Below are 117540 nucleotides of genomic sequence, written 5' to 3' on the forward strand. Positions count from 1 at the left end.
CACAGCACGTAGCAATATGATAACATACATGCAAAACCTCCACTGTCTTTCAGTAAACTTAGACAGAGATTGGATGTGCATAGCGTAAAACAGAGTAAAATCAACAATACAAAATGCAGGTGGAGTAATTTGACAAACATTAGTTGAGAGCTAAAGAACACACACACTGTTGTTATTGTATTAGTCAGCTAAAGCTTAGCAGCCTGGATATCCATCATATGGTGTCATTTATAGATGCAAAGTTCACAAGACTGTCTGTGTGTCAGAGTGCAAAATACCATATCGTCCTAAAAGAAAAAAAATGTCAAACTTTTAAGTAACACAAATCACAAGACATTGTGATCTAATGGATGTAATCATGCATAACATATAATAATAAATTATCGAGTCAATATTAGCTCATGAAATTATGTAACACTCAATGGATCAACAGTTTATGAATGTCACACATTAATGAACAAATCATTAAATCAACATCTCTGGCTGAGTTCTTACTGGACACCCTGCAGCGAGCCAGTCAGTTCCCAGTTAACCAGTTCAGATACAGTAGTGTTTTCCAATCTTAGACCCAAAAGCTTGTCAGAGCAGTGAATGGATCAGCCTCTACAACAGCAACAAATTAAATTGTTCTAAAGGATTTGGTCTTCTAGTGTTAGAAAGATAGATAGATATTACTGTAAGTACATTATAGGATAGTAGATGTTTTGAATCTAGGTTTCACATATTGATTGTTCAAAGGTGTACTTGTCATGGAAAGACTGAAAAGACTAAACACACACACATGAAATAATACACAAAACACTGCTGGGTTGAAGTTTAAAAATTATAATTATACAATAAGGATACAGAACACACAAAGATTTGCATCAACTTGTCTCAACAACCAAAGAGCAAACCTAATCTATTATAGTGTCTGAAGGAACAGAGAAATGATCTGTGAGTGGTCAATGGCACACAGCCACAAGATATACATCTGCATGCACATGTACAAAGCAAAGGAACAATGATCTTACTCCCACAATTCTGTACATTAAAATGATAAACCAATCATCTGATCATCTCATCACCTCAACACACTCCACTGACTTCACACTAAAGATCAGTTTACTAGATAAGTTTATTTTCTGAGTTCAGGCTTAGAGACTGCTCATTTTCAACAGAAACTCTGCATTACAGACTGAGGGTGAGGAGTATAAAAGATGTGGGCATTTAGGCAGCAAGGGTCTAATGAAAAGATGTTTGGTGTTGCATTATGGAAAATGTGAGGATCCAGCGTTTTCAGAGCTTCGCCCTTACTAGGGACAAAAAATCAGTATCTCTCAGCGTCTGTTGCTTAGATTTTGTCCACCCTTTCTTCAAATATCTCTTGTGAGCTGGAGTACCTCTTTAAACGCCTTCATTCTGGACTAATCGTTGAAGATTGTAAATTAAATCTTAGTATTAGTATAGTGAGCTATTATTGATGATCTTAAAATCCCTGTACACTCATTCTGGTCTTTGTTAAAGGTCTGAGGCAGGTTTCCCACTTACTGTAGGTGCAACAAAACTAACAGGAAAGTTGGGGGAAATGTTAGTCAATTTTGATTGTACTCATACACACATTTTTAAGAGGAGGTATGCTTTGACAAAATAACTAAAAACACCTCTTTCGGTGGACCATGACTATGCATGTGCCTTAATCATTTATGCACCAAATCTCAACTAGGCTTGCAGTTTGGTGTTGAAACAATAAACAAGACTGGTTGCCTTTGACTTAAAGGGGAACTCCACCAATTTTACGCATCAAAGTATGTTTACAGGTCTTGAGGAGTACTAAAAAATATGTGAAAAAAAGTTTCATAAAGCCCATTTTGGCTCCAGGTGTGGCCTGCGCCAAGTCTGCTGAATTGCCTAAAGTGATGTCACTTGAGTCAGTGTCGGTTGGGTCTGAAGACTACAAGTTTGAAATAAAAATAATATCTGGGTGTGGAGGTTAGAAAGGAGTGCAATTACCAGATTTCTTTTTGCACACTCCTGCTCGCTTACTTGAAGCAAGCAGCTCCAGGCTACGTTAGCTGCTACTAGCATAACACACCTGAATCTCTGATTAAAATGTCAGCAGTCACGTTGCATTGTGGGTAATGTAGGAACCAGGTTCTGACAAGGAGGAACAATGTGTGGAATTAAAAGATGATTTTGGTTATGCTGCATTGATTTTGACCCTTTTTTGGTGGAGTACCCTTTTAATACTTGTCAATATCTTCTGATCTACATGACTGATCGTTTTATTTCATTTTTATTCATTTTGTGGAGGATAATATTCATATATTACGCCAACTAGTTTTCAGCTGCAAGTCAGATCCAACTTGTGATATGGAGAACATGGAGATCCTTGTTATTGAGGCTTTGTGTTTGACTGGGATGAGAACAGCTGAAACAATGGAGAGCATTAGCGAGGCATGGCTAATATCCTGAAGCTCTCGGGGGAATAGGTGAAGCCAAGCACTCCCTCCAAGCTGGGCATTTCTCCAGGAACAGCAGAGAAGGTGAAGCGTTGCAGTAGGCATGTAAAGAAAAGAAACAACTCCATTCTGGCCAGGTGCTCCCCCAAACACACACGTTTACCTGTGAAGAAACAGTTGACAGCAGTTTAAGGTTGGTAGATTCCTAGTTTTCCCTTAGAAACTATGTTAGCTGCAATTCTCGTAAGCCAAATAGTGTTATAGAAAGCGGAGGAAAAAAACCTGCTGAAAATGGTAGGAATGCGTCTCTTCTGCGGAAGTTGCCCTCTGAATCCAAGAAATGTTCAGGATTGAAGATATCTGGAGTCGCCCACTCATCCTTATCAAAAAGCACTGATGAAAGGATTGTAGTAATAGCTGTTCCCTGGAAAAACAGTCATGAGATATTATCTAATATCAGTAAATAATCATTTATAAATTTTATAGCTGGACATTCACCACCAAGTAAGTCTGGTAAATTGTGCTTCACCTTGGGTATGAAGTATCCTCCCAGTGTAGTGTCTTTACTGGCCATTTTGGGGAATCCCAGAGGAACAATATTCCCCATCCTTTGAATCTCATGGATGACGGCATCAGCGTAGGGCATGTTGGGTCTGTCGGCCAGTGTAGGCTGACGAGACTGTCCAACCACTCTGTCTATCTCTGCCTGGACTTTCTCTGGATGAGGAAGCAGAGTCAGAACTATGGTTCAAATAGCATAAAAAAACATCCATAAACTCCATGGGAATATTCAGGTGCTTCATATGGCTAATGAGGAGGATGAACTGACTTACTCTGTATCTCTGGGTAGTGCATCATGTATAGGAGAGCCCAGCGTAAAGTGGTAGCAGCTGATTCTGTCCCAGCCTCAAGCAGGTCGATGGTGCAAACGAGCAGGGTCTCGATGTTGAAGCCAGCCTGGGGATCCTTCTTCTTCTGGCAATGCGACAACAGAAAACACTGTTATTGTACGACATTAAACACAGTGCTCTGCTCTCATATTCTACTTTATATGAACCATGAAACAAATAATCAGTAAGTTTTCTGAGCCAAGCAAAACTCTTGAGAGGCATGTGTGGAGCCATATTAAGGATATTTTCCATTTGCCTAATCATCCCTATAAAGCAACAGAGAGTTTGAGGGGGTGCTATACTATATCATGTCTAAATTCAATAGTGAAAAAATATATTTATCACCCTTCAGTTACAATAGTTTGCTATTATGTGAAGAAGCATTTAATCTTTTCTCTGTGCACAAGAGGTTTGTATTTTGCACAGATGAATAGGCCTTTTTTGTTTGTTTGTTATTGCACTCTATCAAGCCATTTCCATTATGGGACAATACAGTTTCCATTACATTTGACTGTATACATTTTAAACGAGTTCAAGGAAGCTTTACTGAAAATATGGTAACAGCTTACCTTCTCCATCTCTGCCAGGTATACATCAATATAATCACGAGGGTCATCAGGGTTCCACTCCTCCTGGTGCCTCTCTATTTCCTTTTGCAGGAACACTTCAATCTCCTTGTAGTTAGCGTGGACAGTCTGGTGAGGTCCCGGCAGGTACTTCATCAAACCAGGAAAGGCATCATACAGCTGTTGATGGAACAAACTTTCAGGTCAGTAAAAGACCAGCACTGCAGTTTGTTCTGTGAGTACAGCTCAATAGTTGAACTCAGGTGACAGATCAGTAATTACCTGAGTCTGAGCTGAGCCAGCGAGCAAAACAGCCTCATTGTCCAACTCCAGAATCTTGCAAAAGCTTTGATCACTGTATTCAAAGCGATGTCCAAAGACCACAGAGCAGATGATGTTACTCACTGCATTAGATATAGTGTACTGGGGGTTGAATGGTCTTCCTGGGAATATATTGAATTCAATTCAAGTTATGATGAATATTACATATTCATAACAGACAAAAAGTATTTGTTCAAAGTGAGTCTACTTGCCTTGTTCCTCTTTGAAAGCTTCACAAAGGAAATGGCATTCCTCTTCAGTATATTTTTCCAGTGATTTCTGGCCCTCTCCAAAGTAACGCAGGTGAGTGTTGGTAAACTTCCTCTGCTTCTTCCACAGGTAACCATTGCTCATAGCTATGCCTGTGATTTGATGTTATATCAAATTATTAACAAAGCAATTAAGCACTGCACACAGATTGCTGCATGTACTTTCATAAATATATGTACTGTGCTTGTTTATTAATTCTCTGCCTTTACAGGTTGAACAGTAATACAACAATTAATTAACAATAATTAAGAAATGAAGACAATGATTTATACAAGCTATGATGAGATTGCCTTTTTTAAACTGGCAATCAGCTTCAGTTATTGTCAGTCCCTAACCTCTGCTGTGCTGAGTTTGGCATTAGATCATAGATGCTAAAATATCAAATTCACTGTATATATATTCTGCTTTCACATCATACTTTGTTCTATGCGAGTTCACTGACTGAATATTTAGATTCATCCTTCTATTGGGAGAAAAGAGATTTAATAAAAGACACTTGTGGTACCATTCATTCACTTACTCACCAATGCCCTTGAAAACAACATGGAAGAGGGGGACACTAGGTCGATCAACAAAGCTGTCCAGCTGGCTGACGAGAGCCTCTTTGACCATCTTATATCCTGAAATAAACACCATCCTCTCACTGCCTCTCCTCAAGCTGAACACTGGGCCGTATTCCTTAGCAAGCTGCATATCAAATAAAATAAAAAATATACATACTTTGTATGCATTTGACCGACTTTTGTAGTCTTTCAATATATTAATCATACTGTAAATGGAGCAGAAAACTGTTTTTTGTCAGTTGAAATGCTTACAAAGTGTAGAAAATCCTTCACACAAAGTCTTAAGACCTGGGGTCTAAAAAGTCAGTGAACACTCTTAATCTAGAAAGTGCATTGTTAATTACATTATTATTATTTCTGTTATTACTGGCTAACATGCTGCTATTATTGTGTCTTAGGTGCATGATAATACCTCTTTACTAACTTGTAACTGCATCTTTTTAACATTATATCAAGATTAACATTGTAATTATCATGTTTTACTAATGTTTTATTGCTTACTATTGCTCTGCGTGCATCAAAAAATGATTATGATCAGTATTTCTTGGTTGTGTTTTGTTGTATTATCTTGCTTGCATGGCTACATTTACTGAATGAAATGAAAAAAACATGAACTCACCATGCTCTATTCAAGTCTTTATTTAGTAACTAACCGACATTCAATCAATCAAATCAATTCAAAGTCTGTTTTGTAAGGCCCTACCCCCTATATAAAGCAGCATGACATATAATATTGGTTTCAGTAAAATCCATGAAAATTTTGTCCTGACCTTCTCCATTGTCTTGAAATCAACTCCTGTGAAGACATTTCCTAGAAAAGGCACAGCCCAGGGTCCCGGTGGAAAGCTGTGAGGCCTCCAGTTTCTGACCACATCAGTTAATAATAACACTACAAAACTGAACAGCAGCCAACCAGTAAAGTCCATACACCCAAAAAGTGCTTGAAAAATCATGGTGAAGATTTGCCAAAGGACCTCTGTGAAAGCAGTTAGATACTGCAGACAGAATCGTGGTGGGTCTAACTTTATCTGGGTGAGAAACTGGAAAAAGGTCCCAACAAGGGGATGTTATGTAATACTGGCCTCTCATGTCCTGTGAGTGAAAAACAAGATTGCAGCTTGAACTGTTTCAGCTGGTTGTTGACTGTATGCACATGTGGTGCATGTTGAGGACACAGGGAGGCCTTCCTGGAAAATTAGAATACATGAAATAATAATTTTAAGGAGAATTATTTGTCAGTACAGCCTAGATCAACAATTCAGTTGTCAAACAAAGTAGGATATGTAAAGGCATGTTCAAATACATTTTACAATAGATGTGTTTTTATGCGGGTGTATACTGTATAACAACCATGTTTAGTAGATAGTTGTGTCACTATCTCAAAATACATGAATTTAGCTGATAGCTACATTTGACCCTGTGCGGGTGCAGCAATAAAATAATGTAAGTCGTTAATCATTATCATAAATCAGTGATTAACGTGAACTTCTCTTCATCCCATTTATGACCTTCATCACATCAAACCCACCAGACTTCACCTGCAGTTAACAGAGATTTGTCAAGTCATGTGTTTGCTTGTAAAAGGTTAATATCTACTTTATAAGTGTCCAGATGCACTGTGGAAATATCTGCAGAAGCCTCCAGCTGCTGGAGAAGTTACATCTGATCTCCCATCTACACCACTCTCTGAAGCAGGTCAGTTCAGCCAGATATTTGTTGTCTCTGTGTAATTGATAATACACTGCTTTGTTGTCATTATTATTACTATTGTTGTTGTTGAATGTTACAATTACACATTGTTAATAATTAAATGTAGGTCTTAGTCAAATTAAATAAAGTGTATTCGTAGAGTGCTACTTTATATGCAGTAGAATGACACAAAGGACTTAATGCAATGGTGTAACAGTCTGGATGTTTTGTATGTTTGAATACAGCTGCAAGTGAAGCAACATCTAACATCATATCAAACACTCCAGCTACCCTCAGTGAAACACAACCTGCAGCAGATGAGTTCTGTTCATTGTATGTTACAGCTGCAGTTATGTAACTAATGTCAATATGGACAAATCCAGACACATTTTACTCTAATTCTATCAAATATTCACAATCAGTTATGAACCTTTTTCACTCATGTAATTGAACAGTACTGGTCAATCGTTTTCTATAATTTATGCTTCAGATGTGTTTATTGCCTGATATGTTGTAATTTATGAATCATTGTGTGTTCTTACTAAAGGATTAATAACTATATTTGCAGGTATGTTGGTGGGGTAGGGGCAACAAATCCTTATCTCGCCTAGGGCACCAAAATGGCTAGAGTCGGCCCTGCCTTAACATCCACCCTTTTTATAGAATTTTCGCCTATTTGGCACACCCAAATGGAAAAGCTTATAACAGAAGAACTGTAAGGCCATGATGCATGTATTAGGCTGTACAAAGGTGCTTAAGCAATGTACTTACATAACCAGTCACAGACCACACTTGCTTTCCTCTGACAAACAAGACCTCTGTCCTGCCATAGCAAGATGGCACTTAAGGTAATGGGTATCACTCATGAGCCACAGCACGCAGCAATATGATAACATACATGCAAAACCTCCACTGTCTTTCAGTGAACTTAGACAGAGATTGGATGTGCATAGCGTAAAACAGAGTAAAATCAACAATACAAAATGCAGGTGGAGTAATTTGACAAACATTAGTTGAGAGCTAAAGAACACACACACCGTTGTTATTGTATTAGTCAGCTAAAGCTTAGCAGCCTGGATATCCATCATATGGTGTCATTTATAGATGCAAAGTTCACAAGACTGTCTGTGTGTCAGAGTGCAAAATACCATATCGTCCTAAAAGAAAAAAAATGTCAAACTTTTAAGTAACACAAATCACAAGACATTGTGATCTAATGGATGTATTCATGCATAATATATAATAATAAATTATCGAGTCAATATTAGCTCATGAAATTATGTAACACTCAATGGATCAACAGTTTATGAATGTCACACATTAATGAACAAATCATTAAATCAACATCTCTGGCTGAGTTCTTACTGGACACCCTGCAGCGAGCCAGTCAGTTCCCAGTTAACCAGTTCAGATACAGTAGTGTTTTCCAATCTTAGACCCAAAAGCTTGTCAGAGCAGTGAATGGATCAGCCTCTACAACAGCAACAAATTAAATTGTTCTAAAGGATTTGGTCTTCTAGTGTTAGAAAGATAGATAGATATTACTGTAAGTACATTATAGGATAGTAGATGTTTTGAATCTAGGTTTCACATATTGATTGTTCAAAGGTGTACTTGTCATGGAAAGACTGAAAAGACTAAACACACACACATGAAATAATACACAAAACACTGCTGGGTTGAAGTTTAAAAATTATAATTATACAATAAGGATACAGAACACACAAAGATTTGCATCAACTTGTCTCAACAACCAAAGAGCAAACCTAATCTATTATAGTGTCTGAAGGAACAGAGAAATGATCTGTGAGTGGTCAATGGCACACAGCCACAAGATATACATCTGCATGCACATGTACAAAGCAAAGGAACAATGATCTTACTCCCACAATTCTGTACATTAAAATGATAAACCAATCATCTGATCATCTCATCACCTCAACACACTCCACTGACTTCACACTAAAGATCAGTTTACTAGATAAGTTTATTTTCTGAGTTCAGGCTTAGAGACTGCTCATTTTCAACAGAAACTCTGCATTACAGACTGAGGGTGAGGAGTATAAAAGATGTGGGCATTTAGGCAGCAAGGGTCTAATGAAAAGATGTTTGGTGTTGCATTATGGAAAATGTGAGGATCCAGCGTTTTCAGAGCTTCGCCCTTACTAGGGACAAAAAATCAGTATCTCTCAGCGTCTGTTGCTTAGATTTTGTCCACCCTTTCTTCAAATATCTCTTGTGAGCTGGAGTACCTCTTTAAACGCCTTCATTCTGGACTAATCGTTGAAGATTGTAAATTAAATCTTAGTATTAGTATAGTGAGCTATTATTGATGATCTTAAAATCCCTGTACACTCATTCTGGTCTTTGTTAAAGGTCTGAGGCAGGTTTCCCACTTACTGTAGGTGCAACAAAACTAACAGGAAAGTTGGGGGAAATGTTAGTCAATTTTGATTGTACTCATACACACATTTTTAAGAGGAGGTATGCTTTGACAAAATAACTAAAAACACCTCTTTCGGTGGACCATGACTATGCATGTGCCTTAATCATTTATGCACCAAATCTCAACTAGGCTTGCAGTTTGGTGTTGAAACAATAAACAAGACTGGTTGCCTTTGACTTAAAGGGGAACTCCACCAATTTTACGCATCAAAGTATGTTTACAGGTCTTGAGGAGTACTAAAAAATATGTGAAAAAAAGTTTCATAAAGCCCATTTTGGCTCCAGGTGTGGCCTGCGCCAAGTCTGCTGAATTGCCTAAAGTGATGTCACTTGAGTCAGTGTCGGTTGGGTCTGAAGACTACAAGTTTGAAATAAAAATAATATCTGGGTGTGGAGGTTAGAAAGGAGTGCAATTACCAGATTTCTTTTTGCACACTCCTGCTCGCTTACTTGAAGCAAGCAGCTCCAGGCTACGTTAGCTGCTACTAGCATAACACACCTGAATCTCTGATTAAAATGTCAGCAGTCACGTTGCATTGTGGGTAATGTAGGAACCAGGTTCTGACAAGGAGGAACAATGTGTGGAATTAAAAGATGATTTTGGTTATGCTGCATTGATTTTGACCCTTTTTTGGTGGAGTACCCTTTTAATACTTGTCAATATCTTCTGATCTACATGACTGATCGTTTTATTTCATTTTTATTCATTTTGTGGAGGATAATATTCATATATTACGCCAACTAGTTTTCAGCTGCAAGTCAGATCCAACTTGTGATATGGAGAACATGGAGATCCTTGTTATTGAGGCTTTGTGTTTGACTGGGATGAGAACAGCTGAAACAATGGAGAGCATTAGCGAGGCATGGCTAATATCCTGAAGCTCTCGGGGGAATAGGTGAAGCCAAGCACTCCCTCCAAGCTGGGCATTTCTCCAGGAACAGCAGAGAAGGTGAAGCGTTGCAGTAGGCATGTAAAGAAAAGAAACAACTCCATTCTGGCCAGGTGCTCCCCCAAACACACACGTTTACCTGTGAAGAAACAGTTGACAGCAGTTTAAGGTTGGTAGATTCCTAGTTTTCCCTTAGAAACTATGTTAGCTGCAATTCTCGTAAGCCAAATAGTGTTATAGAAAGCGGAGGAAAAAAACCTGCTGAAAATGGTAGGAATGCGTCTCTTCTGCGGAAGTTGCCCTCTGAATCCAAGAAATGTTCAGGATTGAAGATATCTGGAGTCGCCCACTCATCCTTATCAAAAAGCACTGATGAAAGGATTGTAGTAATAGCTGTTCCCTGGAAAAACAGTCATGAGATATTATCTAATATCAGTAAATAATCATTTATAAATTTTATAGCTGGACATTCACCACCAAGTAAGTCTGGTAAATTGTGCTTCACCTTGGGTATGAAGTATCCTCCCAGTGTAGTGTCTTTACTGGCCATTTTGGGGAATCCCAGAGGAACAATATTCCCCATCCTTTGAATCTCATGGATGACGGCATCAGCGTAGGGCATGTTGGGTCTGTCGGCCAGTGTAGGCTGACGAGACTGTCCAACCACTCTGTCTATCTCTGCCTGGACTTTCTCTGGGTGAGGAAGCAGAGTCAGAACTATGGTTCAAATAGCATAAAAAAACATCCATAAACTCCATGGGAATATTCAGGTGCTTCATATGGCTAATGAGGAGGATGAACTGACTTACTCTGTATCTCTGGGTAGTGCATCATGTATAGGAGAGCCCAGCGTAAAGTGGTAGCAGCTGATTCTGTCCCAGCCTCAAGCAGGTCGATGGTGCAAACGAGCAGGGTCTCGATGTTGAAGCCAGCCTGGGGATCCTTCTTCTTCTGGCAATGCGACAACAGAAAACACTGTTATTGTACGACATTAAACACAGTGCTCTGCTCTCATATTCTACTTTATATGAACCATGAAACAAATAATCAGTAAGTTTTCTGAGCCAAGCAAAACTCTTGAGAGGCATGTGTGGAGCCATATTAAGGATATTTTCCATTTGCCTAATCATCCCTATAAAGCAACAGAGAGTTTGAGGGGGTGCTATACTATATCATGTCTAAATTCAATAGTGAAAAAATATATTTACCACCCTTCAGTTACAATAGTTTGCTATTATGTGAAGAAGCATTTAATCTTTTCTCTGTGCACAAGAGGTTTGTATTTTGCACAGATGAATAGGCCTTTTTTGTTTGTTTGTTATTGCACTCTATCAAGCCATTTCCATTATGGGACAATACAGTTTCCATTACATTTGACTGTATACATTTTAAACGAGTTCAAGGAAGCTTTACTGAAAATATGGTAACAGCTTACCTTCTCCATCTCTGCCAGGTATACATCAATATAATCACGAGGGTCATCAGGGTTCCACTCCTCCTGGTGCCTCTCTATTTCCTTTTGCAGGAACACTTCAATCTCCTTGTAGTTAGCGTGGACAGTCTGGTGAGGTCCCGGCAGGTACTTCATCAAACCAGGAAAGGCATCATACAGCTGTTGATGGAACAAACTTTCAGGTCAGTAAAAGACCAGCACTGCAGTTTGTTCTGTGAGTACAGCTCAATAGTTGAACTCAGGTGACAGATCAGTAATTACCTGAGTCTGAGCTGAGCCAGCGAGCAAAACAGCCTCATTGTCCAACTCCAGAATCTTGCAAAAGCTTTGATCACTGTATTCAAAGCGATGTCCAAAGACCACAGAGCAGATGATGTTACTCACTGCATTAGATATAGTGTACTGGGGGTTGAATGGTCTTCCTGGGAATATATTGAATTCAATTCAAGTTATGATGAATATTACATATTCATAACAGACAAAAAGTATTTGTTCAAAGTGAGTCTACTTGCCTTGTTCCTCTTTGAAAGCTTCACAAAGGAAATGGCATTCCTCTTCAGTATATTTTTCCAGTGATTTCTGGCCCTCTCCAAAGTAACGCAGGTGAGTGTTGGTAAACTTCCTCTGCTTCTTCCACAGGTAACCATTGCTCATAACTATGCCTGTGATTTGATGTTATATCAAATTATTAACAAAGCAATTAAGCACTGCACACAGATTGCTGCATGTACTTTCATAAATATATGTACTGTGCTTGTTTATTAATTCTCTGCCTTTACAGGTTGAACAGTAATACAACAATTAATTAACAATAATTAAGAAATGAAGACAATGATTTATACAAGCTATGATGAGATTGCCTTTTTTAAACTGGCAATCAGCTTCAGTTATTGTCAGTCCCTAACCTCTGCTGTGCTGAGTTTGGCATTAGATCATAGATGCTAAAATATCAAATTCACTGTATATATATTCTGCTTTCACATCATACTTTGTTCTATGCGAGTTCACTGACTGAATATTTAGATTCATCCTTCTATTGGGAGAAAAGAGATTTAATAAAAGACACTTGTGGTACCATTCATTCACTTACTCACCAATGCCCTTGAAAACAACATGGAAGAGGGGGACAGTAGGTCGATCAACAAAGCTGTCCAGCTGGCTGACGAGAGCCTCTTTGACCATCTTATATCCTGAAATAAACACCATCCTCTCACTGCCTCTCCTCAAGCTGAACACTGGGCCGTATTCCTTAGCAAGCTGCATATCAAATAAAATAAAAAATATACATACTTTGTATGCATTTGACCGACTTTTGTAGTCTTTCAATATATTAATCATACTGTAAATGGAGCAGAAAACTGTTTTTTGTCAGTTGAAATGCTTACAAAGTGTAGAAAATCCTTCACACAAAGTCTTAAGACCTGGGGTCTAAAAAGTCAGTGAACACTCTTAATCTAGAAAGTGCATTGTTAATTACATTATTATTATTTCTGTTATTACTGGCTAACATGCTGCTATTATTGTGTCTTAGGTGCATGATATTACCTCTTTACTAACTTGTAACTGCATCTTTTTAACATTATATCAAGATTAACATTGTAATTGTCATGTTTTACTAATGTTTTATTGCTTACTATTGCTCTGCGCGCATCAAAAAATGGTTATGATCAGTATTTCTTGGTTGTGTTTTGTTGTATTATCTTGCTTGCATGGCTACATTTACTGAATGAAATGAAAAAAACATGAACTCACCATGCTCTATTCAAGTCTTTATTTAGTAACTAACCGACATTCAATCAATCAAATCAATTCAAAGTCTGTTTTGTAAGGCCCTACCCCCTATATAAAGCAGCATGACATATAATATTGGTTTCAGTAAAATCCATGAAAATTTTGTCCTGACCTTCTCCATTGTCTTGAAATCAACTCCTGTGAAGACATTTCCTAGAAAAGGCATAGCCCAGGGTCCCGGTGGAAAGCTGTGAGGCCTCCAGTTTCTGACCACATCAGTTAATAATAACACTACAAAACTGAACAGCAGCCAACCAGTAAAGTCCATACACCCAAAAAGTGCTTGAAAAATCATGGTGAAGATTTGCCAAAAGACCTCTGTGAAAGCAGTTAGATACTGCAGACAGAATCGTGGTGGGTCTAACTTTATCTGGGTGAGAAACTGGAAAAAGGTCCCAACAAGGGGATGTTATGTAATACTGGCCTCTCATGTCCTGTGAGTGAAAAACAAGATTGCAGCTTGAACTGTTTCAGCTGGTTGTTGACTGTATGCACATGTGGTGCATGTTGAGGACACAGGGAGGCCTTCCTGGAAAATTAGAATACATGAAATAATAATTTTAAGGAGAATTATTTGTCAGTACAGCCTAGATCAACAATTCAGTTGTCAAACAAAGTAGGATATGTAAAGGCATGTTCAAATACATTTTACAATAGATGTGTTTTTATGCGGGTGTATACTGTATAACAACCATGTTTAGTAGATAGTTGTGTCACTATCTCAAAATACATGAATTTAGCTGATAGCTACATTTGACCCTGTGCGGGTGCAGCAATAAAATAATGTAAGTCGTTAATCATTATCATAAATCAGTGATTAACGTGAACTTCTCTTCATCCCATTTATGACCTTCATCACATCAAACCCACCAGACTTCACCTGCAGTTAACAGAGATTTGTCAAGTCATGTGTTTGCTTGTAAAAGGTTAATATCTACTTTATAAGTGTCCAGATGCACTGTGGAAATATCTGCAGAAGCCTCCAGCTGCTGGAGAAGTTACATCTGATCTCCCATCTACACCACTCTCTGAAGCAGGTCAGTTCAGCCAGATATTTGTTGTCTCTGTGTAATTGATAATACACTGCTTTGTTGTCATTATTATTACTATTGTTGTTGTTGAATGTTACAATTACACATTGTTAATAATTAAATGTAGGTCTTAGTCAAATTAAATAAAGTGTATTCGTAGAGTGCTACTTTATATGCAGTAGAATGACACAAAGGACTTAATGCAATGGTGTAACAGTCTGGATGTTTTGTATGTTTGAATACAGCTGCAAGTGAAGCAACATCTAACATCATATCAAACACTCCAGCTACCCTCAGTGAAACACAACCTGCAGCAGATGAGTTCTGTTCATTGTATGTTACAGCTGCAGTTATGTAACTAATGTCAATATGGACAAATCCAGACACATTTTACTCTAATTCTATCAAATATTCACAATCAGTTATGAACCTTTTTCACTCATGTAATTGTAAACAAAGTAGGATATGTAAAGGCATGTTCAGATACATTTTACAATAGACGTGTTTTTATGTGGGTGTATACTGTATAACAACCATGTTTAGTAGATAGTTGTGTCACTATCTCAAAATACATGAATTTAGCTGATAGCTACATTTGACTTTGTGCGGGTGCAGCAATAAAATAATGTAAGTCGTTAATCATTATCATAAATCAGTGATAAAAGTGAACTTCTCTTCCTCCCATTTGTGACCTTCATCACATCAAACCCACCAGACTTCACCTGCAGTTAACAGAGATTTGTCAAGTCCATACAGTATTCAAACAGTATCATACATGAAATGTAACTGAGGCTATTAAAGAAATCACTTGTTTACAATTTTTAGTTGTAATGGTGCTATTCAGCATAATAAAATGTGGTCTGATGCAGGTCTTCTTGCAAATATAAATGTTGGAATTTGCCAACAATCCTGTTTACATATCTGCATCAGCAACATCTTTGTGTGTTACAGAAAATTCTTTAGAGGATACAGCCAATTTTATAACAGACCTCTTGCCCACAACCCAAATGACCAAGGTTTTATCCATAGCAGTGCCTCCTCTTCAATAAAAGCATTTGGCAGGATAGTCATGCCACTTATTATAGGCTTTAGCAAATGTGTCAGAATTATTCCTCACAGCTCAATGTTGTGGCAGCTGCAGATCTTTCCTCAAAAATGGCCATTTATTATCCTTAATATCTTCCTAAATGAACAAAGAAATTCCACCAGACTTACATCAGAGGAAGTGAACCAGTTTATTGAGAGCATGACTTATTCTGGAGGAAAATACATTGTTTTTTGGGGGGTTGCAATAGTCAAGAGTTTTCTGGAACTAGCCTCTTGTAGCTTTAATAGGAAGTGCACATCACTCCTCCAGCATTGCCTTTAACATTCAGTCATGTGGTTGCAGCTTGGTTTACAGCCACAGCATTAATATTGTCCAAAAGGCTGCTGAGTCAACTCTGAATTTGACCAGAGGTATCAGAGGATTTTCATGGGACATTTACTGTTTTGGAGGCAGTGTTGTCACCATAAGGGAGTATAGGATGGAAGAAGAAATAAAATTTACAGATGTGTCAATAATGCCAATTTTAAAGAGGCCACAGAAGTCAGAAATGTCAAAGGAAGCTGCCAAATCCAGAGACATAAACAGCTGCATATTTGTGCTGTATCCCTCTAAAGCTAGAAAGTAGTCAATTCAGTGATTAAGCCCAACACACTTCTGCCGTCTTTGCTCAATTTGCAGAGAAATATGTAAATGTTTTCATCCTCCCCCTCTTTGGTGGGAGGATTGTGGTAATTAATGGCTACAAGTTTGTGAAAGAAGCTCTGGTCCAAGGCGGAGAGGACTTTGTAGATCGCCCCACCATACCGCTGTTTTCTGAACTGATTGGGAATAAGGGTAACGTGTGTTGCATTTTGATTGTTGTTAATTAGTGTTCAGTCGGGGTAGTACATTCGGCATAGTAGCATTTAGTTGGTGATTAGTACAGTCAGTTCCAGTTACTTCCAGTCCAATGCTTGTTGCTTGTGGCCTCTTCAAGCGGCTATCAGAGGAAGCAGCAGAAGAGATGGAATCAACAATCCAGCAGGAGTGCAACTATCTCACTAAGGCCTTTGACTTTCACCAAGGCACTGAAATCTTCTTTTTAAACACTTCTAATCAACCAATGTTTCTTAACTAGTTACAGGGCAGTACGCAACACAGAAGCATGCATTGGACCATGTACCATAGACCATGTGCATTTGACTCTCTATTGCTCTACTTTGTTATCTAAGGGACCACAACTTTTGCTTCATTTTGGCAGCGGCTGGCATTCTGCATTTGTTATACCAACCTGTTAATCATTCATAATCAGAAGACATCCACTCTGACACAGAAGATAACTGACTCCATGGAAAACAAGATTAATGGCCAAACCTCAACCCCTTGTCACCGAGAGACTGAATCGACTGCTTCCTCATAGAAATGGAAAAGGTGAATGTTTATGTTTTTGTTTTCATCATTTTCTGATGAAATAAATGTAAGACATAAACTGTCTTTTGTGTCATCAATAGAAAGGGGGACAGAGATTCTGGTTTTGGTTCTTGTTCTGGTCTCGACAATTTGTGTATTTGCACCCTGGACCTGTTTGGTGCTGGAACTGAGACCATCACTACTTTACACTAGGCACTGTTATATATGATCTACTACCCTCACATGCACACTGTTTGCATATGAGTAATGTCGGTCACACCCCACTCCTGCATCTTTTAAGAGTTTCTTGATATGATAATATCTCTCACAGGTCAGCCCTGTACTAAGAGCGAAAGCTTGTGGTATGTGTGACACAAAATTTTCCCCTCAGCCGTTGACGCGGTACACAAAATTCATATTATTTCCTGTTTTCACTGTGTGCAGAGATGGTACAGGCTGAAACTGATACTGTAGTCAGTTCATCCATACAGCCCTCTCAGACAGACAGACAAAACAGCCCTGTACTGATGCAGTCATCCATGAGATCCAGAGAAAGGACAACATCCCGCTCGGTTTGGTCCACATGGCAAATAAGGACACCATGCTGGAAAAGTACACAATCCCAAAGGAACATGAGAAAGACCTGCTTTATGTGTGAATTTGTATATTGTTTACCAGGTTTCATATTCTAGCAGCATAGCTTTTTGGCCAGCGACTCATATGTCATGCTATTCCCAAAAACACTTGATTGAACTTACAATGGTTTACAAACCAGTTCTTTTGAATTGCATTACTGCATGAAGATAACAACAACAACGAAAAAGATTTTTATACTGTATTGAAATGTTAAAAACCTGTTTTAAAAAATAACCTATATACTGGCAAATAGTCAGCATTTGTTTTTTGTTTTTAGCATTTTTAGTTAATTGCAGAGGTATGGTCCTTTAAGTTGCACTTTGGTGCTGCTGGTTCTCAGTTACTAGTGTTAGGTTGAGCAGTATGCTCTTTAATCATTAGTAGTTCCCTCTTTCTTTTTGGCTGGCTGGTAGTGGGCGGGGCTTATCAATTAACTCGGTGGCCAAGGTGTGATAAGGCTTCTGGGAAACAGCATCAGGAAGTGATTTTTACCGTGAGAGTGAGAGACTCAACACCGTCTTAACTTTTGTTTTTAGCCGTGAAACCTGCAAGCCATCTACCTCCAGCTTTGTTTTGTCGTTTTGGGATCAACTACAAAAAAACTTGAACAAGAACTGTCTACTGTAACATAAAATGTGTCTATGACACCACACTTTATGTTAGAGAATGAACTTTCCCTAGACACGCAAGACATCTGACTGTCGGTCGTTCTCATAACACCAGGCATCTTTTCACCTTGTAAATTTCACCTGTTTCTTTTTTTTATGGCAAACTAACTAAAACAGACATCAAAGAACAAAAAGAGATCTGTCTGATTTACTCTTTCATGAATTGTTTTTCCGCAGAGCACGATGATGCTACCCACACTGCACTCAGTTCTATCTGTTGAGTCAATGTGGGAAACTCCACACTCCTTCATCCCTTTCAAAGAGGTTAGTCAGGGGTTACAAACCTTTAAAACTCAGTCATGCGCTGTTGATCAAGAGTGTTAAAGAGATAAAATGAAACAAAAAGTAATTACCATGTGTTAGCATTGGGCCACTCTCTGTCCCAAACCTTACCGCCTTTGTGCTACGCTGTGATAAAACCACCAACTATCCCAAACTGAACCATGTGGGTTTCACAACACAATTAATCACTGTGTTCCACTGCATTTATTGTGTTATATAATTAATAAATAAAGACTAATAAATAATACATTTAATTTGTACTGCACTTTTCATTCGCAGTGAATCTCAAAGTGCTACAGCATTAAAAACATACATACACAACATAAAGAAAATACATTAAGATGATAAAGCCTTCCTAAATAGAAAGGTTTTTAGGCCTGTTTTTAGGGTCTGTGCTGCACTCAGATGGTTAGGAAGGCTGTTCTACAAGTGTGGTGCAGCAGAGCAGAAGGCTCGACTCCCTCCCTCCCCCAATGTTGCGGAGCTTAGTACTAGGAGCCCGGAGGAGGAAGCTGCTAGCAGATCTGAAGGTGTGGGAGTGGAGGTTTGTGGTGTGATCAGTTCCTGTAGGTAGGGAGGCGCATGTCTGTTGATGCGTTTGGATGTGAGTAGCAGGAATTTGTTGTCAACCCTTAAGGAGACGGGGAGCCAGTGCAATGAAAACAGAATTGGTGTTATGTGTTGGTGTTTTTGCTCTCTCATTAGGATCCTGGCAGCGCCGTTCTGAATGTACTGGAGTTCCTGGATGCTCCTGCCAGGGATGCCTGTGAAGATGCATTGCAGTAGTCCAGTCTTGAGGAGTCTGTGAGTGAACCAGGGAGCAGAACATAAAAAATTGACCATACGTGTCTTGACAGTTATACACCAAGAACATCTGCTGTAGTATTTTCTTCCTACACTATATTGTAGGTAATAATAATTTGGAAATATTTTGTTCTTAATCAATAGGCTTCTCCAATTAATGCTTTTATATTATTAAAGTAACCAACTATAACCAAATATGTAATGTAACCCTAAAACAGTTCAGTTTTTACAAATGATCACTGGGAACTAAATTGCTCTCTCCTCTCCTTTCCACTGCTACTTGGATTTGTCAAACTTGATAAAACTTGATGTTTGTATCGATAAACTACTACGACTGAGATTTGGTTCATGATTTTTTTTTTTTTTTAATTATAACCGCTACGTGTTCACACTGGTTTCAGTCTGAGGTTTTGTGAGAAAAACATTCAAAGTAGCTAATGTGATGTTTATTGACTGTGTATAATACCTGCTGTCATTGCGAATTGAGTTAGCTCTAAACTAAATATTTCAGTATTTCAGTAATTTAAGCTATATACTTCATGCATCAAGCACCGAACTAACTGCCACGTCACATATAGAAAAGTAGCACTTTTATCTGTTTTCCTAAATTAAATAAATAAATAAAAATGAGGACAGCAATACTGAAAATTAGCAAACCTCAGCCTTGAGGTTTCTTTCATTTTTACATGAATGTGCACCCCCTCTGACTTCTGGAGTTTCCCTGTTGAAGCTTTTAAAGTTGGAGATGGAAAATAACCAGTGAAAGTAAAGCACAAAAAATCTTGTAGTTTGAGAGAGTCTCAACCTCTGCTAATATTTCATCAAACACAGTCAACACTCTGGCACTCTGAGGGACTATGAACATAAGCAACCAGCTCAATGAGAAATGTTATATTTGTTATATTGGTGGATTTTTTTTTTTTTTTTTTAAATGTGAAGGGACCTCAAGATGACACTTTAAAAGGTAGACCATATATATTTCTTGTCAGTTCCGCAACAGTGAATTCTATATATGTTGTACATTTGTGATGTGGTGTGAAAATGTGTATGTGTTGATAGTCTTTTACTGCAATCCACTGTTTCTCCGCTCCATCAACACATTTAGAATTACTTTAATAAAATAATCAATCAGGCTGCTGTGAAGTCACGGTCAGCATCTTTTTCAAAGTAGAAATTGATGTCACACTGTATGCTATGTAATGGGTTGATCACTTGGTTATCTGCTAACAGCAGCATGTTTAATAAGAGCAGGTGTTCAACATACTGATGTTTAAGGTCAACTGAATCCTTGTGGTGAGGAGAAACAGGTTACTGAAGTAGGACACCAAAGTACACAAACTAATGTTCAAAGTGTCTGCATTTACCAAAATACCACCAAACTAGGTCATTGGCCTCTTTAAGATGTTTCACTTCACACAGCAAAGATCACTTTAGTCGAATGCATTGCATACGGTAAGTCATCTGAGGAAGATGTAACTTCGATGGTATCTCTGCCTGAAGGCTAAATAAAGGAACACAGACCGCATGAAATTCTGGTGAGCTTTATCTTAACATATCTACCAACGTAACTTCGTTTGTAATGTTTGTTGTGTCTTTGATAGAGGACAGTAACACAACTGCATTGATAGAGGAGACAGACGTGCAATGGATTCTAAATCTCTTATCATGCTGTGTAATAAACCAAATGTACAGATTTGACACACTGCATGTTAATGTCAGTTGTGTCAGCAGGTTAATGCAGTGACATAAATGTCATCTCTCTTATCAGCCATGGTGCATGTGTCACAGAGCTACTCTGACTGGAGCTACTTGTACTTATGTAAATGTTATCAGACAAAAACTTGCATTTGAAAAGATGAGAAGTTCAACAGAGCATTGTACCTCCTCCTCGTGTTAGCCAGAACATCTCCTGTACACCGATGGCTGAGGTGAGTTCCGAGTTAGGAAATTCCCATTAAGTAATTCTGTCAAAAAGAAATGTGCTGATTTATAATAGGAATAACTTTTGTTTATAGCGGCTGAGTGGGTTCTCTGAGATTAACAAAGATGAGCTGAGATGAATCTCTCCTCAACCATTTGGAAATGCATTATTACACTTCTCCTACTTTTTTCCATCAAGTGTGAGTATTACAGTATCTGTCTATCTGTCCACATTCATTTTACTATTGACTGTTTCTCTCTGGTGCAGTTCAGTCCCTGATGCAATGTGAAAACTGTATTACAGTTTGGTAGCTGTGGTGGTTTTGAGTTATAAACCCTGTTTTTGCAGGTCTGACCACAGTGGTAAGTTAAAAAAAAAAAGTGTTTCAGTTTCTTGAAAAATCAAGTACTCAAGGAAAGAAACACATTTTTCCTTGACCCTCTCTTTGTAAATGCTCTTCTTCAAAGCTAGCAGTAGAGATTGGCAGGAAGAAAAATGGGAGGAGATGGGACAGTTTTTGATGCAGGTCCTGAGTCAAAGAATTGCATTCCTGACAGGATTATTGCACAAAACTGTATTTCACAATGCAGCAGTTATTCATATGTCAATTTTAATAATTTAATCTACTTATAAAACCAAATATTTTTTGATGTCTCTTTCTCAATCTTGGGCTCAAGTGCTATGAAAACCTGTGTATCTTACTTTTCTGGACAGGGTGCCCTCTGCTCCTGGCTGGCTGCCATCACTTCATCGCCCATGGCTACCTGACAGTCAAGCCAGCCCCACCCATCCTCATGGGTTCAAACCTGACAGTGTACTGCCACATCAGTGAATGTAAAGAGGGGTAGGAATGTTAGTAATATAACAATATAATGATATAATACCATAATGTGTTCTGTCTCTATGCTTATTTTAAAAGATCATTCACAGATTAAAAGACGTGTTATGTTAAACATATGTTTTATGTACTCCCACATTCCTCATGAGAATAACTAAAAAGTTTTGTTCATGCAGTTGTGTTACTGTCTTCCAGGACCAGAATATCCCTGGAGGTGAATGGTGAGACTGTGGATCCTGGGAAGAGAGTAAATTGCACTACAATGATATTCAACCTGTCCAGTGTCAAGATGCCGCTATCTGCTGTGCTGTGCAAGCAGAATCATCAGATCGTCAATGGACTGGACCTACGTAGTGGGCGTATGTAGAGTTGGTTCTCTCTATTTAAAAAGAAAAGAGAATATTTGAGGAGAGTTTACATGCAAATACAAAATTACATACAATCAGACAATACAAATTTACACATAATTAGTCTTTGTAAAGTACTTAATAGTCATCATGGTGATTTAAATGTTGCTAGGGTGTTCTGGGTGGTTGCTAATCTGTTTTTTTAGGTTGTGTTTAGGTGGTTGTCAGGGCATTTGGGGTGGTTGCTACGGTGATTCTGCTTGGTGATCAGGGTGTACTTCATTTCTGCTAGTTTTCTGTAGTCACACATCAGTCTGAGGAGATCCACGCCTGTGTATGAGACTAACTGGTGACTCACACCTGGCCAACACCAGTCACAGCTGTTCAAACCCGTTTGTTCTGAAAGAGAGAACAGAAGCAGTAATGTTCAAACAATTCAAGTTCAAACTCGTACTGGTACCGCCTATATATGGATGGACACCTGACATAGCACAGCGATAACATTAATATGTGTTCAAAAGTATCAAAAAGCCAGAAAAAGCATAAAACTTGATTTCTCAAAAGTTTGGTGGTAAATTTAAAGTTTGAATGACATTTACATCTTAGATTTTGAAGACGCTATAGAACCCTTAAAGGATTTACATGTTTCCCAATTAGCTCATATTATTCTCACTAGGAGAAAGTCATAGCGCACTATTTGTCAATGAGCCACATGTTTCCATTTATAGGCTACTGTGTGTGTATGTGGGAACAGTAGTGTGTAAAAAAACCACAGGTGAAAGATAGTATTACTTTGCATTTCTCAGCAGTCACATGAAAATAGCCATGACAAATTTCTTTTGATTATTTTTCTATTTTTTCCCCCACACACTGCCTTTGAAAGTCCCTCCAGATAAACCCGAAAATATTATATGTGAAACAGCAAAGAAGTCTGACTTAGTAAACTGCATGTGGGAGAGAGGACAGGAAACACATCTCTCTACTACCTACAACGTTTCACTCAACAGGTACAACAGGTACATATATATATATTCATATATATGCTTTTGACCTCAGCAAACCTAATTTTTAATGCATGTCTTATTATCAGAGAAAATGGGACCCACATTCATTTAGATCGTATCCAGGATGCTAAAGAAATCTCCATACCACGAGCAATGTTAGCTGATAACACTAAATACCAGTTGATCATCACTGCTTACAACCTCTTGGGAGCATCACAGTCTGATCCATTTACTCTCTGCATAAAGGATATAGGTAAGTTCTCACTTCCGTAACCCATAAACACATATCTTTATGAATGAGTGAATATCTATGTACATAAGCATGCTTTCTATTAGATTTTCTTTATCTGAATTATCTGGTATTCTCTTGAGGAATTAATCATCCTGTGAACACTCAATTGTTCCAACATCATTTTGACTAATTTTACCTGGCAATCAGGAAACTATCTCTCTATTTTTCATATATTTCTTTGAAGTGAATCGTTTCACTCCTGCCTCAGGCCACCTTTGTGGCTATTTCAGTGAAGTTTTGACGTCTGTCACAACAGCCCTCACCTGTTGACTCATCACAGATTTATTCATTGATTTTGAATGATTTGGCTGCAGTGCACTACACACAGTCACTGTAACTTCTGTACAGTATTCTTACACTATATATATATTCTTCTCTTTTGTAGTTATACCAGAGACCCCTCATATTATGCAGATACAGTTTGGGAATAATTCCATAGCAGCTATGTTGCAGTGGAAAACTGAGTCCTTCCAGCATCTCAAGTCCTGCGTCAGGCTCCGCAAAGATAACGGCTCCTGGGTAAAGTGATGTTATGACATGTTTTTTCAAACAACAGTCTCTACTAAGCAACCGTGATGTTTTTTGTTTGTTTGTTTTTTTGCATCAGCCTTTATCAGGCAGTGTGCAGGTGATGTTTTGATGTTTTGCAGGAAGTGAGGGAGGGAACAGAGCTCAGTGAGGGTTTGATACAAGTGGATGGCCTGGAGCCTCTGACAGAATATGAGTTCCAGATGAGAACATGTAAGTCAACATCAGGACTGACACATACCAGCACATCCAGGTCGACCTCCAGCAGAAGGTCACTCTGCAGCAAATGGAGCCCATCTGAGAGCATGAGAAGTCCCGGAAGAGGCAAGCTCACAACATTAACCTCAAAATTCGTGCTTATCATGTAACAGAAGTGATGTGAATGTGATAATTTTTGAGTTTTTCGTCACTCATACACAACTTGTGGTCAAATTTATCTTTAGGCCCATCTCAGCAGCTGCATGTGTGGAGGATATTAGGCAATCAGACGACAAATGCACAAATGTTGACTGTTTTGTGGAAGGTAATGTGTCATAACTATGCACTGGCTCTGGCTTTTATATTGCTACTGCTGATTTTGTAACACAAAGGTACAACAAATACCATCTTTATAAGTTGATTTAGTTATACACAGAAACTCTGATTACTCACCAATGAAACGTACTCGTTGGATGTTGTAGAGAAATAAACCTTTAGTGATGGATGGACTTCTTCCCCCAGCCTCCACCTCCGGAGGATTACAGCGGCAAGGTGCAACAGTACAAGATCTTCCTGGGTCAGAAACAGGAAGAGCCCTGCTCTGCTTCTCTGAGCCGGTACTCAGTTAGGGTGCCATCAGAGGTTCAAGCACTGAGTGTCAGTGTTGTCACCTTGTATGGAGCCTCTCCACCAGCTGATGTGCCATTCAGACACTCAGGTACAGATATATTACACCTAGAAGACAAAACTTAGTTAAACAAGGTTGCTCAATAAAGTGAAATCCATGTTGGTGTCTCACTGTTTAGGTGTGCTTGGACCTGCTCTAAGAGAGCTGGCTCCTGCAGCTAACGGCAGTGCTGTGCTTGTCTCCTGGTCGAAGACTGAACACTGGTCAACATCTGGAGGAGAGCTGTTGTACTATGTGATAGAATGGACGAGTGTACCTATGGCAGAGCTGCAGTGGCAAAAACTGGACAAAGATCAAAAAAGCACCTCTATCACAGGTACAGAACATTTAAGATTCAGGCACATGTTCACACAAAAACACATATACATAAAGTTAAATAAAACAGAACGTGTTGTATCAGAAAAGCCCCTGAATATTCTTCCCATAACTAGATTTATGAGTATAAAAGACAGAAGGGCTTCAACTAAGACCCAGCATTGGCCTCTTGTGGGCAGATGGTGTATTACACCATGAACTTGATATTCTTAACACAGCTGAAGCCAAAATTCATAAGCAAAGTTGAATATTTGTGAAATATAATCGAGGTCATGCTGAAAGGGTTTAGTTTTCTTGCATTGTTTCAGGTCTGACTGCGGGTGTGCGGTACAATATCTCTCTATATGCTGTGACCAGCAGAGGTGTTAGTGCTCCATCATCCAGCCTCGTCTACTCCAAAGAACAGAGTAAGATTCATATATTCAAGATGCCCCCAGAACAGTTTATCCCAAGAATTTTAAATGTATAGTCAACATCTGAGTTTAACATGTGATAAACTCGCTCACTACCCTCTCTCCATCTCCTTCACTGTATGTGTTGCAGAGCCAGTGTCTGGTCCCCACATGTCAGTGCTGGTCCATGAGAACGGGCGGATCCTGATCCAGTGGGACGAGCTGGCTGTAGATCAGCGGAGAGGCTTCATCACAAACTACACCATCTATATCAAGACGCTGCACTTCAGCAACACAGAACTCAGAGGTGAGCAGATCTGTCCTCTGCATCAAGTCAGATTTCTTATTCTATGAGCACCATAAACAAAATCCCTCTGTCCTCCATGGGGTGGCAGCAAAATCTCAGACAGTAATTTTATAACCTGAATTATCCTGCAGTCAGCCCCATACCTGGCTACATACTAATAGAGATGAGTGAAAAAATATGTATTCTTGTTATTTGGATCCAAATACATTACATTTATAATCTTTGGTGCTTAACATGCTCTGGTAAAATAAATTTACTGCATGTTTGGAGGAAATACAACTTTGCTGTGAGTCGTTTCCTGTTCTTGAACATCAAGAAGACTGCTTTGGGGTTCATTGAACCATATGTTTGCGTGTGTACTTTACCTTGGTCAGACCAAGGCTGTCTAGCACGCCCATGTGTATCCACATGTGTGGGAAATTATACTGTATATGCCGCATTATGCATATGTTGTGTCTGAGCACACCTAACTGTTACATAATGGAAAGTGTGCAACCAGCATTCCATTGATGCTCCCCTCCCACAAAGCTTCAGTGCATCAGCAGGGTTTTTTAGCTCTCACTTCCAGTAACGTGGTGAAAATCAAGGGTTATACTGCTGATGCTTGTTTTATTTTTTTTGTGATCAATTATTGATTGTAATTTCCACACAACAGCCAAATACAATAGGCACAACAGTGACAATATAAGGGGACAGACTACAACAACAAAGACAATCCAGCCATTGGAGCATTACATATATTACAGCATTGATTTAAAAAAATCATCACCATACATTAAAGTTTTGGGAAGTAATACTCATTTTTGTAGTCTTAAAAAGCCTGACAAAGTTTTAGACAATGACTGAAGAACGTAGATGTTCAGTAGTGAGCACGTTGATGTTTCAAACACTGGTTGTCATCATTTTCACCGTGTCTTCGGTGAATCATAGAGTTTTCTAGAACTAGCTTTAACCACAAACAGGATGCCATGTGGCTACATACACACATGCAGTCGTAAGGCAGTTGCTAACCAGCCACAGTCATACATTATTTCTGGAACTCCATAGTGAAGATACCTGAGAATTTACCTTTTCCTCTTTCTGGTGTGACATGTATGTACGTACTGATCGCCACTGCTCTTCCTTTAAGTAATTTCATCTGACCTTTTACTCAGAATTACTTGAACAAGATATCTTATTCTCATGCTACTTTTGCAGTTACTTGCAGTATATCTGAAAACATAATTCATTGTCAGCATGTGGTGATAGTCTAGTCTGTCTGGTGATAGCAGTTATGGCTGGAGCACACTAATAAAATCATGAAAGACATGAATATTCATGTTCTTAGGCTCTCCAGCAAGTTCAATTTCTAAAGACAAACTCAGGGTGGAAAATTAGATGATAGGGCGTAGAACTAAACATTTTCCATATCTGACAAAACAATCTCACATCAAGGTCCATTTAGAAGTTGTTCTGGAGCTTTCAAACGTACCACGAGTTTGCTCAGTTGTCATGGAATTGCAGATGTTCAGATTTCCATTTTTCTGAGCACTTTAGGGACTTCATGCCCATGTTGGCTTAAAAGTTGAGATTGAAAGTTCATTCTGGACCTTGGTAATGATTGTTCACAAAACACTCATATCACAAGGTCCATTTAGAGATTGAGATTGTTTGTGTTGTTTCCACGGTCAAAACTGATTCATGCCACTAAAATTCTACATAGTATCATGATCACTGCAGCTGCTCAATTTCAGTAGTTATTCTTGCCAATATTTGCATATTGTGCTACTTTCATAAAGACAACCCTGATGGTCATTTGCTCCTTTCTCTCCAGAGACAGTTTCTGCCCTCGGCCCCAGACAGTTATGGCTCAACTGTTCTGAAGGAGCTCTGGGTCTCCAGCTGACTGCATCCACCTCAGCAGGAGAAGGACCGCGGGGGAATTTGATCTTCTCTCAGCCTGCAGCCCCTGCAGGTCAGTCACCTGCTGCCATGCTATTGGCCCACTTATTAAACCTGTTAAACCCGTAAAACTATTTTCAAAATTTTCTGACAGCTACTCAACTGTTGTGTCTCTCCTTCCTCGTCTCCTTTAGTTGGCACAGTGATTGTGATTGTTTTCATCATTGCCTTCTTCATAGCGATCATAGCCAACCTGATGTGCTGGAGCTGTGTGAGAGAAAGGTATTATTGAACAATATTTGTGCTTAAATGTGATTGTTTCATCAAAACAGACATCATCTATTATATATTATATTCTGACGATAACCATAATTTTCATTTCTTCAGTATTCTTCTGAGTATGCATTAGGTTTTGTTTTACTAGTATTGAGGATGGATACCTCTGTGGCTGATTTCATGAAATGTCAAACCACAATATAAGCGTATGAACCTAAAACCGCACGATTAACGTGAACAGAAACCTAAACCCTGTAGCCAAAGCTGTATTAGTTTTGGACAAAGCACATCAATGTGATCAGTGGTTTTGGCTGTGGAGATGCTGATTTTGTGCATCATGCATTTTTACATTGTCAGCATTAGTAATACACACATCAAATGAGTCAGTGGCAGAATAAAGCAGAAATTTTCTAAATGACTAAATCTGATAATAAACTATTATTATCAATACTGGAAAACACTTTCAACACCTAATTGTCGTTTGATCTCAGGATTAAACAGAGATGCATATCTTGGGGACCTTCCTGGCTTGTTGAAAACTTGCCAAAGCCGGGACACAGTAATGCCATCAGACTGCTGGAGGTAATTAAAGCAAGCTAATGAAGCTGGCTGTGTTGACAGTCATACTTCCTTCTTTTTTCTATGAGCTACTATTATCACAAGCTCCAAAACAGCAACTGCAACAACTCCATGAACACCAGCAATAAGACCAGAATCACGTGCTAGCAAAGTCATAAAAAAGAGAGAAACCAGTTTCCTTCACTGCTCTCAATACTACTACAATAAAATTTTGAAATATGATAAAAATTGTACATAGTCTCTAGAGGTTTTACTGGTCTGGACTACAGTAGGAAGTGGGGTCAGTTGTTACTTCCTGCTTTCACTTTGCAGCATGCAGCTACTTTGTTTTGATGTCAACAACTGTGAGCAACTGTGAGCTCCTGTTAGTGAATATTAAAAATATTTTTGTTTGGTCTCCAGCAGGGCGGAAGTGAACCATCATTCTCATCCACCCAAATTGACCCTCCGCTGTCCCCCATCAGTCTGGTCTCCCAGGAGGACAGGGAGGATGTGTACCCCATTGTCCAAGTCGAAGCATCCCAGGTTGGATCAGCAACCCAACGACCTACAGTGGAGACGCCTTTACTGGAGACCAATCCCAAGTCTGCTGACAGCCAGCTGGAACATGTCTGCTACAAACCGCAGACTGCTGCATCTGCTCCACAAGAAGAGGAGGTGAAGGAGGCCGAAGAGGAGCAGAGGGACATGCCAGCATGCAGGGAGGAAGACAGGTGTTTAAATGTATTCGGAGAACTATTTGGAGGCTTGCTGTCCGGTGTGGAGGTGGATTTTTCCGATTCACCTCGTGGGCTGACTCTCGGCTCTGTTAATCATCTTTTGTGGCCTAAACCTCCTGAAACAGCAAATGTTCTGAATAAAGGCTTCTTACTTGGGAGGAGGGGGGCTGAGAGTAATGTGGAAGTGGATTCCCCCTCTGTGGATTTACAACAGGCTGAAAGAATGACTCCTGACCAGGTGGACACTTGTTTGTCTCAGTATACAATTGAGACAGCACTGACTGGTGATTACTTCCCTCAGGTTTCTGCTGTCAGAATCAATACAACCTGCGACACACAGAGGTAGTGGGGACACAAACAGGACAATCTGCACTACTAACTTGACTTTTAAGAAAGCATTATCTCAACATCACTTCACCTCAAGTGATGACGTCTTTGTGTGTGTGATCAGAGAAAATCCTACTTCAGGTGATCTGTAACTGCAATCAGCACTGTTAAAAAACAAGTTATTAAATGAATTAAAAAATGTAATGAGTTTGATTTAAGCATGTAGAAATTCCTTACTATAATAACTTTGTTGTGACACCACTCTCTATTAAGACTTAATTAACTAATGGTTTTGTCAGTGTTTAATTAATTATTTATTGATGCTTTAAAGATCAGTAATAAGTCATTCATGAGGACGGCATTTGGGTTGCTGTGTTGTGAAAAATCCCTTTGGCTGGTCTATACTGTATCCTCCTGCAGCTGAACTTTCTTTGTTTTTCTATTGAGCTCTTTAATACACCAAGAGTCTTCTTGGTGTATTAATGGATACACTTCTGGAAAAGACCTGTTTCAATGTTCATATAAGCACCTGACTATTGTTCTAAGACAGACTTGAAATAACGTGAAGCTATCCTTTAATAAAGTACCAGTTTCTTACTTTGTAATAAGCCATCAGGTTTGTGGTTACAAATGTTAATAATTCATTACTTATGTTTTTCCACCACAATAATTCATCAAGTCTGCAGATATAACTGTTAATTTAGATTGTTGATACATGGATTTTTATATAGGGTAAGTGGTCAAACCATCTATTGGGGGGGGTCTTCCTGATTAATCCAAGAGCTAAAAAAACAGACTAAGCTAGTGTCAAGATATGCCAACTAGGCCTGCAACTAACAACTGTTTTTATTATTGATTGATCTGTTGATTATTTTATCGATTTGTTGTCAGAAAATTGTAAAAAAACTTTGCTTTGTTTCCCAAAGCCCAAGATGATGTCCTCAGACGTTGTCTTTGGTCCCGATCAACAGCCCTCAAACCAAAGATATTCAGTTTATTATCATAGAATAGAAGCTGGAATCAGATAATTTGGACAGTTTTTCTTTAAAAAATGACTTAAAATAATAAATTGATTCTCTAGATTGTTGGGAATAAATTTTCTGTTCACTGACTTATCGATTAATCAACTAATCGTTGCAGCTCTTTACCAACCAAAACTAATAACTGGCTTATTACTGATAGGTCATTAATTCATTATTTATTAACCATTGATAAAGCCAGCTACAACTTATACACCTTATACTTATTAAGTATGTCTTATGAATAGAAAATGGTACCTTTACTGTATGTTGAACCATCTGAAGTGAATGTACATTCAAAGTGAAAAAGTACATCTCATAATTTACATGCCAGTATTGGGTCAAAATATAGGTTCTGTATTAACAACTGAGATGTGCCTCTGCTTTTTAAATACTAGGGTGTGACCTCTGTATGTTTCTAAAGTCAGCCATCCTGTTTTGTGAGCATGTGAAATGAAGCTGTGAGTGAAATTATTCCAATACACAACCAAACCAAAGTGAGTTGGGGGTTTCCTTGTTACAGATAGCAGTAGAGTAATCTGCTCCTGAATCTACCTTCACGTCATACATGCACCACCTGCAGTTGTAGGACTTCCTGAGAGTTGTCTCACTTCCTCCTTGACATCTAAATTTCAGGATGGTTTCCATTCAGAGGCTGCAGTTGTAAAACATCCCCAAGCGCCTCACTGTCTTTAAAAATATACTGACGCTCCACGCAGTTATTTTATTAACCCTGAGCCTAGTATATTGTGTTTGTACATCTCAAAGTGAAATGTGGTACAGCTAAAGGGGAAGTCCCTCACTGCACCACATGGGGATATGTTGGAGGGAGTAAGAGGCTTCAGGTTGTCTGGAAACTGTGATGATATAAATGTATCTGTGGGGTTGCCGTGCTGTCGCAACTCCTCCTGTTCACAGCTGTCTTTCCTCGTCATTAGAATATAGTGTCAATCAAAGATGGGATCAAACCTGCATCTACAATCTCTTGTACATCTCAAATACAAGAGATATGCAAAAACTGAACCACCTCTAAGAACATTAGAAAATCACGGGCTACTTTTAGGATAAATATGATTATGCATCTTTTTTTCTAGATAATTTTGAATAATGTGGGGGAAAATATTCTGTGTTTTATGCAGTGTTAGTCAGGCTATATAAGCAAATACATAATGAGGATCTGCACACCCTCTGTGAAACCTCTGGCTTCACTGGTGAACTGTGACTTCATTTGTGCCTGCTTATCTGTCACATCACACCAGGGGCGGCAGTCAGTCACCCAACACGGAGCCTCCTCCTTCACTTAACACTGTGTGGACATACTGTCGCTCACCAAAGATGTTTAGGACCAGTTACGATGACGGCTAGAGCTTCAAAAAAATGCAGATGGCAAGAAAAATTAATATGATTTATGGCTGGGATGTCTTGGTGAGTAGTCTACAGTATACTGTTTTCTCTGTTTTCATGATCGCCATTATTGATAGCGCACTGCTCTCACTGAAATGAAATGAATATATGATTTAATATGAATCGATTATTGATAGAGTTAACATTAAATTAAAGATGCCGCACTGAACCGGTTCCCAGAGATAAACTTTTGATCATCATGACGATCATTATTCGTTTAAAACTATCTTCAAAGTCGCTTTATTCCAAAAACATAACTGATCCAACGGTTTTTGTGTACTTGTGCTTCTGTTAAGATTCAAATACTAGTTCCTGTGGCGATATGAGAGACATATAAGAAGACAGTTACTGATGACTCATGGCGACAATGTCCCAAACATGGTCTATCCTCACTGTCGTTACTGTGCTGGCTGTGCAGCTGTGCATAGGTAAGTTTATACTTTTCATACCTCTACATATTCCTGTAGGACTGTGCATTATTTTTCTTTATATTATCTGGGAATTCAAAGTTAGATGGAGGATGCCTCTCTGGAGATGTCTTCTTATTTGTGACCACTGTATTTCTTATAATCTGTCAATCTAACCTGATATTGTTATAGAATGTATGTTATATGTTAGTTATATGTTATGTTGTATTAACAGTTTGCATGAATTCTTCCAAAAATGTAGTGATTGCATCTTCATATGGATAACGTTTTATTGTATAAGGCAGGCGTGCAGGTTCACATTTCCTCATCTGCTCCAAATCCAACAGATTCATGATTAGTATCTTTTTTACATTCACATAAATAACTAACTGATTCGAGAAAAAGACAGTATAGTGTTGTGTTGCAGAAAATATAAGTCATCATTTCTGCTTTTAGGTGAGAAATCATGCGTCATCTGGTCGAGCAATGGACCTGTGGTGCAACGAGGTTCCAGTTTCAATGTGTACTGCACCTTCAACTGCGAATGCAAGAGATCCATGTACAGTGACCACCCACCCACACCACAGAAGCACATACAATTTAATTCTACGACTATACATTTTAATGTGGTGAACATAACAAAAAACAGAACCTTCAGCTGTGAATGTAAATGTTCTCATCCTCCTATACTGGACCCCTGTGGACTGGACATCTCAGCCGGATGTGAGTACAACATAAAGGAGCAGTCTGTCCCTTTCTGAAACCTTCAGTAACAAGGTTGTTTATGCACCACTGAGGTAGATTTCAAACTTTTTTTCTCTCAATTTAAAAAGACAGTCCAGACCTTCAATGCAAGAGTGATCATTCATGACAACATGAGCCATAACCAAATTCAATTTTGTTTAATCTCATGTGAAGAGCAAGAGAAAGCAACTAATCTAAAATGTTTAGTTGCTTGAAAAGTTCTGCAGAATGTTTTACAGTGTGTGATGTTTCAGGATGAGGATTTCATATCTTAAGATTTGACTGTAATTCTTCAGACTGCAAGAGCCATAAAAAGAGACACAGCTAGTTCTGCTTTCTCTTCTACGCTTGGCACGCACACTGTTCACATGTAGACGCAGTCAGAGTGCAGAGGGTGTCAAAGCTAACTGTGATAAGTTACTTGTTGTGACCATAGAGCTGTGGCTAATTTAGGAGTACCACATACCATGTGCCAGCCCCATAACGTGAAACATGCACACAATATTATCTTTACAAACAATATAAAATGACACATTCAGCATTTGCAGAAGATGAAATCTATTCATGCAAAGAATAACACATTGTGCATTTTATGGATCGCGATTACTCACCTTTACTTACAGAATATTTGGGAGTTTTTTAGGATACAAACATCCACGTGAATAAATATTACTCCCTAACTGATATTCTTAATGTGTTGGAATGAGACTTCCTGTGCAAGTTATGAATTAGTGCAATTATAGCATTAGTGAAAACTCCTCCTTTAGGTTGATTTATTTAGTATTTAGTTTTATGTTTTCTTATCAATATACAGGTTTAATTACTTTCTTCTTTGTCCTTCAGATCCACCAGATCGCGCTAAAAACCTTTCATGCATCTACAAAGTCCTAAATAATGAAAGTGGAGTTGTGGTTTGCACTTGGAACAGAGGACGGAAAACTTATCTTAGGAATACTGCAGTGCTGTGGTGAGTTTGAAAGACAAACAAAACTTCAGACGCCACCAAAACTCACCATTTACATAATATTCTCCTCAGCAAGCAACAAGGATGTCATCTGTTTAGTTTAATGTTACATTGCTTGTCAAATGAAACCTTACTTTGTGTATTTCAGGGTGAGAACTGTATCTGGAAGCCACATAGGTACACCGCAGTCCTACAATGTCTCCAGTAAGGAAACTGATTCAGCGTCAGCTAATTTCACTGTGTCCAGCTCAGTCCAGTCCATCTCTGTGTGGGTCCAAACCAGCAATCTACTGGATACTGTTGTGTCTGACACCATCAACTACACACTCAGTGACATCGGTAAGACTGTATGAATTGTCCAGCTCCAAGGACCTCAGTTTGTGAGTTGCATGTTTCATGTGTAAAGACAGTTTTAAGTTCTTTGTAAGGCTCAAATCATGAAGTTCATGATGCTTGATCTCCCTCCATCCTCCTTCCCACTAATCTGTGATGACGTCATTTGATGGCTAGCAATGATACAGTGGGATCCTATCCTTTCAATTGACTGTCTTGCATCTTACAACACACATGACCTTTGTTTTTTAATTTATCTAATCAAGCTGTTGACTGTGTTTATCTGTGCAGCGATGCCACTTACTCCTGTTCTCTGGCTACCTGAGTGCTCTTCCAGGGAGTGCGTCATCAAAGTGGAGCAGCCTGTGGGGACGCAACACCTGGAGATCCAATACAGAACAGAGCAACAGATGTGGACAACAAATCCAGACTCAGTAAGACATCTTAACTGTTCAGATTGGTCCTGATATTTAAAGTTTGGGGACTTTCAATGTGGTCTTGCAGACTTAGTTACTTAAAACCTTTGAACACATAAAGTACTGCATGATCAGACCCAACTGATCCTCTGCTGATTCAAAGCCAAATGCAGATATGAGTAGCAGGATGTAGCACGAGTCTCAAACACAAGCTGAAATTTGACCTTTGGTCTTTTACCAGGCATTCTTACAATGTGACCACAAATGCCAAATTACTGCAGGCAAACTTCTTTGTTGAGTGAGTGTTTAGATTAATAAAATATGATGAAAAACAGATGTTTTTTTGACTTACAGGGAGTCAAAATGAGTTTGGTGCAGGTCCAGCCCGTCTCCTCTCTAGAGCCCTACAGGTTGTATCATTTCAGAGCCAGATCCAAATTCAGCACCGGCCTTTGGAGTCAGTGGAGCACAAACATTTCAAGCTGGACTCAAGAGGAAGGTGAGCAAACATGCATTTCAATCTGCTGCTCCTGAAGAGTGTTCAGAGCTCTACCTTGATGTATTTTTGTACTTCCTGAATGAAAGCACTACTGACTCTGTCTGCAGACAGATAGATCTGAATGATCTATCTGAGTGTTTACAGTATCTCTGTGGCACACTATCTGCGCAAGCTATCAGATAAATCAGTAATGTTTCCTTTCCTTTGCGTTTCTTGGGTCAGTTATCAGCTCACCACTGACTGATTGCCGCATACTACAAGCCACGGAAAAAGGCCTTATAGGGTTGTGTGTTTAGTTCAAAACCAATCTGATAAGATATAGTATGGATAGTGGCTTGCACTGTATCTGCACTGAATAAATTATCATAAGACTGAGGTGCAATATATTGCATATCAATGCAACATTGAGCCAGAGTGAGGTACCTAATGCTTCATAGGAAAGCTTTGTACAACATCATTATACCCTTGTTATACTGATGGTGTGAAGATATGCACATCTCTCTACAAATATGTAAGTTATGAATGTGCAGCAATGACAGATCATGAGTTTACCATGACATACTTTGCTAGGACAATCTGAAAATCAACTCACAGTGGTTTGAAACATGCTTGGGGAAGGAAATCTATCACTATAAATAATTAGCTTTACAATCATATCACACGTCATCATATCATATCTTCCTCAGCAGATGGAGTTTAACCAGTTCTCAGTGTTATTATAGATCTTCCAATTCTTCTGAATGCTTTAAGGACTTCTATGTTCTATGTTGTAAGTTCACTCTTGATCATGGACACACCAGTTGACAAAATCTCACCAACTCGCACAGTAGGTCCTCTTACAGTTGTAGCTGTTCTGCAGCTTTCAATAGTATCACATGTTCAGTAAACAATTGTTTGCCCTTTTGGGAATATAATAGTATTTCTGGGTTGGTTGTAAAACATAACATAAAATCCAAAAGACAAACAATAATAATACATAAGCAACAGGAAAATAATCGTGTGGATATTGTATTTGTTTCTTGCGTTAAAAAGCTTGCAGTTAAGCAGCTGACCCTGAAGTCTCAGTTTCCCAACAGCACTTGAACTCACCAATAGGGTGAGTGTTTTCCTGACAGTCTCTGCATGTATTACTATGAGACTTTAAAGTAACTTTGACAATAAAAAGGCAACTTGATGTTAATTGTGATGGATGTTATCTCAAGCAGCCTTCAAGTATGTCTAATAATAATAATAATGTCCATACTTTATTGAGATTAAACTCATGACTAAAAGGTAAGAGATCAATCTAAAAGATTGCAGTGTGCTTTGGTAAATGGTTTGCATTAATGTAAATATCCCAACTATGCAATCACAAAACCCCCAGTGTGTTTTTTTTAACCTCATATATGTTTACCACCTTTACATTTCATCACTCAACTCATCATTGTACAGGCCGATCAATGCAGCATTGCACACATCTCAGAACTGCTTGGGTGGGGCAACTTTTCTGTCCCTCCGGTGTTATCACGTCTTACATACACTACCGGCGCCCACGCTGCATCAGTGTTACCCTCCTTGCCTCTTTATGCAACAGATACTCATCACGCACAGAAGCTGGGGGGAAACTTTCTTTCATTTATTTCAATGAATAACATTATTGTGCACTGTAAACAATTGTCATGTAGGTTACCAGCAGAGTTGCCAGTACATTGCCGTTTTTTCTACTGTTTGCTTACTGTAAACTTAGATCACAGTTTACAACTGTTATAATACTATGTACTAAAACACGGTATAGTGCTTTATTTTATTGAATTTACAGTATACTAGTGGCAGCAGGGTACGTGTCTTTACTGGATTTTGCTCATTTAAAGGAAAGATTATATATATTTTGAATCAGATGTGGATTTATACATCATTTCAGAGAGTTTGAGGTTTCTTGGAATTGCTACTCATTGCTGTCAGACTGGAGCGTTACAGAGTGGATGTTTGTCAAATGACATTACATCAAAGTCTAGTACAAGTCATTATGAATAGAAGAAGAAATGTCAGTATAAACACTTTCATTTACTCCTTCATAAAAAAAAATATAATCTGTAAAGTAAAAAACTGTAAACATCAACCATTTCGCACACTGTTTCACTGTTCTCCAGTCCAGTGATAGATTTCTGTTGTTTTCCAGCTCCTGCCAAAGAGTTGGATGTGTGGTTCGCTAAATCTGACTCTGACTCTAAATCCCTGACAGTTTATTGGAAGGTAAGTTTTAAATGTTCTCAAAAAGTCTTTTTTTCTCAGTATAAATTCTGAATGATGGTCAAGAGTAACTCACATAATGTTGCTGCACTGTTTCATCAGCTTTAGCTTTGTGTTCTCCATGGGTTCCCTCTCCCCTTTCTCGCTCTGTGTCTGTGTGGGCGTGCGGTGTCGTAGCCATAGTAACACTTTCTAATCTTCCTGCTTCTATTCTTCTGTGCTGCACAAACTAAAGGTCAAAACTTGACCACCTCTGAGGTGTAACACGCTTTTACACACACAGACAGACACACAATCACATACACAATCGCACATCCACACCCTGGACCACATAAACACACACACCTTCAGTCATATAACATCACATTTCAACAGTAAGAGATAAGTGAAACCTGACGGCAGACACCACAGTTTCAGTTTACAAGAAAAGGGGAGCTGAACAGAAATGATGTGTCTTACACACGCTGTTCTAGCAGTGTGTTGATTTTGAGTATCCATTAAGGACAGAAAAATCCAAGGCTCATGTAAAAACTCCACGCCACTCAAATCTGTTATTTCTTTTCCCTTTTCTCTGCATCCTTCAGTGACAAACTAAAGAAGTTATACAGTGTGAACTCAATGATTTACTTTTAAACATTTCTCTGATTGCAGGACATCGACATTTCCATCGCTAGAGGGAAGATCATAGACTACATAGTCAGAGTTACCAATTCAGGATTGAACTACAACATTAGTGCACAAGCCAGAAATTATTCAGTCCCATTCTATGACAATTGTGAAGTGACAGTGTACGCGCGCAACTCTAAAGGACTGTCGCCTCCTGCAAGAATTACAACCTGCTTCACAAAAGGTAAAAAAAAAACAAAAAAAAAACGTATCTTTGAATTTGTATATGATTCTGTCTTGTAAAAGATAAGCAGTTCATACTGTACATACTCCTCTTTTTTTTAGCCAAGCCCCCTCAGGATGTGCGAGTAACGAAACACAACCCTAATGTCACCATCTCCTGGAGCAAGCCTGAAACTACACCGCTGCCTGCTGCGTACGTGGTGGAGTGGTACCCAGACGGCCACAAGCTGGAAGAGCTCAGATGGGTCAGACTGGGCGGGAATGACAACCATGCTGTCATTACAGGTAGGACATGTGGAGTTACAGTAAATACATGTGAAATAAGACCAAAAAAAAAAGAAAAAAGAAAATCCAGTGATGAACAGCTGTTCACTTTGGATTAGTCATGTTGGTGACTTTCTGATATCCCTTTTTTTAAGTTATTTGTTGACAACCACATCTCTCTCTTCCCCTTTCCATAATCTTCGACCTCTCAAAATGAGTAATTGTTGTATACCACTGTGTGTCATTATGCAGGTGTTCAACCATTTAAGTGCTACGAGGGAGCTGTGTATGTTTTGTATCATGACAACTCCATGACTAGGACCAGTTTTACAGGTGTCTACACTATGGAGTCAAGTAAGATCTAATCATTTGATTTATAATTTTATCATTGATTTACAAAACATATTAAAGCAACAGGGTTAGTAACAGGAGTATTTAATTGTTTACTTTTTCGCTGTTTTGCTTGTGGTTTGCAGTCCCAACAGCTGGTCCATCAGTAGAGGAGAAGGTTGAGGGAGACGCAGTAAAAGTGAACTGGACGGAGCTTCCCAGGGGTCAGCGCCGGGGTTGTATCACCAAGTATACCATCTATTTAGAAAACAGCAGCGGACACCAGCAGTCCTGTAAGCACAGTTGTGATTATGTATGAATGAATGATTTTTTATGGGAATGATCTATCCCACATGACACACAATAATACAACATAAATTTTCAGCGACTGACGTTCATGTTGCAAAGAAAACGTAATCACTGCTGCAAATCACATACTGTATTTAGTTTGTGAAAAACATATTGTACACAGAAGAAAAAACAGTATGTAAAAGCTACCTATACGAAACATTTTGTCCAAATATTCAAACAGCTCAATTTCTTTAAGTTTTCATAATTTCATCCTCTTCCATAAGAAAGTAATCGTAATCTGAATAATAATACAAAGCGCAATACAAAACTAAATGAATTACATTTTCTGCTTCATTTAACCAACATAACTGAACTGTTCTGCAACACAAGCATAATGTCCTGTTTCCAGATGTAAGATACCACAACTCAGTTGGGCACACAGGGATCTTTTCCTTTTAGGCAGATTAAATTTCACATACTTTTCAGTACTAAACTTTTTTTTATTATATCATATGTTCCAAGTTTTGGCTTATTCCAAATCTCGTTAGCCCTTTTTTTTTAAACAGATGAAAAACAAAATCTTTAATCGAACCAATGTTAACTTTTTCCTTCAAAATGCTTCCTCGTACCCTACTTTTTAAAATAAAGCGTGCATGTACTCCAAGTGTCTGCTGTATGCCCCACATGAGGATTTTCTTGCAGTCTGCTATCATTCATACCCACTAGGCTTGTGTACATGAGTAACTGTAGCTGAATGTGACTCCTCTGCTGTGTTTATATAAATTTCTATTCCAGACTCTGTACAAGCGTCAGAAAGGACACATACCTTCAAAGGCCTGTCTCCAGCTGTCTACAGCCTGTGTATGACTGCTTCGACTGCTCAAGGAGAGAGCCCTAAGGGTCAAAAAATCAAGTTCGTCATCCAGCGTAAGCAGCTTTATTTGTTAATGTTTATTTGGATGAAACTAGCTCTGCTGGTTACTTTTGTTTCACATGAACTCTCAGCTATGATAGAATTGACTGAGTGTATAATAGCAAGGACATACATTTACTTCAGGAGAATAGACTGCATAGTTGTAATGTCTTATTTATCACCTAAAATACAAAACACTTTTAATAAGAACGGTTCCAATTTTATTGGAAAGGATGCATATTTTAATTGGCCTGAACATTTGTCTTTAAAACTTGCTATCTCCTTTTCTTCAACAAAAACATGCATGTGAAAGTTCATTCTTCACCTTGGATATAGTAGGTTGACTAAAAAAAAGTTTTAACTCAAGGTCCACTTACTAGCTTTTTCTAGAGTTTCAACCACATGCTTTTCCTCAGCAGATTGAGTTTGCTCATCACAAATGCCAACTTTTTTTCGTCAAACATATAACAAAAGATTTCACCACAACAGCTGTCTGATGATGATATTATTACTGCATATGTCTCACATCTTCTCCCTGTTTTATTGTTGCTGCTGCAGAACACACCCAACTGCTCCTCATACTGGTGTGTGCAGTCCTCTTCCTCATCGTGGTGGTTCTGCTGTGTCTGTGCCAGAGTTCGGCAGTAAAGCAGAGGTACAGTATGTGAACAAAAATGTGGATTCGTGAGTGAAGGCAACTAACAAGCTCACACGTTTCATTATTTTGTTCACCTACAGTTCTGCAGAAAACACACAACATAGTCAGTGAAATGATGCAGCAATAAAAAGAAATTTTCCAAAAGGTTTGCATGCCATGTTATTTAGCAGTTCTCCCCATTTCCCCTCAGGTTCTGGGTGTTTTTCCAGTGCCTCATGCTTGATGTTGTGCCAGATCCTGCAAACAGCAAATGGGCAAAAGAGTGTACCCAAGAGAAGGTATTTTAAAAAAAGTAGATAAATACTAAGGACTGTATATTGCAGCTCATTGTTCCTTGTTTTGAGCATGTTTAACCTTCCCAAACAGGGCAGGATGAACCTCCCGCCCCAGCTAAGGAACTCGAGTGTCACCGAGGAGGACGAGCCCATCCTCGTGGATGTTGAGGAGCTGCCGCAGCAGAGCAGTGACATCTCCGCACCTACAAATGTCTCCTCGCAGCTCCTTCCTCAGACCAGCCAGAGCTCCGAGACCGAGCCGGCCACACTGCTGTACCCTCTGACCACCTACATCAAGAGTTTCTCCCATGACTCGGACAGCTCCAACCACACACAGACCTCTCTGGACACAAACACAACGGTCGGCTACATCTCGTCACATGGAAATATGGAAGAGGACAATCAGGAGGAAGTGGAGGAGGCAGCAGAGGAAGAGTTTGCTGAAGTGCTTGGTTTCTTCCCCAGTCACAATGTTTTCATGGAGCCGCTGGTGTTAGGAGGGAAGTTGACTCTTGATGCGGTCAAAATCGACTGCAGCAACTTCTTTCAGAACAGTTAGTGTTGACCTGAAACCAGAACTCTTTGGTGAGATGAGGTTTGAGGAAAAACTTTTTTTTAGAGGAAGAACACTTCAGAACAAAAGAACAGTGGACAACTGCATGACTGGAGGTGGGAACTGGATGTGCAAACATTCCTGAGTAACTAGCTTATGCACTGAGATATTTTCTCCTCTTTTTTTCTGCTAGGCTTTAAGTTTTTAGATCAAGCACCTCGCTGGGATGTGCATCAACTACTTCCTTGCACATTGAGGTCAGGACTGTAACAAAAACAGCTCTCTTGCTGTGGTCTTGCAAAGTGTTATGACTGAAAATGTAGTTTTTAAATTTTTATTCCATGCATTACCATTGTTTTCTTTCAGGAACAACACTGGACACACTAATACCACAACCAGAACACAGTACAAGCTGCAAGACAGAGTATATCAGATATTATCATTTCTGATCATTGCCTGAACTGAGGTATTTGGATGTGGCCTCATCCTGATGCTGACAGCACTGATAAGCCTTTTTCACAGCAGACATCTCAGGGAAAAGCACAGCTGCTACTAATAACATTAACAATGGCTCTGTTACATTCAAGTGTCCCAGTAAGACATGACAGTGTGACATTGATCCAGTGTGTGCAACACCGGGACGCTGAAAATGAAGCAGCTAAATGGAATTCAGCCGTCATTGATTTGATCATTTACACCTGTGCTTTACCTACTGCAAGGTGTCAAAATGTCTTCAGGGAAAAAGGCCTGTCTCAAATGGAAACTCTGTTGTAGCATTGCATTGTTTTCCATCATGTATATATCCTTTAAATATATCTACTACCTCAATCTCAGCTCATCTACCAAAAAAAAAAGTTTTAATTTTGTCTTAGATTTGTTGGTGGAGTGCATAAAAGTGCTGCATGGTGACAGATTATCTGACAATATTTTTCTGAAGATTATAATCACTCACTTTTTGACAATCAGTAAATTTTTGGAAACAATTTTGATGTAAAAAAAAAAAAAAAGATCATCTTTAAAATTGATTTTTTTTTTTTTTGCATTTTCATCAGCAGGCTGAAAACTTGAGTATCATTTATCGTGTTTGACTATTTTGAGCAGCAGCCTCTCCACAGAATGGCAGATTATCAGTATCCTTCTTTGGGAATTAATTTAGCTCATACAAAAACTTCTGATTTCTTTATTTAATTATGCAACCTTAATGGGAGAGTCTATGATTTGTCAGCTTTGATGTGCAAATAAACAAGTGATTTTAATCTTTACACATGGAAGCACCAACATCTGCATCCGTTCAGATGTGTTTATGTCTTGTCTTTCCTTTCAAATGACTACTGGTCTGAAACAGAGTAAACTGATTGATCGGGTTTATCGGTGTTGGCATGAAGTGAGGCTCAGGGAAGTCTGACCTGACAGCTGAGCTGTAGAATATTTTGTAAACCTAGTTTAACAACTTAAGTTCAGAGATGATCACTTGATAAACTTGCTTGACAAGTTTTTCCAGTAAAGACTTCTGTACGAACGCTCAACTTAAACAACCATAACATGAGATTGTGTGGTTATAAGCAAAAACCAAGTACTGTATATTTGTAAATTCATTTTGCCTGTGTGCAGGCAGGATAAAAAGAGTGACAATGCAAAAGATTTATCGACCATCTTTATTTACCGACAGAGGTCTCTAATAGCAGGGCTAGAATTCACACATTTGTAGAGCACGTCAGTTGTTCCACACAATGAACGACTGTATTTCTTTCAGAGCGATTATGCAGTGGTGCCACTGTGGAAGCTACAGGGCAAGTCAACAGTGGAGGAAAATATCAGCACAGAACAGACTGCAGAAACAAACTGAAGCTGGGCTAAGTTAACATCTGTGTAAGGATGCTGGAGTGGAGTGTGTAAACAGTCGGAGAAGGTCTGAGGGCGTTCCAGGGGAATACTGCCGCAATCTCAACCGAGTAAAGACACTTCCTCTCCGTATCACTCTTAAAGTAAAAACAAAGGCATTAATTGACTTGCACATGGCTAATAATCAAAGATGAAATGGGCAGGGAGGAAGAGAATACTGTGAATAGCACCCTAAATACAAGAAAATCAGTACACATGGAATAACTTCCAGCTTCAAATTAATCTGCTTGACAAAAGTCTCAGGATCAATGCTAATTTAGGAGCGTTATCACCTTGTGTTCCTCCAAAAATGACCTAATGTTCCTCCTTTAGAACATTTCAGTACAAAAGAACCTTAATACAAATTTAGGCGCCATTTCATCAATGCATTCAAATGTAGGCAGCATCACTCAATCAAAGATCAAGCTGTGCCCTATTTGCACCATGTGAAATACAGTCTCTGAAAGAATTTATGAAAATAGTTCAGATTTACAGGCCGAAGATCATAGAAGAATAGACCTCCTGTATAAAATATAAAACAATACCCCAGTGCTAAAGAAAAAAATCCATAAATCTCAATGAGTGAAGCTGTAACTTCATCAGAAATACCTGGTGTGGCAGAGCTTATGAGCTTGGGTTGGAGCTCCACAGTGCCTATTTTTAAGCGAGCAAGCAATAGCACACACCAAGCTAAAGATACTCCTTATGCTTACATTTCGAAATGCATATTTTCAAGCAGCAATTACAAAAATTTATCAATGGACAATGCATAACCTCTGAAAAAAATACTGTATGAAAACATCCCTGCTACTTTGTTTCCAAGTACAAAACCTCTACCAATAAGTTGCTCCAGAGTAGCAAGAAGTCCTTTTCTTTTTTTGTTTTTTTTTTGTTAATTTCTGTTTTTTTCCGTCTTCATTTTGTTTTTATTCGGTAAAACTCAGTCCTCACATTGAGTGCCATAGTTAATGACAGTCTTCTCCATCATTTCACTTTGCTGAAGGATCCAGGAACATGCAAGCCTCGTAGTGGAGGTGCTCAGGAGGCTCCTGTAGGCCTGAGGGACAGCAGCCGGGGCTTAAGCCAGGGCTGGGAAGGCCTCTGGGTCGTCCACGTTGGGCACAGACGCGGATGACTGGGAAGAAAAGTAAACATTAAGTTAGAAAATTTTAACATTTTTAAGATGTGTCATGGCTCATAGCCTCAAAAGGACTTTAAGAAATTAATACTGAGAATCCAGCATTACGCATTTATGTATGGGCAGCGTTAAATTGACAAAAAGAAACAACATACGGTACCAGTCCAAGTTTGGACACACTTTCTCACTAAAGTGAACGGGAAGGTGTGTCCAGATAACAACATTAAAGAATAGTTTAACTTCCTACAAGATTAGCTACCTTGTCAGTCCTTCCTCCACGGACCGGCCTAGGGGCATCGCTACGGCCATCACCACGGCCTTCGCCGCCACCGCCGGCGCCACCGCGGCCACGACCGCCCCGGCCACCACGTGGTCCACCGCGTCCGCGGCCTGGACGACCAAGGTCTCCAAAGTTGATCTCCAGCTGGGACGTAATGTCATTGGCTGGCTTCCGGAAGTGGTGTTCATCCTCCAGCTGAATTAGGAAAAGAGGAGGAATTATTGTTTTGGCATATTTCACTAACATGTATGATCTGAGTTCAGATGTTTTTTGGGGTATGTGCAACAACAGTTGAGATTTTACCTTGGACTCATCACCCTCAGGCTCAATCAGATCGCCCTTTTTATCCTGGGTTTGGAGAAAAACAAGACAAACATTAAGAAAACATCTTATCCCTGCATTTCAAGCTTGTGTCAATACATGGCAAGACAAAAGTATTACTACACGGAAGTTTACCAAGTATATCATATCAGTCAGCCTGATGCTATGTAGCCACTACTTTCGTCTGCTGTCCTGTGGTTGAACTGCAGAGTTGGACGTGCAGCCATCAAGGACCTTTTGCTTTCATTTGCAGCTATTTTCAGACAGTGATGTATGTGGTAACCTGATGTTATTCACAGGAAACTGATGCAACCCTTGTAAAAGGTTGTTGATCTACATGGACAAGAGAGCCTGAAAACATGATACAATACTACATCAGTACAAAGTGACTGATGATGCTCAAACTGCCTTCAGGGGATCAAGTAATAACTTTCTACCCATTCCAATTTTCTTAAATTTTATCACCACTAAAACTAAATGTTCCATAGTAACTTGTTCAGAAAAGGCAGAGCTGTGGTTCTGACTTACATCTGCCTTAGACTTGTGCAGCACAAATCCTTTGTTCCAATCAGCTCCCTCGTTGGCTTTACGGATGTTGAACTCCACCTTGGCCCGTTCCTTGTCCTGCATGGCCTTCCATTCATCCAGAGTCATCTCCTTGGGGCCTTCATCCTTCACTTCCTCTACCTCATTCTCCCTTCAGTAAAAACAGACACACGACAAGTCTTAGTAACATCCTTCAGTTTATTTACGTTTTAAATATAAATCCGGGTGGATTTGCAAGTTCTTGGTCTTAAATCTCTTCAGTTTATTCTGATTAGTCAAGACTTATGAAGACAATACAAGAGCTTACTTGTTCTCAGAGTCAGCGGGTGGATGCTCCTCTCCCTCAGGGTTCTCCTCAGTGACGTTTGATTGGTCAAGCTCGCTATGAAGAGGAAAATAACAATTAGTAAAAGACAATTATTGCCAACAATGTCAACATTCAGCAAGACATAAAGCTGAGGCATTGAGAACTGGAAAATCGTATAAATACAAATTGTGCTCATCGATTCCTGGATGTTAATTTTGGCCGATGCTGTGGTCTGCACTGCTGGTGTTTACACATGTGTGTAATGTTCACAATATGACGGACCAGAGCTTGCACTTCAGTTATAGAAGAAAGCAGTGACATCACTGCGCAAATATATGTTCATAGTCACGATGACGGAGAATCTGCGACAAGTACAAAAAAAAGCCATCTTGTGCAAGGCAAGATACCGACTTTATCTCTCATTATTTTACTTTTTAACCTGTTGAATGACGCTTTTGAACGACTTTAGTTGTAAAATCTAGAGTTACCTTTCAAATGAGACCAGGGTTTTGAAAAGTAACCTTGTTATTTTGGGTATGTTATTTTCACACTTGTGCTCAAGAATAGCGGTGCCTGGAAGAGGTTGACTCATAACAGGCAAAACTTACTGATTTATGAGAAACTGTTAAAGGCACATTCTGAAAATGACTAATTTTTTATACTATTAATTGCAAGTTTATTACAGACACCTAGCCACAACAGCAGTCCTGTAATACATTCTGGCTTCATGAAGGTTACAATACTCAGTTTGTGTAGAAACTCTTTTAGAGACGTGTTGTTTCAACTTCATTGTCATTTCTAGGCTGTAGTTTGTGCTTGTATGCCATTGCAATGTTTTGAATTACACAGGTGTTTCTAATATTTTGTCGACCTAATTTATAAAAAATGCCAATATTAGAAACTCTGTGTAATGCAAAACAATTCAACACTTCCACAAATTACTGCCTTAAAAATCACCATAAAGTTAAATCAACACATCTCTAATGCAACTTCAAAACTAACTGAGCATTGTAACCTTTATGAAGGTAGAATTTATTACTTAGCTGCACTCTGAGCTTCAGCTAGTTGTTCCTAATAAACAGGAACATATTTTGACTTTTCTTACTCAAATAATTTACCACCAGGATATGATGATTTGGAATTGATGAGCAAAATCAGAAAATCTTTTTTTTTGCCCTTGTAGAATCGATCATGAAGATGCAGATAAAAAAGGGGGAAAAGAGGAGCGTTAACATGCAACTTCAGTCCGCAAAAGGATTTGAACCATGGCAGGACATTGCAGTTATGTGGCCCTTGCAACGTATAAAACACAGCCAAGTGTTCTCTAAAAATACAAAATACTTTGATACAAGGAAACACCTTTCATATTTCACAAGTGTATTTTTAGTTCTCAATAATAAAGGTGTTCTGTAACTCTCCCTCCAAGCAAAGTTTGTCATGCTGCACACAAATCAACTTACTTGAGTTCATCCTTGACGGTGCCCCAATTGTGAGATCCACTTCCACCACGCTTCTCTTCGCCTTTCAGACTACTGAAACAACATTTGCTTTAGCCAGGATCTCAACACATTCAATAAATGTACACACACAGGTCTTAATCAGACCTAATGTTTATGATATTATTTTCAAAAAGGCTACATGAAAACTGAAAAGTACTTACGATCGGTCGCTGCCACTGTGTCTGTCAAATTCACGTTTTCCTCTGGAATCAAAGCCATCGCTGCGACCCATGCCGCGTCCTCTGCCTCCACGGCCGCCCCTGCCACCGCCGCGTCCTCTCATCGGCCTATCACCAACAGGCCTGAGGAGGGGGACAAAGAACGCCGTCAATTCACAAGTCTGAGGAAGCGCCACCTACAGGCTGTATTTAATCGACCACTTAAATTGAGTTTTAATTAAGTGACAAAGAGCAGAACTAGAAAAGAATGACAAATAGTTAAAGATCAAGTTCATTCATGTGTTTAACAAGCGCTAATGATCCATATTAAACAGATTCTTTACATTATAACTCTGCAGTGAGAAGAAATTAGCTACGGTTGACTTAAGTTTATTGGTCTCAATTGCACTTTGATATTTTACAATCTTATTTTGTTGTATGAAATTTTCACAAGTAAACTGGTGGGACAAGGAGATGCCTACAGTTGTCTGGGCAATATACGAAGCCTTATCATCACCAGCAAAGCCTTTAACCGTTACTGTTCCGAACCCCGCCCCTGTAGCCTAGATGTAAAGCTGAAAAAAAAAAAAAACTAACAGTGGTGATTCATGCTCCTCTTTTCCTTCATGTAGGTGCTGCCCAATTAAAATGTCTGCTAATTGGAAACTGAACTCACTTCTCCACTGAGAATTCGCCTCCTTCGGGCTTCTCACCACCTTCACCAGCAGGCCTCTCGAAGCGGCGAGGGGGCCGCCTGTCCACAGGCCGTCTGTCTGTGGGGGGGCGCCCCTCTCCCTGGCCGCCCTGGGGTCTGAAGCCATCGCCCTCCGGCTTGCGGCCCATTCTCCTCATGCCGGCACCTAGGGTTGACCACAACAGGAGGATTAGAGGACCAATAGCATTGATAGATCAGGACCCACTGCTGAGCCCCAGACAAGAGAAAGAAGAGGAGGTGATTGTTCTTTTTAAATGGAGCAAATACCCTAATTAACATGCAGAATTTAAAAAACTATGGCAGCTGGTTAGTTTATCAGATACATCTGTCTGCAATATAATATAGCAGTTAAAATATAAAATTAATTAAAACTATTAAATGCACAGGAAATAGCATTTATAAATTGGTGAATGTAACTTAGTAAAGAGGTGGGAAATAATCCACCCAGACGAGTTTGGAGTACGATCACTTTTTTATTTCCTGCTCAGACTGAGAGGTGAGGATCAGTTAAACCACTCGGTCACTCTGGGGTTGGAATTAACAGTCTTTAACCCTCCATAGCACATGGTTTGACAGCCAGTGGCCCTGTGTGACACAAGTCCCACCCATTGCTTAAATCACCAGCTACCAAAATAGATACCCTCCACCACCACACTACAGCAGCTGGGCGGCACCACAGTGACGCACCTGTCTCATCTTCTCTCAAGCAAATAGATATGAGCCCACTTTGGCAGGCGGACATGCTGATAATGGCCAGCTAACGGCCTGTGAGTGGGAATCCCTCTTTAAGAGTTAACTCCTGACGCTGCTTCACTTCTGCATGTAGTAAATTTAAAGTGATCAAAACACATTGTGAGAACAAAATACACATTTTGAGCCATTTTTTAATAACTTTTTTTTTTTTAACAGACTAGGTTATATCTGGTAAAAACAGATATGGGAGCGTAAAAGCTCTGAGGCAGGTTGACTGCATGCACTGAGCCTGTAGTGTGCACCAATAGGAAGTGGCAGTTGGAGGCTGTGCTTTTACACGCCCCACACTACAACCACGAGGTTCATCACCATGAGAGCAAAGCTCCTCACGTCTGATGACAAAAACCCCCCCACCAGCATGCACACCACGATTCAGTTCACACACACTTAGGCAACATTATATCTGCTTATAATATGCCAGATTTCACAAGACCACTTTGATGTTATTTTATATTATATAACACGTTTTTAAAAGTCTAGAGTGATAGCTTTCTTAGCGCTAATTCTGTCAAACTCCTGTAAAAAGAAAAAAAGAAAGTGACCTTTACTGGATGTCACGACTGGACTGAACTAACATTAAACATCTGATGGCAGCTTTCTCTCTGTAGGCGAGTTCAGCCTGTTCAACCAGGCCGAGAGGAGGGGGAGACAAGCCAAAACAAGTTGACCTGCAAACTGTTTATCAGTGAATAGCTGGAGCTGCTCGCCTCTCACAGCAATACATGTTTGTTTAAATGTCATTGTTTCGGCGGCTGACAGCCCGGAGGGACACAAAGCAGCCATGCGGACCTCATGTCAGGCGGCTTATGAAGCTGGTGAGCTACTAAAGCAAGCCACTTAGCCTGTTAGCTTTAATCTCCTGGCTGCAGTTTTAACTCACAAAACGCAGAAAATATATTTACCATCTTTCTTGAGTGGGACGGGGGCCTGGGTCTCCTCCCTCTTGTCGGCCAGCGGGGTCTTTCTGTCTTTCTGGGACTCCTTTCTGGGCTGTTTGGCAGCCTGGGCTGCAGTCTTGGCGGCACCAGGAGCGAGAGCCTCCTTCTTCTTCTTCTCTTCGGCTTGCTTTAGCTGCTCAAATGGATCCGACTCATCGTCAAATAACTGGTCGAATCGATTGGTTATGGCGCAGCCAAAACCTTCTTGCATTTGTCCGGGCATGATGGCGCCCCTTCAGCAGGATTTTCCTCCGATTCTACGAGGCTTGGTGCGAACACTTCGCTAGATGAAGCCACAAGATGGCTGGGAAAAGGACCTTCTTCTCTTCCGGCGCGATAGACATCCGGGACCTCGAAGTTGGCGCGGGTGGGGCGTGTAGTTCTTTGAGCACGAGGAGCAATGGGTTTAGATACAGGGCAGACCAATAAAGAACTACAACACCCACAATGCCAATCTCGCTAATGTTGCTAGCCTCTCTAACGCAAAGCATGGGCGCTCGCATACACACTCTTGTTTTGACTCCTCAGAGAAACCTCCTCAGACCTTCAAACTCCTGTTCGCCACACTGGATCCGTTTGCAAACTACAGATCAACACCTGCTCTGTAGCTTTGGTTATATTAATACCGCCATAATACACTTGCAAACATCTAAAGAAGACAGCAGGTGCACCAGTTAGTGAAGCTTGTGGGGTACAATGGAGTTAAAAGGCACGATGTGGAACTTTGTTTAAAAAAATTTGGCGAAGGAGGAAAAGTTGTTGCATTTTATTTGTTGCACTTTATTGCTTCAAATATTGTATTTGTAAATTTTCAATAAGGATCTTCAAAGCAAGCAAGAAAGAAAAAAGATAATTTACTAATTTATATTTCATTTCTCATTTGTCTTTTATTTAACCAGGTACAAAGAGTCTCACTGAGATTAAAATCTCCTCTTTCAAGAGTGACCTGGCCAAGAGGGCAGCATGTTACAACAATAAATACAAACAACATAAACAAATACACTTGCCACACACTACAGACATGTAAACACATTCAGATTAATATGCCATGCAAGATTATGGACAAAATCCTTATCAATAATGACACATTTTAAGTGAAGCGCCCTCAAAAAATGCCATTCTTGACAGACAGATTGCCATATCAGTCTAAACAGGTTGAGAAGGATCAGGACAAGTTTTTAGTGTCATGACACTGAGTTTCACTTGAAACCTGCTGAAGTAAACAACAGTTCACACTTGAGTTTAGATACAGGGATTTGCACTATTTTAATCCTGAGGTTATAAAACCTGATCCAGAGCACAAAAATGTGGTTTTGTGCACAAATGCAGTGAAACGTGGTGACTTTAGAGCGTGAGGTCAAAGGGTCAGCAGTTATAGGGGTTAGAAAGCATCTCCCCATTTCTGAGCAATTCATTTTGTGGGTACATACATTCCTCAAGATTGTGTATGTTTTGTTTCAGGTCTGACCTTAACCAGTTTGGAAGAAGGTTGTGTTTTCACCCCCATGTGTGTGTTTATGCAAACATTGATCTATTTGTTTATTAGTAATATATATATCTAAGAAATCTTATGTGGACATCCTAGTTGTTTAGGACTGTTTGATGCTGAACATGTAATCACAACGTCCAGTTTGAGTCTGCTGAGGACTTTTGCTGCATGTTATCCCTCCTCTCTCCCCCTTCATTTCCTGTCATCTCTTTATAGTCTCTGCCAAAAAAGGCAAAAATGCCAGAAAAAAACCCCTCTTTCAAATCTTCAAATGAAGTTGGCTGAGATTTGGTGCAGTGGACATGATCTTTTGAGGGGTTGAACTGAGTCTGGAATCTTCACATTAAGCGATTATTTATGTAACGATCATGTTGCACTCCATTGCAAATCAGCTGCATTTCCATTATAGCATTTGCATTTCATATTTTATCACACAATAAAACCAACCGAACAGGAAAAACATAATAAATTCTTAAAGGTCACAACTTTGCAAGGAAAATAATTCAAGGTTGTTGGAGGTTTGTGCTCTGGAGAGTGTCTGAGTGGGTGTATCTGCGCAACAGTTTTGATCATGAACAGGAAAGGCATCATATAGTCAGACAGACATCCTGATAAGTCTTCACTGCTTCCTTTCATAAACGGTTAAGATTCACGACATTATTGTAGCAGAAGAGGCAATCTTTAAAAACTAAGAGTCTGCAGCCTGACGCTGTACTTTGAGCTGTAACATGATGCTCGTACAGACAATGCTAATGTTAAGCAGGTATAATATTCAGGCTTCCAGTTCACCGTCTTAGATTATCATGTTAGCATGCTAACATTTGTAAATTAGCAATAAACACAAAGTACAGCTGAGGAGAGAGATATTTCACTCAAAACTACAACCTCTGATTTGATGATAACTGAAAAGATTCATTAGTTACAGATTAAAATGTAAGAAAGGTATTTCATCAAAATTTAAATACATACATATATATGTACCTAAATAAATAAATGGCCTCTGGTGGTTTGTTTATGCCTCTTGCCCATCTAACAAAGTACAGTTTGTTTTTACATCGGAAGCAACATAATACAGTTTTTGTTATTTTTAAAATTGGATAATAAAGATATTTAATATAAAAACATTTGCCGCTCAGATAAATGGCTTTAATCTTAATACTTGACAACATCAGAGTACCATTGTGATCTATGTGTGTCCAATGTTCTTACCAATGTTTCCCTGAGATGTTTTGATGTAAAATTAAGTATGCCTAAACCCAGCAAGGTTAACATATTGTGATGTAAAGCTCTAGAAAGAGGCAATAAACTCAAGTTCCAATGTCTCATTGATCATTGATGATATTTTGGGAGTTGTGGGTGTTTGACCTTATAAGGAAAGTCAAACCCTGCCAGCTGATGGGCTTGTTAGGGAACACATGTGATTGTCAGGGAGACAAATGGATACTTGCAGTCTGTATACTGTTACATTCACTCACATACAGTCTATGTATTTTTGCTTTGTATCATAAATACAAAGATAATGATTCTAAAATGTTCTTATTCACACTCCTACTTGGTATTCTCAGTAGAGACAATCAAACACAAACAGGAAGAAAAATGTTAACCTTTAAAAAAATACGTTTCAAAAAATGTGAATGGATATTTAATATTGTTATTAGTGGCTGTGCAGAATTACAGCTAATTACAGAATTACATTCAGCTGAATTTGTTTGTTTGTTTGTTTTTAATTCTGTCCAGAATGGCCTCAATTTAAAGTCCACAATCTTTCAATTAGGTTAATGAGGCTGACGTTTTTCCCTGTTTGGACAGATTTTAAAGGTCAGCTCAGCTTTATCACTGAACCTTTCTGCTGCTCTCCTGGTTTATATTATCATGATTAAGTGGGTAGTTACTGAAAATTATGTGATATTTAATCAAAACATTACATTTTTGGTCATAGACCAAAATGCATAACCAGAACTAGACATTGACTTTATGTATAATATATAGTCACACCAGTGTCTGGAGTTTTTGTCCAATGTTCCCAAATTGGCAGGATAATATCAAAGTGGGTTCATTGTGCCAACAGACTGACTTTTGTGCTATTTCTCACACAGATGTCAGATGTCTGTTTTATAATGAGAGTGAGGTGGCGACACAAGCAATACTTTATTTTCTGATTGTCACTGTCTCTGAACCGAGTGGTCCAACCCACAGGATGATGCCAGACACACTGACAGTCTCTCCTGAACGCACTTTGAGAACTCAACCTCATATTATTCCGGCGCATTCAAAGATGACATCTCCAGTCACCAAAGCCATGATAGAGTCTTACGCGCTCATGGTTATGGTCATGGGCACGTTTTTCGTCTATTTCTGCGGGATGGTGTGGGCTTTTTGTAACCCGAAGCTGAGCGGAGCAGAGGAGGAGGAGTGCGGGACTGAGAAACAAGCTGCCGTGCACGGGGACCACTGCTGGGTTTGCGCCCCAAATCCTCCACCTGAGCGGAATTTCAGGTGCGCCTGTGCGCATCTGCAGGCACCACCATACACCGCAGAGGGGCTCACGCAGACCACTTATGTAAACTTTTGGCATGATACTGATAGTCTGTTGTCGGACTGCACTGCATTTTGTCGTGAGGATCATGGGATTAACAACCAGATTGCCGATATATAATGAAATGGATCATGAGTGGACTGAGAAGAAGAGGACTGAAGTGGATGAACACAAGGTTTTATTCTGAACTCGCTCCCAAACCATCACAACACGCATAATCCTGGTTGTTTGTCCTTTAACTGACATTTTTATTTCATGCCTGAAACAGAAAATACAAATGAAAACAGCAAATCAAGCTTAAAATACTCATAGAGTCACTGTGTCTTGCTCATCCTTGCTGTAAATTCAGACTTGCATGTTGCTGTGTTAATACTGAGAGGTCTGACAGCCAGTGTGCATGTTACTCCCAGGAGACCTTCAAGCCAAAAATAAAACGCTCTCCATGACAGAATTGTGTGATGTGCATCAAGATGATCCAGCTCCTGTGGGGCCACTGTGAAGATGTTAGGACTGTTGTTGTTTTTCCTTCAGTTTCTTCCTTACTTCACTTTCTAGTTGTAGCAATTTGTCATACAAAGTGTCTGATGTTTCCAAATCAATATCCATCTGGAACACAAGATACAAAACTCACATTAACTGTTATACAAGACTATTTAAACTAAATTTTGATGGATAGTATTTAATACGGTACCTTGCGTGGTTGTGTGTAGTTGTTGCCTAGCCAGGATGTTAAGCTTTGGTACTTGGCTTGTGGGTCCAGTGATTCAGGCTTTTGCTTAAACAGCCAGAACTACAAGCGAGAGCAGTATTCATGAATCAGTTTGTACTGAACTGAGAAACTGAACATTGGACATTTGAAATGTTGCTTCACCTACCAGGGCTTCAGCTCCATTATAAGGTGTCAAGGTGAAAGTATTGGTGAATATTCTTATCTGTATTCATGAAAGAAAGATGCATTCAGATCCAACAAAATAACTCCAGTGCTGTTTTTTAATTCTTCTTACACCCACGATAGCATAAAGACAACCAAACTGGAAAAAAAACAGGTGTGATATATATATATACTGAGAGTATTACTTACAAGCCAAAAGACAGGCATAAGCAGGGACCAGAGGAATGCTGGGAAGGAGGGCAGGATGCCGTAGGTCAGGTTGGTCATCACAAAACCAGGACAGATCACAGATGAGTACAAACCCTGAAAAGCACAATGACAGCAGTCATCAATAGTGTATAGGAAGAACAGTTTACCTCACAGATGTGGATGATACATGTGAAGTGTGTGCCGGCTGACCTGTTTGTTGTAGTGTGTGTTGAGCGCCAGGCTGAGTAGGTCGGAGGCATATTTGGAGGAGCTGTAGGGCTGCGTGCCTCTCTGATGCTGTACGTCTTCAAGGTTAAAAGCTGAGCGGTGAGCGTTACTGGAGGAGGTCCAGATTAGCTGTGAGGTCCGGCCTGCCTGGCACAGAACAGGCTCCAGCTCCCTGATCTCTCCATAACACAGAGAAACACAACAAAATATATATCAGTTATTAAGGATCAGTTTCAGCCTGAAATAGTACGTTTTCATAAAATCTTGCTTCCTCTGCAGTTCAGTCAACAAGACAAAATGAGGCAGACTGATGATTTGTATGAAGAAAATTCAATGTTCATCTAGAAATGTCTCACAGTTTGATTTGTATGAGAAAAAGGGGGAAATAATCAATTACTCAGTAACTCAGTTGCAGAATTTTTTTTCACTTAAAAACTATTTTTACTACAAAATGACTGAAAAAGATGTAGATTTTATCCTGCAATGACAATGCTATGCCATCTCTTTCCATGTATCTTAGAGCACAAATAAATAATACTAATATTTCTTTCAGATTCCTTAATATAATCAGCAAAGTTTGACACTGAAAATTCAATGAGAGGAACAATCTAATTGATATGGATGTGCAAACCAAACCAAGACCTTACCAGAAAAGTGTAATTTTACTCCACCTGTCTAAAAACAAAATGTGCTTTCCCTGTAAACTAAATGGTGTGATGAATAAGTACATTCCTCTGTGATGGAAACGCAAGTTTTAGAATTTGTCTGCAAACACACAGTAAGCAGAATACCCTGACCTTATGGCTAGGACAGTACGCACTGTTAATATTTAATGAACATCGTTGCTAAGTGACACACAGATCCAGTATCACTTCTCAAGGCTAAACAATGAACAAGAATTGCTCTCTCTGCAGAAACCTGAAGGAAACATGGCTTTATGCTGTATGTGTGGATCGGACCAAAATGCCAGATAAGTCCAGTGACTCACTAGTAGAAAGTGACCGAAGAGGTTGGTCGTGAATACTTCCTGCAAGCCATCATGAGTGATGCCATCCTTCTGCGTCAGAATCCCCTCGCCAGTGGCAAACATGGTGATAATATTACTGCAATAAAGGCATTATAGAGGTTTGGGCTCTGAGAAAGGCAGCATGGGAAATAGATGTTTGAAATAAACAATGTTACATAAACGAGACACGTCAAAGTATAAAAAGCTCACACACTAGATTGTAGCTCCCAAAGTCTTGTTATTACTGACTGAAAGAGGCAACGTTTCAGCCTTACCGGGTCTTCATCAGGCAAACGGCCAACATGACAAAAAGCAAGGCAAGTATAGACACCAAATGAGTTACATCATCCTAACGTCATCACAAACAATCACAATTTTCCTATTTCCTTTTTCCTCTTCCCCTTTCTTCCTCCTCTGGGAATTGGTATTTCAGTTTTGTCCTTTTTAACCTTCGTCTATTTGTATATATTGTTGTGGGGGCTGCAAATGTTTTTTGTGACTTTCTTCAAGCTTTGATTATAAGATGTTTGCGATCAGGTGTTGATTGTTGCCAGAAATTGTCTTTGTGATGACTAATTTGGTGTCTATATATGCCTTACTCTTTGTCATGATGACTGGTGAAGACCCAGTTAGGTCGAAATTTTGCCATTTTTAGTCAGTAACAAAAAGATTTTAGGAGCTACAATCCAGTGTGCTGACACTTTGCTTTATTCCTTCATTTCATTTGTTATCCTGCACCTGACCTAAAATTATGGTATATGGGATGTGGACACACTATCTATTTGCTGTTTAAGTATAAAAGCCACCAGGTGCGGTACTACTCAGTGATTTAAAGGAGCTTCAGTTGTCTAACATGCACATCCAGTGTAGACAAGAGATGCTGCACCACGTGAGCATCTAAAATAAACCACGTACCTGGAGAAGAGGCCTTTGAAAAAGGCTTTTACATCGAACTGTGGGTTGGGCATGATGCCTGCATTCAGGTAGAGGTAGTCCAGCCGGTTATACCTACAGTTGACAAATAAAGTCATAGCTAATGTATATAAAACACATATGACTGTCTGGGTCTGAATGTGTGTGACCACCATGCTGATGTGAGTCTGTCCTCCCACCTGAGTTTGACCTCCTGTGCAGCACTGAGGACTGAGGAGATGCTGCTGGTGTCCAGCTGCAGCAGGGCCACCTGAGCTGAGGGGTGAGAGGTGAGGAGGGCAGAGCGAGCAGCCTGAGCCCGGCGCATGTTCCTGCAGGCCAGACACAACTGGAGACCTTCTGTGTCCTGCGAGAGGAGACGCTCACAAAGCGCCAGGCCGATGCCACTGCAGGAACAGCCACACATGGTATTGTCATAACTGTCACTACTGCTAAACAATAGTATTTACAAAATCCACCAAAATAATCTAGTTAATTCCACACATGAGCACTCCATATAACAAATAAAGGGACTAAAATAATCCAGCAACAGCTTTTTCCTTACAATTGAGTTTAAATTAATTTTATCAATGTTCTTGGAAGTTCTGTTATGTCATGCAACCTTTGCACCCAAAGAAGCCAGACTTTATCATGAAAACAAGTTATCAAATAAATACAGTTATTACCTATTTGCTCCCGTCACCAAAACCACCTTAGTCATCTCAAACCGGCAGCAAGTTACACACAGAAAACATTAAAGTTACTGCACTTTTGAAGCAACAAGCTCTGTGTCCGGTCCATGGAGTATTTTCCTTTCCTGTGGAGTCATATTGTTCACTCCTCCTCCACATCGTGATTGGATACTGCAGCAGGACTCAGCCAATCAGATCATGATCACAGTCAGCTCAGCTAGAAGACAGCCCACACAGAGTAAAATATTCAGTAGATATGAATAAAGCAAAGAGCTCTCAAAGATAGAATTCCCTGTTTGGTTTTATTTGTATTTTGTCTATCAATGTACAACTTTTGTTTACACGTATATAAAAAAACATTTTCACTGAAAAACAAACATTTGAGTACAAAGGTGTAATAAAACCAAACAAATCATGAATTTGTTCAGGTGCAATAATATTTTTACAGCTATACATCTACGTCCAATTCATTTATATCACTGAGAGGATTGTAAATGCCATGAAAATGCTCTTTCATCCAGTGAAAATCACCACATGCCTCATGTCCATTAGGAATTTGAAATACACAAATTTATTTGCAAAACAATTATCAACTATTTATCTACTTGTGCAGATATTTTTCATAGATCACAAAGTAAGGAAAGAAAAAAATTACCTCTACATAAAAGATGAAAATGCCGTGCATTAGGGCAGGAGGCATAAGTGTATTTTATGGAAGGTACTGTAAATGGGACAAAGGTCTCTGATAAAAAGGCTGTAAATACAGCTGAACTGACTGAAACAGTGGTAGTTACACACAGAATTATGCTAGAAAAGAAGACAAAATGAAGACTCCAGCATACATGAATAAAAGAAAGAGCAAACTGCTGATTACTACAGCTTGTAGATGAGTCATTAGTTGTGTTTTTATGATCTAATACAGTATAATCTGCTGTGAAAGTGATGATCTGTAGCAGTCATACAAATTCCATCGTTCCAATTAAACACATGATTTATGTTGAATATTCCTGTTTCGTCTACATTCCTGATTCAAAATACCATTTACTTTCTCTTTCAACACAGACAAACTATAAGCACACATGCATTAACATGTTTAACACGCCCAACATCTCTCCATGCACACATACTGTTGACCCAACATGGACAAAACAGCTTAGACAGCCTCCTGATAAGCCTCTTACACGATCAATAATCAAGCAGCATGATGCTGATATTAGTTTGTGATCAATTCTTGACAGTTTGCAGTGGGGAAAAAATATTTACTGTAGTAGTTGTCGTTGTGTAGATCCAGAATATGAGGAGAAGTACTGCATTCAATCAAATATAATACTCCAAAGAACATATTAATACACAAATATATCAACAAAACAGAAACAGAACAAATATGAACATATAAATATTAATACAAAATATTGATATTTGAGACTTATCTATTGAAAATACACAGTCATACACTTCATGTTCAAATCACCGTATAGGAAAACTGCAGGGAGGTGAGAAAGATGTTCTATTAATGTAATATTTTCTTTGTTATTAAAAATGTGTGGAGTTTGTCTGAGAAACTGAGATGAAATACTTGAAATAAAATGTGACAGTAATGGTTTGCTGCACTTTTCCCCTCTACATTCAAGCAGTCTTCCAAAAGAAAGCACAAGAAAGTTACTCAACAATGCTGCATAAGTTTGTCATCAATACTTCAAACACTGTAAAATGGGAAATTCAAACTCATATTTAAAAAAAAAAAAAAAAGGAACTTAAAATACATATTCAAAAGTGCCGAATGTTACTTGCTACATTTAATTTTGGCTCCTGCAACACACGTCGCAACCAAACATCATGTCCTTTTCTTGTGTGTTTTTGGGAAATGTACGATAAATCAGAATAGACTTTCTAAGAATATATGTCTATAAAACAAATTAGCAAACATGCTAATTAAACTCAAACTGACACACACCAAATGTCTCTGGTAGTCCATCTTTGAAGTGTGCAAGTCCATGAAACAGTGTTTCCCAAATCGTAGCTTAGAGCCCACAGGTGGCTCCCACCTTGTTTCTCAGTTGAAACAAGATAGCTTAAACCTGGATTGTGTCTGCACCATGGTCTACTCTTGTCATGCACCATTTCTCTCAGAGATGAGCACTGTCTTAAACATCGCCCTGACTTTAAGGCTGTATTTCCAGGAGGGCTCGATGTATTTCCTGGAAGGACGGCCGTTCCTTTGTGTTCCTCCTCCAGCAGCTCAGCATGATCTTGTAGAGCGAGTCCGGACACAGCACAGGCTGAGGCAGGTAGATCTGCATGATAATGAGAGAGAAATAAAGCCAATGATTCACTGGTGTTTGTAAGTATGAGGTGACGTGTTTGTGATGACACTTACCTGTCTTTTCTGGTCCCTGAAAAACTCCCCTGTGTTCTCTATCACCTGCTCATCAGTGAGCTGAGAGTAGGGCTGCTCCTTGCAAAAGTTTAGTATCTCCCACAGAGTCACCCCAAAGGCCCACACATCGCTGGCTGTGGTGAACTTTCCCTTCACGACAAAAATAGTGAAAATAGTGATCAGTATGTTTTCCTGCACTGTCTGCAAATACAGTATACAACAAAACTGTGTGCACCCCTGGTCAGTATCACTAAAATGTTAAGTAATTATAAATCCTGTCCACTTAATACACTTTTAATTCGTTTTTAGGAGAACCCAAAAAGAATAAAGCCAATTCATTAGAAGAAAAATAATGTTTGACCAATTAAATAATGATGAAAGTCCACCTGGGCATGAATGGTACCAGTCTTGCCCAGATCTGTGAAAAGACGTTCTGTCATTCTTCACAGATAATTCTTTTCAGCTGCTCTTTGCCGGAGGGATTTTGTGTCTCTACCTTCCTCTTTAAAATACTCTAAAGGTGTTTTATTGGATTCAAGTCAGGGGATATACTTAGGCAGGTCATACTTTTGTGCCTGTGTGTCTTTAAAAACTTGTGATTTTTGCAGTGTGTTTGGAATCATTGTCATGTTGGAAAATTCCTCTCCTGCCAACGTTTTTGAGACTGGGAATCATTTCATTCAGTATTTGGGTATACAAACTTGCAATCATAGTGTAATCTATAAATGTCATCTCCCCTACACCTTTTTACTCATGCTGCCCCATATCAGCAAACTCCCACCTCCATGTTTCACAGTCAGCACTATGCAGTCACTGCAGTAGTCCTGACCAGGTCCATGCCAAACATGCTGGACCCCATCAGATCCAAACTAACTTATTTTGGTTTATTCGTCAGGCTTCTTTTCATGTTCTTTGGCAAAGTTTAATCTTGCAGTTTTGTGCTGTTTTGTGAGTAATGGTTTTCTTTTTGGATGTCGTCCGTAGAGGTTGACTTCATGAACTGTCTGAGCAGTCACTGAAAGACCAATTTCCACAAATAATCCTTGAGCCAAGACAGAAGCACTTGCCCGTCTGTTTTCCAATGCAACATTGAACGGCCACTGCACCTTCTGTTATTGGTAGTATGGGTCCTCCTGTACCTCCTAACCACTGCTGCAAACTGTGTTTGGCTTCTGTTCAGTAACCTACTGATGATCTTGTACCCTCTCCCATCTTTATGAAGTCTCACAATCTGCTTTCTTACTTGTTCTGGTAATTCCTCACCATGTGAAGCTGTGTTGCATTAGACACAACCCAGGCCTAAATTAAGAAAGTTGTGGTGTTCACAGGTTCTTTTATAACCTTGCTCAGGCAACTAGTCTTAACTGGAAGTCACAGGTGTAATCATTTTTGTTGCATTGAGGTTGTACTTTGAGGCTTGTATTTTTAATGTAGTCTATCTAACCTGTTTGTTTTTAATTATAAATAAGATCAAATACCCTACACTTCACCCTAAAAACACTACAATTATTGTAAGATGATACAATTTTGAATCATTTAAATTTTTAGTGATATTGCGCAGGGGTGTACTCACTTTTGTTATATACTGTATGTCAGTTAAATTCCAGGAAATGCACACATAAACACAAACTTGAGTATCAACTTTTCAAGAAAACACTGAATCAATTTTATCCATTATACAAGCAGTGGTCCTCACCAGCAGGATGCTCTCCCATGACATCCAGCGTATCGGTAGTACCGCTCTGCCCTGGATGCGGTAGTAGTCACCACTGTACAGGTTCCTGCTCATGCCAAAGTCAGCTATCTTTATTGTGTATTTCGTGCCCACCAGGCAATTCCTCGTGGCCAAGTCTCGATGAACAAAATTTAGAGAGGAGAGGTACTTCATCCCCGATGCGATCTGAGTGGCCATGTAGCACAGATTACTGAAGCTAGATGGGAGAAATGCAGAGAGGGACTCATGAGTTGAGAAGGAAGAAAAAAATTTCACACAGGCATTTAATTATTTATACATGACCACTCACCTGACTGTAGGTGCATTGCTGAGCAGAGCGAGTTGTCCCTCCGGTTCGTGGCGGGACAGAAACTGGTTGAGGTCTCCGTTCTCCATGTACTCTGTGATCATACAGAGAGGGTCGCTGTAGATGCACACAGCAAGCAGGCGAATGATGTTGGGGTCCTTCAGACGGGACATGATCTTTATCTCTTTCAGGAAGTCATTCCTACCAACGCAAAAAGACAAATAAGTGACTTACTTCACACCGTAAAAAAACTTACAATTTATTGTCAGTTTCAGTTACAGGCAACAAGATCCCTGTAGCACGCAGAGTCAATACCTTGCATTTTTGTTGGCATCTGAACGGAGCATCTTCACAGCCACTAAAACTGGCTGGTCCTCAGGGATGTCAAATAAAAACTCTTTATTCATGAACTCCTGCATTCCCTCTGCTTCACACAGGTGCACCTGAAAAGAGAGGAGAGGAGAGGTGATATATAATAATAATAATAGTAAAGCTTATCTAAAGCTCTAAGTAAAGCTGTAATAGATTGATGAAGAGCACACACTTCTCCAAACTGTCCCTCTCCCAGTTTCTCTTTGAATATGAGCAGTTTTCGCGGGAACTCCTCCACTGCAACATCCTTCCCTGACAACAGGTCCATAGTTAGTGCAGGGATGGCATATGTGTTGCTTCCAGTCACGCCTTGCAGGTTTACAATGTCTGCCTCTGCGTAGTGAGGGACCCCATCTTGGACTACAGTAGCTGTGGTTGATTTGGACGCTGCTGTGCTGGTAGAAGCTGGAACACAATATGGGACACTGTAACTAAGACTCTCAATATGATTGTAGTTTGTAAGTCTGTAAATTGAAGTGTCCACCTACCAGCCTCCTCTGAGGTCTGTGCAAACTCTGGCAGCTTGCATATAAGGCGTGAGGGCTCCTGGTAGTCTGGACCCAGGGGGAAGATGCGCTCGTAGGTAGAGTTAGACTCTTGTTCACTGGTTGTACTCGACTGGTTGTGGTTGTGGTTGTACACAAACGTCTCACTCTGTATTGACAAACTAGCAGTTAGTTCATCATCCAGCATCCGGCGAGAGGCCTAGAATAAAGCACGCGGGGGTGAAAGAACAGATCTGACCACCTCCCGAAGGAAAACCACAAAATCACATAACATCCATGAGATAGTGTCAGTGTGATACATTTTACTCAAAATCTCAAATCTATTTTAACTCACCTTCTCCAACATCTTCTGCCACACCTGCCTCCACAGGATAATGACAATAATGGCCACAAGGATGAAGATGATGGCCACTAAACAACCAATCAGAATCCGGGTGTTGCTGTCATCTACTTTGTGGGTGGGGTCATCTTCTAGGGAAGGAACAGCGAGAGACACCTTTTGAAGATGGAGACTGTACTACTTGCATGCAAAATGTTCAGTTAAATCAGGATAGTCCTGATACTCAATCAAATTTCACCTCATTAACTAGACTGAAGGTTTTATTTACAAAAAAAGTCAATTTTTTAAAAAGTAATTTTTGTGAATTGTATTGCAAAGGCAGAGTACATCTTTCTCACGGCAGATCATCAACAGGTGTAACTAATGACACTAATCATGGTTGCATTTCATTAAAGTGTGCCACTACAAGGGCCCTGCTATCATGCATGCTGGTTCAGTGACGTGGTTTACTCTCACACCTAAATGTAACTACTATGGAATTACTGTTCTGAACAGAAAATAATTTCTTGCTCAGTCCTTTTTTTGCTATCTCTTGCTTTCTTTTGTAGGTGTGGAGAAAAAAGCAGCAGGGATACAGTGCAACATCAGCCAAACTCTAAAAACTATAAACAGCGATAGCAGTGTAAGTTGGCTTGCCTTAACGGCTGCAAATATAGGAGCTGTTAATCAAGCACAGTCTGTACACACCCACAGAGCCATGAGAAAACATGAGTGAAAACACCTGGGTGGGTGGACTACGGGCGTGTACAGCTTTAAGGAATTTGACATTTATTCCATGTGCAAGAAATGCTCATTATTCTCATACAATGTGAACTGCCTCTCAGTTCCCTGCACAGCTTAGCAATTTGTCTTATTCCTGTTATTGTTACAATTTTTCTTTGCTTTTATGACATGAAGCCATTTTTGGATGCTGTACTGCGTTTATAGTACCAGCAGTACTAATGTCTTCAAATATCTTATTGTGTTTTTATTGAGTTTATGTTTATATGTTTGTTTCTAGGCTTCATTGTTGCAAAAAGAAATTTCTCTTGGTGGACGTCACAAATCTTCATCTTTGATGGGATAACTATTTTACCAGTACTCCAACAATGGCCTTGAAATTAGCTTAATTAATTTATTTATTGCAGTTGACTATTGAACGTAGACTTCAACTGTCAAACAAAATGGGCCTGAATAGCATAGTTGGTTTGAGGAATACTTCTGACAGACGATGGTTATATCCTAAAACTGCATTTTTCCAGTCTTCAAGTAGTGTAGAGTTGTATAAACCTCTATCTCCAGTGTTATCATAGTATTTTATTATTTTGGTACACTTTGGATCCTTATCAACTTAACCAGCATCAATACATGTTTTATAGAGTTCATTATTGTTGGATTTTTCCAAAATCCAGATGACCTACTCCCCATTGTGAGTAGATCTTCGTGACCCAGGAGTCCTCTGGATTACCTCTAACATATCTCAGTCTTTGCTGCTTTGTGAATTACCCTTAGACCAAAACCATATAAGTCCTAAAGTTAGGACCGACACGCCCCTTATTCTTAAGAGTTTCTCCTAACTCAGCCAGTTAGGAGCTACTTTTAGCTTCAGGATGTTTTGTGAATACAGCTCCTGAACTGTACTGAACCAAAGTGATTTTTCCATTCTGATACATGGACAGTATTTGATGACATCATGTAAATATCTGCTTGTTGTGTCTGTGTACTAACTCAGACAAGGTTGTTGACAACAAAATACACTATATTTTTGTCATGCATGTTGCAAGTTTTTAATTAAATTATGTATAGGTCTGTGTTATTAGTAGCATACAATTGTGCATGTGTGTGTGTTGTGATCATTAACCTGGTGGCTTGCTAGGTGGTTGATCTGTCTTTGGTGGAGCCAGTGTTGTGTTGTACATGGCTGTATCTGAAAGGCCAGATGGAACAGAGGTGTTCAGAAATTGTTAACTTACTTATAGTTAGTAATATTAATATCATCAAATGAAGACTTTGAGTACTGGGATTTAACATAAATTGCAGCACCTCACTGAACTCATCAAAACTCAAAATCAGATATAGGTTTTCTTAGTTAAGCTTCAAGTGTACATCTAAATATATGAGAATAGAAAAGCATGTTATTCCATTTACAGACTGTACACACAGTTCCTCAGACTACCTGACTGGAAGGTGATCTCGCTGAACAACATCCAGGCATCAGCAAAGTAGAACTGGCACTTGATGGCACTGGCCATGTGGTTGGCCAGGTTGACCGTGACAAAACGGGCGCTGAGATTCTTCTCATCCACCACGGGGCTGAAGGAGAGTGGTGTGGCCTCCCAGTCTGATTCAGAGCGGAAGTAACAAAATACCTGGCGGAAGACCTTGACGTGCCGTAAGAACATGTTGTTGCAGTGAACCTGGACACAGATAAAAGCACATGGAGAGGATTTTAGTACTGATGGAAGCTTAGAAATTGAACCTTTGGGGTGGGGAAAGCATTATCTTGGAGCATCAGAGGCCTCACCTTCATGGTGGTAAAGTTTCGTGTGCGGTCGAACTCAAACATGATTTCAACATATCCACTGGGGAAGCTCTCATTGTTCCAACCCACATAGTCATACCCTGGCCACACATTGTAGACATGACTGTCTGAAAAATCGTCTCGACCACACACTCCATCAGTCAGCTGGCCCAAGCCCTCTGTCATACTGAGAAACAGAGAGACAGTGTTAAACATAGAGGAAGTAGAAAGCATTCATTTCATTCATTTTTAGTATCATCCTTTATTTTCAATGTATCAGCACCTCTGTCAAAAGGTGTTCATGGCACAACATTCAACACTAGGTGGCAGCATTATAAAACCAATTCTTCACTTCTGCTTTTGGCTGTCATATTGTAAAATAGGACATTTTCTTTTCCCTCTGCACTGTTTCCTTGACAGAGAGAATGAGGCATGTGTCATGGAGGACATTATTCACCATGCCATAATCCAAACACTAATGTCAACAAAAGTATGATTTGTTCATTCCGGTTTTGAAACTTTGCAAGCTCAGTTGACTCAGTTGTTCCCATGAGGTATTGCCTAACAGTAAACCACCATGACCCATTCACCACTGTCTGTCTCTTTGCTTTCACCATGGTGACCAGGCAACAACAAGGTGAGGGGAAAAAAAAGTACTGACAAAGGATGAGAAGAATGATGAAGCGGTATGGTGGCGATGAAAGAAAGAACAAAACACACACACACCTGTAGATGACAGCTCCATCATAGACGGAGTCATTGAGATAAACAGAGTAAGCAGGCAAGTTCATCTGTTCTCCTGCTGGAGCGTTGTATGACACAAGACCGTCTGTAAAGTGAAAAAAATTATCCATTAGGTAGAAACCATGGTCTATCATTCAAAACCCTTGTTGTAAAAGAGCATTTTTCAAAACCATAGAAGCTTGTTTGAAAGTGCTGTTGAGATTTTCAGAGTTTAGTGTTACAAATATGTCAAATTCAGTTAAACATTTAGAAAATGGTGATGATGTTAGGGTTGAATTTTCCATTTTGTGTTAAACAAAAAAAAGCGAGTGTGATATTGGATTATTTAAATGATTTGTTAGAATAAGCAGCTACACAATATACAGAAAATAATGTATGTTGTGTTAACAGTATGGGATACATGATTTATTTGAGGGCCTTGGCAATCGTCTCAGATTGACAATCTGTCTGCCCACAAAGATTTAGTTGTCAAAGGATGTGGAGACAGTATTGTGTGAGTTTAAAGAATTAAAAGTTCACTTATGCTTTATTTGTTATTTACTTTTTTTGCACTTAACTCAAGCACGTTATCCAGAATATCCCCAATAAGAGCAGAGTGAAAGCACATGGGATGAACAAAATCAATGAAACCGCACTTTTACTTTTTAAAGAGCCAAGCACATGTGGTGCTAAGATGGCCTTCAAGATGGCAAGATGGCCTTGTTTGTTTTCTTTTTTCTCTTCTTCTACTTTGATTGGATCTCAAATTTTACCAGCTTCTCACATTCAAAACATTTTGAAATTTTATAGCTTCATGTTTCTTCATTTCTTCAAGCTTCAAGTTTTTTCAGACTCCTGAAAAAAATCTACATATTCTTTAGTTTATGCTAAACAATTTTGATCAAGGAACCCATAAAGTCTGCTGGACAAACCTTTCTGCCATACTGGATTTTCCAAAAAATGTTATTCTTCATATTTAAACAACCTTCCCAACCTACACAGCATTTCTAACTTTTATAAACTAACTAGCTTTTAATGTATGTAAATTTTATGAAGGACAACATATGCCTGAGTATGTCCAATAAGCCTCTGTGCACAAAAAAACAATGGTGGCACTAAATGCCATAAATCATGACAAGTGTGTCCAATTTAAACTTGGAGTTCGGGAAACTGGTGAAATCGAAGGTCAAAATGATATAAGAAAAAGAAGAAAAAATGTATTGGATTTGTATAGGCCTTTATTCTCAGGCACTTTCACTGAGAATAAACGGGAACATAAGGGTTAATTCAACATTTAGTTAATGATATGATTATTATGTACATCAGCCCTGTTTAAACACTGCCCTGCTTGTTATGAAAAGGTGACAGAGAATCGGCTGATCCTCTCTATCTTATCTTAGTATTGGTTGCCTCTGTGATCTTTGATCCCTCACTCATCAGCTTCTTCTGTCTGCAGTCTTTTCTCCTGCCACCTCAGCTTCCTCTTACCCAGCCATTCACAGCCGTAGAGCTCCACTCTCATGCAGACGTTCATGGAGTGGTCTGTGACGGGCATGAAGCGGACAAAGCGAGCGATGATGGGTGGCTCCAGGTCCTTGAGTACAATGTCGTAGGCGTTCCTATTTCCCTCAATCACCTGCGCATACAGCAAACACACCTTGACCTCCTGAAGAAGCTCACTAATGACAGAGACTGTAATCTACATGATAACAAATCCATACCCTCCTTATATCATCCTATTAAAAAAAAATATAAATCAGTTCAGTATACTATCTCTATTATCACCACAACCAAAATCATACCAGATAAAAGCAATGAAAGGCCATAAATGACCTTAAGACAGTGCATCTTTATCAGAGGTTTGTTATAAAGGTCAAAATAGATCATAAAGTGACATCCAAGCCAGCAAAAACTTGGCTTACACCTCATAGGTTGACTAACCTGCTTGCCCTGCCTGTTTCTCCACGAGATCCATCGGCTTCCATCACGACTGTATTTAATCTTGTACATCTGGGCGAACTCATTACCCATGCCTCCCGCATGACGACCCTGGGTGCCCACGAGGGTGATGAAGTGGAGCGAGCGCAGGTCAATCTGGAGGAACTCCTTCAGGCTGTCTGGCTCGACTGTTATCTCCGGACACCATGCGCCATCGCCCTCCTCAAAGTCCAACCTGGAGAAGAGACAAATGGAAAGAGAGAGGGAAAAAGATGAAATAACGCCAGGTAGATGTTACAGCAGGAAAGGGAAAAGGGTAATGGAGAAGAAAAACTAGGACAGGATGGAAAGGGAAAGGTGAGAGGAAAGTAGAAGTGAGTGCAGCCTGTTATAAAAACACCTCAGGGAAAGCCTGCGTCGTAAATTCACCTTAAAGTGTTAATTTTGGGCAAAGGGCTGGCAGGGGCAAATGGGAGCTGGGCGAGACTGAAAACATAGCCAGGCTGGTTGATGAAAGTGTATTACATCATTATCCTCAATACTTACTGAAGGCCACCCAAGTTCTGCAGCACACACACATACATACATGCTTCCTTAATCATGTGGTTGTGAGTAGAACTGATACCCCAGTTTGTGGTTTACTGCAAATAAACAGGCACAGGCACCTTATAGGATAAACCACCCACACACATACTCATTATCAGGGTAAACATACTATGAGGCACGTGTGGGAGAGTGTGCATCTGAGTGTGTGTGTGTGTGTGTGGCTACATTTGTGTGTGTGTGTGTCTATGAGAGACCTACCTGCCATATCTCGCAGCGGTGGATTCGGACCACTGGCTGGAGGCAGAGATGTCCTCGTCCTGTATCTGCCCTCCTGACATCCCCAGAGGATACCGACACACACCTGAGACACGACAGACAACAAATTCCATTATATGACTGCAAGAAATAAACAGATGAATATGAAAACTGTCATGAAGTTAGGTAAACATCCACAAAGTGCCTGATGTTTGCTCAGGCATAAACATTCATCCTGGAAGTGACTAATTACAAACATGGTTGTTAACGAGTAGCCTCTAATGTTTACTGGTACTTTTTTGAGTAGAATCTGAGAGCATTCAAAATTTAGCTTTAATTCACTGTAAGACTGTGTAGTTTTGGAAATGCCAGAATTACAGAGCAGCATCCTATTATGTTAACGTGACACATTCAGGAAAATTTGACTCTTCAGTTTTTTGTTTCCTCTTTATATTCATGAGGCAACCTGTGAAAAAAAAGTGTCATAAAGAAAAGACGACCATAAGTTTGGTGTGTTTTGTGTATTTGAGATGTGCATTTTAATTGTATGTTTCTTTTACTCCACAACATTTCAGAAGGAATTATTGTACTTTTTAGTCTACATCATTCATATGTTAACTTTAATGACTTGAAACTTTTCAGATTCAGATTTGTAAAACTTACAATAAGAATATTAGATATGATGCAGTAAATTAAACCACTCAGCCATCTACAGCATTAAAATGCTGCTTATATATTAATGCATCAGTTATAATAATCCAATACTATTATATAATATTAATATAACACCGACCTTTGCCTGCATAGTGAGTACTTTAACTTTTATATTTTAAGTACATTTTGCTGATAGTATTAAGTTAAATTTTGAATGCAGGAATTTTACTATGGAGTATTTTTACACTGTGATTTCTAATTTGACTTAAGTGAAGGCTAAAAGTATGAATAATTATTCTACCACTGCCGGTTGGTAGGGCACATTTCCACTGAAGTGTTTACTGTCAGGATCCACAGTGGCTCTTTGACAGTGATCTTATAGAACAAAATAACTTGTAAGTTGTTTTTGCTTGACAAAATGATTAAGTCTACCACAGTACTTCTGTTTAAACAGTATGTTCTAGTACTCTTTCCAGCCCTGGTATTTACTTGGATTATCACACTCTGAAACGTGCGGCTCCCCTCACTCCTCTCAGACCAACCGCAGCGCTGGTTGGCGCTGAAAATTCAAAACCATATTCAAACACTCGCCAGACGCCCTCGGACATTTCTAGGACAGAACTACTTAATTCCCAGCTTCTGTCAAGAAACCTGAAGAAGGTGATGGATAGTGCTGGATGAAGGGGTGGGGTAGTGGTGTGAGAGGACTATATGCACACACACACACACGCACAGACACACACACACACACACACACACACACACACACACACACACACACAAATACACATCCTAAGCAACTCCTTGCACTCAAATTGAGGTTTGTTTTATTGAAATAATAAGCTGGAACTGTCTCTGCCAGTCCAAACAGTGCTTGTATCAAGCTCATGTACAGGAGTTAGTTACTGTGTGTGTGTGCATTTGTGTGTGTGTGGTGAAACTGGCTGGTCTGAGCCCATCACGCCCCCACTGTGCGGTCAATAGAAGCAATATGCCCTCTGTTTCCTGCATGCCCCTCCACCCCCTCATCTCCTTTTTTTTCTGTCTGCTCTCTGTCCTCTCCTCCTGTGTGGTCTCTCCCCTTCTCCTTCTCTTTTCCTCTGTCCCCTTCAGTGGCAAGAGGTGATTAAAGTCAGCAGTGCATTTTAGAAAATCCTCATCTCATTATGACTCAGTGAGCTAGTGGCTAACTGAGCGTGACACAACAGACATGGTATCTATTAAGGTTTACAAGGCTCCGAATGAATTTACTGATTTATGGGTGTTTCCATCAGTCTTTATCGACAGGGTTGGGTCGTGGTTGTGTTTTGGTCTAACACTGATAACTCCACCTAACAGGATATGACCTCCAGGTAGCCTCATTTGCACATGAAAGAGCCTGTGTGTATCATACTCTGTGGATGTGATAGCATTGGCTGATGGCTTTTAGTGGAGCTGGAGGCGGAAGTTACAGGGAGACCAACCCTGTTCGCCTGGCCCCTTGTCTCACAGAAAAACCTTTGAGAAGACGCCAGCAACAGCAGAGCTTGAGGTTCAAGGCCCTCTCTGTCCCTCTCTCGCTCTTTCTTTTCCTCCTTCTTCTCTCCCTGTGATTCTCTCTTCCTCTTTCTTGATCTCCTACAAATATTTGCTTAAAAGTCAAAATGTGGAAACCCCTGAAGGTTTGGGGCTGATGACCTGATATGCTATACTCACATGTGTGTGTGTGTACACATGCATACACACTCCAGACTCACATAAGCAGGCGTAGATGCAACCACACGTACACACACACACACACACACATATGCAGGCTTCGTCTTGGCAGTGACACAGTGACAAACAAAAACTCTTCCAGATGTCACAGACTGCATTCGCCTCCTCTGTTGTCCTTTCATCTTGTCCTCTCTAACCTTTCGATGCTGCCCTCTTCATTTCATTCCTCATCAGTTTTTTCCTGCAACTGTTTACACCCCTCCCCTCAGCCCAGATCATCTTGGCTATGAACAGACCACATCAACCCGAAACCATCTAACTCTTCTCATATTCTCCACGTATTAGTGGTATCTGTGGCTACATAATTACAAAACAATTCAATGATAGGTGTGGTGTTCAAACTGCACGAATACAAATTGTCAGAACCGACTTCAAGAGCAACAAAAGAGATCTCCAATAAATTATATCAGATCAAATCAGGACAGGATAAGATGAGAAAAATAAAGTGGAAATAAAGTGGAAAAGTTGGAATGATAATAACTGGTATCAAGTAGCTAAAATGTTGTATTTGCGTTCGGTGTAGTGTTGCTATTGCTGCCCGGTCCAGAGGTTATGGGGTTTGAGGTGGTTGGCGTTCCTGCACACATGAGCCTCATTCACACAGAGGTGCAGAATGTAAACAGATGTTGAGATGGAGAAAGAGATGAGCACAGTGCAGCATCTCCTCTCTCTCCTCTCCTGCTGTCTCCCTACTGGGATACTGCATTGTCAAAAAAAACAATCCAACTGTAAACTTACAGGAAATGCTGGGGTCATTATGTGTATGTCACATGGTATGAGTTGGTAACATAAGTTTTTTTTATGAAGTCTTGCCAGAAAGATACAGAGATACAGAGCACAGACAGAGCAACATCACCAGTCGGGGAAAAACACAGAGATTGGCGAGGACATAATTGGTGAAAATAGGAGTCATTATCAGAGTCTTTAACCACATCCTAGAGACAGAGAGAGACGGGTTTCAGTGTGCCATGCCGGATGTATGACCGCTCTTCCAAATGTTGGTTTTTGCTGTGTTTATTTATCTACCCAACCCACTCAGAGGTGACCCCAGGGGTGAGCAGTGGGGGCAGTCGAGTGTGTTCATTTGGACACACACACACAAACACACACATACACAGAGCGAGCCCCCTAAAACACACACACACACCACCACCACCCATCAGGCTTCACATTCAGCCACAGCATCTAAAAATATCACCCCAGAAAAAGGTGGAAAAATACCAGCCTTGTGTGGTGGAGAAATAGAGAGAGAGACAGAGAGAGAGAGAGAAGAGAGAGGAGTAACAGACTAAACCCTCTCGCTCACCTCTTGATTTTTACCGCACCCTGACTACTGAAAGGCAGACTTGTTCTGTATTTGCTGTTCAACCGCTGGCTCACTGGTTCACTCACTCACACACACACACACACACCACTAAAGTGTGTGTTGTCACGCAAGTTGCTGCTCATTTGCAACATAATGCGTGTTCGCAATATGTCAGTGCAGTTTTGGTAGGTTATTATATCTTCAAGCATGTGACTTTTGCCAAACAGTGGCCACTTTTGTCACAAGTGGGAATTACAGAATTATGATCATTTGAGTTAGCTGCTTTAAAGCTTGATTTTGTTTTTAGTTTCTGGCCACCTTATAAATGTCTGTCCAATATTCACTCTTCTTTTAGACCTGTTTTTTTCTCCACCAATTCCTGAATGCTCTTTGGTGTGCAGCAGCTAACTGATAACTTTGTCTGTTTGCTGTTTGATGGTGAGCAGGTCGTGTACAGCGGGTTTATCAGAGCTGCCTGCTGTGGCTGCAAATGCTGGTGATGAAAGTGAATCAAAATGGTTAAGCTGCGGACAGGAAAAACCAAAACAATGGGCTGAAAGATGCTAAAACACTTTGTAAAGCTGGGTCATTATGAGTGAAACATAAAAATATTTTTAGTGCAGCTTTAAATACATTCAATTACACTCAGTCAGTTGTTTTAAAGAGCACAAAGGGACCGCAAACAGGAAGCAACAACTGGTGACTTCTGGTGAGGTACGATGTGTTAGTCTTTTGTGATGAACTTAAAGAAATCAGTGACATGCTAAAACATAGCATAGCAGTAATATAAAAGTTTTTAGCCTCAGCAAATTGACTCACTAATGACAGCTACACAGCAATATCTATCTAATATTTGCTAACATTAGCCACCATAAGCTACTAGTCATACCAGTGCAAGTATGACCGTAGCGGCAAAACTCCTGACTGTACTTGAACTCAGCAAGATAGCGTTTTATTGCCTATGAATTAAACTTTTCATTTTCAAGTGAAATACTGTGTTATTTCTTCTCTCACTGAAGAAATCCACTGAGGAACTTCTAATTCATCCACCCACTCATTCATTCATTTAAGATTTACTCCTAAACATTCACAAGGAGAAGAAGCCCGCACAATAATAACACTGCGTGATATTTGGCTGTTCTGCCCTGGGCCTTTGCTCACGTGCATACCTCCTCCTTCTCCACAGTGAAATAAAGTTCGCCCACTCAGGGGTAAAATGGGAAAGACAGGGATGGTATAACTCCATTGCTTGGGAATTTTAAACAGGGGAAAGTTGGCATCACTCAACATCTCAGCTCTACTAAATTCAGCCATGAATATTTCCAGACTGTGGAAAAATGACCCTCTTCTCAATGCAGCAGAACTAAAGCATTAGACAGAATTATAGGTGGATATATCCTGCTTCCATATATTAGAGCAGGTTGAGTTTTAAGCTTTTAATGACACTGGAGGTGATTTTTTTGACCTAATTGTTTTTTGGGTGAAGGAATCCCTCGGATTATAGATACAAATCTTTTTCTTAAACAGTGAACTTGTTGACCATGATCAGATGCACAAACAGTCCTTTCCATGACTTATGAGTGGTCAAATACTGGGAAACACACACTCGCACAGACACACATACACATACACACAAGTGCCGGGGAGAAAGACAGAGCCTATTTCAATGGACTTTCCTGCTGTCAGAATGTCTGGTATGCATTAGCCACAGACTCCAGTGGGATAGCTGGATCCACAGCATGCGTGTGCATGCGGGTATATGCATGTGAGCAGGAACACAAACACACACACACACACACACACACACACACACACACACACACACACACACATACACATATACACACTCACAAAAACACAGAAAGAAGAGAAATCCCACAGGGGTCAAACATTCAAACTCCTAATTAAGTGTAGTTGAAAAGATGTCTCATAAAATATCCATGGTCAAAATTTTTGGTGTTGAACGCTGAACGGTGCAAAATCTAAGCTTCTGAAGAAACCTTGAAATGTATCAAGCATCCTATGTTACATTCACATCTGGTTAAATAGACAAAAATAGATATATATGTAAGGAGACATATGCATGAAAGTAACCACAGCATGCACACATTATTTTACTTGAAAACTCCCTCTATAAACACTCTATGATCTCTATCTCACTGGCTCTTTCTGTTTCTTTCCTCACTTTCTTTGAGCTTCTTACAAAAGTCTCTGCTCATTTCTTGTTTGGCACAAAGAACAAAAGAATGACTAACAGAATAAACTAGGTTTGAGAGTGTGTGTTTTCATGTAGCGTGCCTGTGCGTGTGCAGCTCACCCTGTAAAGATGGTGAAAAGGATTCAAGGTACAAGTGAACACTCCAGAAACTAGCTGTTGTTAAAAACCAAGTGAAAGCAAGGGTTAAACTGTTTACTGAGCTCCGTCTGAGAGCAGAAACCCCCTACATGACCTCATGTTTGCTATTTTCATACTTTCTCAAAAGGAAATAGGATTTGCAGTTTTATAGCACAGTAGAATATGATGTCAAAAGTTTTAGTTAGAAAGTATAAGTGGGGCGGAGTGAGGCAGGAGGATGTGGAAGTGATGGGGCGTTTTTTTCACTGCTGTTTTTTTTTTTCTTTTTAAACACTGCTGAGTGAGGTCAGTGTGGCCTGTAAACTTTGAGCTGAACTTTTCTGACCAACTATCATTAATTACTATTTAGTTTGAGTATATTCATTCATTATCCTTTCAACAACAAAGAAAACTCAGCCTGATGATAGAAGCTTTGAAACTGAAATCATAAACAGTAGCCAGATCACGGTTTTTACTGGCAAATATCTGCTGTATTTCTACCATTTCAACAATAACCAAAAACCTCTCTTCGGTTCCTATTTGACTCTGTCTCTGCCCACCAAATGTTGCTACTCTATTTCCTCGTAAAAAATTATTGGTCCTATTTCATTGACATCACAAAAACCACCCGTGCCGTGGAGGGAGAGCTGAAGAAACACATGCATGCTGGGATCAAAGAGGCCAAACCAGAGAGAAGGGACCACAAAGCAGCACTTATCCAAAATCTGAATCAGTCGCAGTCTGGACTGGACTGGAGCACCAAACCCAAAAACACTACCCAGGACTCACAAAAGTCATTTTATAGTATTCACAAACTCTTGAATATGATCTCACTGCAGTCTGAAACTTGAATACAGACACCCAACACCCTTGCTCAGTAGAATGGGAGATGCACAGACCTGGGTTGACCTGTGATGTGACAGCTCCTAACAGGTAGAGGAGGATGAGCAGGAGGAAGTGAACGTCCCACAGGTGCTTCATCACAAACACATGCACAGACAGGCTTCCAACCTGAAAAACAAGATGGAAAAAGCAGGTTACACAAACGTCTGTGAGAAAACTGTGAAAAGTAGCTCGGTATGTAAGCTTGTATTACATGATGAACACATTTTATTACTATTTACTTGTCTGTATGCATGGGAACCAAACATTTGTTTGGATATATAAGGGAAAATGGAAGTTTAATTGGATGCATGTTTTTATTTCACTCAATAAAAGACACAATAATTGGCACCTCACAGTGGAATTTCCATTTATTTAGTGCTTTATCACTCTATTAAACTCTAACTGTGGTGGGGATATTTGAATATCACCCCTGCAAGACAGAAAAGGATTTCAGTTCATATGCAATTAAAAAAAATGCAGCTTTTTATTTTATAATTAGACATTATACACTGTAATTGTAGGAACAAATGATGAATGAATGCAGGGACAAACGACGGTGGGAGAGGAGAAAGAGACGTTGAGACACTGAGTCACAGACATGACTTCAGCTGGACAGACGCAGCGCCAACAAGCCGCCTCCAACTGACCGCTTAGTCCAACAGCCGAGAAAAACAACTAGTTTCAACTAGTTTCTGTCCACAGTTCATTTATGATTTGACTGCCCAAATGTAGAATTTCAAAAGACAGACATACAAGGAAAAAGCGGATTACTTGGTAACCTCACATTCAACTTTGCTCATTATATGTTTAAACATGGATGTGTTGAGTCATATGCTTGAACACTTTTCAGCCACACTGACCGAAGAGGGGAAATGTTGTAGTTATCTAATCATGACTAAGTTAAGTGCTTGGAGCCGAGGCGCTTTTACTGCAGCTGAAAATCTGTTATGTAACCGAGGTTAGTTTTATTGTTCGCACCATGTTAATCACATCTTATGTAACAAAATTGTATAGAAAATGAGCAATGAGACATGTTTAATCTTTTATGTTAGTTGGTGGGGGAAAAGCTGCTTGATAGGGTGATATGGATAAAAAAATCAAATATCATGATATTTTTGACCAAATACCTCAATATTGATATTGTGACAATATTGTAGCGATGGCTATTGGTGCTTTTACAAAATATTTACACGATGAGATTTTTCATAAATAATCATCAGTAATGTGGATATAATGACTAAGTGGGTAAAGGCAAATAACAGAACAGCTACAACAGTCTGGTTAGTTCAGAAAATTACATCACTTTACTGTAATGCAGCCTTTAAAACCAGGAAAAGACAACACTTATGCCATATCACAATCTTACAATATCCAAAATCTAAGATGATATCTAGTCTCATATCACAATATCAATATAATATTGATATATTACCCAGTCCTACTGCTCAAGTCTTAATTTTCAGTGGTTTCTGAATATTTTAGCCACTATCTAATGAGTTTTTATATTTATTGTTGTAAAGGTGATAAGCTTTGTGCTCCAGTTCCAAATGTAAATACTAAAAGACATCACTAAAGCGGGGTTATCTAAACCCACATGACAAATGACACAAAACAAAACTACCAAGAGGACTGTGGGAATTTACACAGAGAGACATCAGTGTGTGTGTGTGTCAGACATTTCCTGGTCTTCATCACCGGCCAAGAACAACATCTCCCTGACGTTTCACCGATGAAATAACAGAAGGATCAGCAGCATTTTGCTCAATGGGAGAAGACTGGATACACTACAGTACAGGCCTTCATTCACACACTGTGTGATCTGCTGTGCAGTATTACACTACTATAATGGCCCTGTTCCTAAAATGTCATCTCTATACTTCTTTCTCTTTGCTTACAGTATATTCAGTCTCCATCAGCAATAACTCTACTTACCAGTTAACCTTTGTCCAAATTAACCTCTGACATATATGAAGTGCAGGTTCACTTATGTGCTCTGGGAAACAAATCCAGACCTGTTGATTTTGAGCTCATGCCCAAATTCACTTCATTTTTGCCCAGCAGGCTACTTTTAATGATCAAATAACAATTTCCACATTGCCTTGCTACAATGATCAGACATGTGTGCTTGGAAATATGAAATATTTTTTGTAAATAACAACCCTGATAGTTACGGTTCGTTTCTTCCAAAGATGTTGTGCATAAATACTGATACTGATCCAAAGCAACTTGATACGAGCCAGTGCTCAAACAAGACCCATAAAGCAGTCCTTGAGTCAAAACAACCTCAAACTAATCTCGTGCAACCAGCGCTGATGGTCCACCCACTGAATTTTGTGACACTAATTACAGCCTGACTTGCTTCTTTCATTGTGCCCTCACACATAATCTTGTTGCTTTTCTTACTTCCATTTCTGCAGCTTCAGGTTACAGCCACTTCCCACTGAGGCTCCTTCACTAAGCTTAACTCCTCTTGGCCTTTCGAAAGCTAATGAAACACAAACAGCTGATGGCTTGTGTGTATTTGGAAGTCAAAAATGTGTTTACCATGTGCTGGAGAACATTTATGTGAAGGCTGCCTGTGCTGTATTGGGCAGGAGAATTGCCCTTTGGTTCTACTTTTGGAGACTCTCAAAGGATCGTACTGGTGTGATTGCATGTTTTAGCCCATTTACTCCAAATAGCGTACAGTTCACATTAGTGTTTGCCCAAAGCATGCCATAAATAGGGATAGGACTCAGTCAGTTGATCTTGAAATATATTGTGAAAGATCTCTACAAGTATGGGAGTGATTACCATTAAATGAATAGCAATAATGTGACTTTAGTCATTGTTGCCTCAAAAAAGATGCAGCCAAGTCTCAAAACAATCACTAATCAATTAAATGAAGCCAACAAAATTTCAGGTCTCTTGAGGTTGATTTAATACTAATTGATATGTGCTGAGGCTGGCAATTGCCTAAAAGGTAGGAAAGACGTGTTAAAGGCTATGGTAGACTTTGGAAAATGGTTGTCTGTAATGTAAAGTGTGTGTGACTGGTATTAAATGGGATCAATACAGTAGACCATTGTTCTGTTCTTCAGTTTCTTTCCAACATTCAAGCTGCAAATATGAGATTCAAGCCATTGTTGATATACTTAGCGCACAAGTTAAGTTTGGTCCAAGTTCAACACCGGAAACTTATTTGGTCATCTTTTAGTGGCTGTTAAAATGTGGAAAATTGATTTTCTGTGTATCGGTTGTATTGCCGTTGCCTCCTCTGGTTCCAGCTGTGTTCTCGATACCTGTATGAGGTGAACAGCTGTTATTCCCTAACCGGCCTCTGCTGTAGTGACATGAGATCAGTCAGCGGCCCTGCAGCTACAGGCACAGGTTCACAGCTCTGGAAACTTCCTCTCCATTCTCGTCTTTCAGGAACATAGCAGGAAAAACTTATTCATGTCCTATCTCGGTTTCAAAAAGTATCTATTCCAAGATTTTTTCCCTTTTCACTTTCAAAGACGTATCACAAACTTTTGTGGGAAAAACTGTAGAAAAATAAAGAAAAGGGCTTTTGAAAGCACTGTCAAATCATCAGAAGGTTTAAATTTCAACTTAGAGTATATAAATTTGTGTCCAAATCCGTTTATTTATTATGAGTCCATACAAAGATCATTAGCTGTCTCATTTCATAATGAACTTAATACCAGCAATCATTTCATACAAGTCCGGCAGATGCAACTTTTCTTTTCTTGTTACAATAAACATTGCTCCTCACAGTTCATTTAAACAGTCACATTTCACAGTAACATTGATTTTTCCGCCCTGAAAACACATGCAGAAAGAGTAAAAGAGAGATAGGGGGATTGGAGACAGAGTCCTGCAACGAAGACCAGCTGCACAAACCCTTCAGTGGTGAATTTATTCTCATAGCTCCTGAGAGATGGAACAGGAAATAGACAGGAGATCTAGGTCACATACTGCATCCGTCCCCACCTGTATGGCAGAGCGGAGCACAGAGAGATGGAGGTTTGACCTCTGGGCCCTTGGTATTCAAACACATACAATGAGCCAGAGAATATGGACTGTAACGTGTCAAAGATTTCTTTAAAGTGTTTTTTAATTGAGGAGAATTTCTGGAAAAATATTTCCCTCCATGTATGCTAACGAGCAGCAGAAAGTAAAAGGCAGAGTTTGGTTTGGCTATCACTGATCTGATGTAAAGTCTGCTCTCCTCTGTATGGCGCCCAGGTAAACTAGGTCCACCTACTGTTTAAGGAGCGTTGAGCTCATTAGCTTGTTACAAGCTCATAAACCAATGCAGGCAGTCCAACGTAAACAGGTACAGGGAGAGTCACTCGGGTGAGGACAGAGAAAAGGAGTGGATGAGATGAGGGAGAAGTGCAGGGTGGGTGTGAGGGGACTGAGATGGAAGTGAGACAAAGTGGAGGGTGAAAGGGGAGTAAAGATGCACCTCTGGACTTTAGCTAGTGGGCTTTCAAATCAGGACAAAGGCAGCAATTTGGATACAGATATATGTCCACAAACTGCACTACAGTATGATCACACAGGAATGTAGGAGTGTAAGGAATGGGTTTTATGCATGCAAAGTGAAGTCTACAGACCTTCAGATATCTTAGATTACTTGTAGTCAGACTAACATTGTGTTACTGGTCTTTCTGCACCATGAGAGAATATATGTGAATGTTCTAGTCACAGACTATAGTAGATTTTCCCCTTGAAACTGCTTTTGTGTATTAGATTTTGCAAAACACAAAAAATGGGCATACTTGGTCTGGTATATGTCAAATGAGGCATCCTTGGTATCAAAAAAGGATCAATAAAATGCTGTTATTAACAATGATGAACGGTATAAAGGTGTTTCGTGGGTGTTTATTAAATATACAGTGAATTTTAGATCATGTGTATTGAACATTACTCTATATGCACATAACATATTGTTTTTTAAAATTCCAACTGTTGTAAAAGAATAAAAACTGACTCTGATCTATTATCTTTCATACGGGGCAGCTAACGTTCAGCAAAGTCTGCACCGCAACACAGCACACTCCAGGGTCACATTCATGAAAATAAACCAAAGTCAGGTTCACTGACACTTCTAAAAGCTTTCAGAATAGGAAGAAAAAATAAACTCAAGCTGAAAGTGTCTAATGCAATCAAAACAAGGCCTTTTAAAGTACAGTTGTATGTTTGACACATTTCAAAGGTCCAACTGAGCATTGAACACAAATCAAAGTGTCACTGGTTGTTCAGTGAGAGCAGAACTGGTCAAGTTCCCGTCAGGTCCCTCCTTCACTGTGCCGTAACTCCACACCATATGTTGTAAATGTCTTGGTAATAACTCTTAAAGGAAGGTTGACCTCATATGTTCCTTTTCTGTCCTTCAGTGAAATATGACATTTTTACCCCCAGGGCAGTGAGAAAGCCCCTGAGCACAGTGTCATCAGTGGGCCCCCCACTCTGATTTTATTCATATCCAAACCTAAATCATATAAACCAAATATCATTATATCATTTAACATTACAAACACATAATCCAAGAACCATAATACAAAACAGGGCCTTCTTTGTCACAGCATACTGTATAATCGCTCCATCACAGTAAAGAGCTTCTAGTATTACCCACATAGTTGAAGATACACAGTCAACATTTAACTGGAGCATGACATAAATATATAAGATATTAGAGTCTTAAAAGAGTGCAAGCTACAACTAAACTCAGCTGATGAATTTACTTACATACACGGTGGATTTGAGTAAGTCAGAGCTTTAGTCTGTGTCCTTCTGAATCATTCATACATTGTAAAATGAGCTTGTTCTCCCGGGCATCCAGTGGCCAAAGACCCTGATGATATCTACCTTGTTTAGTTTGACATTTCCGGAAATACACTAATTCGCTTCAACTTGTCCTTTTTAGACTTCAGTTTTTAAGCCAACAAAACAAATTACATATAACTTGTTAATTAGTGAGCTGCTGGGAGGATTTTGTTACCTTTGGACAGAGCCAGGCTAGCTGTGTCTCCCTGTTTTCAGGTTTTATGCTAAGCTAAGTTAACCAGCTGCTGGCTGTAGCTTCATATCAACAAGTACCAAATTAAAACAACTAATCTGTCGGTTCTGTCAGCAGTAATCCGCAGGACAACATCATTTGTCTGTTACAAATCACTGTTAAAAAATTATAATGTTTCATCATCTGACAACACTATGGTTAAGGTCTGGTTAGGTTTAAGGAAAGATGGTTTGGGTTAAAATGATCACTTTGTTAAAGTTAGAGAAACATGTGGTGTGGGTTAAAGTTAATACTTCCTTAAAGTCAGGCAACCTTCGTCGTCATGGCTACAATAATAGCCGGGGCCAAAGTTAGTGAACAATCTTATGTTTTTTATTAAAAACGATTTGCCAAAGTGTTGAACTATTTCTTTAACATGTATACATTGGGATGACAAAAGGGAGTGGAAAGTTATTAATTTAGAGGTGAAATAATACTCTTTATTTATAATATTTTAGCATATTTGCAACAATAATGAATAGTGAGAGTTACTTTTCTTCCTACATCTGTTCATAACGACCAGTATATTACAGCATGACAGCCATTTTGCACATACTTACTTTCTCCCAGTAGATCAAATATAAAAACAAAACCATATGTGGTAAAGGTTCCTGAATGTGGTGGCAAATTACTGTATCTACTGTACCAGAGGGAGTTATGGCATGTCACTTTACGTTAAACACACCATATCTAACATGTCAGTTACTCACTTAGGCTAACATCTGTCTGCAGATGCAGTCATAGATTCGTTAGGCTAAAGTGCTAAATCACAGCACCAGTCAGACTGGAGGAGACATTAAATATTACAGAAAAAACAGGTTTAATCAATCTGACTGGAGCTTTGTCTGAATTCAAACAGTTTTTTATAAACACCAAAATGTTGATAGCCAGCAGGCAGAGTTTATTGTATCAACTTAGAGCAGAACGTTCCTGAATAGGACGACTATTGACTTGAATTTCTACTTCTGGGAAAAAGAGTCTTTGCCCCATAAATATCAGCTCCCTCTTAGCTAGTTCAGGAAGTGGTGAAGGACAGATACTCCCCTCAGAAACCCTACGAGCCCACAGAGCTCAACCAAGAAACAAGGGACGAATTATCTATATTGGAGATAGATTGACGAGTTTCCGATCATTTGTACAAGTCATTGCAAAGGTAATTCTAACCGTTTTCACCACTTTAATGAGTTTCAAGGCTTCAGACACTGACATTCACCTCTATGGTTGCTCGTCTTACAAACCCAGAAACTTGAAACACAGTCATGCATTCAGTAAGAGCTCATGTCCTCCTCCACAGCTCTCACACTGAAAACAGGATGGCGGTTTTATTTTGTTTTCCCAGGCCTTCTTATTTGTGTAAATAATCAGATTGTCTTTGTAGGGACAAGCCCAGCACAAAGAGAAACATTGGTGTACCACCAGGTCCTGCACCCTGGGAAAGCCTGTAAAGTCAACACACAGGTTTACCTGGCTCTGTTCCCTGGCTCTGTCCTGGTCTCTGTCTCACTTACATACCCACACAAGCACACACAGCAGCGTCAACACTCGGGGCTTTACATGGGCCTGTGCAGAAGAGTGAATAACCAGTAGAGGCTCAGAGGGGAGATCAACTGAACACTTCACCATCCAGCCACTAAAAAGTGTCCAAGTAGCCATCAGGCCCCAAAGAGACGAGAGGACAGTTTCTATAATTACATCTCTGGTTTCATAATCACACAACTTAAACGTACTGTAGGTCATAATCACTGTTCAACTATATGACTTCATGTAAAATGTGAAAGGTAATTACAATACTTTCACAAAATTAGAAGTACAGCATATTACACTAAACTGTTTGATGTTGGATTCATGCTTTTTCATCAACCTGCAACTCATGTTCTTGATGAGTGTGAATTAAAATCATTGCAGTGTAACAAGTAAAATACTGGAGATTCTTCAGTCTATCATAGCAGTCATAACTACAGTTTAAATCAAAAAACAGCCTCATCAAACTCTAAATTGAATCACAGATGAATACTGTTAAATCTCCAGGCTACAAATCCACAGGAATATATTACATTATATTACACACAAGTTAAAATTAAAAAGGTTTCCCATCTGACTATTTTGACCACTTAAAGGGTGGGTTCACAATTTTTCAAGACAACAGTTAGGCGGCCATATGAACAATGAAACAGGTTTTGGTTGCAGTAATCATTCATTCTGTTCATACTGGCCATTAAGAGATCATTTCATAATGTGCTAATGTAAGTGGTGGGGGACTAAATCCACAGCCCTCCTTCTGTGCAAAAATGTATTTAAAAGTTTATCTGAAGCTAATATGAAGCTTCAGCTGCCCAGATTAGTTAAATAAATTTTAAGTATCAAATTCCCTCTTTTTTTTGGTTACTATCCTTCCACTGTAGCTCAAAAAGGAACCCTCATTTTAGCTTTAGATAAACTTTTAAATACATTTTTGCACAAAACAAGGAGAAATAATTACAGCAAAAAAAAAAAACCCACACAGTTTCAATGTTCATTTGGGCCCCTGACTATTGTTTTAAGACAGACTTTTCTGTCTGTGAACGTATCCTTTAACAATTCCTAACATTTGGGAAACAAATGCGTGGGTTGTTGTAATGGTATAATGGTATGGCACATGATTGCATTTCTTAGCAGGGACCACAGATGAAAATGAACTTTCAGCTATATCTAGTGCAATACATGTATCATGAGGAGTGGCCTGGTGGTTAAGACACATACCATATAACCACCACGTCTCCTGTTCAATTCTAGCCGAGAACTGTTGCTGCATGTCTCACCCCTCTATCCCCCCCCCTTATTTCCTGTCTGCCTCTCTATCAACTGTCCAATAAAGAAACATTTCTTCAAAAAATGCATTGTTCCTGTTAAATAAACAATAAAAAAAATGGCAATGCAAGTACATGAGCAGCTGAAAACAATGCAGGTTTAACAAGCAGAAAGTTAAATAACATGAAATCTGCTACCTCAAACCAGAAATCATGTCTGGCATATACGTACAGTGTATAGTAGGTTTGTGTTTATGTGCGCCGTTGGTGCCGAGCCTGATTGCTATACAGTGTGTCCATATGTTATGCACCATAACCATCCACATGTGCTTTCTATTATATCCTCTTGTTTCTCCCTTCAGGCTGTAGCATCACAGATATTTTATTTTTATGGGAATGCATGAAATCCGAATCACTTTTCCCAATCAAACCCAGGTGGAGTCATGTAAACACCCAGCAGTAAAATCTGAGAATGAGACACACACGCGCACGCCGGCTTACATTACTTTTCTCTGCACATGCAAACACACATATAGTATGTAATTACATTTTCTCCACAGGAAACAATCCTCTATTGTCTGGGTTAGACGTGACACCTGGGGAGAAGTGTTTTAGTCTACAGGCTTAATTATAGGATATCTTATTCCACGTGTGCACATGTAATGATATACAAGGCAGATCTTGAGTGTGTCTCTATGATAGAGTGGATAAAAACAGGACTCTGCTTCGTAAGCAATAGTTTTGTAGTAATATGAAACCTGAAAGCTGAAAAGCTATGGTCCTGTGCTGCTTCACGGCCTGGAGTGCATATGAATGGCTTCATCACTTTAAATCTAGTGAATTTTGTCACATATTACTCTCTCTGTGCTCTCCTTTCTGTCATGTCTCGCTGAATACAAATTTCTCTTTTGCAAGGAGGTCAAACTACAGAGCCGCAATGCAGGAGCTGGTCTGGATTCTGTCTTACAGACTCTTGTGGACATGAGTTTTTGAAGGAGGGTCCTAAAAGATAAACTCTCAACAATGACTCTCTCCTACTCATATACCATGTAATGGAGCTTAGTTTAAGATTTGAGGTCTACGGTCTTTGGTTTGACATGCTGCTGCAAGAGCACACCTGCTGGAGCACCTCACTGATGGTGCCATCACGGACCTTTAGTTGCCTGAGGACATGAACCGTTCAAACCAGGATGCAGGTGCTCATAAAGGCTACCAGCTGATGTTTAGTGGCCACAAGGGAGAAAGGAAGTGAGAAACCGCAGGAAAGGCTGTAGGCCCACTAACCTCACCTGTAAATACTCACAGACAGATTCAGCACTGTATTTTATCTACCTGCAAAATCCACCAAATATTTCAACAAAGACTCACTAACTGTGCATTACCATGCAATGACAAGGGTTGTGTTTGTTATGTAAGGAGAGTAGCCTAAAATCTTTGACTGGAAAGCCATTTTAATTGAATATCCAGGCCCTGAACTTTACAGCTACACTGTCAGATTGGAAAAAACAGCAGCTCAGGCCAAGAAGCTCTTTTTTTCCACTTCCTCAGGTCCATCCCAAGCATGCGGCTTCAATCAAGAGCATTTGTGCACTCAGCTATGATGAGAAGTAATTTCTTTAATTTCAACAGAAAAAGTAACTTCTTAGTAGTTCTTAAACAAAGCACCAAATGACAAGTTGATGACCACTTTTCAAACAAAAGAGTGGAAAAAGCTTTATCTTTGTAGAGAAAAATAACATTATTTTTAGGAACTGATGATTGAATCTAAGTGACGCTGTCCCTGAAGACCAATACACAAGCAATAACACATAATTCAACTCTCTTAACTCACATTAAGATTGTAATAGTTCTATAAAAAAAAGCCCAGTGTTGTCCATACAGGGTAATATGTCAACTCATTCATTGCCCAGGTTATCATTTGTACACAGTGGCAGCCTGCAGCACGTCGTGAGGTCCTTTTGATGCTGAAATATTACCTTCAGATCTTCCCTGACAGCCCGTAATTTGGGGGAACAGTGAACCGAGAGACAGAGATGATGAACATCAGACAAACAGATAAACAAAAAGAGACTGCCACTTGTAAACAGCACAGAGAGAATGAAGAACGACTGTGGAGAGACATCAAGGCCACATGTGCAAACACGGAGGAGGATTTGGGCTCTGACTACTGTGTGTGAATGTGTACATGCATCCATCTTCTATAATTATTTGGTTTTCCGTTATCTGTCTGTGCTCAGAAAAAGACCATCTGCCTGTTTGAGAAGTCTAAGCAACACTTCTATTAATTCATTAATTATCCCACAATGGAAAATACCACAAAAGAAATTTAAGTTCTGTCATATTTCCTGTCACTAGAGCTAAATCACCTCTGGTTTTGGAGACTCAAGTCAGAAAGAGGCACATAATTCAAAGTTAGAAAATAAGAGGGACAAATGCAAGCTGCTTGGAGGCTACATGTAACCTAATCCCCCTCAAACGATAAGTGATTAGTGCTGGTTTGGGCAGGGTCGAAGTTCAAGCACGTGTGGGATGCAAAGTCAACAGCGCAGTATTTTAGGGATGATGTTCCCTGAAATGCTGCTATTTATACCAAATTACAGCATGCACCTCAGCGAGCAGAGCACGCAGCTGGTTTTCTCCTGCCAGAGGCATTGATTTGAAAACACTTCCAATCAAACAACCTCAGTGTAGAGTTACAGCTAAGCTAAGTAAGCACCGGGTGCCTCCAGTGCCGTGTTTTGAATGTGGGGTTGAAATTACAGCCTTTGCTGTGGTGTGTGATTCGGGTCTGTATGTGAGGATGTCAGTCAGTCTCCGAACTCTGGAGGGAAGGGTTGCTAATTGAAATGACATGTCAGACAGATGCAGTGATAACACACGCCTAGTCTGGTTCCTCTATGGGCTCCACTAGCTGCCTCTACAAACCTCTACAAACAACTGTATTTCTTACTGCCACTGAGTGTGTGTGTGTGTGTGTGTGTGTGTTTTAGCCTATATACAGTATGTGTACATAATTATGAATCAAGTATCAAATTACACCCAGATATTGTAGTGATGGCCTAAGATCAAATCCCCCTTGAACGTTGTCTCCCTTTCTGTTTTCCAACTGTCTGCACAAATAAAAAAAAATGCTAAATGTGAGTATGTGATCCACTCTCCTCTGACATCCACCACAGGCATTTCATATGTTTCCCCATCATAAGCAAGAACTCCTCCATCCTGCTTTGACAAATAACTTATTTACCCAGGTAAAGATGGTTTCCTATTTACGCATCCAGCCTAACTAGCACACAATAAAAAGGCCCTAAAAGGAAAAATCCACGCTAACACACTCACTGTCATAAATACTCTTATACTGTCATAAATCATCCTTCTGTGGTGATCAGCACATTCCCGGACTTAATTTGAGGTCAAGTTTTGTAATTTCACTTTTTTTTTCCTCAGCTTGCTTTGTCTACTGTTCCCCAGAACCTGACACTGGATGAACTTGGATGGTTAAAAGAGAATTGACAGCAGAACAAGCAGGAACATGAGTTTCTTAAAGTTAGAAAAACTAAATTACATTCCTCACTCAAAACACAACATGTCCTGGTCCTGTGCTGCATTCAGGCTTAATGTACACTGCTGTCAGTGCAGAAATAAGTCTTATACCACTTATACAACTGATTTCTCCTTGAATATTGAATGTTACTTTTGGAATTTGATGTTAACTTTTGATGTTTTTGATGGGGTTTTTTTAACACAGTATTGTAGATGAAGGAAATACTACTGTGACATCATGTCATCTACAGTATGTTTTTTGACTTGTCTTCACAATAAGATTAATAAGAATATACCAGAAGTTTAAAGGGTTTTAAAAGTATAAAATCATTTTAAGGTAAATTTTCTCTTTAATAACAGTAAGACTGGTTTGCAGTTCCATGCAGTCTGGACATTTGAAGCTTAAGTCTCAGCACAAAAATAAACAGTAACCTTTACCGAAACACCTAAAAGTACCTGCTGTGCATCCCGCCTGCTGGCCTAAGACTACTGATATGTTTCCATCATGAATAAATCAATAGAATACAGTTTCTTTTCCATCAATCAATTAAATGTTTAGTCTTAAAAATATACTAAATCATTGCAAATTTCCCTTCACAGGTTTTCAGAGCATCAAGTGATATCGTCAGACTGCTTATATATTTTGGATAAACAGTCAAAAAACCCAGAGATATTTGATTACAATGGCATAAAACTGAGAAAATAAGAAAATGATCACACTGGGGGAAATGGTACAGTAGCTGGAAACAACAAAAAATTAGGATGTTTGCATAAAAACAATTACTTTCATTGATTTATTTTCTGTAAATTGACTAATCAATTAGTTGGCAAATCATTCAGCAGTATCAAAGAGCATCCACATGAACAGATACTAAACCTGCTCACTTACTGTAGTCGCACACACAGCCTACCAAAATGACCTTATGATCACCTTGACCTCTCTGTAACAATCACTCCATTGATCAGCGCCTCCTCTCTTGCGTTTGCTGTTGACTGCTCAAATGTCATAGTTGTGAGCTCCTACGTATTCTTAACTCTTCAGATAACTCTTCTGTGTTAAGTTACCAAATAACTTCAACAAGGTTGAAAAGAGGCCTCTGTGTGGACATCTATCACCCACATACCACAGGAGGATACCGACATACCACCTACGTAACACCTACATAACACTGAAGAACATACACACCACCTCCGCAACACAAAAGAAAGGACATGTTCTCGTGGGATCGGAAATCTTTTTAAAAGCTGAAACATTTACCAATTCAACTGACCACACTAAACTTTAAGAGAGAGTCCACGCAGCCATGGATGAGTCAGAAATTGCTTTTCCACAGTTGTTTAACTTTTCCAAAACATTCTTCTAACTACCCAGCCACAAGAAAGCAAGTGAAAATATGAGCTTAATGCAAGACAGTCACACAATTTTTACATTAGTTACACTGCTTTTGTCACTCGTAAAAAGAGTAGTTGGTGCCATTCTGCGCAACAGAGATGCAATAAAAACTCCAACCTCCAGTTATCCAGAATTACACTTAAATTTTTTTTATCGTCAACAATTTGAGTTTATAAAGGAGAACGCAGAGTTTCATGTATGTCTAGAGTTAAAATTAATTATTTAAAAGTGGAACTCCCTCTCAAGTTCTTATGATATTTAGAAGGAGAAGCTCCCATCATTTATATTCCTTTCTTCAACCCTGATGTTACTTTAAATGATGAGGTGCTTAGATGAAGGAATGAGTCTTAATTACACTTTAAGTCGACCACAACAAAGTAAAACAGTATGTAACAGCTTCTGTCTTAAACAGCTGGATTAGCAGCAGAGCAAAGAGTTTGAATCTGGCACTGCATCGCTCTACTCTGCTGTCCAGTCTTCTAGTCTGCCATGCAAACAGCAGCTACTTCACACAAAAGGTACATGGAGTTCAAATGTGCAACTGAGGCCCCCGCAATATGAAATTCTTCAAGGAAACCTTTAAGTACTCTCACAGGCTTCAAGAAAGCTGATGAGAGTTTTGAGTTCTAACTTTTACAGCTCAAACAATGATATAAAACAAAAAAGGTCAGAGTGGAAAATATAAAAAGGAAAAAAGGATGACTTACTTCTAAGATGTTTCTTTCCTTTCAGACCATTTGTTCAGAGATGGTTTCAGATTATTCCAGTGAGAGTCAGACGGCTGGATGTTTCAATCCGAGCCCTTCTCTCTCTTGCTCGCTCGCTCGCTCGCTCACTCACTCTCTGCCCGTCAGTCGCCTTCACAAGGACTCACTGGGCTGATGTAAGACACCCATGCACATAGGAAAAAAGAGAGGGAGAGGAGAGAAAGAGAGAGAGAGAGAGAGAGAGAGAGAGAGAGAGAGAGAGAGAGAGAGAGAGAGAGAGAGGAAGAAAAAAAAAAACCTCACATTCTGTGGATTCTTGGGAGCGTGCCAAAGTCCCAGAATTCCACATGCCACACATAAGGTTTCAATTAAGGCCGAATCCAACGCTCAATCAGAAAGCTTTCTTCCTCCTGAAAAGAGCCTTTCTTTTGACAGCTAGAGGCTGAAGCAACTATAATTGAAGGTAACGTTTGTGCTGCTGTCTTCTAAATCTGTAGGCTGTCATCTCTCATTTCATGACAAACTTTAAACTTATACTGTTTGTTACCGTTACAATGTATCACATCAAGCATGCGTTTAATATAAAATCATAGATCCAGACTGATCTTTGACTGTGTTAGAAATACCTAAGAGGTAACTTTTTCTTTTATTAATCTCAGTGGCACTAACTCTGCAATTTGTCACAGCCTTAATGGTCAAACCAGATCCATGAAAAGTGTGAGTCAAGTGCCAGAGAGAGGTCGTCTCCTACTGACGTCATACGCTGTGTTTTGCTGCTGATGTAGCCTGAACTGTTTGACCAGACTAAAGAAATTCAAAAGTTATTTTAAAATGTGAGGGCTTCATTCAAAAGATATTCAAACCTCAGAATTTTCTGAATTCTTGGTGTGAAAAAGCAGCCTGTAGAAGAAAAAAGAAAGAAGCCATACTGTCCTGCAGCATAGCAGACTCCAGTTGTTGGAGGGAATTTATTACAATTTAAGGATTTTTCTGGTTTTATTGTGTACTTTTGCACATCTCCAGATACTGTGAAGAACATCTGTGTGGCAGAACTTCATATTCAGATTTCATATAGTTTTACAAAGTGTGGGAAATCTGTACAAAGATCTGCATACAGACCAAGACGCCGTCAAAGTAGGTGTTTTTCTGCTACCACACTGCAGTCGTAATGCAGTTATGGAGCTGGAGAGTAAGACAGAAAGTGAGTCAGAAAGGAGCCACAAAGAATATTTCCTGAATGGCTGCAGCAGCGTTGCATGCTCTGGCCCATCTTAAACATAAACCATGTGCTGGAAACTCTGATTCAAGACACCAGGAGCTATAATGCAAAAAGCACACCCTGCAGACACAGGCCAGTGAAAATCACACATTCTCATTTTGTACGCTGATTTGTCAGACAACATGCTAATACTGATTCTTAAAGACCAACAATTTTGCAATCCAGAGTAGCTGCCAGTCCAAAAGTTTGTCTGTGTTCTTTATACCATTAAGTGCCTTTACTTGTGCACATATTCAGCATATTAAATGTTCTCATTTGTCTGGATTCAGCTGCTTCCCCTTTTTTGTCTTTGACTTCTTCCATTGTTTTTTGGTGGACGCACGTGATCACACACACACACACACACACACACAAAGAAAACACCTTCAGCAGGTCTTCCAAGTAGGAAACTTCTTTAATAAAGATGATAGAAATCATAGCATCTCTTAAAGCTGAATATCTAATCTTCAGTGATTACAAGCAGAAAAGAAGCAGATATTATAAATACCCCCCACAGCCCAAACCATGTACCTTGATTACATGAAACATCTTTCTGATAATTTAATCTAAGTCCAATGTTGTATAAAAATCACTAGGTAGGTAAAATGAGTAGATGGTAATTTCCACCTATAGAGCTTCTATCAATACATAAAAAAATAGGTCTCATAAGCAAAATAAATAGATGCTCCTGCCAGTCAATATAACAGGGATTTCGTCCTTCATTTCATGCTGTGTTCAAGTGCTCTTCAAAACAAATATGAAGTATGACATCAACATACAAAGCAAAGCAAACTTGAAGAGTAAACTGTACACTTCATATTGATCGTTCATTCAGCCTCGTAAACACATGCACGCGTCATTGTTTATTGCACAGCGATGACATCACAGTTTCTCCCTGCAAACGTTGAGAGACAAAGGTTGTGCTCTTTGGGTTGTCCCTCTTTCTCTCTCGATTCTCTAAACTCCATTCTTCACCAGCTCGTGGACTCCGCTCTCGTCAATCATCAGCGTTGGATGAAACTCTCGTCCCTTCACCAACTCTTCAAGTCCCTTAGAGAAGAATACGAGGCCATCAGGACATTGTTAGCGGGTATACAGATAGAGAGAAGGTAGAGTACAACATCTGGAGTTTCAATTTAGTATGTCTCCTTACCTCTCCCCCATAGGACACAAGTGGGGAGATCTCACATTTGATCGGCAGGTCTGTCCCATCCTTGAGGCTAAATTCGGAGAGGATCGGAAGAAGAAAAAAATGAAACAGAATGAGTGATTGTCTCATGTAAAGGTTGAGGGACGGTAGATGAGAGAAGCGGCTGTAAATCCTTGACACAGCTGTTCTTCTACTGCGGCTTGTGATTAGAGTTCAAAGAATTAGAGCTTCGACAACATTCCCAAACACGACCAGTGATTAGTCTTCTGACCCGTAAAAGACTTCCTCTAGAAGAAAACAGGTGAATGACAGGTAATGTGTTTGTATGTCCATCCAGTCCTTTTGACAAACTGGAGGAATCTTCCACCACATTGCCATCACTCAGCTAGTTTATTTCTAGATAATCATTACAGACAACAATCACTGATCACACATTAGGTGTTTCGCTGAGTAGCTACTGTATCATGTAAACAATCGAGAACGAAGGAAAAAGCTGAATGATTGAATAAGAAGCACACTCCTTTAAGCACAACATAGCCTGAATAACATTCATGGGTGCCATGAATGAAGCACATGCTGATTCACTTTTAAAAACAAGCAGATGAATTTAAACTGAAAGGCAAACTAGCAAGCTTTGGATCATTACAGAAGAACAGCTGGCTTTGTTGTAACTATTTCACACACAAATCAGCAGGTTCATCATATATTGCAGAGCTGTTGCTGTTTGCCAGAAAGTCTGACTGGTGCCCGTTACCCAGCATGCAATACAATATATGTATTAGTAGCAACCATCTGAAGAGAAAATGATCTGTCAACAGGTCGACTGATGACTGTGCATCATCTGACCAGGACACTAAGAGGACTGCATTTACAGTTGTCTAAACTGATCCTCGCCGTCATTTCCTTCATCACAACTGACTAAAGAGACAGAGAAATGGCTGCCAACTGGCATGCGTCCTCACAGATTAATCTTTTCAGTGTCAATGAAGGAAAAGCGGATGCAAAAGATCAGGCATAATTTAATAGTGTTAACACTTCTCAGCAAGAGTAAAAAGAAAACCAAAAACCCCATCACCATGCACTCAGAACTGCAGGGGGATAATTACTTTCTGTTGCCATCAGCTGTGACACTGCCTGCTGCTCCGTCTCTGGAAACATTGCACGGGACACACAGGAGCAAGACCAAGCATGAGAAAATGGCAAAGTAAGAGTGTGAGGCTAAAAGAATATGATGTCTACAACACAAATTAAACAAAAAAAAAAGCCAGTGCATACAGTGTGTACACAAAGTGTGTCGGGAAGGTTGGAGTGATGATGAGAGATCCAGGATGTTTGTGTGTTGATGCTAAATGTGGTTTGTGTCTTGTGAGGTGACATGACATGCATGATGCTGTGTTTAAGTGGGCTGACTGTTGTCACCTGGGTATGGCAGGCACGCGTCTGCCGTTCTCGTCGATGAAGTGGCCCCCAGCGTTGAGCACCCAGCGGTGGTGGAGGGACATGAGGGCATGTCTGGCCGTGGTGGGCGTGTCCTTTGCGTCTTGACTGTCTGCGTTCTTCAGCGGGGAGAACTCGTCTTCCCTCAGAACCTCGTACACTACAAACGTCCTGTTGGACACAGAGCAGCATCACATCAGCATGCATGATAACTGATTAATGATTTAGGACATTTATCAAGCACCCTGTCCCCTTTAGCTTCTCAAACATGAGGAGTTTTTGCTTTTTTTCTTTGTTATGTCAGTATAAATGATTGGTTTTTTACACTGCTCAGACAAAACCAGCTGTTTGAAGATGTCACATTTGGCTCTGGAATTGTGGGTAACGTAGGTGCCAGATTCTGACAAGGAAGAGAAATGCATGGGATGAGAAGAGATATCTCTGGTTCTGCTGCATCAATTTTGATCATTTTAAAAAACTGTCCATCATAAGTCCAACATTGTTACAGCAATGCAAAGCCAAATCTGTGGAGTACTAATACAGAAAAAGATTCATCTGAGGTGCCCTCGAGAAAGGCATTCAATTCCTCCAACAGAGCTGCTCAATGGCCACAGATCGAATCTTGCAACCCGTCAGCTATCATCTGACGAGGATTTAGCCTCTGGGGGAAACAGCCAATGTTTTGGGGCTGATATCCAGGCCAAGACTTCCTCTTCTGTGCACCAGTCATTATTTACGGTCCAATTAGCAAGTTAAGACAGCCCTGGGAAAATTGCCAACTCCTGTAATTTTTTCAAAGGCAACTGTGTAATCCGACTTTTAAAGCAATTTGTTTCTTTCTCTACACAGTACACAAACATCAATACTTTTTGTGGGTGTTTTAGGTCCAGACGACATTTCGGCCAATGCGTTCCGCCTCTTTCGCTCCCGACACGGACTGTTTACCTGCACGCAACCAAAGCATGTTCCTGTAAACTGGTCTTTGTGTTTTTATTGTGTTGTTTTATGGCTTTTGCCATTTTGATTGTACAGCACTTTGGTCAGCTGTTGTTGTTTTTAAATGTGCTTTATAAATAAATTTGACTTGACTTGACTGTAGAAGATTCTGCATTCATGTGCAGATATCTGTTTATAGAGATTACCACAAATGAGACTGTGGTTGTACTGGGCAGCTTCCAGGTGTGAATTTGTGCAACTGTGAATTGGGGTGTTCTGAAAAAAAAAAAAAAAAGAGCATTGTTCTCAGTTAAGCTACACTGCTCAAATAAATGTTAAAAAAAAACTAGTTGGAGCTTCCAGCTGGCACAAAAAAAGCACATTTAACAGCTTACCAGAAAAATGTGGTCAGTTATTACAGTAATAGGCTATTGAGAAGAAGTCAACACGCTATCTAAATGTGCACTCACGGGCTGTCATATTATTTTATATGTACATCCAAACTTGGCAGGTCAAGAGCTTTGTTAAAAAATAAAGAGTCAAACATGATTAATTTCATAGTAGATGCAAGTGAAATATTCATTATTAATACAGTACTCAAACGTGAAATGCCTATTTGGGACACATGATATATAGCGCATGTGCCCGACACAACCGACTACGAAAGCATCAGACCAGGCAGCAAACAGAACTGAGAAAGCCAGAAAAAAAGTAGGACTTTCTGAAAGTCCAGGTTCCTTTGACTGCAAAGTGAGTCAGCCCATCTGGATTCTGCTAGAGCTGCCAGTCCGGGCACCACTGTAATCCATCTCCTCAGCAACGGCAAAAAGTATTTCTCATCCCTTTCACTTAGAAATACAGTGAATAAACCTCGAAGGAAGCTGGACATGTCTGCTGTGTTTTTCCATTGGTCAATCATTACAGGAATCCTTTCATTAGATGTAAAGTTCTATTAGCAGTGGCATGACTCAGAGCTGATGTCATGTAACACTGGAGGAGGTGAAATGGAGGAATAGCTCATAAACCTCCATCCTCCTGCAGAGAGCTTGGCAGGCCCGGTCTGCTGGACCAGACCTTGGAGCAATGGCATGAGAGGGATCGGGGCTGGAAAAAGAGATTGGTTTATGCATGAAGGGACAGATCAAGGACCAGTCAAGCCAGTCACTTCTCAAACAGAGCATGAAATACTCATTGTATTTTTATTACTTAAATTCACGTGCATACACGTTTTGGTTGGAGGTTAGATGTCGTCTACTGATGCCGAAAAAACTCACTTGGCAAACTGGAAGATGTCAAAGACAAATTTTTCCATTTTAATCCCATTTGGTTTGTCCGGTTTGATTAGTTGACCCTGTGTATTCACAAATGGGATCTTCTTCTGGGCCACGTGGTGCTGCAGCTTTGGCTCATACTTCCTGAAAGATGAACAGAGAAAAAAAAAAAAACACACACATTTTACATTTACTGTATAATGATGCTGAGCTCTCTTCTCGCTAGAGGCGACCACAACCACTGAAAAACAAATGAATACATTTTGTCAGAGAAGAGTGAGCTTTTGTCTTACTGCACTACATCTTTGAGGAAGGAAAAGCTGAAGAAGTGATTGGCTACGTTTCCTGCGTTGAACATCAGTCGGCCATCAGCGCTGCGCTTCTCAGCGGTCGCCAGGGTGATCTCACTGTACTCTACCACCTGATAATGGCCGTCCACCTTGCAGACCACACCAACCGCCTCTGTCGGATTGGTTTTCTCCACCACCTGGAAACAATGACATGAGACTCTTTATAATTTCAACAAATATGACATTGAATGGCATCAGTACTGACTAATAAGCCGTGGTACACTTTGAAAGAAGATAAAAAACTAACTGTAAATTGTAAAAAAAAAAAAAAAAAACTGTAAACTGATACATAAAGTTTTCCTAATAGTCCCTATATTATAGTGTCTGTCTTTTGCAGAGCAACATTAGCAGCAGAGATGATCAAACACATAATTAAATAAAAAAATGCAGCCAGTGAAAGCAAAACCACCAGCAATGTGCCAAATGAATGAAGCTAGTTTGGCAGACAGCGCATTAGAGATCAGTAGATTTGTTTGAGCAGCTAAGCAATAACTTACTACACATTTAGTACAAAAGTTAATTTTGAATTAAAGTGGGCTATGAGGATTAGATTTTTGAATATATTCCACTTTATACAGGCAGAAAGTCTGCACTGAATGAAAAAAAAATCCCTCTCCCCATCTGTTGGTTCCTAATGATAGAGTGGAGTCCTGATGAGGGGGTTGGTGAACAGGGTGGGGTGAGGGGTGGTGGGTTGGTGAAGCCACATGAACTGTAGTGGAGCTTAGTAATTTACGATTGGGAGGGTGGGACTCTGCTCTGATCTGATCCTTCCATTTCTGCTCCACCGCACAACTCGTAATGTCAAACAGGAGTGGGGTCTGGATGATCTTCAGTTCCACACAGTTAAGTATTTCACCCTAGTCTGTGTTAGCTGCAAAATATACACGGTATGAGGATATTTATTTCAGTGTGCATATATTGCAAAGAAATTGTGGTCCCAGTCAGTCTGAGTTGGTAACATGGGCCTCAGTGAGCACATGAAGTCAAGTATCTCATAAAAACCTGCCTTTTTAGATATCTAACAAATACATGACCATGTGTGTGATTCTCAAGAAAGTGGGGAAGCAAAACTGTGATGTGAACAGAGATGACAAGAGATTCTTTATTTGATTAATTGCCATGCCATTCAACATTTTTTAAAACCTAATTAGAAGACCCTGACAGCTATGTTAAGTCACAAATCTATTACTAAGTCAATTATATATACTCCTGGTGTCCACAAACCACCATCACTCATTTGATTAGTCAATTGAGAAAAACATGTTTCTCTCTCTAGTTTACCGTTAGTTGTTACCTTTTCAACAGCTAACCAAACTGATATCAACAGCCATACACCAGCAGCAATATGCTGTACCAGCCAACCACCAGTCACTTCTAACTTCAACCAATGCATTTATTTTTTGCATTATTGACACAATTTTTCTGCACCCCTCCCCCCTTTCTCTTATTTCTCCTCACACTGAGGTCCTTGTCAGTGTTGAATCTGGGCAGGACGTAGAGAGTTACATATCACCTCCCAGCCACTTCTTTCACCTAACAGTTAAGAGCTTCAATGTGAGGTTATAACACACAAACATTCAGATCCTAAACATGCTGCACAGGCTCCCTGATCACTTAAATACCATCAGAAAATAAACCATTCTGACCATCTTGCTGACACTGGCTAATACAGTTCATTAATGAGTCGGTTCCTGTTTTGTTTGTCTTGTGCACACATGGGAGAATGCACAATTTCAATTATCTACAGGTGGTGCAATGTGCCAGGAAATGCAGCAACATGTCAGCAAAGGCAGGGAAGAAGAAGACTTTAAGCCAGTAAACATGGATGTAAATACAGGATTTAAAGTACTCTGAAAACACTGGCTTTGCAAATGCTTTATATAGAAGAAAATGCTTTTTCTGGTCGTTAAGATACACACTGTGTGTTTTGGTGAGTACCACTCAATGTCAACATAACTTTTGTTTGTTTTTTTTATAAGACAACTCCACAGCGCAGCTTCAAGCATCCAATGAGACCAAGGCTACAAACACTACACAGTAGCACACAGCACATCTATTTAACTTTTTTAACTATTAAACTGTTACACGTGTCGTAAGACAGAACAGTTGTTCCAATGCATTTGCAAATATTTGTCTTTGTTTCATCTTTTTTTTCTCCCTTTTTGTTTCTATTTTGGCTTTTGGGGTTGAGCCAACGATGACATCATGTGTTGTTGTGCGTTATCCTGCTTTATTCAGTAAATATGTAAGAGAGAAGACAATTCACTACAACAACAAAGGACAAAACTGACTAGACCAGCACGTGGATCTTCATTCCTTAAGATCACAACCTGATGGACCTGATCTGTGAGGAGGATCTCAACTATTCCATGTATGTTGACTGTATTGATGCACACTATGAGAGGATTACAAAAACTAAAAGATCTACAAATGTATCATGAAGGCATTGTATTTGACCACGGAAAAAAATGGTTTCCAGTTCAACCATTGTACAATGAAAAGGTTTTTTCCCTTCAAAGTCAAAGTACAGTCTGTCCAAAGAAGCTGTTTATGAAAAAGTGGTATCTGTGCATCACACTCATGTTATCTGAGACTATGATGAAGACATGAGACATTCTGGGCTAAACCCTGGAATTTCCTAGAAAGCTGTAATAAATTTATTGCTCAAAATGTCTACAAGGGGGAACCAAGAGGCCTGTATCTCCACCCACTGGTGGGTTACAGAAGGTGCAGCAGCCTAAAGAATGACAGTTGCAATACTGTGAAAACGAACTGGCCACACCTTTTAATACACGATGGCACACAACCAAAGGATATGAATCAGCATCCGTCACCCTTTAAGACCTCCTGGAATTTAAAAAGGTCAGGATGGTCGGGCTCGATCGCATTCAGTCCTCATGGCTCATTACTGGCACAGTTTGTTCACTTCTCATGTTCTTACACACTTGATACACACATCAATATTTTAATAAGTAATGAAGACATTCCTTTGCCCTTTTTGATAAGAGAATATTTTTGCGTGCATTCATCCCATGCAGGTAGTTCCAGGTCTGAAAAGTGTAGCCAATGCCAAAGTGCCTTAAACCTGCATTCTGTCTAATGGTCAGCAGGGGGCAACTCCACTGGCTGCAGAAAGAAGTCTGTTTGTACGGACGTCTATGAGAAAATGACCCTACTTCTCACTTGATTTATTACCCGAGTAAACACTTTCCTAATGAGTTTATGGTCTCAATTGCTAGTTTCAAGTCTTCTTTAATACAGCATGATGGTCATTTTGTAAATTATGGCCCAATTTAGAGAAAAATAGACGATAAAGCAGGGTATACTTCAGGGTGTGGCTACCTCGTGCTTCCCACGTCGCTACCATGGCGGTACGTGAGGTGCTGTAGTTGGACCCTGGGGAGCTCCACGCTCTTGTCCAAATATAGTCACTTCTCATCACTTGTGGCTCCACAAAACCGAGATGGCAATGGTAAAAATGCCAAAGTCGAGGCTTTAAAACGGGAGTCCACAAACCAATGGTTGACATCACGGAGGCTGCGTCCATTATTTTCATACAGTATATGATTCATTCTTGCAATTTTATTATTACTTCCTGGTCTGATAAAAGCTAACTGTGCACTTATCAGTGTTACAGGAGTACAAAATTCAGAGATCATTGTGTAAAACAGCTTTGTTACAGGTGTATATTAAACCTTCTGTTTAACCTGCTGGCGCCTGGGAGTCGTCTTCTGTAACATGTCATGTGATAGATAATCTTGAGTCATTTAATGTTACTGCTGGTACCTCAATGATATTTTTTGTTTCTGTTATATGCAGTGTGTGGAATGACTATATTGTGGGATGAGGTGGGAATGTCAATCAAGTATCTAGTTGAGCTGGCTGGAACTAAAACAGAGACGACAGTGGACTCCACTTGTCTAAGATGCTCTGTAGGATTATGAGAATGAAGGATATCTATTACATGCAGACAGTGTGGAGTGTCTTATTGAACACACTGACAGGTTCAGACCACCTGCCTCATACACTAAACATTTTTTTTCCACAGGAGATACAACACTACAACCAGAACTTTGCAAGAAAGTTAACTGGGATTTTAATTTATTTTACTTTTATATTGATGTTTGGATGTTTTTTTTAACCATTTTTATTATGAGATATAGTTTTATGGTGTTTTTATCTATGGTTTACTTTGCAGGTATTTATTTCCTGCATTATGGTAAACAGCAGTGGTTGGTTAGGACGGGAGCACTATAATTTCTATGTTCTTATGGATTAATACATTTTGTCTCAACTTTTGTTATTTGTACTTCAAATTTGGCATCTGATATGACGAGGAGACTTTTTAATTGCAGGTAAAACAACCAAATGTCAGGCTTTAAGATGATTTGTAACTGATTTGTAGCAAATTTAAAGAATCAGTTCTGATTTCTTCAGTCTATCTTAATAAAATACTTACATGCCTATACAGTATGTAGTTATTTGTCACTTTAATGATTCCTCCTGTCAGTACTGGCACTGAAGTGATCCCTTCCTAGTGTGACTACAATGAAGGAGATAGAGGACAAAATCTACAGTCCAACATAAAGTAATCTAAGTAAAATGAGGTGGGTATCTTCCGATATTATGTTTTGGGTTTTTTTTTAGCTTTGAATGAACTTCAGAATACATTTTTGCACAGAACAAGGACTCTTGATTTTGTTCCTGATCTTTTCCATTGTAGTCATGCTATGAAAGAATCACTTCAGGGCCAGTATGAGGAGGAAGAAGGATCCCAGCAACCAGTTACTCTTTCAACTTGCATATGGGTGTGACCATTGTATTAAGATAGACTTCATAAAATCTAAACCCAACCATTAAGGCCTAAATCTATGTTAATGCAGTTTCAGATGATTTATCTTTAGACATATTCTATTTCCTTAAAAAGGTTCTGCAAAGACCCTAAAGCAGGTAAAAAAAGACAAGAATAGACAGAGAGAGTAGGTGGTGTGACAAACCTTAGCTCCACAGTCCGCTCCCTTCTGCACACAGAAACCAACAAAGGCGGGGTCGGCAACTTTGACCAGGATGTTATCTACACAGTATACATGGATGAACTCAATCCCTCTCCGCTCCATGTCATCCATGATGTGCTGGTTCCCCAAGGCTCTGTAAAGACCCCCATTCCCATCTGAAACACAGACACGCTCATTTTAAACTCCACTTGACAAGTAAGGAACATACTAAATAACACTGCAAGGGGAGCCAAAACACACAAATTACCAGGAGCCATGGAGAGTTTGCCTTTGTTCTCCAGGATGATCTTGCCGTTGTAATCCATGGCTGGCAGCATCCCCTGCTGAAAGAAGATGATGTTGTTCTTGTCCAAGCCAAAATGGTTATGCCGTGAGAAGAAGTCCTTGGTGGATTCCATTGTCCTGCCGCTGGTCATGATGTACCTGAAGGCAACACAGAAGGAACTCAGTGCTGATTCATATATGGCTTGTTTTCCTCTCCTTTTTTAAAATCAGTAATATAAAATATATAAATGTGTAAAACAGGTGAGAGAACAGAGTATGCATGTTTAAGAGAAGTCTTACAAAGCTGAAATCACCAAGCCTGAGAGGTATAGAGTTAAAAGAAAATGACAGACAATAAAAGTGTAACAGCTTCCTTACAGAATCAGACCTGTTGAAGATTATGCCATTAAACCATTTCTGACATAATCTTCAGTAACTGTTAACTACCCTAACTACCGTGTTATGGTTATTAAGACTTTGTGCACTCCACTGCCTTCCTTCCTCATCTTTCAAATTTTTAGAGTGTCCTTAGATCTGCTCCACGGGGAACTCTAATCCTTTTCCAGGAACACAACTTCCTTGATTGAGTTTCCTTTGATGCTGACGGTGATTTGACCCATTTAATCATCACGTGACCACAACTGGGACAAATGGTTATACAGTAGTTCTCATTAAAAATAGAGAGAAGGTATTTGGTTGCTTAGATCTGTTTATTTTTCACATAAAATAAGCGCTTCACCCGACAGGCACTAAAATGCCTTAGTTATCTCTCTCATAAATGAGACGCCCCAAAGCACAACATGTCTTACCAGGGAATACAGCACTTGATTTTGTGCTTTTGCTCAGCCAGCTGTTGCAGCTTCAAGATGCGTTCGGCCTGAATCTGAAAGAGGGTTTTGTGAGACGGCAGCCCAACGTCGTACATGCCTTTGGGGTAAGAGACCCCAAGTCTGGTGCCCTGGCCTCCGGCCAGCAGCAGGGCTGCCACTTTACTCTGAGAGATACAGTCCAGACCTGAGGGGGCACAGAGCAGAACAGAATGAATTACCATTGATAGTAGTGTTAAGATTAGATCGACTTGTACTATAAACTTTAAGATAGTGACACACATCTAGGCCTGTACATTGATATGATGGTATATGATTTCAATATACCAGCACAATATCTAATCTCTATGGACGGTCATAGTGCATTTGTGACGACACCTTAGATAAATAAAGACAGACATTTATGAATAACATTTAATAAGCAATCATCCTACATTTTACGACTTGTTCTGCAGGCCTTTGGTACCATAAATATTTGTGACATCATAAATTAGCATTAAACTGAAAGTCTTTGATTGCCTTTATTGTGGTTCATTGGTTTATCTTACATATACTGCAGCTACGTGACTTGATATGCAATACTCTTTCTCCTTGCAAGTGCCAAAAGACATGGTTTATACAAGTAGACAGGGCGGGCCTGTTAGACTTTGACTACCCACCCAAACCCACCCACACAGACACATACATACACACACACACACTGCACACAGATTTGGTCCTGACAGATCAGAGTGACCTCATGAGGGTCAAAAAGCAACTCTATTTACGTCAGGCTCAAATCAAAACCAGATGTTCTCTGCTGCCCACCTCCCGCGGCATCTTCCCCCAGGAAAAGACTCAACAGACTCACCAAGTGGTCAGACCTCCACTGCAAAGGGGGATTGCGCAAAGCATAATGAACACAAGCTGACTTACTCATATGTAAAATCTACACAGGAGGCTGGGACTGGGAGTAGTTTGTGAGTTTGTACAACCACACAGCGAGGAAACAAGGAGTTCCTGATGCTGCTCAACTAGGACTTCTTGATTCACTATTACATAAGATTTTATCATAACGGCTTCTTTTGTGTGGAGCTACATCTGGAAGTAAACCATCTGAAAATATCAATAACACACATTATGTGGACCCCAACTGTCTCATGTCAATATCACTGCATCTGGGTTACCATGGGCTACCCAATCTGATACCAGGAAATCTTTCCTCTACCTTACCTGTAGGCCATGACTACATATTTGAAAGTTGGTGAACAACAAGAACTAACTGCTAGGTTTTGGTCTAGGCAAGTCTTGTTTTACAACTGGTAATTGCCAACATGTTCTCTCCTACTGTATGACACAGTAATAAATCGAATAAAACCAAATACTGCTCAAAGAGATTCCTCTTATTTCCTTATAGTATGTCGTACAAATAAAGGTGTAAATGTTAGGGCTCAGGCAGTAACTGTATGAATATACTTTTTGAGGGCAGAGACATTGTTTTAAAGGGAGCTTACCTGCTAGCTCCCAGTCTTTGAGACTATCCCTGTCCCTCGTCACACTCCCCAGCACCTCTCGGGGCACTGGCCCCATGCGGGCATCCATCTTCTCCTGTTTGCTGTTGCTGGACGTCTCCATGGCGTTCTTGAAGAATCCACTGATCTCCTGAAAGTCCATCCCCTGCAGGTCAATGGTCAAGTCGGCCTGCTCCTCCGGGCTCAGCTCGTTCCAGAACTGAAGGAGGTGAGACTGGCCGGCATCAGCCAACCTCTGGGTGAGTCCGCTGGCTCTTGGGTCCATGATCGACGATGCTGTAGATGAACTCTGCCACACTGAAACACAAATTCACAAAAAGAGAGATGAGAATTTGGAGGGGTGGTTACACGTGAGCAGTGCTATAGTTACACACACAAACACTGAGTCATATTCTCAGCAATATTTCTGGAAATTACATCAAGCAGAGTTTACATTCTACAACTACACACACACATTACATATGCTGGATTATATTTCCGATGATTAAAATATTAACAGCCTATATATGTTTAGACACAAAACAACAATTAAATCATAATGCAAGGACGGTATTCTTCACCAGATTTCCTGCGACCAGGCTGTAGTGTGAGGAGATAAAATTTACAGAGTTGACGGCTTATCAAAAATTTCTTAGGTGATGGGGTTATTCTGGAGATTAGACTAAGTATTTGTAAAACCCTAGTAAGACAAGCACAACCGGTGACAACTTCATGCAACTACCAACAGAATATTTATATCTATAACTGGTACAGGAAGTAAACTCTTAATTGAAGGAACTACAGGAATGTTTCATTATTCTTTTGGTTTAAACCAACACCCATAAAAAGCAGCTTGCTGGACCAGTAAATTATAACACTGCTTCTACAGGAGTGGATCTGTTTGCATTTGTATGACATGCAGAGGGTGACAGCAACATACTGCCCATTTAATTCATTTAATTGAAACTAAAAAATGTCAGACATAATAGTCGTCATATTATTCAGACTTGACCTCTTACCAGGCGCCCCATTTTTGTGCACAAGCAGGAAAATAATGTACCCAATATATGAAAGTTGTTGTTTATCTACACTATCGATTACAGCCATAACCCTCATTTAAGGGGTAAATTTTTAACTTTTACAACCAAGTGATGGTGAAAATAGGCTTAAGTGTGGGACAGTGTCGCAGAACAGGTTAAAGTCTCCTTAAAACTTTAAAACTTGAGGTTTCTAGGAGGCTGTTTCGAGTTTTCTATATGATTTTGAAGTTAAAGCTAACTACCCTTACCAACACACAGCAGAGATGCCTCGCCTCGTCAAATGTGCACGATATTAGCAAAGCATAATAAGACAGACTGCTGACAGCTGAAAATAAACTCAAATATTCACAATAAGCGTGTCTCCTACTATGTACGTTAAGCTAACCTGACATTTATCAATCACTGGGGTTAGCCGCCACCTACAGCAGCAGCAGTACTGACAGCTAACCGGCTAACTGTGGAAGAAACGGTTATCTCAGTGAAAACATAAAACATTTATGAATGAAATATTAAACTCTCACCGCATACAAACACTCCCGACGGCTGTAAGGCTGTAAATGCCAGTAACTGAGAGAGGTTTCTCGTACTGGCTACGAAGCATCCCACCCGGACTACACCTCCTGTTACGTCACGCTTAACGTGGCATTAACGGCGCTCGTGTGCATGTGTGCGGGACAAGTACGAGTGCTGCGTTCAATTGCTCCTCGTAAATTTAAGCACTGATGGCAGAAAGAATTGTAGCAGTTCACGTACTGTTCAGCCAATATCTGGAAAACTGTTTGTCAGAAAAAGTCAGTGTCAATGAAAAAATCCTATATAACTAGTTTGTGAATACAGTGTTGTTTTAAATATGTTATATGTTATATAGACCTACAGCTCCACCAGACCCTCCCCAGGGATGTAACACCACAAATAAAATAACGTTAAATAAAAATGTTTGTATTTGTGTGGGCGCTCACCTTATAGTTCTTATAATTCACTGATGGATGGGTTTCTGGTTGGAATTATAGTAACACAAAAAGGCCACAAGCTGATGCTTTTGCCCTGGTGATTGATGCCATCTGAAGGTTTTGTGGTCCACTCATATCCACCACTTCAGGAACATTTTGCTAAAAGTTAAACAATCAACATTGAGGTATTCCTCTTTTTTTGAGAACAGATTTATAAATCAGTAGGACTACCTGTCCAAGTCCACAATATATTGTCATTTAAATCCCTGCAGTAAGCCTATTAGCTTATAATATCACATATATTTTCTTAATGCTTAATATTCACCTGTATGAAATTAATTATTCCATCTATTGAAACTTTGGAATCCCTGAAATTTGAATTAAAATCATAAAGACCTTTAAAATACCTTGAAACAGTCTGCAATTATGCAGAAAAACTAATGTGTGGATACAGATTTGTTTTATGTATTGAGTAAAATGTTTTAAAAAAATGTATATTTTCCTCTTACTAACACAAAGGGGAGTTTGATCTAAACTGCTCATATGATGATGCTGCCAACCTTTTGGAGTAAGCTCAAACTTTTTTAATCTCCACTACGCACAGACTCATTCAATTTCATATCTTGCACAGAACATACTTTACACCTGTTAAGATGCACAAATTTAACAATAATATCTCACCCATGTGCCAGAAATGTAAAATCACAAATGCAGATCTTTTACATATGATCTGGCATTGCCCAATGATTGCAGAGTTTTGGGAATATATTACCAAAACTACCTCAGAAATTATAGAAAAGAATATTCAACAGGATCTTAAAGTGTGGAGACTTGAACCCATTGAAAATAAATAACTCTGTTAAGCACTTCATTTTACTTCCCAGTACAGCTGGGGAACAATACATTTTAGTACACTGGAATTCTGACCTCCCTCTGTCATATAAACATTGAATCAACATCCTGCTGTACTCCAGAGAAAATCCCCCTACAATGTCAGGAGAAGGCCCACACACACACACACCTCAACTCAAATGTGATAGCTGATACTCAGTTGCTGTTTTATTGTTTAGCATTGTTTATTGCTTATATATATATATATATATATATATATATATATATATATATACACACTTTTTATTATGACTTTGTTTTTAAATACTATGTGCAAAGAACCAAACCAAACACAGAGGTTTGGTGAGTGTCAGATGGTTGCAAGTCTTTTTGTGCTGTCATTGTTATTTTAAATTAATGTTCATTGTATGATTTTATTGAGTATCACTGTTCTATTTACTTTTTTCTCCTATTTTATTGTTTGTATTTTGTTTTAATTATTATTGTTGAAAAATGTGAAATACAGAACAAGCACTTTCACCTCTAAACATGCTAATTGTGCTTTAAAATATAATAAAACTAAATATTTTGCTGAAATTATTTGTTTAAATTTGCTATGTACACATATATTGCTCTGCTAGAAATGCTTTAGGCTACATGAGTTGCACAGACAGGCCTGTGTACTTCTGATCGACTCCACTTTATTTTACAGTTCTGAGCTCGACCACACGGTGGCGACACCAAAGTTTACGGACCGGAAGCAGTTTTCAGTCAGCTGAAATATTTTGTTTTGGTCCTCCTCCCATCATAAGTTAGCCCCGTGCTCTTCGTCTAATTTGTGCTTCTGCAATCAGATTTTATCCCCACTGACAGCTTAAAGACATGAAGAAGTTTTTCGATGACATTAAGAAGGATATCAAGTTTAAATCAGCCGGTCCTGGGAAGAAACTAACGGAAGAGAGCGGGTAAACAGCAAACTTTTCTCCGCTGCTACAACGCTAAAGCTAACTGTTAGCCGCACAGCTAACTGTCTAACGTCTGCAAAAATGAGCTAGCTGCTGGTTGTTATTGATTATTAGCAAGTCACAAAGCTAACTAGAGCAACGTCGACTAGTTAGTGATTTCCACTCTGTGTCAGGCAGCGTTTTTACCATCGTTAGCAGCTAGTTTAGTTATATAATAACTCAGTCTGCACAGTGGGCGGCGCGCATCTAATTTCAGGGTACCGTTAGCTAACAGTTAATCCCTAAACAAGCTTATTAAGCGACCTAAGTGACGTTAAATTACTTTAAATCATAGCTAAGACACATATCTACTTGCTAGAAAGTAGACTTGCTGTGTCACTGACGTTTTGATAGTGTTGTTAGAATTAGCCTTGCACACTGCTCGTGTTAAAAATTGTGTCTGTCTGGAAAAAATTTTTTGGCCAACGTGTCTCCTCACTTCAGTTTTCTGTCCTCTAACACTAACTTACAGTGGCAGGCCCCAGGTGGTGCAGAGCAGCTCCAGTGCAAAGCATCACCGCCATGCTCCCAGTGAAGGAGCCCAGATGGCTGGAGCCGCGGCTCTGGCCAGGATTGAACAGCATCAGCGGCCGAAGGTCCACACCTCACAGGACGCCATTAGGAACCAGGGTGAGACACAGTCAACGCCTTAATGATTCACTGAGCGTCTGTGTGGTGACATCAAACGGAGTAGCTGACTGTTACTTTTTGGGTTGACGGGACATGCATCCTTTGCATCCTTTGCAATAATTTAAAACAATGTCACTTTACGTAGTTGTTGTAAAAGGTTTCAGATGATCCAGTATTATTTTTATGGATAACATTTGAACAATTTTCTGACGGCTTATATACATGATTTTCTACTGTAAAGCATTTGGAATATTAACAAACAACACATCGATTAATGTCTTCTTGAAAAACCTTATAATCAGAACAAATCAAGCATTTTTGAACAGCTTAATCTTTTTTGTATTAATCGAGTCATCATTATTTACTGATGTAGGGGAGAAAACTATATATTGGTATCCTTGGACTTGGTTTTCTGAGGTTTTTCTAAGTGCCTCACTTTCAATTATCCCAATAGTAAGATTTCTTTAAAAAAGTTGAAAGTGTAGGAATTAACGTCAGTTGAGATATCAATATCATATGGCTGAGCCAGTTTTATATATTTTATACTGCTAGGTAAGAGTTTGATTAAAGAATCACAGTTTAGCTTACTACTGCTTATTATCTGTTGGCATTTTAAAGACACTGGTTTCTATAAAAAAACATATAATTGAATGATTTTCTGCCTTTGCTTGTAGTTAAAAGAGAGCTGGAGGCTGAGGCGGCTTCACTGGCTGAGAAAGAAAAGGCAGCAACAGCAGAGGTATGTTACAGGTGTTACAATAATATGTTAGGTTGAGCCAAACCTTCTCAAATGACACCATTTTACGATTATATTGTGATCAGTATTGAGTCTAATGATGTTGAACAACATTTTCTCACCAGGGATCCAAAGTGCCAGTGAAAGATCCCGCCTGTCTCTCAGTGTCAGGTGTGTATTTCACCTGTCCGTTAACTGGAGCCACATTAACTAAGAGTGAGAGGGAAGTACACATTAAAGAGGCCATTTTAATGGTACGTCCAATTGTATCGTCACATGTTCTCATTATAGCTCAAATTAGAGTTTATTTGAAATTCTTAGATACATAAAACTGTGATTTGAGTGAGACTGAATCTTATTCCTCTGAGTGTTGTTGACAAAACATGAAATCTGTTTTTACTGTCAGCGGTTTGAGGAGGATGAAGTTGAGGCTTCTGTTATGATGATCCACACATTTAACAGGGACAGAGAGAAAGTGAGGTCTGCTGTGGACATCATAAGCAAGTAAGACACAGATGTATCTTCAACTGATGCTGACTTCTAATTTTGCTTTTGTCCTGTTTTTCAACTATTTTCACAGTTTAAATATCTTAAATAGTTTGATTTATGTTTGTTTCTTCATTGTATTGTCAACAGGTATGTTGAGAATATATGTAAGAATCCCACAGAGGAGAAATACAGGAAGATTAAACTCAGCAACAAAGTATTTCAGGTGTGTATGAAAATGGATTTTGTCAGTATCACCATCCAACTGCTACATTTTTCTTTTTTGGCTCGGTATTAATAATCGCAGCTATTTCCTTGTTTGTGTGCCCTTTGGTTTATACTGCACCGCTAACAAAGATAAGATTTAGGTCAGCTCACACAACTAAACTGTTCCCAGATCTAAGCTTTATTAAATATATTAAAGGTAGTAACTGCAGCTATTTATGTTAAAATATACACTGTATCTTGCTTTTCACCAGTATCACTGAGCTGCAGCTGTGGAGAACTCCCACAACAGATATCTTTTGTGTACAGAATAGTATTTGCTTAAAACAAGATTGTCTCCCTGAGGAAAGAAATTGAACTCGGTGGCCATCTTTCAGGAGCAACAAGTTTGTTCTTAGTGGAATATTGAGACCTCACATACAACCTCACCAAAGTACATGACATGATTTTCTATTAAGGAGAAACCTGGCTTCCTTAAACTGCACTGTGTGTCATGTTTATTGAATTCTGAATAAGATAAAGTAATTGTTGAAATGATTGCAGAGCCGCAGTAAACATGATATCAGTGCATCAATGTATTGCATAAGTTCAGCTAAATGAGTGCGTAGTATTCTTTGTATTGCTCTGTTTCGTAATCCATTTCCCAGTCATGATTGTAATGATTTTACAGCATCCCGTTGAGATGAAACAAAGGACGTTTTTGTTTTATTTCAGGAGAAAGTGCGTTGTGTGGAGGGCAGTAGAGAGTTTCTGCAGGCTCTGGGATTTACCAGCATTATGCTTCCTATAGAAGGTCAAGGTAAATTAATCATGATGCTTCTGACAAACAAAGCCCTTATCAACAGGGGGTTGTTTTCTGTGCACTGCACTGGTTAATGGTTTTTCTGTAATATCAGCCACTTAATACATCTTTTTACTGGCCTTTCCTGGTGATCAGAGGAGGAAGAGGAGTTCCTTGTGTTGCCAGATCAGAATCCAGATGCCCTGGAGTTGATGAAGGAGAGAAGGGATCGTCTTCAGAGAGGAGAGCCAGTCCGAGCTCAGCTGAACAGACAAGCTCAAGCATTCAGAGCCTCTCCCAACGCCACACACTTCGAGCTGCCACCAGAATTCTACAACCTGACGGCAGAGGAGCTCAAGAAGGAGCAACAGCAGAGGTACAGACTCCTTGTTAATGTACGGCCCAGTCTGATTTAATAATAACTACATTTATACATTGACCCCCTGATAAAACAGATACAATTTAAACTGGATAAATGATTTTAATGATTTAATTTCTCCTTCTCACTATGCTTTTTTTCAGTCAGTTGACATCTAAGTAAACAAAACAACTACATTTTTTCTAAATGCGGTAGTGATGCAAGGAAGGCAGAGTAATGATCAGTATATGATTGTTAACAGCATCTGCAGTGTCTCATCTGAGTAACAGTCATTGTCAAAGTGTGATTATGAATCCCTGATTCACAGTGCTTGATTAAATCTTGCACAAGCAGCACTCGACTGTTGCAAAGCAACCACATGACTGTTTGTGCTCTTGTGGTCACCCAACTAGTCACAGATTCACAGTTTACGCAGTAAAAATTGTCGGGGGTGTTGGAGGAGACATTTAGATCTTCTGAACTCTTCTGTTGTTTATGTCAGCCGTTACTTGTCATAACTGTATTGGGTAATTTCATTGTGTTGTAGCAGCTGTTTTCAATGTTTGAGTTTATGCAACTTTGCAAAGCTTAAACATACTACTGTTTTTATCCCCATTTTGACAGTAGAAGCATTAATGTCCAGAAACATAGACTCAGTTACAATGAGACATATACATACGAGATATTATCTGCACTCGGGATATTTAAGCTGAGGAATATTTGCACTTGTTACTCTTCTATTAGTCACATGAGTTTCCTTTGAGGAGAAGGCAAGAGCTGTTGTAATTGACCATGACTGTTAACAGGCTCAAACACACCTACCAATAATGTCCAATAATGCACCCTTCTAATCCTGCCATGTTTTATGTTCTCCCTGGGTGTTTTGTGCGCCTCTAGCCACAAAAATACCAAAGTGTTCATCACACACACACCTCCCTTGAGCCTGCACTAAAGCACCAGCATGTCTTGTGTGTGTTTGTCAGGAGTGATTTGGTGGAGAAGAACGCTATGCTGCGCACTAAGGCCATGAGGGAGAAAGAGGAGCAGAGGGAGAGAAGAAAATATAATTACACCCTGCTCAGGATCAGACTGCCTGATGGGAACCTGCTACAAGGTAAGTGTCTCTATTTTTTTTATCAGTTCAGAGCATCCAATACAAAATCTATTTTAATGTATTGAATAGTTTTATTATCAAATATAAGTTTTGTTGAAATGGGAGAGAGTCAGTAAAGATGATGTGTGACCTCAGGGACATTTTACGCCTGGGACCGACTTCCTGTGCTGTTCGGCTTTGTACGGGAGTCACTGGTGGACGGCTGGCAGCCCTTTGAGCTCATCGCTCCAGGAGGTCAAAAACTACAAGAGGCTGAAGAAGTCGCTCTCGCTGAGTGTAACCTGGTGAGTTTGTGAAACTACAACTACATAAAAGAAAGCAAACTAGTGCTGAAATAATTCATAGATCAGACATCAAGGAAATTAGATGACAATTTTTGTGACAAAATTGTCTAAAAGACAATGCTGGCAATATTCTCTATTTCACTATTTTTGACAAATCCCTTGAAAAGACCAAAACCAACAATGAATTGAACATACTAGCAAGTATTGCCTGTATATCTAAAGCCTGATATCTCTTATATTCTGTGCCACTTACCTCTATTGTTGTCCAAGAACTATGTATTTTGAATTGTCCTCACATACATCTCTCTGCTGCTGTAAATACTCACAAGAGCACTAAATGTGTATTAATCCGCATGGTCTTTTCATGGGATTTGTTGACAATATGCAAAATATAGAATAATGCCATACGTATCCTTTGGTGTTTTTACTTTAGAAATTACCAGATTTACAATATTACAGTACATTGAATACCTTTGAGATCTGGTAACTTGAGACTATTTTACTATCTATACTAATAGAACACATAACTTTATAGCGTAATCAATAATGAAACAATCAATTGCAGGCCCAATACAAACAAAGGTGTTATCTTTTGCAGTTTCTTCCTGTGAGTTAATATCAGAGCATTCTTGTATGTTTTTTTTCGTAGGTCCCTGCCGCTCTGCTCTCATTTGCCTGGGATGCAGCTGTGCAGGCGGATATCGCAGCCGCAGGTGGAAAGAGCCCCGCCCTCCTCAAACCAGACCTGCTGGAAACCATTCGGACCCTGAGCTGAGCAGACTTCCCCCTGAACTCTCCCTGCTACCTTCCTCCCTGGCACAACCAGGGTGAAATTGCCCCTCACAAATGACTAGCGACACCTTTTATTTTTTACAAATGCTAACTTACTACTGTATGTCAGTAGCAGCGTTATAGACGAGGGGCAAATTCACTCTAATGCGCTTGTTTTGCTGAGTCTCCTCATACCCGCCTCCCGCCACTGAGGGGGATAATGTCACCCTGCAGTCTGCCTCAGCAACACATGCTGTTGAAAGAAGCACTAACAGATGTAAGCAGAAAGCAAGAGACACATGTTGTTTTGTTGTTGCATCCTGAATGTACATGCCGGCAGCAGTCAACCATTCAGGTATACTTTACATGGCATGTTCAGACCTTGTTTAACTGTGTCGCTACTTTTTCCCAAGTAAACAATCCATCTGGCTCACACGACAGTCGGGTTAACAGAGCGAACGCCAGATACTATTGTTGAATCTATCGAGTGTCTTGGCGCAAGACTTTAAATGCTGTTAGTTTTGTTTGGTAATGCTCAAGGTTGAGTCAGTGTTTTGTCTGTAAACTGAATGTCAACCGCACTGATACGAGTCCGGCTCTGTTCCTGTAAACATATGTAAGCTTCTGTTGCCCGTTTGTCCTCTGCTCTGCAGTGGCCTCACACTCCTTGGTGTTGTACAACAGTTTTCTGGTTGCTTCGATAATTAAAAACCTCAAAAGTAAATTAGTTAATAAGTTTTATGTGTACGAGCATGAGCCCAAATTATGTTGTCAGAATAATTTGACTTCACATTGAGAAAACCTTTGCAGACAAATATTTACACACCGAAGAGATCCCACCTGATTAAGTTTTATAAGTGTTGGGCTGACGATTCAATAGCGAATCTAATACAAAAATATGTTGTAACAGTTTTAAGCACTTTCGGGACCTGTTAAAACTCTATAAGACACAGTAGGTGTCTAAATGTAAAATGAAAGACATAGTATGTGGCACATATGTAGCCATATGTCCACACTGCTTAAGTGAAGAATAATTTAATTTTGGGGGCTCACTGCAGAAGCTTCATGTTGTCAACTTGCTGTAGCATGCAGGCAGTCATGATTTACAATTATGTTGTTAAAACTAGCAGCATGGACTCCTGTTGTATTAATAATGGTGGTTTTAATTAATGTATTTGTTTGTATCAAACACATTTCCGTAAGACAAAAAGGGTCTATATTTCAAACATGGTGGGAATATATGAGAATGCAATTCATGCAACGTACCAGCTCACTGAACCCAACGAGTCAATTTGAAAGACAAAAAATCTTTCTTAGCTTCACCCCTTCCACTGAAACATGAAGGTTAGTACATTTATTTAGTTAGTGGTTTTGCTGCACATTAATCTATACCAGTTAAATCGGTAAAAAGGGGACAAATTGTGCATTTTATTTCTATAGTTAAGAGTGAATGATAATTATTTTAAATAATAGTATTTGTTTCTCCTGCTTGTTGTTGGTTAAGATGACAACAAACTACCTCTCACTGCTCTTTCTTAAACATCCCAAGTGAGTTCAGTACAAAAACAACTAATAACAGAAGTAGATGTTGAAAGTCACTGGGTTGTGTGACAGTAATAGTTGTCCAAAAACACAACACACAACTGGGGGCTAACAAGTTGTCAACTATCCGTTTCATGCAGAATTTAATGCACAATCCCAGCATTTTCCAGGCTCTCAGCTATTAGCGACATTTCCTCTGCTGTCCAGTTGCCCACAGTATCTACGGAAGGGTTTAAATGTGTTGTAACCTTATAAAAATGATTAGTGAGCAGCTGTAATCTGTCCAAATGTCATGTTTTGTTGCTTTTTAACCTGCCTGTAGTAAAGATGGCTTGCATTGCATCTTTACTTTTGTTTAATAAACATAACTATGAGGCAAGTCAGTGTTTTAATTTCAAAATGTGCCTAAAAGGAAGCTACTTAACTACAGACACACTGTGTAGAAGATTACAATCATTAATTTCCTTGGACTAAAATGTTTTGAATTCTAGTGTTGGACATATAGACATATTTAAATAATGCTTTATTGAAGACAAACTTAGCATCTGCTAATTACACAACTGAGGGCTCAGTGCATGTCTGACACCTTAAATGTGAACAGCAGTGTTTTAAGTAGTGGACAGCTTTTCACCACTTCAAATGCTAATAAAATACAAATTAATGGACCAGAGTGGTAATAATGCAGTGCCTATGAAATGTGTTCATGTGTCCTGGATCAACAGAAGATGTAACTTAGCTTTTGTTTACCAGTGATTCAACAAAGAGTGACAACATGAAAACAAATCTCTACAAATTGATCTAAATTCTTCACAGATGACCCTCTCCCTACTATGATCCAATGAGACCTGAAATAAGTTTTTTCTGACATTAAATATTATGTACGGTGTAACTGTCCACATCAGCAGAAACATGAAGTCTGGTGGTGCAGCTTCATGCTGTGGGTCTGACTCTGAGCAGCAGAGGATGCAATAACTGCAACAAAATACACAAATCCTGGTGCAGTCTGTAGGGGAACTGAACGTACCAGAGTGGCCAAAAAAAAAGCTGATCAGTCATGATCCCCATGTAAGTCCTCCAAGTTTGAGCAGTTTTGCAAAGTATGTGGAAAAATGCTTTATTTTTCAGATCCAAAATTTCCAGATAATTTTCTAGTTTTGTGGGAGGAACTATGTAATTTGGTATTAATTATAGGGTAAATGGTGTTAAATTGGTACACTTCCAAATAATCACATTCAACTAATTGCCAACATAAGCCATTGAGTACTTAGTGATTTAAACATATAAGGTTTTCAATAGTAAATGAATATTTACTTGAGCAGGTCTTAAAGGAAAACCTATTTTCCTATAATTAGTATTCCATTACATAAGAGATTCTCAGGGAATAA

The 117540-nt window shown here is 39.5% G+C and overlaps 9 protein-coding genes, 1 long non-coding RNA gene and 1 pseudogene across 16 annotated transcripts; 4 read left to right on the plus strand and 7 right to left on the minus strand.

Annotated features, from left to right (window-relative positions):
• Window positions 1-809: 809 nt before the first annotated feature.
• LOC121900957 (cytochrome P450 2J2-like) lies at window positions 810-6078 on the minus strand. Its single transcript, XM_042417557.1, has 9 exons — window positions 5822-6078; window positions 5013-5175; window positions 4431-4580; window positions 4180-4340; window positions 3901-4077; window positions 3275-3416; window positions 2971-3158; window positions 2724-2865; window positions 810-2604 (listed from the first exon to the last, which is right to left on the minus strand). The coding sequence occupies exons 1-9, from the start codon at window positions 6002-6004 to the stop codon at window positions 2429-2431; spliced, it is 1482 nt and encodes a 493-aa protein (XP_042273491.1). The 5' UTR covers window positions 6005-6078; the 3' UTR covers window positions 810-2428.
• A 2341-nt stretch (window positions 6079-8419) lies between these two features.
• On the minus strand, window positions 8420-13730 carry LOC121900958 (cytochrome P450 2J2-like). The gene is made up of 9 exons (XM_042417558.1): window positions 13432-13730; window positions 12623-12785; window positions 12041-12190; window positions 11790-11950; window positions 11511-11687; window positions 10885-11026; window positions 10581-10768; window positions 10334-10475; window positions 8420-10214 (listed from the first exon to the last, which is right to left on the minus strand). The coding sequence occupies exons 1-9, from the start codon at window positions 13612-13614 to the stop codon at window positions 10039-10041; spliced, it is 1482 nt and encodes a 493-aa protein (XP_042273492.1). The 5' UTR covers window positions 13615-13730; the 3' UTR covers window positions 8420-10038.
• Window positions 13731-14250: 520 nt separating this feature from the next.
• LOC121900517 lies at window positions 14251-18415 on the plus strand (annotated as a pseudogene).
• A 2598-nt stretch (window positions 18416-21013) lies between these two features.
• Window positions 21014-31262, plus strand: il23r (interleukin 23 receptor). The gene is made up of 17 exons (XM_042417556.1): window positions 21014-21105; window positions 21193-21297; window positions 21813-21942; window positions 22132-22295; window positions 23167-23290; window positions 23374-23540; window positions 23965-24098; window positions 24230-24431; window positions 24551-24630; window positions 24828-25023; window positions 25112-25309; window positions 25617-25715; window positions 25852-26007; window positions 27821-27961; window positions 28083-28170; window positions 28656-28746; window positions 29146-31262. The coding sequence occupies exons 2-17, from the start codon at window positions 21234-21236 to the stop codon at window positions 29806-29808; spliced, it is 2697 nt and encodes an 898-aa protein (XP_042273490.1). The 5' UTR covers window positions 21014-21105; window positions 21193-21233; the 3' UTR covers window positions 29809-31262.
• On the minus strand, window positions 21059-24836 carry LOC121900960. Of its 3 annotated transcripts, XR_006097148.1 has the most exons (5): window positions 24759-24801; window positions 24349-24404; window positions 22211-22682; window positions 21801-21915; window positions 21059-21141 (listed from the first exon to the last, which is right to left on the minus strand). It is a non-coding gene; the product is annotated as an uncharacterized LOC121900960 (long non-coding RNA). The 3 variants fall into 3 exon arrangements; XR_006097149.1 differs by lacking the exon at window positions 24349-24404 and having other exon boundaries at window positions 24759-24836; XR_006097147.1 differs by lacking the exons at window positions 24349-24404; window positions 24759-24801 and having other exon boundaries at window positions 22211-23214.
• Window positions 31263-31827: 565 nt separating the features above from the next.
• On the plus strand, window positions 31828-44563 carry il12rb2 (interleukin 12 receptor, beta 2a). The gene is made up of 16 exons (XM_042416635.1): window positions 31828-32233; window positions 32509-32640; window positions 33076-33342; window positions 34207-34330; window positions 34476-34666; window positions 34952-35094; window positions 35431-35575; window positions 37734-37807; window positions 38456-38654; window positions 38756-38938; window positions 39170-39271; window positions 39394-39540; window positions 40334-40465; window positions 41010-41106; window positions 41300-41387; window positions 41476-44563. Exons 2-16 carry the CDS (start codon window positions 32571-32573, stop codon window positions 41941-41943), a joined length of 2430 nt encoding a protein of 809 aa, XP_042272569.1. The 5' UTR covers window positions 31828-32233; window positions 32509-32570; the 3' UTR covers window positions 41944-44563.
• serbp1a (SERPINE1 mRNA binding protein 1a) lies at window positions 43574-50823 on the minus strand. 2 transcript variants are annotated; one of them, XM_042416637.1, is made up of 9 exons: window positions 50438-50823; window positions 48744-48927; window positions 48071-48211; window positions 47871-47939; window positions 46411-46485; window positions 46086-46254; window positions 45540-45584; window positions 45216-45431; window positions 43574-44953 (listed from the first exon to the last, which is right to left on the minus strand). In XM_042416637.1, exons 1-9 carry the CDS (start codon window positions 50694-50696, stop codon window positions 44897-44899), a joined length of 1215 nt encoding a protein of 404 aa, XP_042272571.1. In that variant the 5' UTR covers window positions 50697-50823; the 3' UTR covers window positions 43574-44896. The 2 variants fall into 2 exon arrangements, with proteins under 2 accessions (XP_042272571.1, XP_042272570.1); XM_042416636.1 differs by having other exon boundaries at window positions 47871-47942.
• A 3317-nt stretch (window positions 50824-54140) lies between these two features.
• On the minus strand, window positions 54141-58539 carry hsd17b7 (hydroxysteroid (17-beta) dehydrogenase 7). Of its 2 annotated transcripts, XM_042416935.1 has the most exons (9): window positions 58412-58539; window positions 57926-58132; window positions 57729-57821; window positions 56796-56910; window positions 55790-55984; window positions 55580-55693; window positions 55374-55430; window positions 55190-55288; window positions 54141-55104 (listed from the first exon to the last, which is right to left on the minus strand). In XM_042416935.1, the coding sequence occupies exons 1-9, from the start codon at window positions 58444-58446 to the stop codon at window positions 55003-55005; spliced, it is 1017 nt and encodes a 338-aa protein (XP_042272869.1). In that variant the 5' UTR covers window positions 58447-58539; the 3' UTR covers window positions 54141-55002. The 2 variants fall into 2 exon arrangements, with proteins under 2 accessions (XP_042272869.1, XP_042272870.1); XM_042416936.1 differs by lacking the exons at window positions 54141-55104; window positions 55190-55288; window positions 55374-55430; window positions 55580-55693 and having other exon boundaries at window positions 55829-55979.
• A 161-nt stretch (window positions 58540-58700) lies between these two features.
• Window positions 58701-91575, minus strand: ddr2a (discoidin domain receptor tyrosine kinase 2a). Of its 2 annotated transcripts, none has more exons than XM_042415541.1 (17): window positions 91403-91575; window positions 76945-77056; window positions 69999-70101; window positions 69198-69429; window positions 68745-68892; window positions 67260-67362; window positions 66537-66720; window positions 66189-66429; window positions 65874-65939; window positions 64028-64164; window positions 63676-63841; window positions 63360-63592; window positions 63131-63258; window positions 62819-63016; window positions 62491-62725; window positions 60795-60944; window positions 58701-60711 (listed from the first exon to the last, which is right to left on the minus strand). In XM_042415541.1, the coding sequence occupies exons 2-17, from the start codon at window positions 77024-77026 to the stop codon at window positions 60580-60582; spliced, it is 2538 nt and encodes an 845-aa protein (XP_042271475.1). In that variant the 5' UTR covers window positions 77027-77056; window positions 91403-91575; the 3' UTR covers window positions 58701-60579. The 2 variants fall into 2 exon arrangements, with proteins under 2 accessions (XP_042271475.1, XP_042271474.1); XM_042415540.1 differs by having other exon boundaries at window positions 63676-63892.
• Window positions 91576-93056: 1481 nt separating this feature from the next.
• Window positions 93057-107088, minus strand: uap1 (UDP-N-acetylglucosamine pyrophosphorylase 1). Of its 2 annotated transcripts, XM_042417760.1 has the most exons (11): window positions 106965-107088; window positions 105407-105721; window positions 103896-104100; window positions 103070-103245; window positions 102805-102977; window positions 97748-97941; window positions 97458-97598; window positions 95230-95418; window positions 94917-94958; window positions 93814-93880; window positions 93057-93710 (listed from the first exon to the last, which is right to left on the minus strand). In XM_042417760.1, the coding sequence occupies exons 2-11, from the start codon at window positions 105687-105689 to the stop codon at window positions 93618-93620; spliced, it is 1563 nt and encodes a 520-aa protein (XP_042273694.1). In that variant the 5' UTR covers window positions 105690-105721; window positions 106965-107088; the 3' UTR covers window positions 93057-93617. The 2 variants fall into 2 exon arrangements, with proteins under 2 accessions (XP_042273694.1, XP_042273695.1); XM_042417761.1 differs by lacking the exon at window positions 94917-94958.
• A 1889-nt stretch (window positions 107089-108977) lies between these two features.
• ubxn6 (UBX domain protein 6) lies at window positions 108978-115337 on the plus strand. The gene is made up of 11 exons (XM_042416257.1): window positions 108978-109189; window positions 109701-109858; window positions 110533-110597; window positions 110720-110848; window positions 111001-111098; window positions 111231-111306; window positions 112020-112104; window positions 112243-112462; window positions 113428-113558; window positions 113694-113842; window positions 114492-115337. The coding sequence occupies exons 1-11, from the start codon at window positions 109107-109109 to the stop codon at window positions 114615-114617; spliced, it is 1320 nt and encodes a 439-aa protein (XP_042272191.1). The 5' UTR covers window positions 108978-109106; the 3' UTR covers window positions 114618-115337.
• The last annotated feature ends 2203 nt before the right edge of the window (window positions 115338-117540 follow it).

The sequence above is a fragment of the Thunnus maccoyii genome, chromosome 7 (genome assembly GCF_910596095.1).
Source record: "Thunnus maccoyii chromosome 7, fThuMac1.1, whole genome shotgun sequence".
Lineage (NCBI taxonomy): Eukaryota > Metazoa > Chordata > Actinopteri > Scombriformes > Scombridae > Thunnus > Thunnus maccoyii.

Coding starts and splice junctions, on each gene's coding strand:
- LOC121900958 (XM_042417558.1), bottom strand. CDS start 13,614: ATGATTTTTCAAGCACTTTTTGGGTGTATGGACTTTACTGGTTGGCTG. Junction 11,688..11,789: donor CTGGCTCAGCTCAGACTCAG/GTAATTACTGAT, acceptor TTCCATCAACAG/CTGTATGATGCCTTTCCTGG. Junction 11,027..11,510: donor ACCTGGCAGAGATGGAGAAG/GTAAGCTGTTAC, acceptor TCGCATTGCCAG/AAGAAGAAGGATCCCCAGGC.
- il12rb2 (XM_042416635.1), top strand. CDS start 32,571: ATGGCGACAATGTCCCAAACATGGTCTATCCTCACTGTCGTTACTGTG. Junction 35,576..37,733: donor AAGCTGGACTCAAGAGGAAG/GTGAGCAAACAT, acceptor GTTGTTTTCCAG/CTCCTGCCAAAGAGTTGGAT. Junction 41,388..41,475: donor AAGAGTGTACCCAAGAGAAG/GTATTTTAAAAA, acceptor CTTCCCAAACAG/GGCAGGATGAACCTCCCGCC.
- LOC121900957 (XM_042417557.1), bottom strand. CDS start 6,004: ATGATTTTTCAAGCACTTTTTGGGTGTATGGACTTTACTGGTTGGCTG. Junction 3,159..3,274: donor GCACTACCCAGAGATACAGA/GTAAGTCAGTTC, acceptor TTCCTCATCCAG/AGAAAGTCCAGGCAGAGATA. Junction 2,605..2,723: donor ATTCCTACCATTTTCAGCAG/GTTTTTTTCCTC, acceptor GTTTCTTCACAG/GTAAACGTGTGTGTTTGGGG.
- serbp1a (XM_042416636.1), bottom strand. CDS start 50,696: ATGCCCGGACAAATGCAAGAAGGTTTTGGCTGCGCCATAACCAATCGA. Junction 48,928..50,437: donor CGTCCCACTCAAGAAAGATG/GTAAATATATTT, acceptor GGTCAACCCTAG/GTGCCGGCATGAGGAGAATG. Junction 48,212..48,743: donor GGCGAATTCTCAGTGGAGAA/GTGAGTTCAGTT, acceptor CCCCCTCCTCAG/GCCTGTTGGTGATAGGCCGA.
- hsd17b7 (XM_042416935.1), bottom strand. CDS start 58,446: ATGACTAAGGTGGTTTTGGTGACGGGAGCAAATAG. Junction 55,694..55,789: donor ACACACACTACAACAAACAG/GTCAGCCGGCAC, acceptor TGTGCTTTTCAG/GGTTTGTACTCATCTGTGAT. Junction 55,105..55,189: donor ACTACACACAACCACGCAAG/GTACCGTATTAA, acceptor CTTGTGTTCCAG/ATGGATATTGATTTGGAAAC.
- il23r (XM_042417556.1), top strand. CDS start 21,234: ATGAATCTCTCCTCAACCATTTGGAAATGCATTATTACACTTCTCCTA. Junction 24,631..24,827: donor TGTTGACTGTTTTGTGGAAG/GTAATGTGTCAT, acceptor TTCTTCCCCCAG/CCTCCACCTCCGGAGGATTA. Junction 28,171..28,655: donor TGGAGCTGTGTGAGAGAAAG/GTATTATTGAAC, acceptor GTTTGATCTCAG/GATTAAACAGAGATGCATAT.
- uap1 (XM_042417760.1), bottom strand. CDS start 105,689: ATGGACCCAAGAGCCAGCGGACTCACCCAGAGGTTGGCTGATGCCGGC. Junction 97,599..97,747: donor TTCCTCAAAGATGTAGTGCA/GTAAGACAAAAG, acceptor TTCATCTTTCAG/GAAGTATGAGCCAAAGCTGC. Junction 94,959..95,229: donor CGCGTGCCTGCCATACCCAG/GTGACAACAGTC, acceptor CAATGTTTCCAG/AGACGGAGCAGCAGGCAGTG.
- ubxn6 (XM_042416257.1), top strand. CDS start 109,107: ATGAAGAAGTTTTTCGATGACATTAAGAAGGATATCAAGTTTAAATCA. Junction 112,105..112,242: donor GCTTCCTATAGAAGGTCAAG/GTAAATTAATCA, acceptor CCTGGTGATCAG/AGGAGGAAGAGGAGTTCCTT. Junction 113,559..113,693: donor TGATGGGAACCTGCTACAAG/GTAAGTGTCTCT, acceptor GTGTGACCTCAG/GGACATTTTACGCCTGGGAC.
- ddr2a (XM_042415540.1), bottom strand. CDS start 77,026: ATGAAGCACCTGTGGGACGTTCACTTCCTCCTGCTCATCCTCCTCTAC. Junction 69,430..69,998: donor ACCGCTGCGAGATATGGCAG/GTAGGTCTCTCA, acceptor TCTCTTCTCCAG/GTTGGACTTTGAGGAGGGCG. Junction 64,165..65,873: donor ACCACCTAGCAAGCCACCAG/GTTAATGATCAC, acceptor TTCCTTCCCTAG/AAGATGACCCCACCCACAAA.